General features: G+C 52.8%; 1 protein-coding gene, 1 long non-coding RNA gene, 3 other non-coding genes and 1 pseudogene across 19 annotated transcripts; 4 read left to right on the top strand and 2 right to left on the bottom strand.

Moving 5' to 3' along the window:
- Positions 1–25,390: 25,390 nt before the first annotated feature.
- Positions 25,391–35,311, bottom strand: LOC127039510 (uncharacterized). 3 transcript variants are annotated; one of them, XR_007771083.1, is made up of 2 exons: positions 35,240–35,311; positions 25,391–25,799 (listed from the first exon to the last, which is right to left on the bottom strand). It is a non-coding gene; the product is annotated as an uncharacterized LOC127039510 (long non-coding RNA). The 3 variants fall into 3 exon arrangements; XR_007771085.1 differs by having other exon boundaries at positions 25,391–25,802; positions 35,240–35,296; XR_007771084.1 differs by lacking the exon at positions 25,391–25,799 and adding an exon at positions 28,604–29,009 and having other exon boundaries at positions 35,240–35,296.
- A 212-nt stretch (positions 35,312–35,523) lies between these two features.
- On the top strand, positions 35,524–138,482 carry LOC127039335 (zinc finger protein 501-like). 13 transcript variants are annotated; one of them, XM_050932774.1, is made up of 11 exons: positions 35,524–35,702; positions 36,577–36,663; positions 37,504–37,818; positions 38,317–38,339; positions 39,365–39,480; positions 39,763–39,795; positions 41,681–41,763; positions 42,081–42,207; positions 44,373–44,585; positions 121,885–123,194; positions 135,761–138,482. In XM_050932774.1, the coding sequence occupies exons 1-11, from the start codon at positions 35,640–35,642 to the stop codon at positions 136,742–136,744; spliced, it is 3,354 nt and encodes a 1,117-aa protein (XP_050788731.1). In that variant the 5' UTR covers positions 35,524–35,639; the 3' UTR covers positions 136,745–138,482. The 13 variants fall into 13 exon arrangements, with proteins under 13 accessions (XP_050788731.1, XP_050788718.1, XP_050788719.1 ...); XM_050932761.1 differs by lacking the exons at positions 121,885–123,194; positions 135,761–138,482 and adding an exon at positions 50,910–53,214 and having other exon boundaries at positions 35,619–35,702; XM_050932762.1 differs by lacking the exons at positions 41,681–41,763; positions 42,081–42,207; positions 121,885–123,194; positions 135,761–138,482 and adding an exon at positions 50,910–53,214 and having other exon boundaries at positions 35,619–35,702.
- On the bottom strand, positions 66,745–96,165 carry LOC127039338 (zinc finger protein 383-like; annotated as a pseudogene).
- On the top strand, positions 99,110–99,181 carry TRNAM-CAU (transfer RNA methionine (anticodon CAU)). The gene has a single exon. It is a non-coding gene; the product is annotated as a tRNA-Met (tRNA).
- TRNAM-CAU (transfer RNA methionine (anticodon CAU)) lies at positions 102,504–102,575 on the top strand. The gene has a single exon. It is a non-coding gene; the product is annotated as a tRNA-Met (tRNA).
- TRNAM-CAU (transfer RNA methionine (anticodon CAU)) lies at positions 106,595–106,666 on the top strand. Its single transcript has one exon. It is a non-coding gene; the product is annotated as a tRNA-Met (tRNA).
- Positions 138,483–142,355: the final 3,873 nt, after the last annotated feature.

Raw genomic sequence — 142,355 nt, 5'->3', positions numbered from 1 at the left:
GGCCCTGCACGTATCCCCCCCGAACCATCGCTGCAGTTACCCCAGGGCCCTGCCTGTATCCCCCCACAACCATCACTGCAGTGACCCCAGGGCTCTGCCTGTATCCCCCCACAACCATCACTGTAGTGACCCCAGGGCCCTGCCTGTATTCGCCCCTCAACCATCGCTGCAGTTACCACGGGGCCCTGCCTGTATCCCCCTCCGACCATCGCTGCAGTGACCCCAGAGCCCTCCATATATTCCCCCAAACACTGCTCTAGTGACTCCAGGGCCCTGCCTGTATCCCCACAACAATCGCTGCAATGACCCCAGGACCCTGCCTGTATGCCCCCCCAACCATCGCTGCAGTGACCCCGGGGCCCTGCCTGTATCCCCCCCGACCATCGCTGCAATGACCTCAGGGCCCTTCCTGTATCCCCCCCCAACCATCGCTGCAGTGACCCCAGGGCTCTTCCTGTATCCCCCCTAACCATCGCTGCAGTGACCCCGGGGCCCTGCCTGTATCCCCCCCCCACAATTATCGCTGCAGTGACCCCAGAGCCCTGCCTGTATCCCCCAACCATTGCTGTAGTGACCCCAGGAACCTGCATGTAACCCCACACAACCATCGCTGCAGTGACCTCAGAGATCTGCATGTATCCCCCCCCCAACCATTGCTGCAGTGACCCCAGGACCCTGCACGTATCCCCCCCACAACCATCACTGCAGTGACCCCAGGGCCCTGCATGTATCCTCTCAACCATAGCTCCACTGACCCCAGAGCCCTGCATGCATCCCCCCAACCACTGCTGCAGTGATCCCAGGGCCCTGAACATATCCCCCTCAACCATCACTGCAGTGACCCCAGGTCCCTGCCTGTATCCTCCCCAATCATCGCTGCAGTGACCCCAGGGCCCTGCCTGTATCCCCCCACAACCATCGCTGCAGTGACCCCAGGGCCCCGCCTGTATCCGCCCAACCATCGCTGCAGTGACCCCGGGTCCCTGCCTGTATCCCTCCCCAGAACTTTCGCTGCAGTGACCCCAGAGCCCTGCCTGTATCCCCCAACCATTGCTGTAGTGACCCCAGGGCCCTGCATGTAACCCCACACAACCATCGCTGCAGTGACCTCAGAGATCTGCATGTATCCCCCCCCAACCATTGCTGCAGTGACCCCAGGGCCCTGCACGTATCCCCCCCACAACCATCACTGCAGTGACCCCAGGGCCCTGCATGTATCCCCCCCAACCATCACTGCAGTGACCCCAGGGCACTGCACGTATCCCCCCCCCAACCATCGCTGCAGTTACCACGGGGCCCTGCCTGTATCCCCCTCCGACCATCGCTGCAGTGACCCCAGGGACCTGCATGTATTCCCCCAAAACCATCGCTGCAGTGACCCCAGGTCCCTGCCCGTATCCCCCCCCCCCAACCATCACTGCAGTGACCCCAGGGCCCTGCATGTATCCCCCCCGACCATCGCTGCAGTGACCCCAGGGCCCTGCATATATCCCCCCGACCATTGCTGCAGTGACCCCAGGGCCCTGCCTGTATCCCCCCAACCACTGCTGCAGTGACATCAGAGCCCTGCATGTATCCCCCGCAACCATTGCTCCAGTGACCCCAGGGCCCTGCCTGTTTCCCCCCAACCACTGCTGCAGTGACCCCAGGTCCCTGCATGTATCCCCCCCAACCATCACTGCTGTGACCCCAGGTCCCTGCATGTATCCCCCCCCAACCATCACTTCAGTGATCCCAGGGCTCTGCAGGTATCCCCCCCCCAACCATCGCTGCAGTGACCCCAGGGCCCTGCACGTTACACCCCCCCAACCATCGCTGCAGTGACCCCACGGCCCTGCCTGTATCCCCCCCCCGACCATCGCTGCAGTGACCCCAGGGCCCTGCCTGTATCCCCCGACAACCATCGCTGCAGTGACCCCAGATCCCTGCATACATCCCCCCAACCACTGCTGCAGTGACCCCAGGGCCCTGCACATATCCCCCCCACCATCGCTGCAGTGACCCCAGGGCCCTGCCTGAATCCACCCAACCATCGCTGCAGTGACCCCAGGCCCCTGCCTGTATCCCCCCCACCCATCGCTGCAGTGACCCCGGGGCCCTGCCTGTATCCCCCAACCATTGCTGCAGTGAGCCTAGGGCCCTGCATGTAACCCCCCACAACCATTGCTGCAGTTACCCCAGGGCCCTGCACGTATCCCCCCCAGAACCATCACTGCACTGACCCCAGGGCCCTGCATGTATCCCCCACCAACCATCGCTGCAGTGACCCCAGGGCACTGCACGTATCCCCCAACTATTGCTGCAGCGACCCCAGGGCCCTGCAGGTATTCCCCGCACAACCATCACTGCAGTGACTCCAGGACCCTGCATTTATTCCCCCCCCACAACCATCACTGCAGTGACCCCAGGGCCCTGCACGTATCCCCCCCGAACCATCGCTGCAGTTACCCCAGGGCCCTCCCTGTATCCCCCTCGAACCATCGCTGCAGGGACCCCAGGGCTCTGCCTGTATCCCCCCACAACCATCACTTCAGTGACCCCAGGGCCCTGCCTGTATCCGCCTAACCATCGCTGCAGTGACCCCAGGGCCCTGCCTGTATCCCCCCACAACCATCGCTGCAGTGACCCCAGGGCCCTGCCTGTATCCGCCCAACCATCGCTGCAGTGACCCCGGGGCCCTGCCTGTATCCCCCCCCACAACTATCGCTGCAGTGACCCCAGAGCCCTGCCTGTATCCCCCAACCATTGCTGTAGTGACCCCAGAGCCCTGCATGTAACCCCACACAACCATCGCTGCAGTGATCTCAGAGATCTACATGTATCCCCCCGCAACCATTGCTGCAGTGACCCCAGGGCCCTGCATGTATTCCCCCCAACCATCACTGCAGTGACCCCAGGGCACTGCACGTATCCCCTCCCCAACCGTCGCTGCAGTTACCATGGGGCCCTGCCTGTATCCTCCTCCGACCATCGCTGCAGTGACCCCAGAGCCCTGCATGTATTCCCCCAAACACTGCTGTAGTGACTCCAGGGCCCTGCCTGTATCCCCACAACCATCGCTGCAATGACCCCAGGACCCTGCCTGTATGGCCCCCCAACCATCGCTGCAGTGACCCCGGGGCCCCGCCTGTATCCCCCCAACCACTGCTGCAGTGACCTCAGAGCCCTGCATGTATCCCCCCTCCAACCATTGCTGCAGTGCCCCATGGCCCTGCACGTATCCCCCCCAGAACCATCCCTGCAGTGACCCCAGGGCTCTGCATGTATCCCCCCCCAACCATCACTGCAGTGACCCCAGGGCCCTGCACGTATCCCCCCCACAAGCATCACTGCAGTGTCCCCAGGGCCCTGCCTGTATCCCCCCCCCCACCATCGCTGCAGTGACCCCAGGGCTCTGCCTCAATCCGCCCAACCATCGCTGCAATGACCCCAGGGCCCTTCCTGTATCCCCCCCCAACTATCACTGTAGTGACCCCAGGGCACTGCACGTATCCCCCAACCATCGCTGCAGCGATCCCAGGGCCCTGCAGGTATTCCCCCCACAACCATCACTGTAGTGACCCCAGGGCCCTGCACGTTTCCCCCCACAACCATCGCTGCAGTGACCCCAGGGCCCTGCACGTATCCCCCCCAACCATCGCTGCAGTGACCCCAGAGCACTGCCTGTTTCCCCCCACAACCATGACTGCAGTGATCTCAGGGCCCTGCCTGTATCCCCCCAACTATCACTGCAGTGACCCCAGGGCCCTGCACGTATCCCCCCCCAACCATCGCTGCAGTGACCCCAGGGCCCTGCATGTATCCCCCCCACAACCATTGCTGCAGTGACTCCAGGGCCCTGCACGTATCCCCTCCCAACCATCGCTGCAGTGACTCCAGGGCCCTGCACGTATCCGCCCCCCAATCATCGCTGCAGTGACACCGGGGCCCTGCACGTATCCCCCCCCCCAGCCATCGCTGCAGTGACTTCAGGGCCCTGCACGTATCCCCCCCCAACGATCGCTGCAGTGACCCTAGTGGTTGGGGGGGGATACATGCAGGGCGCTGGGGTATAGAGGGGGATGCAGAAAGATGTGCAGGGGTTGGAGGTGTAGAGGTTAGGGGTGCAGGAAAGGGCACAGGGTTGGGGTATAGGAGCGGGTGTAGGAGGGGGTGCAGAGTTAGGGGGTGCAGAGGGGCACTGGGTTAGGGGTGCAGGGGTTAGGGGTGCAGGGGTTGGGGCGCAAGAGCAGGCATGGGTTTAAGGGTGCAGGGGTGGGACACAGAAGTTAGGGGTGCAGGAGGGGGTGCAGATATTAGGGATGAAGAAGGGTGGAGGTGCAGGAAGGGGGATAGGATTGGAATATAGGAGGAGGGTACAGGAGGGGTACAGGGTTGGGGCAGAAGAGGAGGCCCAGGGTTAGGGGGTGCATAAGTTAGGGGTACAGGAGGGAGCACTGTGTTAGGGGTGCAGGAGGAGGACACAGAGGTTACAGGTGCACGACAGGGGTGCAAGGGCTAGGGGTGAAGAAGTGGGGTGCAGGGGTTGGAGGTGCAGGAGGGGGGTGCAAAGGGGCACGGGTTAGGGGTGCAGAAGATAGGGGTACAGCAGGGGTCACAGGGTTAGGGGAGCAGGATTACAGGTGCGGGAGGGGGCACAGAGGTTACAGGGGCAGGAGGGGTGCAGGGGTTGGGGCTGTGGGGGTCACAGGGTGGCACAGAGGTTACAGGTGCAGGGGTTGGTGGGAGGGCACAGGGTTAGAGGTATGGGGGGGCACAGAGGCTACAGGTGCAGGAGGGGTGCAGGAGCTGTGGGGGAGGGCACAGGGTTAGGGGTACAGGGGCTGTGGGGGGCACAGAGTTAGGGGTGCAGAGGTTAGAAGCACAGGAGGGGGCACAGGGTTAGGAGTGCACGGTTAGGGGTGCCGGGGGGCACAAAGGTTACAGGTGCAGAAGAGGTGCAGGGTCTGTGGGGGAGGACACAGAGTTATGGGTGCAGGAGTTGGGGGGCACAGGGTTAGGGGTGCAGAGGTTAGAAGCACAGGAGGGGGCACAGGGTTAGGGTGCAGGAGGGGGCACAGAGGTTACAGATGCAGGAGGGGTGAGGGGCTGGGGGGGAGGGCACAGGGTTAGGGGTGCAGGGGGCACAGAGGTTACAGGTGCCAGAGGGATGCAGGGGCTGTGGGGGGACACAAGGTTAGCGGTGCAGGGGGGGCACAGGGTTGGGGCACAGGGTTAGGGGTGCAGAGGGGCACAGGGTTAGGAGTGCAGGGTTAGGGGCACAGGGTTAGGGGTGCAGGGGGGCACAGAGGTTACAGGTGCAGGGGTTGGGGCTGTGGGGGGGACACAGAGTTAGGGGTGCAGGAGTTGGGGGGAGGGCACAGGGTTGGGGTGCAGGGGGGGCACAGGGTTAGGGGTGCAGGACGGCACAGAGGTTACAGGTGCAGGGGTTGGGGCTGTGGGGGAGCACAGGGTTAGGGGTGCAGGGGCTGTGGGGGTGCAGAGTTAGGGGTGCCGGGGGGCACATAAGGGTGCAGGGTTAGGGGTGCAGGGGCTGTGGGGGTGCAGTTAGGGGTGCAGGGGTTGGGGGGCACAGGGTTAGGGGTGCAGGGGCTGTGGGGGGGCACAGGGTTAGGGTTGCAGGGGGCGCAGGGGCTGTGGGGGTGCAGAGTTAGGGGTGCCAGGGGGCACATAGGGGTGCAGGGTTGGGGTGCAGGGGCTGTGGGGGTGCAGTTAGGGGTGCAGAGGTTGGGGGGCACAGGGTTAGGGGTGCAGGGGCTGTGGGGGGGCACAGGGTTAGGGGTGCAGAGGTTAGACGCACAGGAGGGGGGTGCATGGCCCCAACCCCACAGGAGATTGACCCACGTTTAAGGAACAAACCCCTGCCCTAGGGGCTGCAACATCCCGTCACCCCCGGGCTGCCCAGCCCGGTACTGCGGAGAGTTCAGAGCGTGCCTCTCCACACGGGACACTGAGCGGAAGTTAATCTGCCCCGGTACGCTCGCTATTGGACTCCCACCGGAAACAGTCAGCGGAAGTCATGTTAATCATATATGTTCTCTATTAGAGTCCCACCGGGAACAGTGAGCGGAAGTCCAGGTAGTCTGGTACCTTCTATTAGAGTCCACCCGGAAACAAAGAGCGGAAGTTAAGCTGCTCCGGTACACTATTAGAGTCTCACTGGGAACAGTGACAGGAAGTTAATCTGCCCCGGTAGGCGCTCTATTAGAGTCCCACTGGAAATAGTGAGCGGAAGTTAAGGTGCTCTGGTACGCAGTCTATTAGAGTCCCACCGGAAACAGTGAGCGGAAGTTAAATGGCCTCCTTTTCTATGGGGTGTCACAGGGACTAGGGGTATGGAGAATGGGGGTGCCTGACAGGCACTGGGCTGTGGGGTCCCCTGCTGCAGCCCCGCAGGCTGGAGCCTGCTCCTCCCATCACAGGCGGGGTCTTGCGCAGAGCGTGGCAGGGCAGGGAGACGACATCTCCCCCAATGGCGGGGCCCTTTCGCAGCCAGGGCGGCTCCTCCCTGCGGTAGCACAGACCCCACCTGCTCCTCCTGCTGTCTCCTGTCACCAGTGGAGATGGTTCACACAGACCACTGCCCTATGTGGCCACCGGACGTCACAGACTGTCTTAGCTGGTCACCACAGGTTACTGCCCCTAGAGATGAGGGACACACAGGCTATAACTCAAAATGGACCCTGGGGTCACTGCAGCAATGGTTGGGGGGATACATGCAGGGCACTGGGGGTCACTGCAGCAGTGGTTGGGGGGATACATGCAGGGCCTTGGACCTGGGATCACTGCAGCAGGGGTTGGGGGGATATATGGGGGGCACTGGGCACTGGGGTCACTGCAGCAATGGTTGGGGGGATACATGCAGGAAGGAACCAGACACAGACAGCTTGTTTGCTCAAGAAGGCGCCCCGTCAGCCGGCGTGGCAGCCCTTTTATTCTTTCTGGTTACATTGTCAGCATGAATCAGCATGAATCACAGCCTTGTTTACTTGTTTCTTACTGGCGGAGGATCTCCCTTATCTCCCTGCTTCTCACCCGCTGCTTGCAAGCGTGACGTGCTATGTTTTTCATTCTACTCAGGCATGTAGTGCTGTACTTGCCTGGTCTTATGATCAGGGGGGGTAACGGGGGGTTGCAGGGATTAACTATCTGGTGGTTTGCCAGCCAGGATCAATCCCTACATCTCCCCCTTTACTTTTTAGAAGGGAAGGGCAGGTTTTTTTCTTGCCCAAGGGCACCCTTGGGTGCACAATGAAATTAAGGAGGGAATACACTGAACGCTACAGCAGGTGAGTATGAGGAATAAAAGGCAAAGTCCTCCATAGGTTATTACCTGATGTAACCAACCCCATCCTGGTAGCCAGCTAGATAGCCAGTCCCACCAGGAGGAGAATGGGTCATTGTGAATTCGAATTTGAGCAGTAAGATTTTTGATTAAAGCTATTTGATTATTAATAGCATGGGAGTGATCAGAAATATTAAAACAACACATATCATTAATTTTTTCACAACCATAGTCATGTAACAAAAGAAGATAATCAATGGCAGCTCTATTTTGCAAAATTCCATGACGCAGCTCTGTTTGCTCCTCATTAAGCAATGCCACTGCAATAGACGTGGCATTAAGAGCTTTAACCGCTGAGCAAGCTAACCAATTAAGATTTTTACTATTACTAATTATTAAGCCAAGTATGCCAACCAAGGAGGTGGCCAAGGCATTATACATAACATCACACAAAAATTAGCATTTAGGCAAGCAATAAAGGCAGTTAACAAATTCTCTGGGGTTTTCTCCTTTTCTTGCTGTTCCAGCAGACACTCAGCTTGCTGTGGGAGGAACTTTGTTTGTACCCACGTCACTGGTGCATTGGGAGTACTGCGGCGCCGTTATTGAGACAGCGTAACTGTTGTTGTTAATAACTGATTGAAATCAGGAATGGGATTATTAAGACCCTGGTGCCACGCCATGCTGCGGGCCGCCTGTGGGGTCCTCTTTCCACGGACGGATGTAACGGGCTGGGACCCACACAGGCCCCTTAGGTATGTTAACGGCTGCGTACCCCCGCCCCCAGGTAATCAAGGGGACTGGGGCACTCCACGTGGTTCCAGGGAGTTGTCTATACGTTACTTTAGGGGCGGGGAGTTCTTCCTTGCACCTAAAGTGTTTCTGTAAACGGGAGATATAATGGGCACCATCAAAAACAAGATTTAAATAATTGATTGTATAAAGAACATGTGCTAACCACACCTCCTTGTCGGGCAGCGTGGGCGGGATTCCCCCTTTTGTTTTTTGTTGGAGGAGAGCTGTTTTGAGGGTACGATTCGTGCGCTCAACGATAGCTTGGCCCTGTGAATTATAGGGGATGCCAAAGGTGTGCACAACGCCCCAACGGGAGCAGAAGGCAGCAATTTGTTGAGAGCAATAAGCTGGCCCATTATCTGTTGTCAGCTTGGCTGGGATGCCCATAACAGAAAAACAGCGGACAAAATGGTTAATAACGTGTCGAACACGTTTACCTTTGTGAGGTGTGACCCAAAGGTAACCAGAATAGGTATTAACAGTAGTATGAAGAAAAGGCTAAACAAAGGGCAGCAAGTTCTGCCCGTTGAGGGCTTGTTTGAGGAATGGTAAACCACGAGTGCCATTGCGTGGCAGTACACCAAGAAACAACACCACGGGTTGGGCAGCCATCAGTGAATACCGTAAGCGCATCAATTATGGGGGTTTGCTGGCAAAAATTACAAAATACAGTGGGAATGTGACAAATGGCATGTAGGCGAGGATCTTTCTGAATATGATAGGACAGGGAGCCCACAAAGCCTGCCAGGGCTAGTTGAAGGGCATCCGGGAAGGCAAGGGCTGATTCGGTCTTTGGGTAGCGCTTCTTTACCCGTGAGAAAAGAATCTTAACACATTTCATTAGTGCCTGGCAGTGTTTTGCAGATCTCATAGTTGCTTGGGCACATTCAAGCCCCACCCCCCTTTCCTTGGTTATTAGCCAAGTCTTAGCTGTGAGCAGTGTCCTTGAATGGAGACAGTGTCTTATCTACAGTCTCCTAGCTACTTTTTTCTGTTCAGTTAACTCATTCTGTTCTTTTTTTTTTCTTCTCCCTTTTTGGCTTCCTTTAACCTGCAAAGGAAACTTTCACTCTTCACTTATACACCTTTTCCCAACAACGAACACGTAAACATTGCCATTATACAGTACATTAATCTTATTATTTAATATATGTCACACATACTCTTTTACTAAAATAACCTTATTACAGAACTTTGGAGCAACGAGCTAGAACAAGCACACCCACTTTGAGGAGTTCATTCAATTCAACCTCTAGTCCAATAGCCTTCCACCATCCCCAGCCCTCTGGCTAGAAATTTGAGGTAGCCAGAAAGATCCCATGTACAATATGGGGAGTGGGTTAACTGTTCATGTCTTTGCTTTCAAAGACCGTTGGCATGCAAATTATAACAACAATTTCTTTAATTAACAATTTGGCCAATGAAGCTTCTTTTTCTTACTTAAGCAAATGCATTAGACTTTAGTGTATCACATTCTCCTGATTTATCCAAACACCTTGTATTCCAAAGTTGAATAAAACAAGTATCTGCATTTAACCCTTCTATTTAATTTCAACTAGACTATCCTATAAAAATATTAAACACAACAATTTTGGCCACGAGACAAACACCACAAGACAGGACATAGAACACAAAACATAATTCCTGTTGTGCCAGTAAATGCACGATACGTTGAATGCTGTTCAGCTGGCATCAGTTTTCTCTGATTATCTGAAAGACAAAAAAACAGAGGTCTACCCACCCCTTCTGGGCAGACAATCATCGCTTGAAATATACAAATACCCTTGTTGACTTCAGGCAAGAACAGAGGAATTACCCCATATTTTCTTATATTTGTTTCATAAGCAGCCTAGGTTTTCAATTACATAACACTGTATACATTCTTCAGCTAATTTAACTAAATTGTTCATAGCCAAACCAAATAATAGCAATCCAATAATTTCTTTGCCCAAATTTATTTACAAACATTCCGCAGACACCAAGAGCCCTTTTCTTTAGCATTTTTACAAAGTTCAACTGCTGTTTCCTCCAGCAACTACAGAGTTAACTTCTCACTCTCCCTTAAATCACTTGCTCGTCTCCCAACAGACACGTTTATCAACTTAAATCACCATGCCAAGTAAGTCCTGGGTATTTGAAATCCCCACGCTTACACTTACTGACTCCTTCCTTCCACTACACCCTTAAAGTTTTCCAACCCGCTTTCCAATCTCTCTCTCTGTTGCCTGTCCGCCTGGGCCCGATCCTGCTTTTCTTGCTGAACCGTCCCTTCCATGGGCACCAACTTGTTCCACTACCAGTTTAGCTAGGAGGGTGGGCTTCTTAACTAGCCCCCACCCTCCTGGTCTTTTCCCTTAAACCTTCTTACTCACAAGACTACCCGAGTCCTCCTTCATGAGGCTTGCCACCTGGACAAAAACGCATAGTCCATTGGCGTTTAACTATTTAATTTCCTCTTGACATTCCTTTTTGAACACCAGGTAAAGGCCATTTACTTAACATATAATCCAAACCGCTTTAGAGGGTTCACCAGAGACCCATCAATCTGTCTGCTGACACTCAAACAGAAAAAAGAAATTACACAGAGCGCAGAGGGAATTACAGTCTAAGTCAGACTTTCCCACTTCTATACACTGACCGCTACAGGGGACGGGACAGAAGGATCTCAATTCAACCTCAGAGCTTCCTCGCACTCATGGCTTCCACTCCAAGGAATTACGAACGAGAGGTTCAGTTCCGCCCACACTCCTAACACCCAAATGTATACAGAGCAGAAAAACAACAGTAACCGGTTAAACAGAACAGAACCAAAACCAAATAGCATTTTCTTATCCTATGAAGGCATACTTTTACTCATGCAATTCTCAACATATAGCACCAACAGTACCAAGCAAAGCAAACACAAAATAACAAGGGTAAAACAAATAGATGGTGTAAATTCTGCAGTGCTCCCCCTTTCTTAATTGCTCACCAAACTGTGACAAATTTCTGTTACCAATCTATCCCTCGTGTCAGGTGATCAGGCTGACACTACAGGATCGCTGGGGGAAGATAAAGAAAACACACCATATGACTGAATTTTAAAGCTTCATTAATAAAATAATAAAACAACAATGGAGAGTGTTGGGAACGCTCCCACATCACTCAGGAAAATATTAATGCCCCAAGCCCGAAGCTCCTTTCATACTTACACAGGTACGTCCAGACTGGCCACTTCTGTGTATAATGTTCAGAGGAGGGGGAGAGGTGGAAGGGAGATTATCCTGTATACAGCTTGTCCAGAATTTCCAACATGCTTCTGCTCTTGGGAGGGCTGTTCTTTTACACCCTGGAATCTCCTGCGGCGTCTCTTTCAGAGATTCCAGTCCAGGTCGGCTGCCTGTGGCTTCTTTGGTGTCACCAAGCCACACCGACTCCAGGGTCACAAAGGCACACTGTTGGATCTTACTGGACAGTTAAGCTTTGCAAACGTAATGTCAGTACTGTAACTTGTATTTCCTTTTGCTCCACCTCTGTCTATATTTTTTCCTTCACAGCCAGCTGGGGCCGAAAGCAGCCTGTACTGCGCTCGGAGCCGGAGGGGGCAAAAGGGGGAGGGCGACGACAGCAAGGACTCAGAGGGGGCTAGACTAGGGGGTGTCGCCCTGAGTGCAGGACTTGGGGTGTCAACCTCCGTGACATATGAGGGAGGTGGGGTAGGGGTGGGAGAGGCAAGCGGGGGCGCCTCCTTTCGCAAACGCCCGATTGCCTCTGCACAATGTTGCCACAGCAAGATGTGTCGGATGGGCGCTCGAGGCTCCCTTAGGAGCCGTTCGCCCACATTTTGCCAGTCAGAAACCTCGAGAGTTCCTTTCTCGGGGTACCAAGGGCATTTAACCTCTATCACATGGAGCAATTCCTCCACATGTCGCTGTGATGCTGTCGTGCGACCGGTTACCTTGAGTACTTGAACCAGCTCTGTCGTATGAGCCTTCTGTTGCACGGACAAATCCCCCCCCATACTCACGAGGGAGTGCGAAGACGCACTGCGGTGCACCACGGCTCGGCCGGCCGGTGGGTACGGAGGGCTGTCACGTCGGGGTCACCAGATGCGGGAAGGAACCAGACACAGACAGCTTGTTTGCTCAAGAAGGCGCCCCGTCAGCCGGCGTGGCAGCCCTTTTATTCTTTCTGGTTACATTGTCAGCATGAATCAGCATGAATCACAGCCTTGTTTACTTGTTTCTTACTGGCGGAGGATCTCCCTTATCTCCCTGCTTCTCACCCGCTGCTTGCAAGCGTGACGTGCTATGTTTTTCATTCTACTCAGGCATGTAGTGCTGTACTTGCCTGGTCTTATGATCAGGGGGGGTAACGGGGGGTTGCAGGGATTAACTATCTGGTGGTTTGCCAGCCAGGATCAATCCCTACAGATACATGCAGGGCGCTGGGGGTCATTGCAGCGATGGTTGGGGGCATATATGCAGGGCACTGGGCATTGGGGTTACTGCAGCAATGGTTGGGAGGTATCCAACTGCATGTATCCCCCAACCACTGCAGTGACCCCAGGGCGTAGTTTGAGTCATAGCCTGTGTGTCCCTGTGTTTGGCAGGTGAAGGGACGGGAAGGTTTGAAAAGCAACAGCGAAGGGGAAGATGGACACTTTCAGAATACCAGGGAGACAAGGCCAGTGAGTTGATACCTGTTCCTGGACCAACTTTGGAGCCATACGGGGAAAGTGCTCAGAGCATCATAGTTCAATACAAGGTGGAACGTGCTACCCTGAGCACCGGACATTCCCTTACTTCCTGGATCGGGGTGGCCTGTCCCCATTGACCTATAGACCAGAGGTGGCTGCATCTTCACACCAGGACACAAGTAGTCACTGCTCCAGTGGAGATGGTTCACACAGGCCACAGCCCCATGTGGCCACCAGATGTCACAGACTATGCACTTCTTTTCAAACTTTCCCGTCCCTTCACCTGCCAAACCTCTCCTGCACCCTGACCCCAACCCTGGGGGGGCACAGCACCTGAAAACCCTACAGAGCCAAGGGGATGCTCCGATGAGAGGAAATCCTGGGACCACAGACTGAGCAACGGGGTTGAAGCTGCCCCTGCAATGAGAAGCTGGTAGACAGGGAGAGAAGAGTGAAGCAATGCATGCTGGGAGATGCAGCGCCTCCACAGGGCTCCATCTCCTCTCTGCCACAGTGGGCCCCACGGCACCATGGGAGTGGTCATGTCCACTGCCTCCATCTCCCAATAGCCACGGCGGCCCCGCAGCACCATGGGAGTGGTCGTGTCTGCTGCCTCCATCTCCCACTAGCCACGGCGGGTCCCGCGGCACCATGGGAGTGGTCATGCTCGCTGCCTCCATCTCCCACTGGCCACAGTGTGCCCCCAGGACCAAGAGAGTGGTCGTGTCTGCTGCCAGGCCTGGCCTGGATTTCCCATTTCCGGTGTGAGTCCGGAAGCAGAAGTTGCCGTGGGGCGGTGCCGGGAAGGGTGGGGCTGGTGACAGGAGACAGCAGGAGGAGCAGGTGGGGTCTGTGCTACCACGGGGAGGAGCCGCCCTGGCTGCGAAAGGGCCCCGCCATTGGGGGAGATGTTGTCTCCCTGCCCTGCCACGCTCTGCGCCAGCCCCTGTCTGTCATGGGAGGAGCAGGCTCCAGCCTGCGGGGCTGCAGCAGGGGACCCCACAGCCCAGTGCCTATCAGGCACCCCCATTCTCCGTGGGTCTAGTCCCTGTGACACCCCATAGAACAGGAGGCCATTTAAGTTCTGCTCACTGTTCCCGGTGGGACTCTAATAGAGAGTATACCGGGGCAGCTTACTTCCGCTCACTGTTTCCGGTGAGACTCTAATAGAGAGCTTACCGGGTCAGATTAACTTCCGCTTACTGTTTCCGGTGGGAGTCTAATAGCGAGCGTACCGTGGCAGATTAACTTCCGCTGGGTGTCCCGTGTAGAGAGGCACACTCTGAACTCTCCGCTGTACCGGGCTGGGTAGCCCGGGGGTGACGCAGTTTGTCTCACCCCGCTGGATGTTGCAGCCCCTAGGGCAGGGGTTTGTTCCTTAAACGTGGGTCAATCTCCTGTGGGGTTGGGGCCATGCACCCCCCTCCTGTGCTTCTAACCTCGGCACCCCTAACCCTGTGCCCCCTTGCAACCCTAACCCTGTGCCCCCCCACAGCCCCTGCACCCCTAACCCTGTGCCTCCCAACCTCTGCACCCCTAACTGCACCCCCACAGCCTCTGCACCACTAACCCTGCACCCCTATGTGCCCCCTGGCACCCCTAACTCTGCACCCCCACAGCCCCTGTGCCCCTTGCACCCCTAACCCTGCAACCCTAACCCTGTGCCCCTAACCCTGTGCCCCCTTGCACCTCTAACCCTGTGCCCCCCCACAGCCCCTGCACCCCTAATCCTGTGCCCCCAACCTCTGCACCCCTAACTGCACCCCCACAGCCCCTGCACCCCTAACCCTGCACCCCTATGTGCCCCCCCTGCACCCCTAACCCTGTGTCCCCACTGCACCCCTAACTGCACCCCCACAGCCCCTGCACCCCCACAGCCCCTGCACCCCTAACCCTGTGCCCTCCCCCACAGCCCCTGCACCCGTAACTTCTGTGCCCCCTGCACCCCTAACCCTGTGTCCCCCCTGCACCTCTAACTCTGCACCCCCACAGCCCCTGCACCCCCCGTGTGCCCTCCCCCACAGCCCCTGCACCTGTAACCTCTGTGCCCCCTGCACCCCTAACCCTGTGCCCCCCCCACAGCCCCTGCACCCCTAACCCTGTGCCCCCAACCTCTGCACCCCTAACCCTGCACCCCTAACCCTGTGCCTCCTGCACCCCTAACTCTGCACCCCCACAGCCTCTGCACCCCCCTGCACCCCTAACCCTGTGTCCCCACTACATTCCTAACTGTACCCCCACAGCCCCTGCACCCCTAACTCTGCACCCCTAACCCTGTGCCCTCCCCCACAGCCCCTGCACCCCTAATCCTGTGCCCCCCATAGCCCCTGCACCCCTCCTCGACCTGTAACCTCTGGGCCCCCCTGCACCCCTAACCCTGCACTCCTAACCCTGTGCCCTCTCCCCAACCCCTGCACCTGTAACCTCTGTGCTCCCCTGCACCTCTAACGCTGTGCCCCCCCACAGCCCCTGCTCCCCTCCTGCACCTGTAACCTCTGTGCTCCCCTGCACCCTAACCCTGTGCCCTCCCCCACAGCCCCAACCCTGCACCCCTCCTGCACCTGTAACCTCTGTGCCTCCCTGCACCCCTAACCCTGTGCTGCCTCCTGCACTCCTAACTCTGCACCCCTAACTGTGTGCCCCCCACAGCCCCTGCATCCCTAACCCTGTGCCCTCCCCCCAGCCCCTGCACCTGTAACCTCTGTGCCCCCTGCACCCCTAACCCTGTGCTGCCTCCTGCACTCCTAACTCTGCACCCCTAACTGTGTGCCCCCCCACAGTCCCTGCACCCCTAACCCTGTGCCCTCCCCCCAGCCCCTGCACCCCTCCTGCATCTGTAACCTCTGTGCCCCCCTGCACCCCAACTCTGTCCCCTCCCCACAGCCCCAACCCCTGCACCTCTCCTGCACCTGTAACCTCTGTGCCCCCCTGCACCCCTAACCCTGTGCCCTCCCCCACAGCCCCAACCCCTGCACCGCTCCTGCCCCTGTAACCTCTGTGCCCCCTCCTGCACCCGTAATCCTGCACCCCTAACCCAGTGCCCCCTGCTGTACCCCTATCTTCTGCACCCCTAACCCTATGCCCCCTCCTGTGCCCCAACTTCTGCATCCCTAACCCTGTGCCCCTTTGCACCCCCTCCTGCACCTCCAACCCCTGCACCCCCCTTCTTCACCCCTAGCCCTTGCACCCCCGTTGTGCACCTGTAACCTGTGTCCTCCTGCACCCCAACCCTGCACCCCTAACACAGTGCTCCCTCCTGCACCCCTAACTTATGCACCCCCTAACCCTGGGCCTCCTCCTTTGCCTCAACCCTGTACCCCTTCCTGTACCCTCCTCCTATACTCCAATCCTGTCCCCCTTCCTGCACCTCCACCCTTCTGAGCCCCTAATATCTGCACCTCTCCTGCACCCCAACTTCTGTGTCCCACCCCTGCTCCCTTAAACCTGTGCCTGCTTTTGTGCCCCTAACCCCTGCACCCCTAACTCTGTGCCCCTCTGCACCCCCTAACTCTGCACCTCCTCCTACACCCGCTCCTATACCCCAACCCTGTGCCCTTTCCTGCACCCCTAACCCCTGCACCTCCAACCCCTGCACCCCCTTCTGCATCCCCCCCTATAGCCCAGGGCCCTGCATGTATCCCCCCCAACCACTGGGGTCACTGCAGCGATGGATGTGGGGGGATACATGCAGAGCCCTGGGGTCACTGCAGCAATGGTTGGGGGGGGATACGTGCAGGGCCCTGGGGTCACTGCAGCGATGGATGTGGGGGGATACAGGCAGGGCCCTGAGGCTACTGCAGCGATGGATGTGGGGGGATGCAGGCAGGGCCCTGGGGCCACTGCAGCGATGGTTGGGAGGGGGGTTACAGGCAGGGCCCTGGGGTCACTGCAGCGATGGATGTGGGGGGAAACAGGCAGGGCTCTGGGGCCACTGCAGCAATGGTTGTGGGGGGATACATGCAGGGCTCTGGGGTCACTGCAGCGATGGTTGGGAGGGGGGTTACAGGCAGGGCCCTGGGGTCACTGCAGCGATTGTTGGGTGGGATACAGGCAGGGCCCTAGGGTCACTGCAGCGATGTTTGGGTGGGGGGTTACAGGCAGGGCCCTGGGGTCACTGCAGCGATGGTTGGGGGGGGATACGTGCAGGGCCCTGGGGTCACTGAAGCGATGGTTGGGGGGGGATACGTGCAGGGCCCTGGGGTCACTGCAGTGATGGTTGTGGGGGGATACGTGCAGGGCCCCGGGGTCACTGCAGCAATTTTTGGGGAGGGATACGTGCAGGGCCCCGGGGTCACTGCAGTGATCATTGTGGGGGGAAACAGGCAGGGCTCTGGGGCCACTGCAGCGATGGTTGGGGGGGGATACGTGCAGGGCCCTGGGGTCACTGCAGTGATGGTTGTGGGGGGATACGTGCAGGGCCCCGGGGTCACTGCAGCAATTTTTGGGGAGGGATACGTGCAGGGCCCCGGGGTCACTGCAGCGATCATTGTGGGGGGAAACAGGCAGGGCTCTGGGGCCACTACAGCGATGGTTGGGGGGGATACGTGCAGGGCCCTGGGGTCACTGCAGTGATGGTTGTGGGGGGATACGTGCAGGGCCCCGGGGTCACTGCAGCAATTTTTGGGGAAGGATACGTGCAGGGCCCCGGGGTCACTGCAGCGATCATTGTGGGGGGAAACAGGCAGGGCTCTGGGGTCACTGCAGCGATGGTTGGGAGGGGGGTTACAGGCAGGGCCCTGGGGTCACTGCAGCGATTGTTGGGTGGAGGGTTACAGGCAGGGCCCTGGGGTCACTGCAGCGATGGTTGGGGGGGATACGTGCAGGGCCCTGGGGTCACTGCAGCAATGGTTGGGGGAGGGGATACGTGCAGGGCCCCGGGGTCACTGCAGCGATGGTTGGGGGGGGATACGTGCAGGGCCCCGGGGTCACTGCAGTGATGGTTGTGGGGGGATACGTGCAGGGCCCCGGGGTCACTGCAGCAATTTTTGGGGAGGGATACGTGCAGGGCCCCGGGGTCACTGCAGTGATCATTGTGGGGGGAAACAGGCAGGGCTCTGGGGCCACTGCAGCGATGGTTGGGGGGGATACGTGCAGGGCCCTGGGGTCACTGCAGTGATGGTTGTGGGGGGATACGTGCAGGGCCCCGGGGCCACTGCAGCAATTTTTGGGGAGGGATACATGCAGGGCCCCGGGGTCACTGCAGCGATCATTGTGGGGGGAAACAGGCAGGGCTCTGGGGCCACTACAGCGATGGTTGGGGGGGGATACGTGCAGGGCCCTGGGGTCACTGCAGTGATGGTTGTGGGGGGATACGTGCAGGGCCCCGGGGTCACTATAGCAATTTTTGGGGAAGGATACATGCAGGGCCCCGGGGTCACTGCAGCGATCATTGTGGGGAGAAACAGGCAGGACTCTGGGGCCACTGCAGCGATGGTTGGGGGGGATACATGCAGGGCAATGGGGTCACTGCAGCGATGGTTGGGGGGATACAGGCAGGGCTCTGGGATCACTGCAGCGATGGTTATGGGGGGGATACAGGCAGGGCCCTGGGGTCACTGCAGCAATGGTTGGGGAGCGGATACAGGCAGGGCCCTGGGGTCACTGCAGCGATGGATGTGGGGGGAAACAGGCAGGGCTCTGGGGCCACTGCAGCGATGGTTGTGGGGGGATACGTGCAGAGCCCTGGGGTCACTGCAGGGATGGTTGGGCGGGGATATATGCAGGGCTCTGGGGTCACTGCAGCGATGGTTGGGGGGGTACAGGCAGGGCCCTGGGGTCACTGCAGCAGTGTTTGGGGGGATATATGGGGGGCCCTGGGCCCTGGGGTCACTGCAGCGATGGTTGGGGGGGTACATGCAAGGCCCTGGGGTCACTGCAGCGATGGTTGTGGGGGATACGTGCAGGGCCCTGGGGTCACTGCAGGGATGGTTGTGGGGGGATACATGCAGGGCCCTGGGATCACTGCAGCGATGGTTGGGGGGGTAGAGGCAGGGCCCTGGGGTCACTGCAGCAGTGTTTGGGGGGATATATGGGGGGCCCTGGGCCCTGGGGTCACTGCAGCGATGGTTGGGGGGGTACATGCAGTGCAGTGCTGCCCCTGGCCACTGGGGGTCACTGCAGGATTGGTTTTGGTGGCCGGGAATGATAAACAGGCCACTCACTGCCTGATGTGGCCACTACCACAATGGGTTGTGGGGGGAAAGAAGATACTATAGGGCACTGCCAGGGCAGGCCACCCCAGGGAGGTCACTGCTCCACCTGGCCAGCAGGGGTCACTACTCCAGCTGGGGGATACACAGAGGCTATTGCCCCATGGGGATGCCAGGGATCAGTGACTGCCCTACCTGGCCCCAGAGGGTGGTGGGGGTCACACACAGGGCACTGCCCCACCTGGCCAGCAAGGGTCACTGCCCCAGCTGGGGGATACACAGAGGCTATTGCCCCATGAGGATGCCAGGGATCAGAGCCTGCCCTACCTGGTCCCAGAGGGTGGCGGGGGCCACACACTCAGCACTGCCCCACCTGCCCACCGGTACCCGTCCCTAGTGGGGGAGTGATGCGCACCGGGAACCGGGCTCGCTGCTGCAATGGGGTTGGAAGATCCCCAGGGCCCTGCCTGACCCCCAGGCACCCTACCACCTTGGGGGAGGGGAAAAACCCACCTCGGGCACCGACTCCTCTGGCTACCAGTGGCCACGGGCCCAATGCAGGGGCTGGGGGGAGTAAATACACACAGGGCACTGCCCCAGCCGGGCAGCACCAGTCACCCGGATGAGAGTGGGAGACGCAGGGCTTGTCTACATCACAAAGTTGCAGCGCTGGTGAGGGGGTTACAGCGCTGCAACTTAGGAGGTGTACACATCTGTAGGGCATCACCAGCGCTGCAACTCCCTGTTTGCAGCGCTGGCCGTACTCCCATTTTGTCTCGGGTGTAGAGGATCCAGCGCTGGTGATCCAGCGCTGGTGATCAAGTGTAGACACTTACCAGCGCTTTTCTTGACCTCCGTGGAATAAGCAGGTATCCCAGCATACCTGAGGAAGCCTCTCTGGTAATCAAGCAGGTCTCCTTCCCCGCGGTTTGCTCCGGTGTTCTCCGAATCCCCCCCCAAGCGGGTCTCCTTCCCCACGGTTTGCAGAGGGGTTCAGGGAACGTGAGAGCAAACTGCGGGGAAGCAGGTCTCCTTCCCCGGTTTGCTCTCGCGTTCCCCGAACCCCCGTGCAAGCAGGTCTCCTTCCCCGGTTTGCTCTCGCGTTCCCCGAACCCCCGTGCAAGCAGGTCTCCTTCCCCGGTTTGCTCTCGCATTCCCCGAACCCCCGAGCAAGCAGGTCTCCTTCCCCGCGGTTTGCAGGGGGGGTTCGGGGAACGCGAGAGCAAACCGCGGGGAAGATCTGCTTGCTCGGGGGTTCGGGGAACGTGAGAGCAAACCGCAGGGAAGGAGACCTGCTTGCTCGGGGGTTCGGGGAACACTGGAGCAAACCGGGGAAGGAGACCTGCTTCCCCACGGTTTGCTCTCGTGTTCCCCGAGCCCCCCTTGAAGCCGCCCAACAGCGCTGCAGTGTGGCCACATCTAACACCACTTGCAGCGCTGGTTGCTGTAAGTGTGGCCACTCTGCAGCGCTGGCCCTATACAGCTGTACTAATACAGCTGTAACAACCAGCGCTGCAAAATTGTAGATGTAGACATACTCGCAGAGGGAACCGCCCCGGGGGCCGATACACATACAGGGCCCTACCCCACCGACCCATCCGCCAGCGCTAGGGGTGGGGTCACATAGGCAGTTGCCCTCCGTGGGCAGCAGGGGTCGCTGCAGCAGTGCTGGGAGGGGGGATACATGGCAGGCATTGCCCCACCTGGCCAGCAGGGGTCACTGCTCCTACAAGGTGGCACCTACAGGGCACTCCCACTCCTGGCCAGCAGCGGTCACTATCTCAGTGTTGGGGGGCAGACACACATAGGGCTCTGCCCCACCTAGTCACTAGGGGGCAGTGCCCCCCAGGAGCGATATTCCCCACGCACTGCCCCACCTGGCCAGCAGGGGTCACTATCTCAATGTTGGGGGGCAGACACACACAGGGCTCTGCCCCAGCTGGTCACCAGGGGGCAGTGCCCCCCAGGAGCGATATTCCCCACGCACTGCCCCACCTGGCCAGCAGGGGTCACTATCTCAGTGTGGGGGGGCAGACACACATAGGGCTCTGCCCCACCTGGTCACCAGGGGGCAGTGCCCCCCAGGAGCGATATTCACCACGCACTGCCCCACCTGGCCAGCAGGGGGTGCTGCACCCGGACGCCCACCCACCCCTAATCCCCGTGCGTGGGCGTGGGCCGGGTGTCACACGGCGTGCTAAGGAAGGGGGCCAAGGCTGATTTTCGTGACATTTCTGCTGCAGAAAGCGCCGAGTTGCAGCCCTCGCCCCGCCGAGCGCCTGCCCGGAGCCGGAGCAGCGTCCCTCGGAGAGCAGAGACCCCAGGCCCGGCTCTGGGGAGGGGCCGCGGGGAGCAGAGAAAGCGCCGCTCACCGCGGTGGGGAGACTCCCAATGCAGCGGGGGGAGAGACCGGCCCCCGCCGGGACCTCGCCCCCACCCAGCCAGGCTGGGCCCCCAGCAATTCGGGGGGGAGGCCGGGCGCAGGCAGGGGACCTCGGGCTCTGGGCTCAGCAGCCGCTTGGGTGGCGAGGAGGGGCCAGGACTCCCCCTTGCCGCCCCAGGGGGGGCAGATCCGGGGCAGGCTCGGGCATGGCTGGCTCAGCCGCCGGGGGCTCGCCCGCTTGGCCGTGCCCAGGAACGCGTCACGCCCAGGGGTGCCCCCGAGATGCAGGCACCGGGGGGACGACGGGGCCGGGGGCTGGGAGAGATGGGGGCCGAGGCCGACGGGGGCCGGAGATGACGGGGCCGGGGGCCAGGAGCGGATCCCGTCCCGCTTCCCGCCTGCGAGGTCACCGTCCGTCCCTGCAGCTCTGCTCCTGTCCCGCCGTCCAGCCAACCCTCAACCCCCCCCCTGGCCCCCCCATATGGCACCCCCCCGTCCATCTCCCTCACATCCCGCCATCCGGCCAACCCTCAACCCCCCCTCCGCCCCCCCCATATGGCATCCCCCCCGTCCATCTCCCTCACATCCCGCCGTCCGGCCAACCCTCAACCTCCCTTCCGCCCCCCCCATATGGCACCCCCCTCGTCCATCTCCCTCACATCCCGCTGACCGTGCAGCTCCGAGCACGAGGGGGCGTGGACAGGGCCCGATTAACCTTTTGTGGGCCCGGCGCCAGACGTATTGGTGGGGAATGGGGCATGGCGGGGGGAGGGGTTGATCCCCAGAGTGGGGGACGTGGGGGGGCACAGCCTCGGTCCGGGCAGCCCCATGCAAGGGCACCGTTCATAACCGCACAGCCACCAGCCCTACACTGCGCTGCCAGCGAGCTCTGCCACACACTCCCCAAGCCCCCTAACTGCCCAGCACCCCAACGTCCTGAGGGGACCCAGCACCCCAGTTCCTGAGGGGACCCAGCATCCCAACGTCCTGAGGGGACCCAGCACCCCAGTTCCTGAGCGAATGCAGCACCCCAATTCCTGAGGGGATCCAGCACCCCAGTTTCTGAGGGGACCCAGCATCCCAACGTCCTGAGCGGACCCAGCACCCCAATTCCTGAGGGGATCCAGCACCCCAACGTCATGAGCGGACCCAGCACCCCAATTCCTGAGGGGACCCAGCACCCCAATTCCTGAGGGGACCCAGCACCCCAACATGACGAGCGCTGGGCACTGTTTGAAATCTCTGCCACTGTTGTTTGTCAATAAATGGACGAGGAGGGTCCAGCCACGCGGGGGGAGCACAGGCCGCTGGTCCATGGGGGTGGAACACCCCCCTGCAGCCTCCCCCCTCCCTTCCCGGGACAGGGACTCGACCCTGACACAGTGGGGGGGGGTCCAGGTGGGGGTAAGAGGGTTCGGGGTGGAGCAGTGGGGGGGCCGGTGGCTCAGCTGGGGATCTGGACGCACAGGGGCTCGTTGGGGGGTGGATGGGGCAGTGGGACTCTGCAGAGGGGTGTCTGGGTGTGGGGGGCTCAGCAGGGGGGTGTCTAGGTGTCAGGGCTGAGCGGGGGGGGTCTCCGTGTCAGGGGGCTCAGCAGGGGGGTGTCTAGGTGTGGGGAGCTCAGCGGGGGTGTGTCTCCGGGTCGGCAGCTCAGCAGGGGGGGTGTCTAGGTGCTGGGGGCTCAGCACAGGGGTGTCTAGGTGTGTGGAGCTCAATGGGGGGTGTCGAAATGTGGGGAGCTCAGCGGGGGGGTGTCTAGGTTTGGGGGGCTCAGCAGAGGAGTGTCTAGGCGTGGAGGGTTCGGGGGGGTGTCTGGCTGCGGGGAGGCCAGCGCAGGGGTGTCGAGATGTGGGGAGCTCAGCGGGGGGGTGTCCAGGTGTGGGGGGCTCAGCACAGGGGTGTTTAGGTGGGGAGGGCTCAGCAGGGACGGTGTCTACGTGTGGAGGGCTCAGCGGGGGGGGTGTCGAGATGTGGGAGGAGCTCAGCACGGACGGAGGAGGAGGGTGGGGGAGGGGTGTTGAGGACGGAGGGAAGGATGGGGCGGGGCGCTGAGCATGGGAGGTGGGGTGGGGGAGGGGGGCTGAAGGGCTGGGGGGGCTCCAGGGGCTCTGTGCGAGGGTGGGGGAGGGGCGAGGTGCTGGGCCAGAGGGAGCGGGGGGGAGGAGGGGGGCGGGGCGCTGAGGATGGGGGGAGGAGTGGGCGGCTTGGGTTGCGGGGGACCAGGGGGGCTCCGGGGGCTCTGTGCGGGGGGCCGGGGGAGCAGGGGGGGCTCTGGGGGCTCTGTGCGGGGGGCTGGGGGCTCCGGGGGCTCTGTGCGGGGGGCCGGGGGAGCGGGGGGGCTCTGGGGGCTCTGTGCGGGGGGCTGGGGGCTCCGGGGGCTCTGTGCGGGGGTCCAGGGGAGCAGGGGGCTCCGGGGGCTCTGTGCGGGGGTCCAGGGGAGTGGGGGGCTCTGGGGGCTCTTTGCAGGGGGCCGGGGGACACTCGCTCTCCCCAGCTGGGCGCTCGGGGGGGCTGGACAGGAGGGTCCCACGGGCCGGAGTTTGCCCCCCCCCACGCCGGTCTGTGAATGTAGCCCCCGGCTCCGCTCCCCGCTGGCCGCAGGGCCAGGCAGCGCCTCCCCCCACCCCGCAGGCCGGCAGCCTGGAGGGGCTTTCCCAGCCTGGCGCCCCGTTCCCACCCCCGGGTCCCCCAGCCAGCTCTGGGTTCGGGTCCCCGGCTCCCCCCATCCGGCTCTGGGTTCGGGTCCCCGGCTCCCCCCAGCCGGCTCTGGGTTCGGGTCCCTAGATTTCAGTGCAACTAGGGCAACCAGGTGTCCGGATTTTATAGGGACAGTCCCGATTTTGGGGTCTTTTTCTTATACAGGCTCCTATTACCCCTCACCCCCGTCCCGATTTTTCACCCTAAGCATAACCCGCGCCGGTGCTGAGCGTCCAGGGGCCATGGACGGAGAGGGACCGGGGGAGCTGGGGACCCCCCTGCCGGCAGCAGGTCGGTGAATGCAGCGCGGAGCCGGGGCCGGGCACCGCAGGGGGACGCGTGGGAGTGGGCGGGTGCCTGTTGCCGGGTCAGCCCCACGGGCCAGTGGCCTGTCCCTGACAGCGGCCAGTGCCAGCTGGCCTGGGGGAACAGACAGACCGGGGCAATTATCGAGTGATCTGCCCCCTGCCGACCTGGCCCGGCTTCTGCAGGGCAGGGGGTGGCTCACGGCTCTGGCCCCCCAGGGAGGCAGCACCCCCGGGCATGGGGCAAAATGGGACCAGAGGTGCACATGGCCCCTGGCACGAGGGCGAGCTGGGGACCCTGCTGTGGGGCGAGGGGCCCCTGGAGACCCTGGCAGGGAAGAGACTGGGGGGAGGATGCAGGGGACCCGAAGTAGAGGGGGGTGGGATGGGGTGGGGCCAGTCCAGGCTGGTGGGGTCATGAGCAGCCCCGTTAGGGCCAGATCTGGGCCAGTCCCAGGACTGGGGGGGGTCAAAGCTGCGAGCCCGTGAGCACCAGTGGATGGTGCAGGGTGAATGGGATCCCCCTGGGCCCCACCAGCCCGGCCTGCCCCAGATCCCCCTGGACCCGCATCCTGCCCTGCGCCACATGCCCCTGGGCCCCCCCAGCCCGGCCTGCCTGATACCCCTTGGATCCCCCATACTGTCCTGCCCCGGATCCCCCTGGGCCCCACCAGCCCGGCCTGCCTGATATCCCCCTGGACCCCCCATCCTGCCCTGCCCCACATCCCCCTGGACCGCCCATCCTGCCCTGCCCCACATCCCCCTGGCCCCCACCAGCCTGTCCTGCCCGATATCCCCCTGGAAACCCATCCTGCCCTGCCCCACATCCCCCTGGGCCCCACCAGCCCGGCCTGCCTGATATCCCCCTGGACCTCCCATCCTGCCCTGCCCCAGATTCCCCTTGGCCCCGCCATCCCGCCCTGCCCCGGATCCCCCTTGGCCCAGCCTGCCCCATTTCCCCCAGAGCCCCACCAGCCCGGCCTGCCCCAGGGATCCCCCTGGGCCCCGCCAGCCTGGCCTGTCCCAGATCCCCCTGGGCCCCGCCAGCCCGACCTGCCCCGGATCCTGCTCTTAGGCCATGGTTTCTGCAAACATCGCTCATCTTTCTGTTCTTCTGTTTCTATTTCCCTCTCCCCAAAGAAGCAAACAGAAAGAACAAAGCTGTGAGCTCCCGGGGCCGTTTTCAGCCACCGCCCTTGGGCGTCGCTTCAGACCCCTCTAGCGGCACTTAAAGTGCAAACTTCGCCCCGAAGGCCCCGCTGTGCGCACGCCTCGGGCACCCCCGGGGTGCCATCCGGTCTGGGCCGTCGAGCTGCCATGGCCCCGGCGCGCCTTTGACGCTGCTCTGCCGTCTGGACGGCCGCTCCTGGCCCGGTCACGCCGCGTTTCGCATGTGCAATCGCTCGTCACTCCTGAATCTCATCGAGTGCGACACCCGCAAGTGCCTCGTCCCGGCCCCGGCCCCTCGAACGCTCTCCGTTCAATTAAGCATGTTTGTAAATCAATCCTGCTAAGAGGAGGAATAAATTCCAAGTAAAAATTCTACGGACGGTTTCTATCCGACTTCCCCCTTTGCCCCGTATTTCTACCCCGTGTAAACATTCTTGGCTCATCTCGGGAAAAAGGGTCTCCAAACTTTTTCCATCGCGCACCCCTACCAGTAAAACATTTCTGAGCACGCGCCCCCTGCCGCGCCGGCTCTACCGTTTTTGCCAAAGCCAAAAAAAAAAACCAAACAAAACACGGTCCTGCTGCCGTGCACCCCCAAGGAGCCTCTTCTGCACCCCACTTTGGAGGCCACTATGTTAGAGACCGGGCATGCTGGGTTTATAATAGGATCCTACTCTCACTCCTTCCTAATCAATACCAGGCCCCGAGGACGATCAAATTTACTGCCAACTTAGAGGCAGTGAGAGAGTTAAACCGACTGGACAATTCCTACAAACTGTCATCTCCATGGCCCGTCCAAAACCCCGCACCGTAACCTCTGCTCAGCCTTACAGAGACGCTCTGCCGAGAGAGACCCCTCTACCAAACCCGGGCGCGAGAGTTTGTCTCGCTGGGGAGAAAGGAACCGTTCCTCTGCGTTCACGTCGTTCACCCCATGCGCGATGGGAAATGTTTGCGGGCGCTACCAGCCGGGGACCGGCGGCGTGTACCGCCCAGCGTCCCAGCAGCGCGTCTGCAGGCACGTGGGGCTGGGGGTGTTCTCGACGGGGTAGGAACCGTCAGCACCGCGGGCGGCTGGTGAGGTCCCAGCTCAGCTCCCGGGGGCTGAGAGGCTCTGGGGGGAAGACTTCGGGCTCCAGGAGGGGGCTTGGGGTTTCAGTGCCCCTCCCTCCCTCACGTCAGCCCTGGGGGTCTGGGCTGTAGCCTACCCACCGCCCCCCAGCTCCAGCCACACGGCTTCAGCCCATGGGCTCTGGCTTCAACCCCCGGGGCGCTGGGGCTCTGGCTTGGAAAACTTCTCACAGTGGCCACCAGCGAGAGTAGGCGGCCGCACTCTGACACCACCAAAAACACTGTGATGCAACCCCCCCACCCCGCTCTGGAGCATGGAGGGGGCAGCAGCTGAGACCCCCGGCCGGCCTGGGCTGGGCCGAAGCTGGGAGCAGAGCACCAGAGGGTTGTCCTGGCTCCCTCCTCGGCACCAATCAATTCCCCCCACCCCCGAGACCGCAGCCTGGGGCTAAGGGTGGTGCCCACTGGGGTTTCTCGTCTTGCTCCCGCTGGGATGAGCAGGGACCTGGGGGTGTTTCTAGCAAAGCCACTGGGACGGAAGTGAGGAACCAGCTCAGGAACCGGCATCAGCTGAGCAGCCACCTTGCCTGCCGAACGGCCCCGTATTTCATCGTTTCCAAGGCCTCTGCTTCCCGCAACCTTTTCCCCGCGTCCACTGGCTGGCTGGGCACGGGAGGGTCTGTACTGTCGACAAAGGAGATTAAACGTGGGGAAATTCAGCCTCTGCGCTTGCCAGCTGACGGTTCCCTCCCGGTTTGGGGCCTGCACTGAAATACCAAGAGGGATCTCAGGGCTGGTGTCCGTGGGGTACTTAGCTGGAATAGCGACGTCTCTCTGGGTGTCAAAAATCCACCCCCCCCCAAACCAGTATAGTTAAGGTGACCTAAGCCATGGTCAGATAGCACTAAATGAAAGGGAGAATTGATCTGTCGATGTAGCTATTCATAGCATAGCAGGGTGGGAAGGGACCTCAGGAGGTATCTAGTCCAACCCCCTGCTCAAAGCAGGACCAACCCCCAGATGGATTTATGCCCCAGATCCCTAACTGGTCCCCTCAAGGATTGAACTCACAACCACTGAGCAATCCCTCCAGTCACTGTCTTCTCCAAAGTGTCACAGCAGCATTTTAAGTGTAGACGGCCTGAGAGTGAGACCAGATCTGACTCCAGTTCGCAGTGTGGATACTCAGGCACTAAGACAACAGCCTAACACTGCCACAATCGGCAGGATTTGAACTCGCATGGGGCAATGCCAACAGCAGGATTTGAACTCGCGTGGGGCAACGCCAACGGATTTCTAATCTAGCACCTTAGCCACTCAGCCACAATTACTCAACACGTGGGTCGTTGACGACACAGTGATTCAGCTATCACAGAACTGGCACGTCAAGTTGTTCGCTCAGACCCGCTCCCCCAGCACACCCACGGCTGTGTATCTGTGTGTGTGTCCATGGTTGAACAACAAGAGTTCCTGCCCATTTCCCTTCCGGCTGGAGCATGATTAGAGTGTGTTTGTGGTTAACGACATTGCTGTAGATTGTTGTTCATTCCCCACACTGACAATTCAGACCCGTTCCTATTCGAATCTCCATCAGATCATGCCAATAACCGGGGGCAGGATTTCTCTGCGGCACTGACATTTTTCAGCTGGTTGGTGCATGAGCTCAGCCTTGCATCCATCCCTGATGTTTCATGGACTAACAACAGCAGCGTAAAGAAAGAGGAGAGTGAATATCTCACTGTCAGAGGTGAAGGTGGCCACGGCCCTTCTGTCTGACCATTGCAGGAGAGAAGGTTTCAGTGGAATTGTATGTCCTGGCTCAGACCAGAGACACGGGGAGGTTTTGCTGTTCATGGATCCGTGCAAAGGAAATTGTGTGAAATTGAGGATGGAAATGAAACGTCCACATGGTGGCCCAATGCCCTAAGGAATGTGGGTGAAGGACTCTGGCTGGGGAATGATTTTACAAGAGTTCATATCAATTTATTGCCCTGATTAAAAGCTATGGCTAAAAGGGTGAACCTGTGTAGGGACACCCGGGTGGGTATCTAGTCCATTGCCTTAACCAGGGGTAGTTGATTATTTTATCAAGAGCCAAATTTCTTGGTCAAGGTCTAGTCAATGTCTAGACTCCAGAGAAAATAATACACTGATGATAAGAAGAAGAATATAGAAATATTTTGCAGTCACCGTGGGCATAACTACGATGATTGTTTCGTGTTTCACTCTTTATATCTGACACCACCACCGCCTTTCCCAAGGGTAAAACTAACCGTTTCTTCAGATACCAGGGAGTGTTTTCATTCCTCCTAGCGACACAGGGGTTTGATGTAGCTGCTTTCAATCCTCCGGCTCTGCCCGGATAAGTAACATTTCAGGCGGTCACTGAACTGAAGGACGGAGATCATTTTTTGACAAGTTACGTCTCTTCTTAAAGGTGTTTGTCTGGTTGGCAGCCCCGGTTCCCAGGTCGCTCCTGAGGGAAGAAAGTTTCTATGTATAATACCAAACATTTAACAGAGAGGAGGGAAAGGCCGATGGCCACGTGATGGGGCCAGGATGTCCCACGACATGGGTCTTTTATGTGGGATGACTCTGAACATTGACTGATCTCCACTCCCTTGTGTTTGAAGAGATGGTTAGTTTTGCACTTGGGAACCAATAAATCTGAAGCAGTGTTATGGATGGTGACACTAGGATTGAAGGGTTATTTAGTGCTCTAAAAATTCTTAAAAACATTGAGCTTAAACTGGAGCTGCCTGTTATTAAAGGCTGGTTTCCTGTCGGTGCCATAAGCTCTGCTAGAAACGCCCTGGGATCCCTCCTGCCTTGGTGGGAACTACAGGGAATCATCCCCCGCAGCCCTTGGCTCCAGGCTGATATTTCTGGGGAGGGGACGTGGAATTGATTTGTTTGCTGTTGAGAAGGGAGACAGGACAGTTCCCAGGGAACGAGAACTCCCAGCATCTTCCCAGCCCAACCCAGGTTCCTGCATCTGACCCCTGGGCAATACTGCCTGTCCTGACCCACAGCCCACGAAATACCAGCCCTGGAACCCCCAGTCACCACTCTGCCGGTGCCCCTCACTCCCGACTCGCAACCCCCTGTGCTCTCCCCAGTTCAGCCGGTGCCCCTCACTCCCGACCCGCAGCCCCTGGGCTCCCCACAGCTCTACTGGTGCCCCTCACTCCCAACCCGCAGCCGCTGGGCTCCCCACAGCTCTACTGGTGCCCCTCACTACCGACTTGCAGCCCCTGGGCTCCCCACAGCTCTGCTGGTGCCCCTCACTCCTGACCCGCAACCCCCTGGGCTCCCCCCAGTTCTGCCGGTGCCCCTCACTCCCGACCCGCAACCCCCTGGGTTCCCCCCAGCTCTCCTGGTGCCCCTCACTCCTGACCCGCAACCCCCTGGGCTCCCCCCAGTTCTGCCGGTGCCCCTCACTCCCGACACGCAACCTCCTGTGCTCTCCCCAGCTCAGCAGGTGCCCCTCACTCCCGACCCGCAACCCCCTGGGCTCCCCCCAGCTCTGCCGGTGCCCCTAAATTCTGACCCGCAACCCCCTGGCCCCCCCCAGCTCTCCCAGTGCCCCTCACTCCCGACCCGCAGCCCCCTGGCCTACCCCCAGACCTACCAGTGCCCCTCACTCCCGACCCGCAGCCCCCTGGGCTTCCCCTAGTTCTCCTGGTGCCCCTCATTCCCGACCCGCAGCCCCCTGGGCTCCCTGCAGCTCTGCTGGTGCCCCTCACTCCCGACCCGCAGCCCCCTGGGCATCCCACAGCTCCGCCGGTGCCCCTCACTCCCGACCCGCAGCCCCCTGGGCTCCCCCCAGCTCTGGGGTACCCCTCACTCCTGACCCGCAGCCCCTGGGCTCCCCCAGCTCTGGGGTACCCCTCACTCCCGACTCGCAGCCCCCTGGTCTCCCCCAGCTCTGGGGTACCCCTCACTCCCGATCCGTAGCCCCCTAGGCTTCCGTCAGCTCTCAAGGTGCCCCTCGCACCCGACTCGCAGCCTCTGCTAGCCCAGCCCTGCCCTGCCCCCCCCCAGCTCTGCTGGTGCCCCTCACTCCGGACCTGCAGCCCTCTGGGCTCTCCCCAGCTCTGCCGGTGCCCCTCACTCCTGACCAGCAGCCCCTGCTAGCCCAGCTCTGGGCCCCCCCAGCTCTGCTGGTGCCCTTCACTCCCGACCCGCAGCCCTTGGGCTTCCCCCATCTCTGCTGGTGCCCCTCACTCCCGACCCGCAGCCCTCTGGGCTCCCCCAGCTAAGCCGGTGCCCCTCACTCCCGACCTGCAGCCCCCCGGACTCCCTCCAGCTCAGCCGGTGCCCCTCACTCCCGACCCGCAGCCCCCTGGGCTCCCCCCAGCTCCGCCGGTGCCCCTCACTCCCGACCCGCAGCCCCTGCTACCCTAGGCCTGGACTCCCCCCAGCTCTGCCAGTGCCTCTCACTCCCAACCTGCAGCCCCCAGGGCTCCCCCAGCTCTGCCCCCCACCCCAGTGTCTGGCCCTGCCCCTCCCTGGGCTCCCGGGGGGTGGGTCCCTGGCTGAGGCCGGCAGGCCGGACCTGCATTCACCAGCACTCGGGGCTCTGGGACCCCCAGCAAACCCGAGGGGTGGGGGGCCCTGGGCACCTACCAGCAGCTATGGGCTGTATATGGCCCGTGGGCCCTACACCGCCCGTCCCTGGACCCGAATTAGAAATCCCAGTAAAGAAACCACCGCAATGGCGAGCCTGGAAACGCAGGTGCCAGTGCTACGGCCAGCAACTCCCAGTTTCCACAGATTGCTGAGGAGCGAGTGTGAGTAATGCACGAGGACATGCACGGGCACAGGGCTGACACGGGGCTGCACACGGGCACAGGGCTAACACGGGGCTGCGCACGGGCACAGGGCTGACACGAGGACGTGCACATGGGCACAGGGCCGACACAGGGACGCGCATATGGGCACAGGGGTGACACAGGGACGCGCATATGGGCACAGGGGTGACACGAGGACATGCATATGGGCACAGGGATGACATGGGGACGTGCATGGGCACAGGGCCGACATGAGGACGTGCATATGGGCACAGGGCTAACACGGGGATGTGCATGGGCACGGGGCTGACACGGGGACGTGCACATGGGCACAGGGCCGACACGGGGACGTGCACATGGGCACTGTACTAACACGAGGACGTGCACATGGGCACAGGGCCGACACGGGGACATGCACATGGGCACAGGGCTGACACGAGGATGTGCACGGGCACTGTGCTAACACGAGGACGTGCACATGGGCACAGGGCTGACACGGGGACGTGCACATGGGCACAGGGCTGACACGAGGACATGCACGGGCACTATGCTAACACGAGGATGTGCATATGGGCACAGGGCTAACACGAGGATCTGCATGGGCACAGGGCTGACACAAGGACGTGCACATGGGCACAGGGATTGCAAGGAAGGGAGCGTCGCTCGGGCAGTCCCGGTCAGAGAAATCGGTGCCCGGCTCGGGGGGGTCTGTGCAGCCGGACGCCCTGATAAGGGGAGTCTCTGCCACTGAGGGGGGGGGACGGAAAACATTTCACGGGATCAAGCCTCCCATCACCCCTCAGGCAGGAGGAGCCGGGGTGCCTGGGCATCGGGGTGCCTGGGCCTTTAAGCACCAGCCCCAAGAGGTGCTGTCTGGGGGAGGGGAAGTAAAAATCCCCTCTGCCCCGCCCCCAATTCTTGCAAACGCGGGTGTCTCAGGGCACGGGGGTCACTGTTCCCCCCTCTGCCCCTGCCTGGGCTGGGCTTTACTCTCCGGCAGCGCCGCACCCCTGGATCCTCCACCCCTCAGCCCCTCTCCTGACGCTGCCTCCAGCTGCCTGAGCCCCCAGTCAATTTCCACCACCCCCCAGCCCCAACTGGCCCCCTTTAGCCCCCGTGAAAAGCAGCCACTAACTCTGCTGGCGAGGGAAGGGCAGGGTGGGGGCCGTGGCTTCACCAGAGGAGACTGAGCATGCTCAGTGCAACCAGTAGGTATTCCCCCCAACCCAGCCCCCCCACCCAACATCCCCCTAACCCCCCAGCCCAGCCCCCCCACCCAACGTCCCCCCAGACCCCCAGCCCACACCCCCACCCAACGTCCCCCTAACCCCCCAACCCAGCCCCCCCACCCAACATCCCCCTAACCCCCTAACCCAGCCCCCCACCCAACATCCCCCAGACCCCCAGCTCTGCTCCCCCATCCAATGTCCCCCCAACCCCCAGCTCTGCCCCCTCACCCAATGCCCTCCCGACCCCCAGCCCTGCTCCCCCACCCAACGTCCCCCCCGACCCCCAGCTCTGCTCCCTCACCCAATGCCCCCACGACACCCAGCCCTGCTCCCCCACCCAACATCCCCCTAACCCCCAGCCCAGCCCCCCCACCCAACATCCCCCAGACCCCCAGCTCTGCTCCCCCATCCAATGTCCCCCCAACCCCCAGCTCTGCCCCCCCACCCAACATCCCCCCAACCCCCAGCTCTGCCCCCTCACCCAACGCCCCCACGACCCCCAGCCCTGCTCCCCCACCCAACATCCCCCCCAACCCCCAGCCCAGCCCCCACACCCAACATCCCCCCAACCCCCAGCTCTGCCGCCTCACTCAACATCCCCCCTGACCCCCAACTCTGCCCCCTCACCCAACATCCCCCTAACCCCCAGCCCAGCCCCCCCAACCAACATCCCCCATACCCCCAGCTCTGCTCCCCCACCCAATGTCCCCCTGACCCCCAGCTCTGCCCCCCCACCCAACATCCCCCCAACCCCCAGCTCTGCCCCCTCACCCAACGCCCCCACGACCCCCAGCCCTGCTCCCCCACCCAACATCCCCCCCAACCCCCAGCCCAGCCCCCACACCCAACATCCCCCCAACCCCCAGCTCTGCCGCCTCACTCAACATCCCCCTGACCCCCAACTCTGCCCCCTCACCCAACATCCCCCTAACCCCCAGCCCAGCCCCCCCAACCAACATCCCCCATACCCCCAGCTCTGCTCCCCCACCCAATGTCCCCCTGACCCCCAGCTCTGCCGCCTCACCCAACATCCCCCTAACCCCCAGCCTAGCCCCCCCACCCAACATCCCCCAGACCCCCAGCTCTGCTCCCCCACCCAATGTCCCCCTGACCCCCAGCTCTGCCCCCTCACCCAACATCCCTCTGACCCCCAACTCTGCCCCCTCACCCAACATCCCTCTGACCCCCAACTCTGCCCCCTCACCCAACATCCCCCCAACCCCCCAGTCCAGCCCCACCACCCAACGTCCCCCACAACCCCCAGCTTTGCTCCCCTACCCAACGTCACCCCTGACTCCCAGCTCTGCCCCCTCATCCAACATCCCCCTAACCCCCCAGCCCAGCTCCCCCAATATCACCCCGACCCCCAGCCCAGCCCCCACCACCCAACATCCCCCAGCCCCCCAGCCCAGCCCCCACCACCCAACATCCCCCAGCCCCCCAGCCCAGCCCCCCCACCTAACATCCCCCCGACCCCAAACTCTGCCCCCTCACCCAATGTCCCTCCAACCCCCAGCTCTGCCCCCTCACCCAACGTCCCCCAACTCCCAATCCTGCCCCCCCACCCAACGCCACCTGACACCCAGCTCTGCCCTCCACTCAACATCCCCCTAACCACCAGCCCTGCCCCCCACCCAACATCCCCCCGAGCCCCAAACCTGCCCCCCCACCCAACACCCCCGACACCCAGCTATGCCCCCCACCCAACATCTCCCGGACCCCCAGCTCTGCCTCCACATCCAATATCCCCCCGACCCCCAGCTCTGCCCCACCACCCAACATCCCCCCGACCCACAAACCTGCCCCCCCACCCAACGCCCCCGACATCCAGCTATGCCCCCCCACCCAACATCCTCCTAACCACCAGCCCTGCCCCCACATCCAATATCCCCCCGAACCCCAGCTCTGCCCCACCACCCAACATCCCCCCGACCCGCAAACCTGCCCCCCACCCAATGCCCCCTGACATCCAGCTATGCCCCACATCCAACATCCCCCTAACCCCCCAACCCAGCCCCCACCACCCAACGTCCCCTCAACCCCCAGCTCTGCCCCCTCACCCAACGTCCCCCCCCGACCCCCAGCTCTGCCGCCTCACCCAACATCCCCCGACCCCCAGCTCTGCCCCCTCACCCAACATCCCCCCCGACCCCCAGCTCTGCCCCCTCACCCAACATCCCCCCCGACCCCCAGCTCTGCCCCCTCACCCAACGTCCCCCCGACCCCCAGCTCTGCCCCCTCACCCAACATCCCCCCCGACCCCCAGCTCTGCCCCCTCAACCAACGTCCCCCCGACCCCCCAGCCCAACCCCCACCACCCAACATCCCCCAGACCCCCAGCTCTGCCCCACCACCCAACATCCTCCCAACCCCCCAGCGCAGCCCCCACCACCCAACATCCCCCTAACTCCCAGTCCTGCCCCGCTACCCAACATCACCCCGACCTGCTCCCCCACCCAACGTCCCCCCTGACCCCCAGCTCTGCCCCCTCACCCAACCTCCCCCCGACCCCTAGCTATGCCCTCCCACCCAACATCCCCCTAACCCCAGCTCTGCCACCTCAGCAAATATCCCCCTAACCCCCAGCCCAGCCCTCACCACCCAACATCTCCCCAAACTCCCAGCTCCAGTCGCCCCCCCCGGCTCTGACACCCTAGATTCCCCCTCCGGCTCCCAGGCCCCACCTGGGCTCCGAGCTCCGCAGCCGAGCCGCGCTCCGGGCCCCTCCCCGCGTGTCCGCCCCACGCGTGTCCCCGCCCCACGTCACCTCCCCGCCAGGCCATGGCCCCGCTGCCGGCACACAGGGGCGGGCTCCCGGGCCGGCGGGGGGGGGCAGGAAGGGGCGGCTCCTTCCCGGGCCTGGCCCTGCCCCTCGGGTCCCCCCAAGGTAACCCCAGCTCTGCCCCTCAGATTGTCACTTGTCTCCCCCCACCCGTGGGCACCTGCCCCTCTCCTGCAGCTGGGCTCCCCGCGTGTCCCAACCCCCCTGCGTGGGGCCCGGAGGCAGGGCCAGGCCCGGGGAGGAGCCGCCCCTTCCTGCCCCCCCCGGCCCGGCCCCCGCCCCTTTGTGCCGGCAGCGGGGCCATGGCCGGGGCCGGGAGCGCGGCGCGGGGGCTGCTCCAGCCCTGCAGCCCGCGGGGCAGCGCGGTGGGGCCCGGGGGGGCGGGGACACGCGTGGGGCGGACACGCGGGGAGGGGCCCAGAGCGCGGCTCGGCTGCGGAGCTCAGAGGCCAGGCGGGGCCCGGAAGCGAGGGGAGCCGGGGGGGCGGGGATCGTGGGGCTGTTGGGGGGCATTAGTGGGAGGAAAGAGCGGGAGATTTGGGGGGTGTCACTGGGGAGACAAGCGGGGAGTTGAGGGGTGTCAGTGGGGGGGGGGGAAGAGCAGGGAGTTTGGAGGGTCTCGGGGGACAGAGCTGGGAGTTTTGGGGTGTCAGTGGGGGGAAGAGGAGGGAGTTTGGGGGCTGTCAGTGGGGGGGCAGAGCAGTGAGTTTGTGTGTCAGTGGGGGAGACAAGCAGGGAGTTGGGGGGTGTCAGTGGGGAGGAAGAGCAGGGAGTTTGGGGGTGTCCGTGGGGGGGCAGAGCAGGGAGTTTCGGGGTGTCCGTGGGGGGGCAGAGCAGGGAGTTTCGGGGTGTCCGTGGGGGATCAGAGCTGGGGTTTGGGGGATATTCAGTTGGGGGGCTCCATGTTCACATCTGGCTCTTGGGGCCTGGGGGGGCAGTGTCTGAAGTTGGTTGCTTAGGATGTGGATGGAGTCGGCCAATACCCAAAGCTCGGGGTTGGGGGGGCAGGGGGCTGCACCCCGTCCCTTCCCTGGGGGGTTCTGTGTTTTCTTGGGAAAACCTGGTCTCCCCGCCCCCATCACCATCACCTCCCACATCGTCCTGGCTGAGGCTGAACTAGACCTGGGGGGAAAGTCTCCATGAGTCCCGGGGTCTCTGCAGGGCGGGGGGGGGGACCCTGAAATCTGGCAGCTTGGGGGGTTTGCAGCGCTTTGTAACCCCCTCCCCTGCTTCTTCCAGGCCCCCCCAGCAGAGCGTCCGGCCCCCCTGCGAGCCCAGGGAGAAGCCGCCGAAGCCGAGAGGCAGCGGCGAAGCGAGGAGCTGCTGGTAGGTGCCCAGGGCCCCCCACCCCTCAGGTTTGCCAGGGGTCCCAGAGCCCCGAGTGCCGATGAATGCAGGGCCCGGCTTGCCGGCCTCAGCTGAGGACTCACCCCCCGGGAGCCCAGGGAGAGGCAGGGTCTGACATGGGGGGGCGTGATGCTCTTAGGGGGCAGGGGGCTGCTGGAGAGGAGAGGGTCCAACATGGGGGCCGCGATGCCCTTATGGGGGAGGGGGCTGCTGGGCAGGAGAGGGTCGGACACGGGGGGGACGCGATGCCCTTATGGGGCAGGGGGCTGCTGGGCGGGAGAGGGTCAGACACGGGGGGGGCACGATTCGATGCCCTTGGGGGGCAGGGGCTGCTGGGCGGGAGAGGGTCCGACACGGGGGGCGCGATGCCCTTAGGGGGCAGGGGACTGCTGGGTGGGAGAGGGTCAGACACGGGGGGGGGCACGATGCCCTTAGGGGGCAGGGGGCTGCTGGGCGGGAGAGGATCTGACACGGGGGGGCACGATTCGATGCCCTTAGGGGGCAGGGGGCTGCTGGGCGGGAGAGGGTCCGACACGGGGGGTGCGTGATGGTCTTAGGGGGCAGGGGGCTGCCAGGCAGGAGAGGGTCCGGCTGTATGAACCCAGAGCCCCTGCCCACGGGCTGGCTGGACGTCGCAGTGACCAGGGGGATGGGGGGGAAGGAGATGAACTGGGGGCTGCAGAGATGGAGGGTTTGGCTTGGTGCAAGTTGATGAGATTTTGGGGAGAACAGTCCCCCCCCGTGAGCCGTGTCCCGCTCACCCTGGCCCTGATCCCCCCTCCCCTCCAGGGGTGAATGACCCCACATCCCCCCGCACAGGAGGTCCCGCAGTGGGGAGGAAATCCCGCACCCTCCGGGAGGTGCCTTTCCGGGTCTCCCCGGTGCCCACCCGCCCTCGCCCTGTGGCTGCAGGAGCAGGTGGCAGCCGAGAGGCGGAAGATCGGCTGGGAGTGGCGGGAGCTGCGAGGGTTTCTGGAGGAGCAGGAGCAGCGGCTGCTGGCCCGGCTGAAGGAGCTGGAGAGAGCCATTGTCCGGAGAAGGGATGAGGGCGGCTGCAGCCTGTCCTGGGAGATTTCCCTGCTCAGCGAGAGGGGAGGAGAGAAGGGGCAGCAGCCGCTGAGCCAACCCCTGCAGGTCAGGCTGTCATTGCAGTGATCGTACGCAGGGTTTCTATAGGCGCTTCTGAGCCCTAGACCCCAAAGCACTTTACAGTGTGGGGTCGAGGGCATTATCCCTCTGGGACAAATGGGGAAACTGAGGCAGAGCCCTGCCTAAGGTCACAACCCGACTCTGTGGCAGAGTTAATGGTTTACTGGGGCCAGGGGGCTTGTGGGGCTCTCAGCCCTGGGGGGAATTTGATTCCCAAAGCAGAGGAAAATTTTCTGCCCGTAAAGTGCCCGGAGGGGAAACTTTCCCTCTGCAGCCACCTCCCAGCAGGGATTTCTGGGGCTGCTGAGCGCAACTGTCCTGCTGGTGGGGACGGGCCCGGCCGCTGCCATCTGCACAAGAACCCGAGTGTCTGCAATTCCCGCAAACCCCATTGGTTCCCCTGGCGATTCCCCTGCAGAGCAGGAGGCTCCCCTCAGCCTGGGACACGTCCTCTGACGACCTCATCTTTCTCTCCCTCTCTAGGGTGCCGGGAGCTGTGGGGGCAGGTGAGTGCTGGGCTCCGTCTCGCTCCCCTCGTGGTGCGGTAGGGCTGAATTCAACGGTGGGCCCTGCTGTGTGACCGTCAGCTCCGAGCCTAGGATTCTGCCTCCTCTCGGACAGCTGATACGGTCCCCCCCAGGGCTGTCAGATGTGGGCCAGGGGCCAGGCCAGGCCTGGCTGACGTATTCACGTGGCCACCTCATGTGTTCAGGGTGTGCAGAATCTCAGCTTTCCATTTATTTTAAAGTAAGTTTCTAGCCCTCCTGGTTGCAAAGAAACCCTCTCCAATGGACACGGGGAGACAGCGGCGCCTTCCTGAGTCTGCAGACAGCCTGAAACAGCGGCTCAGAGGGGTGTGAAGTCCCTCGGCCTCCATTAATCTCATTGGAGTGTCCACATAGACGCTGACTTCCTTTGTTCCCGGGAGGGGGGTGTGCTTGATTCCCCGAATCTCCCCTTTGTTGTCCCACTGAAATATGTGGGTGTCCTGTGAAGGGAGGTGGGGTGCAGAATCTTAAATTGATGCCCTGGCCTCCTGAATGTACCAGAAAGTGGAGGATGTGCCCCCTCCCCCCCAATATGAGCCGGGCATCCCCGGGTTGCTGCTCCCGCGGAAGGGCTCAGGGCTTTTGGTGTTCAGGGCCCACATTCGTCCTCTGCCGGAGCCCTGGGCTCTGTCTGAGCAGCTGGGACCTGTCCACTCTTTGGTCTGCGTCTCCTCCCTTTCCACGTAATCCCGGTGCCGGGGCCCCTTGTTGCTGGAATATCCCGGCGTTGGGGGCGGCTCCGCACCCCGCAGACCCAGAGCGTCCCACAGAAAGCTCCCAAGCCCGTCTCTGTTTCTTGCCCCCATGTTTCCCAGTGTCCCATCTCTCTGGGCCCATGGCGAGCACAGGGCTGACGGCCGGTGACTCTCCATAACAGAGACAATCTCAGGCTGCAAAGTTCAGATCCAGGGATCCTCGAGTTTGGGGGCTGCTGGGCTCAGGGTCGGGGGCTCAGGCCTATTTCTCACCCCTCCTTTTCCCAGCAGGGAGGACGGGACATTTCGGAAGCCAGAGCCGTCGTTTGCGGAGCTGGAGAATAGACTTAGCGATTTCTCTCTGAAAAGTGCCATGCTGCAGGAGGTGCTGCTGGGATTCAAAGGTGAGTTGGAGTCTGGAGGTGGCCTCTCCTGACCCTGGGGAGAAGTCGGGGACTCTAGTGATGTCACTGACCCCGGCTCCATCTCACAGCCCAGCTCAGCGAGTCGCCCTTCCCCATGGAGCAGCCCTGTGGGGCTGGCTCTGTCTGCAGTGGCTGCATTATCTGCCTCTGATCTCTGTCGCCATCTCGTAGTTAACAGCAGTTCCATTAATAAGCAATGGGGATTTCTCCATGAATGCGAGAGCCTGAATTCTCACCTCTCCCATCTTCTCCTTCCCCTAGAGACACTGCGACGGGAGCTGGGGAGCGACACAGGTACGTGTCTGTCTCTGACCGGCCAGGGGGAGATTTCAGCCCCATAACCATGTTAGCGACAGGGGATCGCAGCCTCCAGCCCCAATGTGCAGCTGGAAATGGTGGAACAATGCGAAAGCGGGTGACCCCCGTGCCTGACTCACTCCTGCTGTGACGTCTGACGGGGATTCAGAGTGAATCCGGATCTCAGGGGCGTGTTTCCCTTTGGGGAAAGGAACAGGCACCCGACTGGTGTGAGATAGGATGAAACAAGGACAATAATCTCCAGGCCCTGAGGCGTCTGAGAGCTTCCACGAGCGAGTGGAAGTGGTCAGATGTGGGCAGCAGAGTCTCGGGCATGAGGAGGGGGGCAGCCCGGCTGTGCCGTGGGGCTCTTATGCCGCAGACACGCCAGCCGGGAACGTCCTTTGTGAACGCGGAGGGAGCTGTGCGGTGCGGGTTCACGTTTTTCATACGGACTTCAAAAAAAGGGAGCCCCTGTTTTTTTTTCTTTTGGCAAACCCCTGACAGTTAGCAAGAAATAAGACTAAAACCCGTAACGAGGCCGATCCTATGCCATGTGCATGTGTGCGTCTCAAGAGGCTGACAGAGAAAGAAGGGGTGTCCCTGAGGGCGAAACGTGCCAGAAGTGAGATTTCCTTTGCTGAAGATTATAAGAAATCCGTCCCCTTGCGCTGGGGGAATGTGCCGACCAGCTCAGATCCAGTTCCTGTCTCGGCACCGGATGGGTTTTGCGTGGTTCCCCCTCTGCTGTCTCCCAAAACTAAGTGATTGGGCAACCAAATGAAATCGAATGTGTATAAATGTAAAGTAATGCACCTTGGAAAAAATAACCCCAACTATACATACAATGCGATGGGGGCTAATTTAGCTACAACTAATCAAGAAAGAGATCTTGGAGTCATCATGGATAGTTCTCTGAAGATGTCCACGCCGTGTGCAGAGGTGGTCAAAAAAGCAAACAGGATGTTATGAATCATTAAAAAGGGGATAGAGAATAAGACAGAGAATATATTATTGCCCTTATATAAATCCATGGTACGCCCACATCTCGAATACTGTGTACAGATGTGGTCTCCTCACCTCAAAAAAGATATTCTAGCACTAGAAAAGGTTCAGAAAAAGGCAACTAAAATGATTAGGGGTTTGGAGAAGGTCCCATATGAGGAAAGATTAAAGAGGCTAGGCCTCTTCAGCTTGGAAAAGAGAAGACTAAGGGGGGATATGATAGAGGTATATAAAATCATGAGTGATGTGGAGAAAGTGGATAAGGAACAGTTATTTATTTATTACCATAATAGGGGTCACCAAATGAAATTAATAGGCAGCAGGTTTAAAACAAATAAAAGGAAGTTCTTCTTCACGCAGCGCACAGTTAACTTGTGGAACTCCTTGCCGGAGGAGGTTGTGAAGGCTGGACTATAACAGCGTTTAAAAGAGAACTGGATAAATTCATGGAGGTTAAGTCAGTAAACGGCTCTTAGCCAGGATGGGTAAGGATGGTGTCCCTAGCCTCTGTTTGTCAGAGGGTGGAGATGGAGGGCAGGAGAGAGATCACTTGATCATTGCCTGTTAGGTTCACTCCCTCTGGGGCACCTGGTACTGGCCAGTCAGTAGACAGATACTGGGCTGGATGGACCTTTGGTGTGGCCGTTCTTATGTTCTGTCCTGGGGAACCATCTTAGATTTAAAGGGTCTCGGTGGGTTTAGCCCTGGTGGGAGGGGATGGGTCTGCAGTGCCACGATGGAGCATTTTTCCAGCGTGGGAGTCGAAAACGTCTCTGCAGAGGAAGCGCCAGTGAGACTTGTGATGTGAAATGACCTAAAGTCTGTTCTGAAACACTCGCCCCCCCTCCCCCGCAATAACCCTTCTCCCTCCCGACAGGCTGCAGAATAACATCCCCGGGTCCCTCCAGATTCTCCCAGCCTGCCCAGGGAAGGGAAGTGGATGCAGCAGACCTGGCTCAGGTAGGGATACTGAGGACGTGCTGGGGGGGTTCCCGTACGAGCCAGAGGGACAGGAAAGACACAGGAAGTGGGAGGGAGTAGGGAGTTTGATCTAAGGGTGGGAGGGTGCAGACATTGCACAGGGTGGAGAAAGGGAGGGGGACGAGGTGTGATGGACCTACTGGGACTTGGTAAACCTGGGGCCGAGTTTTTAGGAAGAGCCCATGGTGGTTGGGTTGTGAGTGGGACTCCCCTGACGCTGTATCCATTTGATGGGCTCCTCTCCCCCGGGAATAGTGGGGCAGCAGGTCCTGAGTGTTGGACTCTTGCTTTTTCAGGGATCGGTGACCTTCGAGGAGGTGGCTGTGTATTTCACCAAGGAAGAGTGGGCTCTGCTGGACCCCACTCAGAGAGCCCTCTACAGAGACGTCATGCAGGAGAACTATGAGACTGTGACCTCGCTGGGTAAGGATTCCCGTCCCGTTGGTTCTTGGAAGGGGAAATGCAGAATTAAGGTTCACGCCACCCCCACAATGCCACCTCTACTCTGCCCTATTTCAACATCACCCCAATATGCCAGTGACACACACACTACTAGAGACCCTCCCCTGCTGCAGACCACTTTGGGAGCAGGGCACAGGAGAAGAACAGCACAAAGTCGAACAACTTCTCTTGGCTGAGGCTAAGCTTGGGTTTAGGTCCAGCCTAGCAAACAGAAGCGTCCGATCCCTGCAGAGATGGAGCCTACACCACACGAGACATCTCAGACTTGCAAAATATCACCACGTCTTCGCCCCTGAGGGTTCAGAACGGCCCCGCTGGGTCAGACCAAAGGTCCATCCAGCCCAGTGTCCTGTCTGCCGACACTGGTCCATGCCAAGTGCCCCGGGGGGAATGAACAGAGCAGGGAATCATCAAGGGATCCATCCCAGCTGTCACGGAGCGTGGGGGAGTCAGGGCCCTGCAGCCCCCACTCCCTGTGATTCACCGGGACTCTCAGCCAGCCAGTAAAACAGAAGGGTTATTAGACAATAGGAACACAGTCCAAGCAGGGCTTGTAGGTACAACCAGGACCCCTCAGCCAGGTCCCTCTGGGGAGCAAGGAGCTTAGACCCCAGACTTGGGATTCCCTGCCTCTTCCCAGCCAGCCCAAAACTGAAACCAAAAACCCCTCCAGCAGGCTCTCCCCTTTGTCCAACTTCCCTGCCCACCCCCCTTCCTGGCTCAGGTCCTGTCCCTCACCTGAAGTCGTCCCCCTGCTCTCCCATCCACCATGCAGACAGTCCCAGTAAAACTAAACGACATTCCCAGGTCAATCCACCCCTCTCCCTACTGCGTCACATCAGCGTCCTGCAAATGATTCCTTCGGAGTCATTTTGTCTATTACCGTTCTCTAAACACCGGCGAGGGCCACCCCAGGGTGCCGACAACGCTCATGGCAAGAACACTCCCTTGTGAGCCTTTAGTGTTGCAACCTGCAACACTCGGGAATGAAATGAGGCATTTTTGCTCCTTCAAGGATCCCACACCTCACCCTTTATATCAGTCACAGCTCTGCCAAGCTGCTGTGATGACTCCCTCCATCATCCAGTTACAGCTGGACCTGGGCACGCAGCTGGAGGGCGTGCGGATAAATAAATTATAAATTATAAATTTGTAGATTTTATGGCCAAAGAGAGTATTCAGTTGTCTACTCTGACCTTCTATATAACACCGACCATAGTGTTTTCTCCTGTACCTTTTGTATTGAGTCGAACACCTTGCGTTAGACTAAATCATCATCCAGAAAGGCATCCAGTCTTGACTTGAAGACTCCCAAGAGAAGGCAAATCCCCTGTTTCCTTGGTAGCACAGTGACCTTTGCACCATCCTTACTGCACCATAGTCAGTGGTTAGAGGGCAGAGTTAAGGTGATGTTGCCAAGATGGTATGGACTTTCACGCTTCATTTCCTGGTTTTCAGAGCTCTACAATTAGTCACCGTCCACGTTCTGGAAGGACACACAGCAGCCCTTGACAACCCTAAGTTAATTCCCTGAGCCCAGACTATCTTATTTATTTATTTGTTTGTTTTTTTGGTTCAGGGTGTGAGTCTTTGCACCTGTAAGCGTGTGACTGAGTGAAGTGTGCTGCCAGATTCGAAAGCACAGACCAAGTCATCATCTGCCGGTGGATATTAGAGCACTGTAAAATATTGCTCTTAGCCCAGAAATTGTGGTTTCGATGGGCACAACGCCCCAGAGGAACTCCTGCAGAATGCGGGAAAAATGCATCACATGCAGTTGCCCCCTGAACCCCACCAGCTCTTCCCATCTTCCTGGTGACTCTCTGTGTTTTCTCTTCTCTCTTTCTTGGAAAGAAGCAGGTCATTTCCCTGCTGGCTGCAATCTTCACCAGCTAGGCCATGGAGCTACAGTCTCTGTGTTTTAAGGACTCCCCTGTGAGGATGATTGTATGGCAGGGTGTTTTCCCAGGAGAGATGGGGTTTGTTCAATCCCTCTTTAAGCGGAGCGGCCTACACGTTTGAGCCTCTGTGGCACTACCCTCAGCATATTGCTAGGTTAAAATGGTTAAGATAATAAATTTGTGAGCTATCCTCCTGAACCCACCTGATCTCCTTTCCCCGTGCAGAGTTTCCAGTTTTCCCACCTGATGATCTCTCTCAGCCTGAACAAGACCAAGACCCAGATCTCCATGATTCAGAGGAAAGCGAGATCCTGAGCGGTACCTGCACAAGGGAGGAATCATTCAGCCAATTCGAAATCTGTCCGTGGCTGAAGGAAACAGCTGGGATTCCCGACAGAGATCTTGTGAGTTCTCCGAGTTCAGGATTGTCCCCAGCAGGTATGTATCCTCCAGGCAGATGTTGTTCGTGACTTCCTACCTATCCTGTGCGACACCTGGCGGTAGCTCCCTCCTTCACCTCCCTTCCCCTGAGTGCTTGGACGGGATTTACAAGCAGAATTGATCTCCCTACCCTGTGGGAAAGAATTTTGGGGAAATTCAGTCCCTGAGTTATGTCCATCTTTCCAGCACTTCTTTGGTTCACCAGGACGGTGACAGTGACCATGAAATGCTCAGGTAGATTAGAGAGACTGTAAAAATAATCTCAGTAATGGGACATTTCAACTATCCCCATGTTGACTGGGTCCATGTCACTTCAGGCCGGGATGCAGAGAGAAAGTGTCTTCACACCATAAGTGACTGTTTCTTGGAGCAGCTAGTTCTGGAACCCACCAGAGAAGAAGAAATTGTTGATTTAGTGCTAAGTGGAGCCAAGGATCTGGTCCAAGAGGTGAATGTAGCTGGACCACTTGGTAATAGCACCCATAATATAATTAAATTTAACATCCCTGCAGAAAGAGGAAAACACCAAAGAACCTCACCATAGTAGCATTTAATTTCAGAAAGGGGACTGACACCCAAATGAGGAAGTTGGTTTACCAGAAATTAAAAGGTACGATCTCAAAAGAGAAATGCCTGCAAACTGCATGGAAACTTAAAAATACGACCGTGGAAGCTCAAATTAAATACACGTATTAAATTTTAAAAAGAAAACCTAGTAAGGCGACCAAGAAAGTGCCGCCGTGTCTAACCTACGAAGTAAAAGAAGCTAAAGAGGCAAAAAGGAAGTAAAATCCTATTGAGGAAGATAGAAAGGAACAGAAACTGTGGAAAGCCGTGGGAACCAAGCCTTTGTGGGTCACAACTGATAATACCCAAATTCAGGACAAACTGCTGAGAAATAGGGCAGAGATACCCCAAAACAGGAGGTTATTTTCTCCCGAGAGATACCAGACCAGCAACAGAAGTAAACTTCTGTTTCACCCGACTGGCTAACAAGAGGGCAAAACAGCAGTTTCCTTGGGAATTCCAGTCCCTTGTGTCACCAACAAAAACACTAGACTAGAAATGAGTGGTTCTTTAAAACCAATTTCATCAAATAAGAGGTTCTTCTGATCCCAAAGGACTAGCCGCACACCCAGGTCAAATCAGATCTTACCCAAAAATCACGCTGCTGCTAATCCTTTAGGATCTAAAATCTAAAGGTTTATTTAAAGAAAGAAAGAAAGAGTTAAGAATCATTAAAAAGGGATAGAGAATAAGACTGAGAATATATTATTGCCCTTATATAAATCCATGGTACGCCCACATCTTGAATACTGTGTACAGATGTGGTCTTCTCATCTCACAAAAAATATACTGGTATTAGAAAAAGTTCAGAAAAGAGCAACTAAAATGATTAGGGGGTTGGACAGGGTCCTGTATGAGGAGAGATTAAAGAGGCTAGTACTCTTCAGCTTGGAAAAGAGGAGACCAAGGGGGGATCTGATAGAGGTATATAAAATCATGAGTGATGTGGAGAAAGTGGATAAGGAAAAGTTATTTACTTATTCCCATAATACAAGAACTAGGGGTCACCAAATGAAATGAATGGGCAGCAGGTTTAAAACAAATAAAAGGAAGTTCTTCTTCACACAGTGCACAGTCAACTTGTGGAACTCCTTGCCTGAGGAGGTTGTGAAGGCTGGGACTATAACAGGGTTTAAAAGAGAACTAGATAAATTCATGATGGTTAAGTCCATAAATGGCTATTAGCCAGGCTGGGTAAGGAATGGTGTCCTTAGCCTCTGTTTGTCAGAGGATGGAGATGGATGGCAGGAGAGAGATCACTTGATCATTACCTGTTAGGTTCACTCCCTCTGGGGCACCTGGCACTGGCCAGTCAGTAGACAGATACTGGGCTGGATGGACCTTTGGTCTGACCCAGTATGGCCGTTCTTATGTTATTGGTTCAGACTTGTAGCAGTGATGGAATAAACTTCTGGCTTGATAAGTCTCAGGGACTGAGGACCATCCAGTTATCTAGAAGCAACCAGAGTCTCATTAGTATAAGTCCATAGTCAAGAGGTTTGAGCAGGATAGAGGCACTGTGGAGATGTTTCCAGGGCCTTTTATAACTTCTGCCACCCATTGTTTCAAACAAAGACCTCGGCACAGCTAGTGGAAAATTACAGGTGAAAGATGGAGTTTGGAGTCATGTGGCAATGCCTGACTTCACTTAGTCCTGGCAGGAAAGTCCATTAAGAATAGATTGGCGTCTCCCATTGTAAATCATAGACTATCAGGGTTGGAAGGGACCTCAGGAGGTATCTAGTCCAACCCCCTATTTGAGACAGGACCAATCCCCAGATAGATTGTTGCCCTAAATGGTCCCCTCAAGGATTGAGCTCACAACCCTGGGTTTAGCAGGCCACTGCTCAAACCACTAAGCTGTCCCCACCCCCCTTTAATGGGCCACTCAATTTGCATAATCCCTCCAGGATGCGCTGGCTAATTACCACCTGGGTGTTACCCCAGGAGCAAACGTTTGAAATACAGGTAGAGCTTGAAGTGCAAAACTACACGCATGCCAAGAGCATCATCACATTCAGCAAATCATAACCTTTCCATGGACATCTTACGTGCCCCGTTTTGTACAAGATTGGTTGCAAAGATATAACAACAGTGGTTGCAACAATGATCTGCATGGTCATAGTTTAATCAGAGAACGTCACAGCCGCGTGTAAAAATATAACCCAGCAGACCAAAAAATAATTTGCAGAGCAACTAGCCGAAGACTCAAAAAGTAACAACAACAAAATTTTGAAGCATGCCAGAAGCAGGACGCTTGCTAAACAGACAGGGGGGCTGCTAGCCTATTGAGGTATTATAACAGCACTCAAGGATGATAAGGCCATTGTGGAGAAACTAAATTAATTCTTTGCGTCAGTGTTCCCTGCAGAGATTGTGAGGGAGATTCCCAGACCTAAGTCATTCTTTTTAGGTGACAAATGTGAGGAACTGTCCCAGATTGAGGTGTCATTAGAAAAGGTTTTGGAAAAAATTATAAATTAAACTACAGTAAGTCAACAGGATGAGATGGGATTCACCCAAGAGTTCTGAAGGAAGTCAAATGTGAAATTGCAGGGCTGCTGACTGTGGTATGTAAGCTATCATTAAAATCAGCATCTGTACCATAGCTAATGCAATACCAATTTTTTAAAAAGGCTCCAGAAACGATCCCAGTAATTACAGGCCAGTAAGCCTAACTTCAATATCGGGCAAATTGGTTGAAACTCTAGTAAACAAAATTATCAGACTCCTAGATGAACGTGTTTGTTGGGGAAGAGTCAGCATGGCTTTTGTAAAGGAAAATCATTCCTCACCAATCTACTAGAATTCTTTGAGGGAGTTAGCCAGCGTGTGGACAAGGGTGATCCAATGAATCTAGTGTTCTTAAATGTCCAGAAAGCCTTTGACAAGGTCTCTCACCCAAGGCTCTTAAGCAAAGTAAACTGTCATGGATTAAGAAGGAAGGTCCTCTCAGGATCTGGTTAAAAGAGGAAACAAGTGGGAATAAATGTTACATTGTCAGAATGGAGAGAGATAAACAGTGGGGTCCCCCCGGGGTCTGTATTGGACCTTCGCTGTTCAACATATCCGTAAGTTATCCGGAAAAGGAGGTGACAAAATGTGCAGACAATACAAAACTACTCAGGAGAGTTTAAGTCCACAGCAGACTGTGAAGAGTTACAAAGAGATCTCAGCAATCTGGACAACTAGGCAAGAAAATGGCAGATGAAATTCAGCGTTGATAAATGCAAAGTGACGCACATTGGGAAACATCATCCCAACCCTACGTACTGAATGACAGAGTCTAGATTAGCTGTTACCACTCAAGAAAGGGATCTTGGAGTCATTGTGGATAGTTCTCTGAAAAGGTAACAATATTGGAGATTATTAGGGAAGGATAGATACGATACAAACATATCACGTTGCCGCTGTATAAATCCGTGGTGCATCCACCTCTTGAATACTGTGCTCAGACGTGGCCGGCCCATCTCAAAAAAGGTACATTAGATTTGGAAAAGGTCCAGAGAAGGTCACAAAAATGACTGGGGGTATGGAACAACTTCCGTATAAGAAGAGATTAAAAAACCTGGCATTTTCAGCTTGGAAAAGAGACGACGAAGGGAGGATATGATAGAGGTCTATAAAATCAGGACAGGTGTGGAGAAAGTGAATAAGAAAATTTGGTTAACAGTGGCGTTCACGCAAACAGTTTTTTACAAAAACCTTCAAAAAATATACAGCAATTTTTATAGTAAGCAAAAAAAAGCATTACACATTAAACCTTACTAAATTTTGTAATTAAAACAGTGCACATTGTGGCCTGAGCCTTTAACATTCCTCTCATTTCCTTAACGTAAACCCAATACAAAATTCTATTTTTTATTTACTAAACCTTAAAACAAAAAAATTGATATTTAACTGAAATGTCTAATTTATAATACATATAAAAAAATAATAAACATTATAACTTTTCCATTATATAGATCTTCTAAAGACACTTTAAGTGGATGCATCATATCTTCTCCTCTTCTACCATTGCGACTTCTACTCTGATTACCCATGAAATTGAACAATCCACTACCAAAATGTGACAGAGACTATCGTCCATTCCACCACTTCCCCCCCTCTACACTGGGGGGATTGACCTAAGATACGCAACTTCAGCTTTGAGAATAGTGGAGCTGATGTCAACGTATCTTAGGTCAACTTATCTCACGTCCTCACGGCACACAACTGCCGCCACTCCCCCATAAACTCTGCTTCTGCCTCTCGCCGCGGTGGAGTACAGGAGTCGACGGCAGAGCGATCGGGGATCAATTTATTGCGTCTACGCTAGATAAATCGATCCCTGATAGATTGATCACTACCCACCGGGTAGTGTAGACGTACCCTTATCCTAAACCAAAAAAATAACCATAATCAATCTTAAAAATTATTCTAATCTGTCCCTGCCTTGACATCAATACAAACACTAGCAATCGATCAAATGCATTTCTACCAGTATCCCAAAAAATCATTCCTTTTTGCTATTCAATAAAAAACCCCTAACAAAATAATTAAATCATATATCAGAGGGGTGGCCGTGTTAGTCTGGATCTGTAAAAGCGGCAAAGAGTCATGTGGCACCTTACAGACTAACAGACGGGTTGGAGCATGAGCTTTGGATGCATCCGACGAAGTGGGTATTCACCCACGAAAGCTCATGCTCTAATACGTCTGTTAGTCTATAAGGTGCCACAGGACTCTTTGCTGCTTTTAAATCATACATTAATTCTTGTACAACTATAAAATCCTGCTCCTACACAACTGGGGCAAGAGAAGACCATTGAAACCGCAGGAGTTTTGTAGGACGGAACTAGTGTTCGTTGGGGGCTCTGTCGGAGAAAGCTTGCACAGCTCCTGTCTACACAATCGCTGGCTCAAAGCCACCACTGTTATTCCTCCACTTCTAATCCACGCAGCATTTGCTCGCTTTTTTGAAGTTAAAAACACGCTGCATAGATGGTTATGCAGACTTGGCAGGTAAACTGTTAGGACTGGAGCTCTCTGAGCTGGTGAATGTCATGGCAGAAGCACCCCCCCCCATCCGCTTTTTGGGGCAGGAGGGGGGACGTTATAATGTCAATTTATTTTTAAGCTTTTTTTCGATTTTTATTGTTTTAAATTTTCATAATTGTGCAAAATAAAAGTTTTAGCCTTTCCCCCCCCAACTTTTATCAATTTTAAGTTTTCAGTTGAAGGAAATTACACGAGGAAGTCAGACAATCATTATTTAATGGCAGTAGATGTTGAGATTCAAACCGTTTAAAGCCTTTTCGCTAGGAAAACGAACTCTCACCCTCGCATGTCGAAACATACAAAGTCAGCATCCTGAACGCCAACTCTGTGTTCCCAAGTGGCATTTCACTCAAGTTGCCTATTGGAAATTTTGATTGTTGATGGCAATATTTTTGCTTGGTTTGTGACTTTGCAGTGAAATTGATATTTATTGATAAAAATCTAATCCGTCCAAGCCTGAATCCACCGAAGTATGTGCTTAATTGAAAGCACATTAAAGATTTTGTTGGGTATTGGTCCTGCTTTGAGCAGGGGGTTGGGCTAGATGATCTCCTGAGGTCCCTTCCAACCCTGATATTCTACGAGTCTGATTCTATGTGAGTGGTCTCATTGAAACTCTTGGGAACAGGGATTGCCAGAACATGAGGAGCTTCTGGCTTCTTCCACTGCAGCTAGTTTGCATCATGGTTGGTTCTCCCCTTTTTCTGCCAACAGGTGATGGGATGCCGAGTGAGAAGGAGGAGCATCAACCTCAGCTGGAAGATGCTGAGCAAGACGAACCACACAGGACATTATTGCAAATATCTGAGGAGGACGATTCCAGGAGTCGTGAGCGGAGAGAAGGACGTGAGAGTCAGCACAGGCCAGAGAGGAAGCAGGGAAACCAGCCAAGGGAGAAACTGAGTAAATCCATTAATAGTTGGGGACCTCACAAATACGTCAAGGAAACCACAGCCCAGCCGAAAATCCAGGCAGGAGCGAGAAACAACACATGCTCTGAGTGTGGAAAAAATTTCAGTAGCCGCTCAGTTCTTCTTAAACATCAGAGGATCCACACAGGGGAAAGACCCTATGAATGCCGCGAATGTCAGAAAAGCTTCACTCACAGGTCATCCCTCATTAAGCATTGGAGGATACACACTGGAGAGAGACCCTATGCGTGCTGTGAGTGTGGCAAAAACTTTATTGACCGTTCAGCCCTTATTAAACATCAGAAATTCCACGCGGGAGAGAGACCCCACGAATGCAGTGAGTGCGGGAAACGCTTCACCCAGAGCTCGGACCTCATTACGCATCAGCGAATCCACACGGGGGAGAGACCTTATGAATGCAGCGAGTGCGGGAAAAGCTTCACTCAGAGAGCATCCCTCATCAAACATCGGAGAATCCACACAGGCGAGAGACCTCATGAATGCTGTGAGTGCGGGAAAACCTTCACTCAGAGCTCAGGCCTTGTTCGACATCAGATAATCCACACGGGGGCGCGATCCTACGTGTGTGCCGAGTGCGGGGAAAGCTTTACTCGGCACTCGAACCTGATTGTGCATCAGAGAATCCACACTGGGGAGCGACCCTATGGGTGCTGCGAGTGCGGGAAAAACTTCATTGACAGCTCATCGCTTAAAAAGCATCAGCGGATCCACACGGGGGACAGGCCTTACGGGTGCGGCGAGTGCGGGAAAACCTTCACTCGCAGCTCAAACCTCATCACACATCAGCGAACCCACACAGGGGAGCGACCCTACGAATGCAGCGAGTGTGGGAAAAGATTCACCGACAGCTCTCTCCTCATTAAACATCAGAGGATCCACACGGGGGAGCGGCCCTATGAATGCAGCGAGTGTCAGAAAAGCTTCACAGACAGCTCAGACCTTATTAAGCATCAGAGAATCCACACCGGAGAAAAGCCCTATGAATGCGGCGAGTGCGGGAAAACCTTCGCTGACAGCTCAGACCTCATTAAGCATCAGAGAATCCACACGGGAGAGAGACCTCATGCATGCTGCGAGTGCGGGAAAAGCTTCACGCAGCGATCGTGCCTTGTTAAACATCAGCGGATCCACACAGGGGAGAGACCCTATGCGTGCGCCGAGTGCGGGAAAAGTTTCGCTTGGCGCTCCAATCTCATTGTGCATCAGAAAATCCACACGGGGGAGAGACCCTATGGGTGCTGCAAGTGTGGGAAAAAATTCATTGACAACTCAGCTCTCCTGAAACATCAGAGAATCCACGTGGGGGCCAGACCTTATGAATGCGGCGAGTGCGGGAAAACCTTCACTCGGAGCTCCAACCTTATTAGGCATCAGAGTCTCCACACCTCATAGAGACACTCTAGATCAGTGGTTGCCAACCCACCCGCCAGACGACAAGCCACGGAGGACCGTGGCGGCAGACGAGCATCTGCCGACAAGCGGCAGCGTGTCAATTGTCGGCGTTTTGGCAACACCTCGACATGATGCTGCTTGTCGGTGGCCAGGACGCGAGGGCACCTAGATCCCCCGGCGGGCACCCACGGACACCGCATTGGGTACCCCTGCTCTAGATGCTCTGAGCGTGGGGAAAAACATCTATCAGCTCTCAGCCCTTACTGATCGGGCCAACCTATTTTTTTTTCTGCTGCCCTGGCATGGTTGGGGTGAAGGGTTTAACCTTTAACTGTTTTTCTTTTCTTCTTCCACCCTTTTTCAGACTACGGCTTTTTCGAACTGCAGCCACTTTTGCTTTTTTAACATGGCTTGAGAACCCAGCTTTGTCTTTTACATTCCCCATGACCTGCCTTGGTTTTATCTGGGGATTTTTTTTAGTAAGGCTGTAAATTTGTTTCCCTCTTCGCTGTTTTAATTTAGACTCTTTTTGCCTCTGCCTGCAATGTTTTTGCTGACTATTACATACCTGCTTTTCCCTTGCCACAACTTGCGTGGCCCGAGTTACACTGGTGATGCGGAGGGTACTTGGATTTGACTTCCGGCTGGGAGAGAGATTTTTTTTAATTTTATTTTTAAATTGCTTTTTAATTTTTGCCTTTCATTCATTTTTTAATTTATTATTATTGTGATCATCTGCTTACAGAGCTGCAGCGATGTTCCAGGGCCGGTAAAGGCTTTGCAAAAACATTACCATTCTCTTGTACAAAATCGATACATGGTTTTAAAATATTATTTTTAACTTTTATTTTTAGGGGGGGGTTATATCTATTTTTAACTTGACCAGACTCCCAGCCTGAGCCCTGAGTTCCAGTAATGGAGTGTATTCATAAATCGACTTGCTGACTATGTCACAGGGAAATTACAGGTTGCTACCCTACCCTGCAGTTCTTCCTTTTTGCACAGGAAACCAACCAACCAACCATTTGTACCAATCATCCCCTTCTCTCCATCACTCCTGGGTGGCTCGCCAAGTCTGTTACTCACGGGTTTTCGAACCCAAAGCTCTGGTAACTTAACTGGTTCTTGTTAGGTTGTGTAAGGAATAAATTAATGGGGACGCAGCTAGTTTGTTTCACAAATGATTGGCACAAATGAGTGCTTTCCCCTAAAACGACTGTATATATCGTTAGTAATATAGGTGCTTCATGCTGCCAAGCTTCAGGACAAGGATTAATCACACACAAGTTCAATCGAAGGAGGAAGCTTTAATTGGCTTTGAGGTTGCTTTTCAAACACGAGCAATCATTTGGTTTTGACACTGAAACTGTTTAACAGATCAGTGCGGATCACACGGCCTGGCTGAAATTCTGGGATTGAGGTTCACATATTAATGGACAGCTGCCTCTGTGGGTTCCTGTTTTAGGATTTATGAGGGTTGGTGATCCGTTGCATTCATTTCATCGGTTGGCTAAATTGGTAACATGATTTCAATGCAATAGCATTGTCAATACATTGATTTACTGATTTTTGACTTTAATGTCAGTGTGTTCACCCAACGGTTAATGTAGTCTTGGATAGAGCAGTTTAGACTTAGCGATGTGTGTTCTTGATTTTGAAGTTTTGGTTTTTTTCAGTTTAATAAAATGTATAAAGGGGGAATCTGGAGCTATTTCTTCCAATAAGCAATGTGGGCCAGAATGGCTGAAAATCAGGGTGGAGATCATAGAATATCAGGGTTGGAAGGGACCTCAGGAGGTATCTAGTCCAACCCCCTGCTCAAAGCAGGGCCACTCCCCACATTTTTACCCCAGTTTCCCCAAATGGCCCCCTCAAGAATTGAACTCACAACCCTGGGTTTAGCAGGCCAATGCTCAAACCATTGACCTATCCCTTTTCCCTCTCTTAGTGAGTCACGTGAATTAACTCTTTGGTTCTCACAGGGGAGCAACCAAAAGGAGCATCCATCTCTGCTCCAGCTGTAACGAGGACCTCTGGGCATCACAAGGGACAATGGGCTCCCCCTCCTAGGTTTTGGGGAATTGGGTGGGGTAGAGTGGATGAGTGAGATGGGGTCAGTGGGATGGAGAGAGTCTCTGAATAGTGGCAGGTGATGGTGGTTTGCTCTGCCGTCTCCGTCACGGCTAGGGCCAGCCTGTGCCCCACGCGGGCTACCTATATCTGGTCAGGCCTTGAGGGTCTTATATGAAGGGTTGTTAATGGTGGTGAAGAGTCTGTACGGTTCAGCGAATGTGCTGGCAAAGTGAATGCCTGTGTGTTAACGGGGCATTGCAGAAAAAAAGGCAGAGTTAAGGTTAGGTGGAAAACCTTAACTATGCATTTCCTGGGTTTCAAAAGGCAAATGGATGTGTGTGATCAGCAAAACGGGGCCTTTAGATCTGCCACACAGACTTCTGTCTGCTCAACTAATGGAGAAGCAGCAGTAGTAGGTTGTTATCCTGTATGTAGACTGAGCATTAGAGTGGGGACGAGACTCACACTTTTCCAGGGAATTTCACAACTATTTGCTCCCAGCAGGGGAATGTAGAGAGTGCACTACCCAATCCCAGCTCAGTCCCTATGGAACACCAATAATTCCCATTGGCCCCTCGGCTCCTAACTCCCTTCCACCCTCAGTAGTTCCTGGTTCGCTCCTCTCTGCTCCTCACCCCTTTGCACTGGGATCAGGATGCTTATTCGTAATAGTCTTCTTGGTGCCAGCAGTGGGATCATGATGAGCACCGGAGAGACAGACTCCTTCCTCTCAATGCTGATGCTCGGAACCACAGCAAACTCTGGTGTCATGTCCATGGCTGCAGCATAGAGAGAGGCCAGTGGGATGAGAGTAAAGGAGGGGGGTGGAAGTGAGACAGCTTGGGGTGGGGGTGGGGGTGGGGATCCTCTCTCTTTCCTTTTCTCTCCACTTCCTGTTCTTTTCTTTCCCTGCCAGGATGGTGGCTTTTACAACAGATGATAAAATTACTGAGATCGTAGGAACCTTTGGAGCAGAAAGCGCCAGGAGGACACTGCTCTTTCATGATTTTAAAGCTAATTTCATGATTTATGGTGAGCCTGAGTCATCGTTTTTGAACGTTTGGAGTTGGCATTATTGTGAAAATGATTTGAAAGTGTCAGTTTCACTCCTGTTGGAAGTCAGTTTCGAGTCTATTGTTTGTAGTTGGGAAACACCTGTAGAACCCAGGAAGGTGCAGGATGAACTGACAGGACCCTGCCCTGGTAGAGTGTTTCCAGAAGTTAAATGATCTATTCCAAGCTTTGGGAATGGTGAAAAAAAAAAGTGATCGAAAGTCATCTGGCTTTTTTTCTGCAATTGTTGCATTCGAGAGTTAGTAACAAAGTAAGAATAGATATTAAAATTTTAAACCTACCCAGTGTCCCTTAAGGAGGGAGGGATCGCTCAGTGGTTTGAGCACTGGCCTGCTAAACCCAGGGTTGTGAGTTCAATCCTTGAGGGGGTCTTTTAGAAATCTAGGGATTGGTCCTGCTTTGAGCAGAGGGTTGGACCAGATCAGTGGTTCCCAAACTGGAGTTCACAAAATGTTACAGGGGCTTCTCAGGAAAAAAATTCCCCAACAGCAGACAGTGCTGTTGTTAGGGATCCCTGGCAGCCCAAAGCCTCAAGATCAAAGCCACCATCTCTATCACACTGAGGAGAGTTAAACTTCAAGACTCCTTATACGAAATGGAAAAGGAGGTGGATATTTTTGGCTCTTTTTAAAATGAAACAGGCAGCGAGGATTGTTTTTAAAATGATGATGAAGAACAAATTTAAGATTTGTTGTGAGGCATGTTGTTTGCCCGGCCATCTCAAGACCTGAATGCTTGACTATGAGGAACTCTTGCTGGAGGATTCTCTGCACTTTGAGGTCTTCAAACCATGATTTGAGGACTTCAATCTCTCAGACATAGGTTAGGGGGTTGTTACAGGAGTGGGTGAGATTCTGTGGCCTGTGTTGTGCAGGAGGTCAGACTAGAGGATCATAATGGTCCCTTCTGACCTTAAAGTCTATGAGTCGGCTTCTTAAATCCCTTCCTGCTGTTTCACGTCTGATACTCCTTGATGAAACACAGGAGCCTTGTCTTACAAGGGGCTAATTCACGGCGATTCAAGCTACGACAGTGAGCTCTTGGCAGAGTGTCACCGTTGTCATAATGGAATAAAAATACTGGAATGATAATTAATTAATAATAAATAGTGTGTCATAAGCATGTCATAAAAACAAAGTTGATCTTTCCAAGCTCACTGCGTTTGTAATTTAGACTCCGGTAAAGGAGAAAATCCCTGGAAATGTTCATTTTTAGGGGGGGGTCGTGAGACTTGACATTTTAGTGAAAGGGGTTCAAAAGTTGTTAAAGTTTGGGACCCACTGGACGAGGTGACCTCCTGAGCTCCCTTCCAACCCGGAGAGTCTATGACATGGCGCAAAATGCCAGAAAACAGTATTAGAGGTGAGTGGGTCTAATATTTATTGAATTTTCTTTCTTCGTATAGGAATGAGAGACAGTTCTCTTGTCAGCTCATTTCTAAGTTATCTGCAAAAAAACCCAACCCACCCCTAGAGTTTTCAGGTGCTTAAGTAGCCTTTGCAATCAGTTAAAGTTGCCCCTCCACCCCCAAAATCTGAAATGGTGCCCCTGAATTTTTGTGCAGATATCTGGCCTGGGAGATCTTTGTAAAACTGTTCCAGGTGCCAGCAACCAGTCCCTGCCTCATATAATTGGGGTATCTCCTAGAACTAGAAAGGACCTTGAAAGTTCATTGAGTCCAACCTACTGCCTTCACTAGCAGAACCAAGTACTCATTTTTGCCCCAGTCCCTAAGTGATCTCCTCAAGGATTGAACTCACAACCCTGGGTTTAGCAGACCAATGCTCAAACCACTGAGCAATCCCTCTCCCCTCCAGAATCCAACCTGGTTCCACCACTCACTGCCGTGGCCTAAACCCTGCCTCTGCCGACACAATTCCCACCTCCGGTGGCGAAACGGTAAGAATCGATGTCGGTTTCTCTGCCAGCTTGAGCGCCGTGAAAGCAGCCTCTAGCTCAGAGCAGGTGCTGGAGATCGTGGTTGGTTTCAGACCTTGGCAGTTCAGACAGCCCATTTCCTGTTACAAGCTGCAGGACGGCGGTGGTTCCAGCCGCGGGTCGTCACCGCAGCACCGAGATTATTGGTGGCTGGGTTGGGGTGGGGAAGGGGTTGCTTCTTTCTTTCCTCAGCCTGGATAAACTCAGCCTTTGGGTCCACCCCAGACCTTCCACGGAAGGACAGAGGCATAAACACGAGAGTGAGTATTTCACCGGAAGGGTGGAAGATGCCCCCGTCTCTTCTCTTTGGCCAATATTTCCCTTGAAAGGAGAGCGGGTTTTAGTGGAATTTAGTGCCCAGGCTTGGACAAGGGACACGTGTCATGGAGTGCGGGGGAGTCAGGGCCCTGCAATTCATCGGGATTCTCAGTCAGCTGGGAAAATAGGTATCTTAGATGACAGGAACACAGTCCGATGCCAAGCTTGTAGCCTGGGCCCTGACTCTGTGGGTTCATTGCACCCACTGGCAGCCAAGCTCCCTTCCCCTTCTCCTACCCCCCCCCCCCGAGCATGCAGCATCTTCGCTCCTCCACCTACCTCCAAGCGCTTCCTGCCAGGCCGCTCCGGGGGGAGGCGCAGGAATGTGGGATTTGGGGATGGAGTTGGAATAGGGGCAGGGAGGGGGCAGATTTGGGGAAGGGGCTGGAATGGGGTGGGGCCTAATGGAAGGGGTGGAGTCGGGGCAGGGCAGCAGGGGGTTGAGCACCCACTGGCGGGGGCAGAAGTCAGCGCCTGTGCTTGTAGGTAAGTATAGGAAACGGGACCCCTCAGTCAGGTCCATCTTCGGGGGTAGGGAGCCCAGACCCCTGTCTGGACCTCCCTCCGTTTCCCCAGCCAAACTGATGCCCCCTCCAGCTGTTTCAAGCAGCTGTACCTCCCCGGCTCCTCCAGTCGTCGTCCAGTTTCCCGGGCAGAAGGTGTCACCTGGCCGCAGACAGCTCCTGGGCTCAGATCACAGGCTCACATATCTTCACTCAAGTGAAGTCACCCCTGATATCCCACCGCCATCCAGCACCCATGCAGACAGCCCCAGTAAAATTCCCTCACAATATGACCAGGTCAATCCTCCCCACTCCCTGCTTCGTCGCAACAGGGTTTACTGTTCATGGATCCATGCCAAGGAAATGGTTTTTCTGTGTAAAAGTCATGAGAGAAATCACACGGCCACAGAGCTGCACCCTGGAACCCCTCTACTGTCATATCTGTGTGATCTGCACTTGAGGACTCAATGTTTCCAAGATCATGTTTACCCATCTGCACGGCAGTATAAACTTGCGTTCACATCGGTTTGCTCTAGATCTCACAGCTGTGTTACAAGTCCACCACACAGACATGCTGGAGGTTGGATCCATAGCTTGGCCTGGCTTCGCAATGTACATCAGCAGGGCTTGGACTCGGGTCACACAGAGATTCAGGCCATGACCCACTCCATTAGCTCTGTCCTAGGACCTAGGGCCTGAGAGCTTGCTGAGCCAAGTCAGATTGAATGTCTCAGCATAGACTGGGGGTAGGGGGTGTTGGACTCAACCCTCACTTGGAGCCTGGTTTAATGCTGCTTCTTCCCACTTTTAGCCATGAAGGTATTAGGGATTTATTTGTTTTGCAGGAGTCTTTGCTGATGGGCGTTTTCGCTGTTTTCTTTCCAACTATCTCACCCTGCAGTTGGCTGTCCTAGCTAGTTAATATCTAGCTGGTGGTCAGGAGCTCCCCTGTTTCTGGTAATTAAAGGGCAAAAAGCTTGGTTAATGCCTAACTAAGTTTGCCTGGTAAGATGTTGTTCCTTCTGGAACCTTGATGTCAGCAAAATCTTTTGTAAACCAGGTCGTGCACCATTAAGGTTGCCCACCCAACCTTAACTCTGCCCTTTTCCAGCAATGCCTTGTTAACACACAGGCATTCACTTTGCTGGCACATTTGCTGAACCGTACAGGCTCTTCACCCCCATTAATCACCCTTCAAATAAAATCCATCAGCTGGGCCTGACCAGGGATAGGCAGTCAGGGTGGGGCACAGGCTGGCCCTAGCCGTGATGGAGACTGCAGTACAAGAGACCGTCACCTTCCACTACTCAGAGACACTCCCCACCTCAGCGATCCCATCTCACTCATCCACTCTACCTCACCCAATTTCCCAAAATCTAGGAGGGGGAGCCCATTGACCCTTGTGATGTCCAGAGCTCCACTGTGAGAACCAAAGGGTTAATTTAGATATTGCTTCAAGGTCGACTCGCTGATCTCCACCCTGATTTTCAGCAGTTCTGGCCCATGTTGCTTATTGAAAATAGACGGCACCAGATTCCCTGTAGACATTTTTATTAAATTGGAAAAAAAATTCCAAAAATCAAGGACACATATCAAGAAGACTAAATTATTGTCTAGATCACTTGACTTACTGTGGTGAACACAGGGTCAAAAGTCAGTAAATCAATACTATTGCCCTGGAATTGTGTTATCAATTTAGTCAGATTATTAGAGTCATACAAGGGATCATCAACCCTTATAAATGCTAAATCGGGAAGCCAAGGCGGCAGCTGGCCATTCAGCTGTAAACCTATCAGAGAACTTTGCCCAGGCCAAGCAATCTAGGCTGAGCTCGTTGAATATTTCAATACGGAAACTACATGGCGGTTTGTGTTTCAACGACAACCTCGAAGCCAGTGAAAGCTTTCTCCTTCGATTGAACTTGTGCATGTGTGTGGTTAATCCATCTCCTTCCGCCCCCCCCCCCAACCCAAGAGCAGAAGTTTAACAGTTCTCATGCCACACTTTGTAGGTGTGTAGCGGGGTGGACCCCCGGCTCCTGCCCTGAGGGGTTAAAAACAACCCTGGGAGGGGGCTGTGGCTGGAGAAAGCAGCTTTTAGGCTGGGCTGATGTGGGGAAGTGGCTGCAGCTGGGGCCATGCTCCAGACAGACTCAGCTGGCCCTATAAAGGCAGAGAAGCCAGGGGCAGACATGAGTCTCCTAGAAGGAGAAGGCCTGGCTGGAGGGAGTTGAGCAGGGTACCTGAGTGAAGCAGGGCTGGGGAAAGGCTGAGGAGCTGGGGGGCTCCACCTGGAAAGCCCCAGGCTGCAGCCTAGCACTGGGCTAACGGGTACAGGGGGTTGCAGAGGGCAGCCCAGGGGTAGGCCAAGGCAGCAGGTCCAAACCCTCCTTGCCAGTGATGAGTGGCTGACACTGCAGTCTGCCCCAGGGCGCGGGGGCTAGATGGAGACTGGGCAGTAGCCATATACTGAGGCAAGGTGGGGACAGTGGGTGGGGGGTTCCCCGGGGAGGGGAGACCCTGAGAGAAAGGGGTTACTGCCAGGGGGCAGCACCCCATCTAACAGGGCACCAGGTCCAGGGAGGGACATGGGGGCCAGAGGACAGGCGGATCACAGATTGCTCCACAGCCGGAACGAGCTAATTCCCAGGAGTCACCAGCAGGAGGCGCCACATGGGGTGAGTCCGCTCGTCTACACGGTGACAGCTTAATCTGTGTGTTTGCACGGCGTGAAACATTCACTTTCAGTGATTTCACATGGTAGAGTTTTTGGCCTTCCTGTGTGGGTTATACAGGTGATCAACAGGGGGGCACGCACGGAGCCACGTTCTAATGTAATGGAAAGGTCAGAACAATATTAGGGGGCTGGCGCACATGATTTATGAGGAGAGGCTGAGGGAACTGGGATTGTTTACTCTGCAGAAGAGAAGGACAAGGGGGGATTTGATAGCAGCCTTCAAGTACCTGAAGGGGGGTCCAAAGAGGATGGATCTAGACTGTTCTCAGTGGTGGCAGATGACAGAACAAGGAGCAATGGTCTCTAGTTGCAATGGGGGAGGTTTAAGTTGGATATTAGGAAAAACTTTTTCACTAGGAGGGTGGTGAAGCACTGGAATGGGTTCCCTAGGGAGGGGGTGGAATCTCCTTCCTTAGAGGTTTTTAAGGTCAGGCTTGACAAAGCCCTGGCTGGGATGATTTAGTTGGGAATTGGTCCTGCTTTGAGCAAGGGGTTGGACTAGATGCTTTCCTGAGGTCCCTTCCATCCCTGATATTCTGTGAGTCTATGCAGCCTAATATGATGGGGAAATGGCTCCTCCAGGGACCCCATGGAGCAGAAGCTGTAGACCGTGTGGATTTTGAAACCACCTGCAATTCATTTGCTTGGGGACATGTAGTTCAAACCATTGTACTGACTCATTTGGAGATGAGTCCAGCCCACACCCTGAAAAAAGGTCGTTGTCGATCTCGCCTTAGCAAACATCTTGGCAATAGAAACCCGCTGTGGAAAATGTGTCCAGCCATTATATGAGGGTTGGAAAAATTGGATTAATTTTCATGGTGGCCTCGGACTGCTCAAGGACTGCAGAAAAAGGGAGCATTTGGGAGCCTTAGATCAACTAAATTCCATACAGGATGGGGTGGGACAGGTTTTAGAGCAAGGGTCCCCAACGTGGTGCCCACGGGCAGGCGCCCACAGGGGCATCTAAATGCACCTGCGTCCTGGCTGGCGGCCAAGCATCCACTGAAATGCCGCCGAAATTCGATGACGCCGCTTGCCACCGACAAGCGGGGTCATCAAGAGGCATCGCCATCGAAATTCGGCGGCATTTTGGTGGATGCTCAACCGCTGCCATGGTCCTTTGTCTGGCGGGCGCCAGACAACAAGGTTGGGGACTGCTGTTTTAGAAGAAAGGGAGCAGTCCCCCAAAATGAGCATCTCTGCCTCTTGCAGGGTGTTGGTGCCCTACGGAGTAATTTTCCGTGGGTCTGGCAAATTCAGCTGCAGATTATTGATGTGGTAAAGACCAGAATTTGAGATGGTATGATCCAGATACCCCCATTGGAAATTAGGAACGTTATGTGGAAAAAAATTCCACCCAGCCTTAGAGAGATTTGCAATCCTGGTAGAAAATGGTAAATGTTACCGCTGATGGAGGGTCAGGAGAAATCCCACCAGCTACAGGATGTGTGTTTAGAAATAACAGAGAGCAATTTTCATGATGCTATTAATCCATCTGCAAATGAATCTACGGTTGTGTACATGGGTGATAACTGTGTACATCACTTTCTCTTGCCACACATAATCCGTAATCTTCATGGAAATATGCTTATGATATGTAACCAAGATGAACTTCACGCAAGATGGCTCATGGGAGCTCTTATTGGAACGGTTCCGATTTACTGAACGTGTTTATCCAATCTGCATGTATCGTTTTTGTATCTGAAGCTGGGAATATGGACCGTGTCTCTGTATTTCATAGGTGCTAGGTTGGAGGAGGCCAGACAATGTTAGTGGCTGATTGAAGAAATGCACACAGGCTTAAGGAAAAAGAACAGGAGGACTTGTGGCCCCTTAGAGACTAACAAATTTATTTCGGCATAAGCTTTCGTGGGCTACAGCTCACTTCTTCGGAGGCACAGAATGGAACACACAGACAGGAGATATTTATACATACAGAGAACATGAAAAGGTGGAAGTACCATACCAACTGGAAGAGGCTAATTAATTAAGAGAAGCTATTATCAGTAGAGGAGAAAAAGTGATAAGCAAGATGGCCCGTTTCGGACAGTTGACACGAAGGTGTGAGGATACTGTAATATGGGGGAATAGGTTCAATTAGTGTAATGACCAAGCCAATCCCAGTCTCTGTTCCAACCTAAGTTAATGGTATCTAGTTTGCATATTAATTCAAGTCCAGCAGCTTCTCATTGGAGTCTGTGTTTCTGAAGCTCTTCTGTTGCAAAATTGCCACCTTCACATCAAGCTTAAGGATCAACCTGGGACCCGTGTGTAATAGAAACCTCTCAGAGCTACACAATGGGAACTGTTTGACCCAGGTCACCACAAAAAAAAGCTTTCCAGCAAAGAGGGACCATGACAACATGAAGAGGCCTCACCCGCCCTACAACAAGACACCTGGAAACACTGGAGGAACAAAGACCGACCTTTGGGAAGGGACGGTCCCAGGCTGGAAGGATTTTCAGCCTGTGTATGAAAACCTGGGAACCCCAAGGCAGCTTCCTTAAGAATCTGCCAGCCTCTTTCTCACTCAGGGTGAGAATTTGCTAATTTGCATCCTAACTGTCTAGTGTGTTATCATAACATCATAGAGCTGGAAGGGACCTCGAGAGGTCCTCTAGGCCAGTCCCCTGCACTCAAGGCAGGACAAAGTATTATCTAGACAATCCCTGACAAGTGTTTGTCCAGGCTGCTCTTAAATATCCCCAGTGATGGAGATTCCACAACCTCCCTAGGCAATTTATTCCAGTGCTTAAACACCCTGACAGGTAGGAAGTTTTTCCTAATGTCCAACCTAAACCTCCCTGTGACGGGCTGGATCACGGGAACCCCCCTGGGAGCTGCCACCTGATGTGCCAAGACTACCTCTGTCCCCTGCTTTCCCTGCCAGCTCGAGGCCCCAGCACCCTGTCTTGCTGAGCCAGACACTCCCGTCTGCTCCAACACAGACCCAGGGTCTGAATTACCTGCCCCAAAGCTGCAGATTTACAGGAGAGCAGCTCACAGAAATGTGCTTGTCCTTAGCACTCAGACGCCCAACTCCCAGTGGGGTCTAAACCCAAATAAATCTGTTTTACCCGGTATAAAGCTTATGCAGGGTAAACTCATCAATTGTCCGCCCTATAACACTGATAGAGAGAGACACATGGCTGTTTGCTCCCCCAGGTATTAACACACACTCTGGGTCAATTTATGAGTAAGAAGTGATTTTATTAAATACAGAAAGTAGGATTGAAGTGGTTCCAAGTAGTAACAGACAGACCAAAGTAAGTCACCAAGCAAAATATATATCTTTTGCATAAGGTGGGAACCCTTTGTCCCTCTGGGTTCCCACCCCCTCCTTCTCAGTGGAAAGGCAGCAGGTTAAAGATGGATTCCAGTTCAGGTGACATGACCTTCATTCCTCCTGCCCGCAAACGCAGCCATCCCATCAATCTCCCCGGTTAATGGGAGCCATCAAGATTCCAAACCACCACTAATGGCCCACACTTTGTATCATTACACCAGGCCCTCAGAGTTATAGTTCATACTTCTAGTTTCAGCTACAAGACTGGTACATTTATACAAATAGGATGACCATACTCAGTAGGTTATAAGCTTTGTAATGATACCTTACACGAGACCTTTTGCATGAAGCATGTTCCCGTGACATTAAATTCACTCATTAGCATATTTTTATAAAATCATATCAGCTGCAACGTCACACTCCCTTGCTGCAATTTAAGCCCATTGCTTCTTGTCCTGTCCTGAGAGGTTAAGAAGAACAATTTTTCTCCCTCCTTGTAACAACCTTTTATGCACTTGAAAACTGTGATCATGTCCCCTCTCAGGCTTCTCTTCTCCAGACTAAACAAATCCAATTTTTTCAATCTTCCTTCATAGCTCATGTTTTCTAGACCTTTCATCATTTTTGTTGCTCTTCTCTGGACTCCCTCCAATTTGTCCACATCCTTCCTGAAATGTGGCCTCCAGAACTGGACACAACACTTCAGCTGAGGACTAATCAAGATTACTTCTCGTGTCTTGCTTACAACACTCCTGCTAATACATCCCAGGAGGATGTTCACTTCTTTTGCAACAGCGTTACACTGTTGACTCATATTTCGCTTGTGATCCACTATGACCCCCCAATCCCCTTCTGCAGCACTTCAGCCTAGGCAGTCATTTCCCATTTTGTATGGGTGCAACTGCTCGTTCCTTCCTAAATTAAGTACTTTGCATTTGTCCTCATTGAATTTCATTCTCTTTACTTCAGACTATTTCCCCAGTTTGTCCAGATCCTTTTGAATTTTAATCCTCTCCTCCAAAGCACTTGCAACCCCTCCCAGCTTGGTATTGTCCGCAAACTTGCTCAGCGGTCCGGCTTTTGTTTATTGACTAAGGTAATCTACTTTGTTCTCTTTGCTATCCCTTGAAATCTACCTTTTGTAGTTAGTGCATTTATTTTGTTTATTATTAAACCCAGTTTATGTAATTTCTAATTGGGGAGGGAGGGAGAAGAAGTCGTGCATGGTTCTCTTCACACTGAGGAAGAGGGCGGATTTTTATGAGCTTGCACTGTGCAGATTTTTCTATGCAGTGCAAGACAGCATTATTTTGGGTGTATCTCCCAAAAAGGGGAATACCGGGGAAGTCCTCTCACACCGAGTCCTCACACTTCAGTCTGTGTTTGCAGCTGGGTGCGGCCCTACCTGCATGTGAGGGCTGCTAGAGGCCAGCGTGCTTACTTCAGCAGGAGTGGGAACCCAGGCTGGTGCAGCAAGAGAGGCTCAGTGAAATCCCAGTACATCAGGTGGTGCCCCAGAAGCGGGGCTCCAACCCGTCACAGATGTGTTTGTTTTAAGAAAGCCTCTGCTGATGGGCATTTGCACTGTTTCCTTCCCAACTATCTAGCCCTGCAGTAGGCCTTAATAGCTGGTTAATATCCAGTTGGCACGCAGGACCTCCCCTGCTTCTACTGATTAAAGGTCAAAAACTTGGTCAATGCCTAGTTGAGTTTGCCTGGTGAGATGTTGTTCCTTTCAGACCCTCATCTTCAGCAAAATCCAAACTTTTGAAATCCAGCAAATGCACAGTTAAGGTTGTCCACATAAACTTAACTCTGCCTTTTTTTCAGAAATGCCCCGATATGCTCTATTAACACATATTCATTTACTTTACCAGCACCATATTCACGGAACCGTACAAGCTCTTCACCTCCATTAACAACCCTTCAGATAAGACCTTCAACATCAGCTGGGCCTGACCAGGCACAGTCAGCCAGCCAGGGCCACAGGCTGGGCCTAGCTATGACAGAGACTGCAGAGAAGCCACCATCACCTGCCACTATTGACAGACTCTTCCCACCTCACTCATCCACACTACCCCACCCAAAAACCTGGGAGAGGGAGCTCATTTTCCCTTGGGATGCCCATAGCTCCTCCAGTTACAGCTGGAGTGGAGATGGATGGTCCCTTAGGCCGCTCCCCTGTGAGAACCAAAAGGTTAATTGAGATGGAAATTCAAGGTCGACCCGCTGATCTCCACCCTGATTTTTGGCCGTTCTGGCCCACGTTGCTTATTGAAATATATGGCTCCAGATTCCCCCTTTTATACATTTTATTAAAATGAAAAAAAACCAAAAATCAGGAACACGCATCACTAAGACTAAACTACCGTATTCATGACTAAACTAACCACTGGGTGAACACGCTTACGTTAAGGTCAAACCCAGCGTGTTAACAATCCTAGTGCATTGCAATCGTGTTGTCAGTTTAGCCAATACAACAGATCATCACCCTTATAAATCCTAAAACGGGAAACCAAAGAGGCTGGTGTCCATTTAGTTGTAAACCTCAGAGAACTTCACCCCGGACGGGCAATCCACGCTGAGCTTGGTAGCTATTTCAGTACTGAAACCAAGGGATTGTTTGTGCAACCTCAAACCCAATCAAAGCTTCCTCCTTCGACTCAATTCTTGTGGGGTAATTCCTTCTCTTTCACCCCCCCCCCCCACACCCACACAGCCCTTAACGAGGCTTAACCACATCCATGTGTGCCCACCTACTAGCCACCGGACAAGCAGCCGCCGAAACGCGGCAATGTCAAGAAACGCTACCGCCGAAATCCCGCTGAATTCTGGTGGCATTTCAGCGGCAACGCCTCTTGCTGACGATTCTTCATGGCAGGATTTCGGTGGCGACGTCTTTTGACGATGCTGCTTCACGGCAGCATTTTGGCGGCTGCTCGTCTGGCAGCCGCGGTCCTCGGTGGCTAGTTGTCTGGCATCTGCCCCACTGGAAAGACTGGGGACCACTGGTCTAAACAGATCTCAATGAACAGTTTATAGCATCTAAGGATGTGCTGTTGATCAGAGTTTCAGAGTGGAGATTTATAACCACTCACTCTTTCTCTTTGTGAGCAGAGCCAATAGCTTGGAGTATTCCCTCAGGTTGATTGACCTGCACTTGAACTTTCTCCACGTCATCATGGCAGAGTGGGATAATAGCCAAAGCAAAAATAATAATAATTAAAACTAAATAGAGACTATTTTACCAAGTGGTCATTTTGCTCAAAGTCCCCGGTAAATCGGTCACATTCAATCAAACAAAACCAATATCCATTTATGTAACCAAACATCTTCAGGAGAGAGAGAAACCCACCTCCCACACAACTGTAAGACAATTTTGATGTCACAGAAAGTTAAATTCCAAAGCAGGATACACCTGATGACTCAGAATCAGGACAACAGATTCTCCCATCCGCTTCGCCTCTCATCCTTTGAAACCTGCTTCACTCCATGTTGTCTCACAAATACTGAGTCATGTTTCTTAGGAAAGTTTTAACATCAGTGTAATGAAAAAAACCCAGCCAGTTTTCCCATCCAAAACCATTCCCAACTCAGAAGGAAAAAAGACAGGAAGTGGCTTTGCCAATAAACCAAAAAATGGGGTTTAAACTAAGAATGATCCACTGAACATTCTCCTTCCGGGTCTGGGACTCTTTCACCTCCAAACCTAATGACTCTGATTTAGGCTCAAACAAATCGTACCATGTTTCTCAAGCAAGGAGAGCTCAAACCCTGTGTCTTGGGGAACTACAGGAGGTGGAAGGATAGATTGTGAAGAAGATAAACTCTACACAGCTGAGACGGAAGGAAACAATGCTGGGATGATGGGAAAGGAGGGAATCCCTCTGACACGCCCGACTGTCTTTGGGCATCACTGAATTTGCTATAATTCAATATATTTTAAGTGTGAGAGTGGTACAAAAAATAACTGACGTTCAGCACACACCCCGGCGATGCGAGAACAAACGGGGATGAGGGAATCAGTGCCCAAAGGGGAAATTGGTGACTCTAACAATCGTGTTGCAGCGGGAGCCACAGTAGAAATGTGACCCTACAGGTTTGTTTAGACAAGGAAAACTGATGAAGCGCCGGTGAAGGGCTGAGTAAACCTGTTAGATACCCCTAGAGACTTTTCATACATGAGATACGTCTCTACTGCAAGAATAGTTGTTGTTTTACATCAAGCCAGTCATGGAAAATACAAGCGGAGACGCGGTCCTGGTAATTTTATATCGACGGAGCTAGTTTAGGTCACCTGTGTCCCCTGGCGCTCATGGATGGTTCTGGTAGGAGGGAGACGTGCTCCCAAGGCTCAGAAGAAAGGAGGTGACAGAAAGCGGTGCCGGATTTGCTCCAAAAAACCTCAGCTACAAAAGAGAAAATCGGGCAACTCACCTAGGGGACCCGAGAGACCACGTGATGCAAATACCATATACACTCGTTCATTAGCCCGTTCGTTTATAAGCCGACCCCCAAGATGGTTGGGTAAAAACAGCAAAAACTGTCTGACCCTTACATAAGCCGACTCTGTATTTCAGGGGTTGGCAAACTTTGGCTCCCAGCCGTCAGGGTAAGCCACTGGCAGGTCGGGACGTTTTGTTTACTTGGAGCTTCTGCAGGCATGGACTCTCTCAGCTCCCTGCGGCCGTGGTTCGCCATTCCCAGCCAATGGGAGCTGTGGGAAGTCCGCGGCCACAGGGAGCCAAGGGGCTCCATGCCTGCAGACCCTCCAGGTAAACAAAATGACAATCTATTAGATATTCAGTTCAATCATTCCATAGAGTTTAAAATCCTCAAATTTTGGTGTGTAGACCCATCAATAAGCTGATCCCCGCTCTTTGATGTGTCACTTTTTTACCAAAAAGATTCGGCTTATAAACAAGTATATACGGTAGTTCAAAAAGTCTTTAAGAGGGAATTAGGGAAAAAAATAACTAAGAACGGTCAGCCTTAAATAAGGTTTTTATGGCGATTGTTTCCCTTGCAAATTCTCCAGTGAGAAGTAAGGGCTGAGTTTTCCCACACTCAGAGCATCGAGAGTGTCTCTAGGCCGGGTGGAGCCTCTGATGTCTAATGAGGTTCGAGCTGCGAGTAAAGGTTTTCCCGCACTCACCACACTGATACGGTCTGGCTCCAATGTGGATTCTCTGATGTTCCCGGAGCGCTGAGCTGACAAAGAATCTTTTCCCGCACTCACGGCACCCATAGGGTCTCTCTTCCGTGTGGAATCTCTGATGTGTGATTAAGCTCGAGCGCCAAGTGAAGGCTTTCCCGCACTCGCCGCACCTGTAGGGTCGCTCACCTGTGTGGATTCTCTGATGTTTAATGAGGTCCGAGCTCTGAGTGAAGCTTTTCCCACACTCGCAGCATTCGTGGGGTCTCTCGCCCGTGTGGATTCTCTGATGCGTCATAAGGGCTGAGCTGTGAGTGAAGGTTTTCCCGCACTCGCCGCATTCATAGGGTCTCTCTCCTGTGTGGATTCGCTGATGCTTAGTAAGGTCTGAGCTATCCATGAAGCTTTTCCCGCACTCACCACATTCATAGGGTCTCTCTCCCGTGTGGATCCTCTGATGCTTAATAAGGTCTGAACTATCCATGAAGCTTTTCCCACACTCACCGCATTCATAAGGTCTCTCTCCGGTGTGGATTCTCTGATGCGCGATGAGGTGCGAGCTGCGAGTGAAGGTTTTCCCGCACTCACGGCATTCGTAAGGTCTGGCTCCTGTGTGGATTCGCTGATGTTTCATAAGCGAGGAGCTGTTGGTGAAGTTTTTCGCACACTCGCAGCATTGGTAGGGTCTCTCTCCAGTGTGGATTCGTTGATGTACAATCAGGTTTGAGCGTCGGGTGAAGCTTTCTCCGCATTCAGCGCACGCGTAGGATTGCGCCCCTGTGTGGATCCTCTGATGTGTAATGAGGGATGATCTCTGAGTGAAGCTTTTCCCACACTCACAGCATGCATAGGGTCTCTCTCCCGTGTGTATTCGCCGATGTTTAATAAGGGTTGATCTCTGAGTGAAGCTTTTCCCACACTCACAGCACCCATAGGGTCTCTCTCCCGTGTGTATTCGCCGATGTTTAATAAGGGACGATCTCTGAGTGAAGGTTTTCCCACACTCACGGCATTCATAGGGTCTTTCCCCTGTGTGGGTGCTCTGATGTTTAAGAAGAACTGAGTGCCTACTGAAATTTTTCCCACACTCAAAGCATGTGTTGTTTCTCGCTCCTGCCTGGATTTTCGGCTGGGCTGTGGTTTCCTTGACATATTTGTGAGGTCCCCAACTATTAATGGATTTATTCAATTTCTCCCCTGGCTGGTTTCCCTGCTTCCTTTCTGGCCTGTGACTCTGATGACCTTCTCTCTGCTCACGACTCCTGGAATCGTCCTCCTCAGATATTTGCAATAATGTCCCGTGTGGTTCATCTTGCTCAGTATCTTCCAGCTGAGGTTGGTGCTCCTCCTTCTCACTTGGCATCCCATCCCCTGTTGGCAGAAAAAGGGGAGACCTAACCATGATGCAAACTTGCCGCAGTGGAAGAGGCCAGAAGCTCCTCATGTTCTGGCAATCCCTGTTCCCTAGGGTTTCAATGAGACCACTCACATAGAATCAGACTTGTCAAATCTCAGGGTTGGAAGGGACCTCAGGAGGTATCTAGTCCAGCCCCCTGTTCAAAGCAGGACCAATCCCCAACTAAATTTTTAATGTGCTTTCAATTAAGCACATACTTCGGTGGATTCAGGCTTGGAAGGATTAGATTTTTATCAATAAATATCAATTTCACTGCAAACACACAAACCAACCAAAAATATTGCCATCAACAATCAAACTTGCAGCTAGGAAAAATAAGAAAAATACTGTTGGAGAACGCAGAGTTTTGTTTAAGGACTGACTTTATATTATTTTGATGTGTGATGGTGACGGTTTGTTTTATCGGTTATAAAGCTGTAACGTTTTGGATCTCAACGTCTCCTACCATTATAGAATTGTTGTCTGACTTCCCCGCATAATTTCCTGCGACTGAAAATGTAAATCGATAAAAAATTGGAAAAAAAAAGTCTAAAACCTTTAATTTTGTACAATTCTGAAAATCCGAGCGGAGAAGCAGCCCAGATGATTTTATATCAATGGAGCTAGTTTAGGTCACCTGTGTCCCCTGGCGCTCATAAAAATTGACCAAAAAAAAGCTTAAATAATTTGAAATTATGAAAAAATAATGAGGGCTTTCAATTGCAGTTAACTCACACGATTAACTCAAAAATATTACTTGCGATTAACCACACTGTTAAATGTTAGAATACCAACTGAAATTTAATTAAATATTTTTGGATGTTTTTACTACATTTTCAAACATATTGATTTCTATGACAACACAGACTACAATGTGTACAGTGCTCACTTTATATTTTTATTATAAATATTTCCTCTGTAAAAATGATCAAAGAAATGGTATTTTTCAATTCGCCTCGTACAAGGACTACAGTGCAATCTCTTTATCGTGAAAGTGGAACTTACAAATGTAGATTTTTTTTGGTTCGTTACATCGCCGTGCTCCAAAACAAAACAATGTAAAACTTTAAAGCCTCCAAGTCCACTCAGTCCACTTCTTGTTCAGCCAATCGCTAAAACTAACAAGTTTGTTTACATTTGCAGGCAATGCTGCTGCCTGCTTCTCATTTTACTATGTCACCTGAACGTGAGAACAGGCATTCGCGTGGCACTTTTGTAGCCAGCGTTGCAAAGTATTTATGTTCCAGATATGCTAAACATTCATATGCCCCTTCATACTTCAGCCACCTTTCCAGAGGACATGCTTCCATGCTGATGATGTTCGTTAAAAAATAATGAGTTAATTAAATTTGTGACTGAACTCCTTGACGGAGAACTACATGTCTTCAGCTCTGTTTTAACTGCATTCTGCAATATATTTCATGTTATCGCAGTCAGATGATGACCCAGCACATGTTCGTTTTAAGAACACTTTCACAGCAGAGTTGACAAAAACACAAAGAAGGTCCCAATGTGAGATTTCTAACAATAGCTACAGCACTCGACCCAAGGTTTAAGAATCTGAAGTGCCATCCAAAATCTGAGAGGGACGAGGGGTGGAGGATGCTTTCAGAAGTCTTCCAAGAGCAACACTCAGATGCGGAAACGACAGAACCCGAACCACTAAAAAAAGAAAATCAACCTTCTGCTGGTGGCATCTGACTCAGATGATGAAAATGAACATGCATCAGTCCGCTCTGCTTTGAATCGTTATTGAGCAGAACCCGTCATCAGCATGGACACATATCCCCTGAAATGGTGGTTGAAGCATGAAGGGACATGTGAATCTTTAGCGCATCTGGCATGTAAATACCTTGCAACGCTGGCTACAACAATGCCATGCAAACATCCGTTCTCACTTTCAGGTGACATTGTGAACAAGAAGCGGGCAGCATTATCTCCTGCAAATTGTAACCAAGACTGTTTGTCTGAGCAATTCGCTGAAGTAGGACTGAGTGGACTTGCGGGCGCTAAAGTTTTACACTGTTTTGTTTTTCAAGGCAGTTATTTTTTGTACTTAATTCTACATTAGTAAGTTCAACTTTCTCGATAAAGAGATTGCACTACAGTACTTGTATGAGGTGACTTGAAAAATACCATTTCTTTTCTTTTTTTGCAGTGCAAATATTTGTAATCAAAAATAAATACAAAGCAAGCACTGTCGACGCTGTATTCTGTGTCGCAATTGAAATCAATATATTTGAAAATGTAGGCAACATCCACAAATAGTTAAAGAGATGGTATCCCTTTACTGTTTAACAGCGTGATTAATTACGATTAATTTTTTCAATCGCTTGACAGCCCTAATAAAAAATCAAATTCTGCCAAGCCTACAAGTTGACGACCTAAAGGTAAAGTGCCTTTACGCCAGAGGTTCTCAAATTGGAGGTCGGGACCTTGAAGGGGGTTGTGAGGTTATTATGTGGGGGGTCGCGAGCGGTCAGCCTCCACTCCAAACCCCGCTTTGCCTCCAGCATTTATAATGGTGTTAAACATATTAAAAATGTTTTTAATTTATAAGCGGAGGTCACACTCAGAGGCTTGCTGTGTGAAAGGGGTCACCACTATAAAAGTTTGAGAATCACTGCTTTATACCATTGCTAATCATCTGAGCTGTCTAGTCATGTACCTTCATAGTTTAATACATTTTAACTTGTGGTTTGTTCATCAAATTCTAGACCACATCCCTCAGCGTCTAGAATATTTTAGAGTGACGTGGGAGGCATGTAAAACATGTTTTCCCTCTTTCAATCCTTCTCTAAGGGTACATCTATACTACCCACCAGATCGGCAGGTAGTGTTCAATGTATCGGGGATCGATTTATCGCGTCTTGTCTGGGCGCGATAAATCAATCTGCTAATCAATGCCCGTACTCCACGTCGGCAGGAGGAGAAAGCGGTGTCAACGGGGAGCTGCGGCAGTCGACTCGCCGCCGTGAGGATGGCCAGGTAAGTCGAACTAAGATAGTTCGACTTCAGCTACGTGAATAGCATAGCTGAAGTTGCGTATCTTAGTTCGAACCTCCTCCCTTGCTAGTTTAGCCCAGGCCTCAGAGTGTCTGATGCAATAACCATTCTGGCTCTGAGTTTTCTTCAGAGATCCCAAATTGTAGATTAAAAAAAATTGTTAATCCAGAGATCTTGTTCTATATATAACTTTATATCGCAATGTGACACTTTTTTTACCTCCAATCGGCACCCGGGAACCCCCATAGTCACCACTGGCGTGTCATTCTGATCTGTTTTGTACAAAATATGCCTTGTAAGATATCACAGGAAAGGTCATGATCCGCTGAAAGCTACTGCTCTGTCAAAGGACGGGCGTTGCCAGTGTGTATCAAGTTATGAAATTTTGCTGTATGTTTGTTTGTTTAAAAAAAATGGCAAACAACTCCCAACAGGAAAGTTGTGATCAAGGGATTTACAAGTCAGCGAGGGGTGCCCAAGAACCACACAGTGGGAACTGCCCAACGGGGTGGGAGTGATTGCTCAGTGGTTTGAGCATTGGCCTGCTAAACCCAGGGTTGAGAGTTCAATCCTTGAGGGGGCCATTTATGGATCTGGGGCAAAAAATAGTTGGAGATTGGCCCTGCTTTGAGCAGGGGGTTGGACTAGATATCTCCTGAGATCCCTTCTAACCCTGATATTCTATGATTCAGCTGCACAAGACCACACCAGGGGGATTGCTCAACCCCTTAACTCAGCAAAGACCACCCAGCCATATCTGGGCTCATATTTTCCAGGCACATGGACTGAGGGTATAAAATAAGGGACAGTGGAATCATTCCTTGACCTTCCACCAACGCTAGAAGCAACAAGAACTCTGAGAAGACGAAGGCTTCATGGGAGGAGACTGGGCCAGGCTCCAGGGAGAAGGCTATTTATTAAGAACTGTAATTTTGGTGACAAAACTTTTCAGTGTAGACAATAGGGTGACCAGACAGCAAGTGTGAAAAATCAGGACAGGAGGGTGGCGGGGGAATAGGAGGCTATATCAGAGAAAGACCCAAAAGGCCAGGACTGTCCCTATAAAATCAGGACATCTGGTCACCCTAGTAGAAAAGGCCTAACTCTTTCCGGTGTGTTTAGGACTTAACTGTCTGGAATAAATTTGTATCATCTGGAAATCTTGGCAACTTGCTGTTTACCCCTTTTTCCAGATCATTTGTATGTCTGCTGAACAGTGCAAGTACAATACAGACCTCTGGGGGGCACCACTATTTACCTTTCTCCATTCTCAAAATGGAACATTTATTCCTCTAGTTTGTTTCCTATCTTTTAACCAGTTGCCGATCCATGAGGGGCTCTTCCCTCTTATCCCGTGACAGCTTACTTTGTTTAAGAGCCTTTGGTGAGGGATCTTGTCAAAGGTTTTCTGATAATCTAAGCACACTATATCCACTGGATCCCCTTGGTCCACATACTTGTTGACCCTGTCAAATAAATCTAGTAGATTGGTGAGGCGTGATTTTTCTTTACAAAAGCCATGTTAATTCTTCCCCAACAAATTGTGTTCATCCATGTGTCTGACAATTCTGTTCTTTAGTAGACTTTTGAAACAATTTGCCTGGTACTGAAGTTAGGTTTACCGACTTGTAAGAGCCAAGATTGCTTCTGGAGCCTTTTATAAATATTGACATTGCATTAGCTGTCCTCTGATCATCTGGTACAGAAGCTGATTTAAATGATAGCTTACAAATGACAGTTAGCAGTTCTGCAGTTTCACATTTGAGTTCCTTCAGGACTCTTAGGTGAATCCCACCTGGTCCTGGTGATTTATTACTGGTTAATTTGTTAGTTTGTTCCAAAATCACTTCTAATGACACCTCAATCTGGGACAGTTCGTCACATTTGTCACCTAAAAAGAATGGCTCAGGTTTGGAAATCTCCCTCACATCCTCAGCCGTGAAGACCGATGCAAAGAATTCATTTAGTTTCTCTGCAATGACCTGATCAGCCTTGAGTGCCCCTTTAGCACGTCGATCGTCCAGTGGCCCCACTGGTTGTTTAGCAAGCTTCGTGCTACTGAAAATTTTTGTTCTGGTTACTTTTTGAGGCTTTGGCAAGTTCCTCTTCAAATTCTTTTTTGACCTGCCTGATTGCACATAGCTTTCTACCATTTTGCACATGGCTTTCTATCATTTCTGTTCCTTTCTATTTTCCTCAGTAGGATTTAACTTTCAATTTTTTAAGGATGCCTTTTTACCTCTAAACGCTTCTTTTACTTGGGGTTGAGCCACGGTGGCACATTTTGGGCCTCTTACTATGTTTTTTAATTTGGGATCTACATTTAATTTGAGCCTCTGTTGTGTTTTTTTTTTTTAAAAAAAAGCTTCCATGCAGCTTGCGGGGATTTCACTTTTGAGATTGTTTCTTTTAATTTCCGTTTAACTAACATCCTCATTTGGGTGTCGGTCCCCTTTCTGAAATTAAATGCTACTGTGGTGGGGTTTTTTGGTGTTCTTCCCCTTCTGCACGGATGTTAAATTTAATTATATTATGGGCGTTATTACCAAGCGGTCCAGCTACATTCACCTCTTGGACCAGATCCTTGGCTCCACTTAGGACTAAATCAAGGATTGCCTCTTCTCTAGTGGGTTCCAGGACTAGCTACTCCAAGAAACAGTCATTTATGGTGTCCAGAAACTTTATCTCTGCATACCTGTCCTGAGGTGACATGGACCCAGTCAATATGGGGATACTCGAAATCCCCCATTATTATTGCGGTTTTTATTTGTATAGCCTCTCTAATCTCCCTGAGCATTTTATGGTCACTACCACTATCATGGTCAATGAAATAAGTGCTAAAGAAATGGACATATATCAGGGGCTGAATTTCCCCAAATTCTGTCCTTCGGAGGTAAGGGGATCAATTCTGCCTGTAAATCCTGTCCAAACACTCAGGGGGAAGGGAGGTGAAGGAGGGAGCTACTGCCAGGTATCACGATGGGTAGGAACAGGGCCGACGATTGGGGGGAAGCCGGGATAAATTATGGGGGCCCAGCGGTCTGGAAGGCAGCCCGGGGCTTGACTATGTTGCATATGTTTTTGTCTTTCTTGGAAGTATCATTATTTGTCAATTGTTTTTGACATCCATTGTAAAAAAATCTGTGAATTTCAAAGAAAATAGTAATGATATGCAAAATTCTGTCTGTTATCGGCCAATATAGACTCTAATCAACCAAACAACTACCGTAGGAAGTCATGAGCGACATCTGCCCTGAGGATACACACCTGCTGAGGACAATCCTGAACTTAGAGAACTCACAAGGTCTCTGTCGCAAATCCCAGCTGTTTCCTTCAGACACGGACAGGTTTCAAATTGACTGAATGATTCCTCCCTTGTGCAGGTACCTCCCAGGATCTCTGAATCATGGAGATCTGGGACCCACGGGTCTTTGTCTTGTTCCAGATGGGAGATCACAGCAGGTGTGAAAACTGGAAACTCTGCACGGGGAAAGAAAAGCAGGTGGGTTCCAGGCAATTTCTCACCATTTTTTTTTATTGTATTAACCCCAGCCTATTTTGACACAGCAATACGCTGAGGGTAGCTCCCCAGATGTTCAAATGTGTAGGACATTCTGCTTCAAGGTTTTTTGACAGCCGCTGCACGTTGAGTGGATGTTTTCAGAGAACTATCCACAATGACTCCAAGATCTCTCTCTTGAGCGATAACAGCCAATTTAGACCCCGTCATTTTATATGTAAAATTGGGATTAGGTTTCCCAATGTGCATTACTTTGCATTTACCAACATTGAATTTCGTCTGCCATTTTGTCGCCCAGTCACCCAGTTTTGAGAGAACCTTTTGTAGCTCTTTGCTGTCTGCCTGGGACTTGAGTGGTTTTGTATCATCTGCAAACTTTGCCAACTCACTGTTTACCCCTTTTTCAGATGGTTTGTAAATATGTTGAATAGGACAAGGCTCAGTACAGACCCCTGGGGGACACCACTATTTACCTCTCTCCATTCTGAAAACTGATAATTTATTCCTACGCTTTGTTCCCTGTCTTTTAACCAGTTACCGATCCATGAGAGGACCTTACCTCTTATCCCATGACAACTCACTTCGCTTAAGAGCCTTTGGTGAGGGATCTTGTCAAAGGCTTTCTGAAAATCTAAGTACACTATATCCACTGGATCCCCCTTGTCCACATGTTTGACCCCCTCAAAGAATTCTAGTAGATTGGTGAGGCGTGATTTCCCTTTACAAAAACCATGTTGACTCTTCCCCAATAAATCATGTCTGTCTCTGAGTTTGATAATTCTGTTCTTTACTAGAGTTTCAACCAATTTGCTTGGTATGGAAATCAGGCTTGCCGGCTTGTGATTGCCAGGATCGCTTCTGGAGCTTTTTATAAAAACAGGCATCACATTAGCTATCTTCTAATCATCTGGTACAGAAGCTGATTTAAATAACAGGTTACATACCACAGTAAGTAGTTCTGTATTTTCACATTTGAGTTCCTTCAGAACTCTTGGGTGAATCCCATCTGGTCCTGGTGACTTGTTACTGTTTAATGTATAAGTTTGTTCCAAAACCTCCTCTAATGACATTTCAATCTGAGAAAGTTCCTCAGATTTGTCACCTAAAAAGAATGGCTCGGGTTGGGGAACCTCCCTCACATCCTCAGCCCTGAAGATCAATGCAAAGAATTTGTTCAGATCACTGCAATGGCCTGATCTACCCTGAGTGCTCCATCAGCATCTCAATACAGAGATTCCAGAAGAATGGAAAAGAGCAAATATGGTGCCGATCTATGAAAAGGGGAATAAGGCCAACCCGGGGAATTACAGACCAGTCAGCTTAACTTGTCTACCCGGAAAGATAATGGAGCAAATAATTAAGCAATGAATTTGCAAACATCTAGAAGATAATAAGGTGATAAGTAACAGTCTGCATGGTGATAAGTAACAGTCTGCATGGATTTGCTGAAAACAAATTGTGTCAGACCAACCTGATATCTTTCTTTGACAAGGTAACAAGCCTTGTGGATGGGGGGAAAGCGGTAGATGTGGTATATCTTGATTTTACTAAAGCTTTAGATACTGTCTCACATGCTCTTCTCATAAACAAACTAGGGAAATGCAACCTAGATGGAGCTACTATAAACTCATTCGAAAACCATTTCCAGAGAGTAGTTATCAGTGGTTCAGTGTCATGCTGGAAGGGCGTAATGAGCGGGGTCCTGCAGGGATCAGTTCTGGGTCCAGTTCTGTTCAAAATCTTCCTCTATGATTTAGATAATGGCATAGAGAGGACACTTACAAAATTTGTGGACGATACCAAGCTGGTAGGGGTTGCAAGTGCTTTGGAGGAGAGGATTAAAATTCAAAATGATCTGGACAAACTGGAGAAACAGTCCGAAGTAAATAGGATGAAATTCAATAAGGACAAATGCAAAGTACACCATTTAGGAAGGAACAATCAGTTGCACACATACAAAATGGGAAATGACTGCCTAGGAAAGAGAACTGCGGAAACGGATCTGGGGGTCAGAGTGGACCACAAGCTAAATATGAGTCAACAGTGTAATGCTGTTGCAAAAGAAGCAAACATCATTCTGGGATGTATTAGCAGGAGTACTGTAAGCAACACACAAGAAGTAATTCTTCTGCTTTACTCCACGCTGATTAGTCCTCAGCTGGAGTGTTGTGTCCAGTTCTGGGTGCCACATGTCAGGAAGGATGTGGACAAACTGGAGAAAGTCCAGAGAAGAGCAACAAAAATGATTAAAGGTCCAGAAAACAAGACCTATGAGCTGAAAGTCCCTAAGGGTGCGGACATTCCAGGTGAGGAAATTCATTGTCTTGTATCTCTTGTTTCGGCCATGGCATTGAGTGATCCCACTGGACGCGGCCCTCCAGTTGGAAGAGTGTGAGACCGCCGACGTTTGGGGCACCTTTTCTGGCGAGCAGAAGAGATCCTAAAAGAGGCCCGCTCTGTCACAGCCGCTGCTGCCGAAATGGACTTCTATCTCATCCAGATGCAAGACGGCCATCAGGCAGCTGCCACCAGCGTGCAGATTTGAGACGAAAGACTCCCAGAGCTCACGGCTCCTGTCTTCTCCGCCACTCACACGTCACCACACGGCTCTGTGCGAGTGTGAGGCCTGCGTCTGAAATCACTTTAACGTGAGGAAACCAGCACGCAGGCAGTAACCGCACGAGACTTGACAGGAGGAAAACCCTGACCCAGTGGCAAGGAGATCCCAGACCACCAGGGGCCTCCTTCCTGCTGCAGCCCCCATCTGCCTTCACAGCTGCACAGAACTATTAGATCTTCTATATGTGCCTGACCCACCGTTGGGGTCTAGGTGATGTTTGGGTCATGGTAAGTCAGGAGCCTTGCCGCAGACCTGCTTGCCAAGGGGGAACCCTACCAGGAGTAGGAAAGCTCAGAACGATGTCGTTCTGAGGGTCTTTACGCCCCCGCGAGCCTTCCCACCGTGGTGAGGTGACGGTCCATAAGAGAGGGTGGAGGGATTCGTGGACAATAAATGTGCAGAAGGCTGTGTTCTTACCATGAGCATTGTTGGCACTCATGGATAGCCATCTCCAGGGTTTAGAGAAGGGTAATCGAAGGCAACGGCTCCGAGGGACTCACTCACCAGAGGCCGGAAATGGGCGGCAGGGGATGGATCACTTGACTGTGATCTGTTCTGTTCACTCCCTCTGGGGCACCTGGCGTTGACCAGTGATACTGGACTTGAGGAACCTTTGGTCTGACCCAGTGTGGCTGTTCTTAACCCTCAGGGGCGAAGAGGTGGTGATATTTTGCAAGTCTGTGATGGTTTGTGTGGCAGTGGCTCCATCTGAGGGCGGGCCAGGTGTCAGAAACTTCTCTTCGCTACGCCGGACCTAAACCCAAGTTTTGCCTGAGCAAAGAGAAGACGTTAGACTTTCTGAAGGACTGCTCCGTTCCCAGAGCGTTGTGTAGCTGGGAGAGCAGAGGGCTGGTGTGTGTGTCGCTGGCATGTCGGGGTGTTGCTGAAACAGGGCAGAGTTAAGGTTACATCGCAGGATGTGGTGAACCTTAACTCTGCATTTCTCCTTCCAAGAACCGAGGGGACGGGAATCCTTACCCAGCGAGGTCACATTCTCGTAGTTTTCCTGCATGACGTCTCTGTAGAGGGCTCTCTGAGTGGGGTCCAGCAGAGCCCACTCTTCCCTGGTGAAATACACAGCCACCTCCTCGAAGGTCACCGGCCCCTGAAAGAGCGAGAGTCCAATACTCAGTAGCTGCGGCCCCACTCACAGCCCCACTATTCCTGGGGTAGCAGGGCCAATCATATGGCTACACAGTCAGCACAGACCCACCTGTCCTCTGCTCAGCGCATCGAGGAGGCATTAGGGTGAGGGGAGATAGACAGAGCCCCTCGTCCTTCCCAGCAGGTAGCGGGAAAAGGGTCTTCCCTTTCATCACGCACCGGCTAGTCAGCGGCTGAACTGGAGATAAAGCCCTTCCTTGTAGGAATCCCAACACCCTCCCCACTGCCAGCAGCTGGAGGTCAGGGGATGGGGGCATCTTCCCTAAGCGTCAGTGGTGGGTGCCTCCTTGATAGGTCAGAGCAACCTCTGGTTAGTGGGTTCACGCTCCAACACGGGGAGTCTGGGAAGTTTTCACAGGTTTGTTTCCTGTTCCACAAACAGGGGAATTTCCACACCCAGCCCCTAAGGGTCTATTCCTAGAATCTCGGCCCCAGGTTTACCAAGTCCCAGCAGGTCCATCACACCTCATCCCCCTCCCTTTCTCCACCCCGTGCACGGCCTGCACCCTTAGATCAAACTCCCACTTCCCGTGTCTTCCCTGTCCCTCTGGCTCCTGCGGGAACCTCCTAGCACGTCCTCAGCATCCTTACCCGAACCCAGTCTGCTGCCTCCATTTCCCTTCCCTGGGCAGGCTGGGAGAATCTGGAGGGACCCAGGGATGTTATTCTGCAACCTGTCGGGGGGAGAAAGGTTACTGGGGGGAGTTCGGATCAGACTTTGTCATTTCACATTCTCACTGGCTTTTTCTCGGCATAGACATCGACTCTCATGGTGGGAAAATGCTCAGCATAGACCCATCCCCTCCCACCAGGATTAAACCCCCTGTATCTCAAAGTCACACCCTGTACACCCCAGACTCACATACTCATAGAGGGCTGTGATATTTCATACAAAGCAGGCCACGTAAGTGATCATCTGAAAGCTCACGATCTGCCGAAACCCGCTGTGCTGTCCCAATAGGAATATTTGTTTGTGGGTAGGAAATGATGAGCTTTGGTTACCGAAATACGCCGTAAGTTTGAGCGTACAAAGGGGAGGGCTCTCCGCCCAGGCGGGTGTTCAGTGATCACTAATCAGCAGGAGAGCGGTCAGCAAGGGATTTACAAGTCAACGAGCACCAAGCAATGGGGACCGCTCCACTCTCTGACTCAGTTGCTCAAGACCACACCAGGGGGATTGCTCAGCCCTGTGACTCAGCAAAGCCCACCAGGAAATGTCTGGGCTGGTATTTTCCAGGCACATGGACTGAGGGTATAAAATAAGAGACAGTGGCATCGTGCCTTGAACTTTCTCCTCCCCGACCTACGCCGGAAGCAACAAGAACGCTGAAAGGACAAAAACTTTATCTGAGGGGACTGGTGCCAGGCTTCAGGGAGAAGTCTGTGTATTAAGAACCCTAACATCTAGTGGGGTGGAAAAAATTGCTACATTGAAATATTGTCTAGTGGAGTAAGGTTTAAGATTTCGATTGTGCCCCTATGTTTTATTTTCTTTGGTAACTAGCTCTGGCTTTTTATGACTCCCACTTATAACCGATCTTTCTGTAGTTAATAAATCTGTTTTACACTTTCCCTAAAATGGTGCATTTTGCTTGAAGGGCTTGGGCAATCTCAACTCGGTTTACAAAGGCTGCTGCCTGCCCTCTCCACATCGAGGAAGGGGAGATTGGGTAACAAACATACATGGGTCAGACTTTTGACCAGGGCAAGATGGTACAGCTCTGCGGTGTAAGGCTGGGGAGAACTGGCTGGTGCCTTTCTCTGTGTGATTCTGGGAGCGTTCATGCAATAGAGCTGAGTGATCGCAGCACCTGGAGGGGTTTGCTGTTTGTCACTAGCAAAGCATTGAGAGAGACAGCCCAGGCTGGAGAGACAAAGGGTCACTGTGGTACCCCAGTTCCAGGTTCTACACTGGGAGGAAATGCCCCGCTTGTTGTTTGGAGGGAGGTTTGCACTTCAGACACTGGGACAGAGATTTTAAGTGTGGTGGCTGAGAGGAGGATACGGGTTATTTTCTGTCTGCTTATTTTGGGAAAGGGAAGCTTAAAGATGAGCAAAGGCAGCGAAGCAATTGCAGAACTGGAGCGGCACAGACTGCAGGTGGCAGAAAAAGAGAGTGTGAGCGTCCGCTGAGAATGGAAGAACTGGAGCTAAGAGAGAAAGAAGCAGCACATCAGGGAACCTCAGACCCGAAGTGGACAGAGGCAGCTGCACAGACAAGGAATCTGAGGAAACAGAGGGAAAGCAGAGACGCCAACTGGAGCTGCTAGAAAAGGAGAACCAGCAGCCACCCCCCCACCCCCCTCTGATTCGCACCTCCACAAAAATTCACAATTGGGCCCACCTACGTCCTGCATCCAACAAAGCAGGTGATATTACTGAATATCTTTCCACGTCTGAAAGGCTGCGTGCAGGGCAGGAAATCCCAGATGCCAAGAGAGTTCCTACCCTGACTGCAAAACTAATTGGTAAAGCTGAAAATGTATTCAATACAATATCAGTCGAAGATGCTTTAGATTCCTGTAAATTTAAGTTTAAAAGAAATCTTGTTCTGTAAAGGTTTCAAATTACCCCTGATACATACAGAGTGGAATTTAGAAATCTTAAGAGGGAATGAGTGAATATTTAGACAGTATGAAAGGTTTACTGGGAAAGTGAGTGAGAGGCAAACGGGTGGGAATTTCTGAACCAATCTTTGCTCGAGAACAGTCCTTAAATATGCGTAAAGATGAGGCCTGGGATAAAAACGTGACGATGGTGGAAGAGACGGCGTCTCGAGCAGCTGCTGCCTTTCAGCAGCCCCAGGCATCTATTGTGAATAAACCAGAGAACAAGGGGTTTTAAAGCTGGTGGGAAGCGGGGTTCCTGTTTGACTCCTGGGGAAGAAGAGGGTGGCTGGGCTGCTGGGCCCTCACCTCCCCCAAAACCATTCCTCTAATCCTCGTTCCAAATCCCCCGTGAAAACAGAAGAGCCCAAAAAGGTTTCATCACCGTAATTCCACTGATCGCCTGAGGAATAAATGCCCTCCGCTGGGAGGAACCGGGCAACAAAGAGCTCCCGTAGGTTCTGCTGCCCTCAACACAGGAATCTCCCAGGCAACTGAGATGTAGCATATTTGTTTTTGTGGGATTCGCATCTGCAGGGCCAGACACAAAGCACATTTTGGCAGGATTAACGGTGGGGAACCCGTTGGGTGGGAAGATACAGGTGCAGAAATCTCTGCGATCAAGCGGAGTATAATTCACGGTGACATACTGCCAGGACAGATAGAAAAATATTAGAATATATGGAGAGGTACCTATCTCACAGAGCTGGAAGGGACCCTGAGAGGTCATTGTGTCCAGCCCCCTGCCTTCACTAGCAGGACCAAGGGCTGATTTTTGCCCCAGATCCCTAAGCGGCTGTCTCAAGGACTGAACTCCCAACCCTGGGTTTAGCAGGCCAGTGCTCAAACTGCTGAGCAATCCCTCCCCCTGGAGCTTTTAGTAACAGGATTCTTGTGCCTTTGGCAAAAATGCACCTAGAAACGGGTGGTTTTGAAAGTTTATTAATGGGGGGTGGATGACAGAAGGAATGAGAAAGTCTCATACTTCCAGCTGGGAATGTGGCATCTCCTCAGGGAGGGAGGAGCGTGCATCACCCGCAGTCCATGAGAGAACTGTCCCGGTTGCTAGCTGGCAGCCTTTTGCAGCTGAACAGGGGACAGATCTCCCTCTAGAGCAGCAGTTCTCAAACTTTAACATCCCGTGAACCCCTTTGATTAAAATGTCAAGTCTCAAGATCCACCTCCTAAAAATGAACATTTATAGGGATTTTTTCCTTTACCGGAGTATAAATTATAACAGCAGTGATCTTGGAAATATAAACTTTGTTTTTATGACATGCTTATCACACATTATTTAATATTAATTACTATTTTTCACTACAGTATTTTTAGTCCATTATGAAAATGGCGACACTCTGCCAAGATCTCACTTTCGTAGTTTGTATCACTGTGATTAAGCCTGTTACAAGACAAGGCTCCTACGTTTCATCAGGGAGTATCAGCCGTGAAACAGCAAGAAGGGATTTAAGAAGCTGACTCATAGAAGGGACCATTATGATCATCTAGTCCAGGGGTAGGCAACTTACAGCACGGGTGCTGAAGGCGGCACGCAAGCTAATTTTCAGTGGCACTCACACTGCCTGGGACCTGGCCACCAGTCCGGGGGGGCTCTGCATTTTAATTTCATTTTAAATGAAGTTTCTTAAACACTCTAAAAACCTTATTTACTTTACATACAACAATAGTTTAGTTTTATATTACAGACTTATAAAAAGAGACCTTCTAAAAACGTTAAAATGTATGACTGGCCCGCCAAACCTTAAATTAGAGTGAATAAATGAAAACTTGGCACCCCACTTCTGAAAGGTTGCCGACCCCTGATCTAGTCCGACCTCCTGCACAACGCAGGCCGCAGAATCTCACCCACCCACTTCTATAACAAACCCCTGACCTATGTCTGAGTTACTGAAGTCCTCCGATTGTGGTTTAAAGACCTCAAACTGCAGAGAATCCTCCAGGAAGAGTTCCTCCTACTCAAACATTCAGGGCTTGCGCAGCCCACGCAAACAACGCGCCTCACAACAAAGGTTAAACTTCTTGTTCATCATCATTTTAAAAACAATCCTCGCTGCCTATTTAATTTTAAAAACAGCCACAAATATCCACCTCCTTTTCCATGTCGTATAAGCTGCCTTGAAGTTGAAATCTCCTCAGTGTGACAGAGATGTTTGCTTTGATCTGTTTAGCTCTTCGAAGTCCAGGGGCTGCAGGCTGCTGGCCCCAGGGTCCCTATGGACAGCTCTGTCCGCCATTAGGGAATTTTTTCCCAAGAACCCCCTGGAACTTTTTGCGAACCCCACTTTGGGAACCTTTGCTCTAGAAGGGGCTCCAGAGGGGGAAACCAGGGAAGGAATAGTGGGAGTACAGCAGGTAAGTATGCCCAGTGGTCTGGGATGGGGTGTTAGATAGGATGAGATCTGAGTTACTACAGAAAATTCTTTCCTGGGTGCTGGCGGGTGAGTCTTGACCACATGCTCAGGGTTTCGCTGATTGCCATATATGGGGTCAGAAAGGAATTTTCTTCCAGGGCAGATTGGCAGAGTCCCTGATGTTTTTCGCCTTCCTCTGCAGCATGGGGCACGGGTCACTTGCTGGAGGATTCTCTACATCTTGAGGTCTTTAAACCACAATTTGAAGACTTCAATAACTCAGGCATATGTTAGGGGTTTGTTACAGGAGTAGGTGGGTGAGATTCTGTGGCCTGCGTTGTGCAGGAGGTCAGACTAGATGATCATAATGGTTCCTTCTGGCCTTAAAGTCTATGAGTCTCCTCACAGGTCACTTGGGAGAGGATGTCCAGGACAGAATGGCTGATTCAGCCTCTGTGCACCCAGGCATTCAGGTTTTGAGAGGGAACAGTGGAACTGACATCCCAGAGGGCAGCGGTCACACAACTGACCTCTCGGGGAGAGAGAGAGGAGTAATGGAGGGTACCTCAATCCAGGTCCCAGTTTTTTAGGATGCTGTTCCTGATATTAAAATTAAAAAGGTTGTAGAGTAGTTTTTCAACTAAGGGCTGGGGGAAAACCGACAGGTGTGGAGGAGCACGTGGTTTGGACAGAGACAGCCCTTAGGGGAGGACCTATTAATGGAGATTCTCTCTATCTTAGTAAGGAGGAGAGGATGGAAGATGATAAAACACAGGTAGGATCCGATGAGAAACAGTGAAATGAAAAACAATCCCATTCAGACAGCTAAAAAGTGACATGTTTTTAAAGTACTTACAGGTCTGTCGCATCTTACACGCATTTAACGTGCACGATTTCAGCTTCACGTGGTCGGCAAAAACCAGAGAAAAATAACAATTTTAATACTGTACCTGTAGTGCGGGCAATTGCGCCCGCCGTTCCGCTCAATGTAATTTTGACTCTAAGCGATTTTCGCTTTACGCGCTGACTGCGGAACGTAACCCCAGAGTAAGATGCAACAGACCCGTATATACCAATGCTAGGGTGAACTCGAGTGCCTCGTATTCAGTGAGGAGATTGATATAACGAGCATCACAGAAACTTGGTGGAATGAGGATAATCAATGGGACGCAGTAATACTAGGGTACAAAATATATCGAAAGGACAGAACAGGTCGTGCTGGTGGGGGAGTGGTATGATACGTGAAAAAAAGCGTAGAATCAAATTAAGTAAAACTCTTAAATGAACCAAATGGTACCATAGAATCTCTATGGATAGTAATTCCATGCTCGAATAATACTACAGCACTGGGGATATATTACTGACCACCTAACCAGGATGGTGATAGTGACTGTGAAATGCTCAGAGATTAGAGAGAATAATAAAATGCAAAACTCAATAATGGGGGATTTCAACTGGATGATCGAGGTGCTTAAGGAGCACTCAAGGACGATCAGGCCACTGCGGAGAAACTAAATGAATTCTTTGCATCGGTCTTCACGGCTGAGGATGTGAGGGAGATTCCCAGATCTGAGCCATTCTTTTTACGTGACAAATGTGAGGAACTGTCCCAGATCGAGGTGTCATTAGAGGAGGTTTTGGAACAAACAGATAAACTTAACAGTAATAAAAGCCACCAGGACCAGACGGGATTCACCCAGGAGTTCTGAAGGAACTCAAATGTGAAACTGCAGGACTACTAACTGTCGTCTGTAACCCATCATTTAAATCAGCTTCTGTACCAAATGGAGAACGCCAATTTTTAAAAAGGGCTCCAGAGGTGATCCCAGCAATTACAGGCCAGTAAGCCTCACTTCAGTACCGGGCAAACTTGGTTGAAATTATAGTAAATCACAGAATTGTCAGACACATAGATGAACAAAATTTGTTGGGGAAGAGGCAACGTGGTTTTGTAAAGGGAAATCATGCCTCACCAATCTACTAGAATTCTTTGAGGGGCTCAACAAACATGTGGACAAGGGGGACCCAGTGGATATAGTGTACTTAGATTTTCAGAAAGCCTTTGACAAGGTCCCTCACCAAAGGCTCTTAAGCAAAGGAAGCTGTCATGGGATAAGAGGGAAGGTTCTCTCATGGATTGGTAACTGGTTAAAAGGTAGGAAATACAGGGTAGGAATAAATGGTCAGTTTTCAAAATAGAGAGAAGTAAATAGTGGTGTCGCCCAGGGGTTTTTACTGGGCCCCGTCCTATGCAACATATTCATAAATGATCTGGAAAAAGGGGTAAACAGTGAGGTGGCAAAATTTGCAGATGATACCAAACTACTTAAGATTGTTAAGTCCCAGGCCGACTGCGAAGAGCTACAAAAGGATCTCACAAAACTGGGTGACTGGGCAACAAAATGGCAGATGAAATTCAATGTTGATAAACGCAAAGTAACGCACACTGGAAAACATTATCCCAACCATAGATATTCAATAGGGTCTAAATTGGCTGTTACCGCTCAAGAGAGAGATCTTGGAGTCACTGTGGACAGTTCTCTGAAAACATCCACTCAGTGTGCAGTGGCCGTCAGAAAAGTCAGTGTTGGGAATCAAGAAAGGGATAGATAATGAGACAGAAAATATCATGCTGCCTCTCTATAAATCCATGGTACCCCCACACCTTGAATACTGCGAGCAGACGGGGTCGCCCTGTCTCCAAAAAGATCTGTTGGAGTTGGAAAAGGTTCAGAAAAGGGCAACAAAAATGATTCGGGGTCTGGAACAGCTGTTGTATAAGGAGAGATTAACAAGACTGGGATTTTTCAGCTTGGACAAGAGAGAACTAAGTGGGGATATGATAGAGGGCTATAAACTCATGAAGGGGGTGGAGAAAGTAAATAAGGAAGTGTTAGTTACTCCTCACAACACAAGAACTAGGGGTCACCAAATGAAATGACTAGGCAGCAGGTTTAAAACAAACAAAAGGAGGTATTTCTTCACACAACATACAGTCAACCTGTGGAACTCCTTGCCACAAGATGTTGTGAAGGCCAAGACCATAACAGGGTTCAAAAAAGAGCTAGAGAAGTGCATGGAGGACAGGTCCATGAGTGGCTATTAGCCAGGATGGGCAGGGATGGTGTCTCTAGCCTCTGTTTGCCAGAAGCTGGGAATGGGCAACAGGGGATGGGTCACTTGATGATTCCCTGCTCTGTTCATTCCCTCTGGGGCACCTGGCATTGGTCACTGTCGGCAGACAGGACACTGGGCTAGGTGGATCTTTGGTCTGACCGTTCTTATAGGTTTGTGGAAATTAACTGTGTCTCTTTAAGAGAGGATGCAGCTCCTACTGAAGGATTGGCTGTCTGTGAGAACGGAGATGACCCCACTGGCAGGAGGAAGGAGGGATTTTCCCAAGCTGGTGAGACACAGAAAAACTGTGGAACAGCTTCTGGGACAAGGTGAATCTGAACCAAGAGTAGACATTCTTAACCCAAAGAGAATAAATCAAAACCCTTTAGGAAAAGCGGGTCGGGAAGGACTCCGTGCTGGGACTGGGGAACACAGGGTAATCCCCCAAAGGGTTACAAAATAACAAAGCATTTCTCACCCCAGAGATCTGGATTCACTCTGAATCCCTGTCACAGCAGGAGTGAATCAGTCATGGGGGTCACCCGGCTTCACACTGTACCACCATTTCCAGCTGCACATGGGTGCTGGAGGCCGTGATGCCCCGTCGTTAACATGGTTATGGGGCTGAAATGTCCCCACGGCCAGTCAGAGACAGACACGTACCTGTGTCGCTCCCCAGCTCCCGTCGCAGCGTCTCTAGGGGAAGGAGAAGATGGGAGAGATGAGAATTCAGGCCCTCGCATTCATAGAGAAATCCCCATTGCTTATTAACGGAACTGCTGTTAACGACGAGATGGTGACAGAGATCAGACAGAGCCAGCCCCACAGGGCTGCTCCATGGGAAGGGCGACTCGCTGAGCTGTGGGATGGAGCCCGTGATCAGTGAGATCACTCGAGCCCCTGACTCCTCCCCAGGGTCAGGAGAGGCCTCCCCCAGACTCCAACTCACCTTTGAATCCCAGCAGCACCTCCTGCAGCACGGCACTTTTCAGAGAGAAATCGCTGAGTCTCTTCTCCAGCTCCACAAATGACGGCTCTGGCTTCCGAAACATCCCGTCCTTCCTGCTGGGGAAAGGAGGGGTGAGAAATAGGCCTGAGCCCCAGACCCTGAGCCCAGCAGCCCCCAAACTTCACCAAACCTGGATCTGAGCTTTGCAGCCTGAGATTGTCTCTGTTACGGAGAGTCACCTGCCCTCAGCCCCGTGCTCGCCATGGGCCCAGAGAGACGGGACACCGGGGAAACTCGGGGGAAAGGAACAGAGACAAGTTCAGGAGCTTTCTGTGGGACGCTCTGGTCCTGTGGGTTCTGACTGCATGCAGATGTGGTCGCCCGATCTCGGAAAAAATATACTGAAATTGGAAAAATGCAACAAAAACGATGAGGGGTCTGAGACAGGTTCTGTACGAGGAGAGAGATGTAAGATTGGGACTTTTCAGCTTGAGAAAGACAATGAAGAGGGGATCACACAGAGGTCTGCGAAAGCATGACTGGTGTGGAGAAAGTAAATGAGGACGTGTTAGTTACTCCTTCTCATACCACAAGAACTAGGGGTCACCAATGAAATGAATAGGCAGCAAGTTTAGAAAGAAAAAAAAAGAATTATTTCCTCACACAACCTGTGGAACTCCTTGCCAGAGGATGTGGTGAAGACTATAACAGGTTCAAAAAAAGAATGAGATAAATTCATGGAGGACAGGTCCATCAGTGGCTACTAGCCAGGCTGGGCAGGGATGGTGTCTCTAGCCTCTGTTTGCCAGAAGCTGGGAATGGGCAACAGGGGATGGATCACTTGATGATTCCCTGATCTGTTTATCCCCTCTGGGGCACCTGGCACTGTCGGCTGCCGGCAGACAGGATGCTGGGCTAGATGGACAGTTTTGTCTGACCCAGTCTGGCTGCTCTTATGTTCGCAGCCACCTCCCATGGGATATTCCAGCAGCCAGGGGCCCCGGCACCGGGATTACGTGGAAAGGGAGGAGATGCAGACCAAAGAGTGGGCAGGTCCCAGCTGCTCAGACAGAGCCCAGGGCTCCGGCAGGGGACGAACGTGGGCTCTGAACACCAAAAGCCCTGAGCGCTTCCATGGGAGCAGCAACCGGGGGTGCCCGGCTCAGATGGGGGGATGGGGGGACATCCTCCACTTTCTGGTACATTCAGGAGGCCAGGGCATCAATTTAAGACTCTGCACCCCACCTCCCTTCACAGGACATCCACATATTTCAGTGGGACAACAAAGGGGAGACTCGGGCATCAAGCACACCCCCCTCCCGGGAACAAAGGAAGTCAGCGTCTACGTGGACACTCCAATAAGATTAACGGAGGCCGAGGGCCTTCACGCCCCTCTGAGCCGCTGTTTCAGGCTGTCTGCAGACTCAGGAAGGCGCCGCTGTCTCCCCGTGTCCATTGAGGAGGGTTTCTTTGCAACCAGGAGGGCTAGAAACTTACTTTAAAAAATATAAATGGAAAGCTGAGATTCTGCACACCCTGAACACGTGAGGTGGCCACGTGAACACGTCAGCCAGGCCCGGCCTGGCCCCTGGCCCACGTCTGACAGCCCTGGGGGGACCGTATTAGCTGTCCGAGAGGAGGCAGAATCCTAGGCTCGGAGCTGACGGGTCGCACGGCAGGGCCCACCGTTGAATTCAGCCCTACCGCACCACGAGGGGAGCGAGATGGAGCCCAGCACTCACCTGCCCCCACAGCTCCCGGCACCCTAGAGAGGGAGAGAAAGACGAGGCCGTCAGAGGACGTGTCCCAGGCTGAGGGAGCCTCCTGCTCTGCAGGGGAATCGCCAGGAGAGCCCCTGAGGTTTGGGGGAATTTCAGACACTCGGGTTCTTGTGCAGACAGCAGCGGCCGGGCCCGTCCCCACCAGCAGGGACAGTTGCGCTAAGCAGCCCCAGAAATCCCTGCTGGGAGGTTGCTGCAGAGGGAAAGTTTCTCCCCAGGCACTTTACGGGCAGAAAATGTTCCTCTGCCTTGGGAATCAAATTCCCCTCAGGGCTGAGAGCCCCACAAGCCCCCTGGCCGCAGTAACCCATTAACTCTGCCACAGAGTCGGGTTGTGACCTTGGGCAGGGCTCTGCCTCAGTTTCCCCATTTGTCCCAGAGCGATAATGCCCCTGACCCCACTCTGTAAAGTGCTTTGGGGTCTAGGGCTCAGAAGCGCCTATAGAAACCCTGCGTACGATCACTGCAATGACAGCCTGACCTGCAGGGGTTGGCTCAGCGGCTGCTGCCCCTTCTCTCCTCCCCTCTCGCTGAGCAGGGAAATCTCCCAGGACAGGCTGCAGCCGCCCTCATCCCTTCTCCGGACAATGGCTTTCTCCAGCTCCTCCAGCCGGGCCAGCAGCTGCTGCTCCTGCTCCTCCAGAAACCCTCGCAGCTCCCGCCACTCCCAGCCGATCTTCCGCCTCTCGGCTGCCACCTGCTCCTGCAGCCACAGGGCGAGGGCGGGTGGGCACCGGGGAGACCCGGAAAGGCACCTCCCGGCGGGTGCGGGATTTCCTCTCCACTGCGGGACCTCCTGTGCGGGGGGATGTGGGGTCATTCACCCCTGGAGGGGAGGGGGGATCAGGGCCAGGGTGAGCTGGACCTCGCTCATGGGGGGGGACTGTTCTCCCCAAAATCTCATCAACTTGCACCAAGCCAAATCCTCCATCTCTGCAGCCCCCAGTTCATCTCCTTCCACCCCATCCCCCTGGTCACTGGGACACCCAGCCAGCCCGTGGGCAGGGGCTCTGGGCTCATACAGCCGGACCCTCTCCTGCCCGGCAGCCCCCTGCCCCCTAAGGGAATCGCACCCCCCTCCGTGTCGGACCCTCTCCTGCCCAGCAGCCCCCTGCCCCCTAAGGGCATCGCCCCCCCGTGTTGGACCCTCTCCTGCCCAGCAGCCTCCTGCCCCCTAAGGGCATCGCGCCCCCCCGTGTCTGACCCTCTCCTGCCCGGCAGCCCCCTGCCCCTAAAGGCATCGCCCCCCCGTGTCGGACCCTCTCCTGCCCAGCAGCCTCCTGCCCCCTAAGGGCATCGCCCCCCCGTGTTGGACCCTCTCCTGCCCAGCAGCCCCCTGCCCCCTAAGGGAATCGCACCCCCCCCCCGTGTCGGACCCTCTCCTGCCCAGCAGCCTCCTGCCCCCTAAGACCATCGCGCCTCGGCCCCGTGTTGGACTGTCTCCCCCCCAGCAGCCCCCTGCCCCCTAAGGGCATTGCCACCCCTCCCATGTCAGACCCTCTCCTGCCAAGCAGCCTCCTGCCCCATAAGGGCATCACGCCACCCCCGTGTCGGACCCTCTCCTGCCCAGCAGCCTCCTGCCCCATAAGGGCATCGCATCCCCCATGTCAGACCCTCTCCCGCCCAGCAGCCCCCTGCCCCCTAAGAGCATCACCTCCCCCCCCGTGTCGGACCCTCTCCTGCCCAGCAGCCCCCTGCCCCCTAAGGGCATCACCCCCCCATGTCGGACCCTGTCCTGCCCGGCAGCCCCCTGCCCCCTAAGGGCATCACCCCCCCCGTGTCCGACCGTCTCCTGCCCAGCAGCCCCCTGCCCCCAAGGGCATCGCGTTGCCCCATGTCAGACCCTCTCCTGCCCAGCAGCCCCCTGCCCCCTAAGGGCATCACCTCCCCCGTCTCGGACCCTCTCCTGCCCAGCAGCCCCCTGCCCCCAAGGGCATCACCCCCCCATGTCGGACCCTCTCCTGCCCAGCAGCCCCCTGCCCCCAAGGGCATCACCCCCCCATGTCGGACCCTCTCCTGCCCAGCAGCCCCCTGCCCACAAGGGCATCACCCCACCGTGTCAGACCATCTCCTGCCCAGCAGCCCCCTGCCACCTAAGGGCATCGCGCCTGCCCCGTGTCAGACCCTCTCCTGCCCAGCAGCTCCCTGCCCCCTAAGGGCGTCGCGCCCTCCTCGTGTCGGACCCTCTCCTGCCCAGCAGCCCCCTGCTCCCAAGGGCATCACCCCCCCGTGTCGGACCGTTTCCTGCCCAGCAGTCCCCTGCCCCCTAAGGGCATTGCGCCTTCCCCATGTCAGACCCTCTCCTGCCCAGCAGCCCCCTGCCCCCTAAGGGCATCGCGCCCTCCTCGTGTTGGACCCTCTCCTGCCCAGCAGCTCCCTGCCCCCTAAGGGCATCGTGCCCCCCCCCGTGTCAGACCCTCTCCTGCCCAGCAGCTCCCTGATCCCTAAGGGCATCGTGCCCCCCCCCCATGTCAGACCCTCTCCTGCCCAGCAGCCTCCTTCCCCCTAAGGGCATCGCCCCCGTCGTGTCGGACCCTCTCCCACCTGGCAGCCCCCTGCCCGCTAAGGGCATCGCCACCCCTGTGTTGGATCCTCCCCTGTCCAACAGCCTCCTGCTCCCTAAGGGCATCGCGCCCCCCCATGTCCAACCCCTCCCACCCAGCAACCTCCTGCCCCCTAAGGGCATCGCGCCCCCCCATGTCCAACCCCTCCCACCTGGCAGCCCCCTGCCCCCTAAGGGCATCGTGCCCCCTCCTGTCAGACCCTCTCCTGCCCAGCAGCCCCCTGCCCCCTAAGGGAATCGCACCACCCCGTGTCCGACCCTCTCCTGCCCAGCAGCCCCCTGCCCCCTAAGGGAATCGCACCACCCCGTGTCCGACCCTCTCCTGCCCAGCAGCCCCCTGCCCCCTAAGGGCATCGCGCCCCCCCACGTCTGGCCGTGCCTCTCCCTGGGCTCCCGGGCGGTGGGTCCCTGGCTGAGGCCGGCAGGCTGGGCCCTGCATTCACCGGCACTCGGGGCTCTGGGACCCTCGGCAAACCTGAGGGGAGGGGGGCCCTGGGCACCTACCAGCAGCTCCTCGCTTCGCCGCTGCCCCTCGGCTTCGCCGGCTTCTCCCTGGGCTCGCAGGGGGGCCGGACGCTCTGCTGGGGGGGCCTGGAAGAAGCAGGGGAGGGGGTAACAAAGCGCTGCAAACCCCCCCCAGCTGCCAGATTTCAGCCACCCCCCCCCCCACCCCGCAGAGCCCCCGGGACCCAAGGAGACTTTCCCCCCAGGTCTAGTTCAGCCTCAGCCAGGACGATGTGGGAGCTGATGGCGAAAGAGGGGGGCAGGTTTTCCCAAGAAAACACAGAACCCCCTGGGGGAGGGACGGGGTGCAGCCCCCTGCCCCCCCAAACCCCCAGCTTTGGGTATCTGCTGACTCCATCCACATCCTAAGCAACCAATTTCAGACACTGCCCCCCCCCACAGACCCCAAGCGCCAGATGTGAACATGGAGCCCCCCAACTGAATATCCCCCAAACCCCTGCTCTGCCCCCCCACGGACACCCCCAAACTCCCTCTTCTCCCCCCCCACTGACACCACCCAACACCCCACTTGTCCCCCCAGTGACACCCAACACCTCCCTCTTCCCCCCCACTGACACCCCCAAAGTCTCAGCTCTGCCCCCCAGACACCTCCCAAACTCCCTGCTTCCCCCCAATCTCCCCGCTCTGCCCCCCCACTGACACTCGCCAACTCCTCGCTCTTCCCCCCCACTGATACCCGCAAACCCCCAGCCCTGCCCCTCACCGCCCCATGATCCCCCCCAGCCCCGCTCAGACCCCCCAGACCCGCAGGCTGCCCCCCTCCCCTCGCTCCCGGGCCCCGCCTGGGCTCCGAGCTCCGCAGCCGAGCCGCGCTCCGGGCTCCTCCCCGCGTGTCCGCCCCACACGTGTCCCCGCCCCACGCGCGTCCCCGGGCCCCACCGCGCTGCCCCGCGGGCTGCAGGGCTGGAACAGCCCCCGCGCTGCGCTCCCGGCCCCGGCCATGGCCCCGCTGCCGGCACAAAGGGGCGGGGGCCGGGCCAGGGGGGGCAGGAAGGGGCGGCTCCCCCCCCCCGGTCCTGGCCCTGCCCCTGCCCCCGCCCCCGGGCCCCACGCAGGGGGTTTGGGACACGCAGGGAGCCCAGCTCTGGTCTGGCCGGGAAACCCCGCCCCCCCTCCCCCCGCAGCCTGCAGGATCAGGCCGGGATGCAATGAAATTGGGGGGGGCTGCTTGCAGAAACTGGGGATGTCTGGGGGGGGAGAGGCAGGGAGAGGCTGCAGTGGGAGAGTAAAGTGGGGGAGCAATGGGAGGCTGTCTTGCCTCCGCTGACCCCACTCCAAATTTCAAGGCCCTTGTCCCGCAGAGGACCTGGCCATGGGGTGACCAGACCCCAAATGTGGAAATTCAGCACAGGGGGGTGGGGGGTAATAGGAGTCTATATAAGAAAAAGACCCCAAAATCGGGACAGTCCCTAGAAAATCAGGCCACCTGGTCTCCCTAGATGCCTCAGTTTTAACACGTGGGGGGGAGGAATGTTTGTTATTAGAAAGACTTGAGTCGTAAAGCAAAGTTTAGGGTGACCAGATGTCCTGATTTTATAGGGACCATCCCGATATCTGGGGCTTTTTCTTATAGAGACGTTTCTTACCCCTCACGCCCTGTCCTGATTTTTCACCCTTGCCATCTGGTCACCCTACCAAAGGCCTGAAAATGTTTCGCTCTCTCTCTCTACGCTCATTTGACGCAACCAACCTGAATACCCTTTGCCAACGCCAAGTTAAATTCAAGCCTGAAAACAGTTGCCTGGAAGTGTGGGGTTGACGTTTTATTTTTTTTCTACGTCCTTGCTCCAAGGCTCAAGCCGTGTCTACACCAGCACTTTTGTCGGTATAATTTAGCTCACTCAGGGGTGTGGAAACCCCCCCCCCACCCCTCTGCATGACGTAAGTTACACCTAGGGTGACCAGATGTCCCAATTCCATAGGGACTGTCCCGATTTTGGGGGCTTTTTCTTCTATAGGCTCCTATTACCCTCCCACCTCTGTCCCGATTTTTCACACTTGCTGTCTGGTCACCCTAGTTACACCAACCAAAGCGCTGGAGTAAACAGCAGCGTGTGTAGACATGGCTTTAGATGTCATTGATTACATCAGGAGTCAGCAGCCTTTCAGAAGCGGTGTGCCGAGCCTTCATTTATTCACTCTAATTTAAGGTTTCGCGTGCCGGTCATACATTTTAACCTTTTTAGAAGGTCTCTTTCTATAAGTCTGTACTATAGAGCTAAACTACCGTTGTATGTAAAGTAAACAAGTTTTTGTAAATGTTTAAGAGGCTTCATTTAAAATTAAATTAAAATGCAGAGCCCCCTGGACTGGTGGCCAGGACCTGGGCAATGTGAGTGCCACTGAAAATCAGCTCGCGTGCTGCCTTCGGTACATGCACCATAGGTTGCCTACCCCTGGATTAATTACATCTTGCTTGGAGGTTATTTTTACATTAGACCAGAGGTGGGCAACCTATGACGTGGCACAGGAGCGGATTTTCAGTGGCACTCACACTGCCTGGGTCCTGGGCACTCATCCGGGGGGCTCTGCATTTTAATTTAATTTTAAATGAAACTTCTTAATCATTTTAAAAACCTTATTTACTTTGCATACAACCATAGTTTAGTTCTATATTATAGCCTTATAGAAAGATACCTTCTAAAAGCGTTAAATTGTATTACTGGGCACGTAAAACCTTAAAGCAGAGTGAATAAATGAAGACTCAGCACAGCACGTCTGAAAGGAGGCCGAGCTTTGATTTTATTTGTCATGTCATGCGCTAGAAATCTAAACAGTAGGCCCCGGGGTGTGTTACTAAGACACAGCTTTGTGTGTGTTTGTGGAACAGGGACACTTGCATTGCGGGAGAGGTTTCTCTGGATTCTGGACCTTGACCAAGCAATCTGAACCTTGACCAAAAAATAATAATTGACTTCCTCTCGTCCTCTCCCCCCGCACCGCTTCTCCTTTTTTTCCATGGACGTTTAAATTTGCTTTCATGTCTGAGAACTACCCATCACTAGCTTTATTGCAAGGGGGTGGTTTCATGAACGAGAGAGACGTTTTCTTCTTTTTCACTATTACATTGCTATTGCAATCAGCACCTAGAATGGAAACTCCTCATGGGCAGTGTGCACCTTGGTGCTTTTCAATACAGTTTTTCAGAAAAGAGAGCTAATAAATACAACCCTGAACGCCCAGAGACCACTCAGTGGTAGCGAATTGTGGTCGAAACAAGGCAGATTTCACCGGTTAGCTAAGGTCCCATCTTGGCCTAAATTCCAGGGAACCAGGAGCTTGTCCGAAATCATTCACGAGCTTAAAATAGTTCAGCTGCTTTAGAAAACTGAAATTGCCCATTGGAAAAAAATCAAATAAACAGTGAGCTCCCTTTGGATGCTCTGGGATTGCATTTCACGGAACAAAACTGGCTTTGGAAAAATCGACAGGCCTATGTAAAACGCTCAGCGCTCTCTCGCTGAGAGAGGTATTGTCACTTGGCCACAAACTGGCTTTTGGAATCCATTGTCCGAAGCCAGAGTTGGTTCCAACCCAGATGAGCTGAAGAAACACGTTTTAAATGTTTCCTAATAAACGACATAAAAACGATTCACGCTTCGTTCCCGTTCAGCACAAGGTTTTCAGCCAACTGAATGTGTCTTGCTCACAGAAAAGCGAGGGGAGGAATAGGATGTTTGTTAGCCTGAAGCAAACAGCAATTAGCTGCAACCGTGTCAGATTTCAGCTCATTAGTTTGTAGCTGAAAAGAATCCGTGCAAACGGACCTGCTTAAAAAGGTTGTAAAATTCTCTTGTGATCTCCTCTCTGTCACCAGTGCAGGGCTCACATGCATGGCAGAGCAAAGAGAAACCTTCTGAACATGTCAGATTTGGAAAAAACCCACCCAGCAGAGTGGCGCAGCGGAAGCGTGCTGGGCCCATAACCCAGAGGTCGATGGATCGAAACCATCCTCTGCTAGTTACTATTTTTTTCCCCCACTTGTAGCCCTGGAAATAATTAATGCAGCTTTTACTTTATCCACCTAGGAAAGAGGAACCAAGTCTCTTGCATTTACTTTTTCACAGCCATTCAACGAAGGGAGAAAGCCACAGAGCAGCCCCTAGTCTAAGGAGACAGAAGCACTGGGACCTCAATCACATACAACAGCAGGACTGGAAGGGACCTCCAGCGCTCAGCTAGTCCAGTCCCCGGCACTGTGACAGGACTAAGTATTATCTCGACCTTCCCCAACAGGGGTTTGTCCAACCTGCTCTTAAAAATCCCCAGTGATGGAGATTCCACAACCTCCCTGGGCAATTTATTCCAGTGCGTAACCGCCCTGACAGTTAGGGAGTTTTTCCTAATGTCCAACCTAAACCTCCCTTGCTGCAAAGTGCTTCTTGTCCTATCCTCAGAGGTTAAAAAGAACCATTTTTCTCCGCCCTTCTTTTAACAACCTTCTATGTACTTGTATATTGCCATCATGTTCCCCCCCACCCGGCAGCCTTCTCTTCCCCAGACTAAACAAACCCAACCATGTTGGGTTATTTTCCCCCACCTGCCCTCACAAGTCATGTGTTCTACAGCTTTAACTATTTTTGTTGCTCTTCGCTGGCCCTTCTCCAGTTTCAGCATTACAATCAATATCTAGCATGGAAAAGCATCATTTCAAATCAACATTCACTCTTCCTCCCTTATCAGCGCTCTTTTCTTAAATTCGACCTATTAGCCTTAACTTTTGCAGCACGTGTGGGTAGGTCTTGTCCCACCCTGACCTCTGCGAAACCAAGAGTTGAGGATTGTCGTCAGTTTTACAATGTCTTAGACTTGTTATTTTCTCTATTTTTTGACAGGGGAAAATCCACGTAAAGAATGGACAGACCAGGGGTCGTCAACCTTTCAGAAGTGCTGTGCTGAGTCTTCATTTATTCACTGTAATTTAAGGTTTCGCGTGCCGGTCATACAGTTTAACATTTTCAAAAGGTCTCTTTCTATAAGTCTATAATATAGAACTAAACTATTGTTGTATGTAAAGTAAATAAGGTTTTTAAAATGTTTAAGAGACTTCATTTACAATTAAATTAAAATGCAGAGGCCCTCAAACCGGTGGCCAGGACTCGGGCAGTGTGAGTGCCACTGAAAATCACACGTGCCATGGGTTGCCTCCCCCGGGTTAGAATAACATGTTATACGCTGAACAATTACACTGTAGTACGTAAACGCACGTTTAGCCATTTTTAAATATGTGTCTCAGGTAAACGTTTGAGAACTTTAACTACACAGGCTGTTCACACGACAGCCTGGGAGAGTTGCAACGTCGGTAATGATTTTTAATGCAGCATTAAACCAGTGCAATGGCTATTCCTCGACTTATCTCCCATTTCCTCTTCCAAAAGAGTGAGTTTACGGAAGGAGGTATCAGTTCAACTCCCTTGCATAACAGGGCTGCTACCGTGAAAAGCTCTGTAACCATTCTGGTTAGTACGGCTCAGCCATTAGGACGTTCTCTTTTAGGCACAGATTTTTCCTTCAGGATGTATTTTCAGATTGAAGACTCTTAGCCCAAGCGATGGTTTTGGAACGGTTTCTCAAAATAAACAGGGTGGGTAGAATTAAATTGGTTTTGAGAGTTTTGGCGTCTTTCGTGGAGGTGGAGTCCTTATGTCGGTGGAACAGGCTGCTTCCTTCCCCGGAAGCGGCCTCCTGGAGTAGACACGGATGCAACCCTAGATGCTTTGACGAGTAGACCCGGCCTTAGATTGGGAAGAGCGGCCTTGTCCTGGGGGTCTGCGGACTACCCTGAAGGGGTCCACAAAATGTTGACGTTACCACGGCTTTCAACCTGTGGGGAGCTATGATTTCCTAAGGAGTCCGCCCTTCCCTTCAAAAACTCCTTTCAGGGTCCACAAATGAAAACTGACCCAGGCAAGGGGGATGCCTGGTGCCTTTAGGGACACGGCCCTGGGAGGCAGGGGGTTGAGATATCCAATCCTGCGAGTGGGGGAAACAGAAAAGGCCCCTTTGGCCCCCACCCAATTTCGACAACCGAGGCTCAGCCCATCAGGGGTAACTTTGATCCTGTCTGCTGGAGGTGTTGCCCTCTGCCACCTTCTCAACCGGGGCTGGTCTTAGGGGAAATGGAGCCCTGGGTAAACTTGTATTTTGATGCCCCGGTGGGCTCGGTGCCCCCCCATTGCCCCTGGCCCCTGCAGGTTCCCCACACCCCCATCTCCACTGCCTCCTCCAGTGTTTAATTTGTAGTGAAAGAGGTGTATTGCCACACTTACTTGGTGCTGCAATGTGTCCCCTCCTGTGCTCCTAAACCCTGTACCCCCCCATGCCCACATGACCTGGGGCTCGCTTCCCCGTCCGTCCCGTCCCCCCCACGTTCCTCCGCACCCCCATAGGGGTGAGCAAGAAGCCACCCAGTTGGGGAAACGACCTGGATGCACAGAGCGCTTGGTTTCGCCTCTTGTTTCCCTCCCTATAGCTCTCTAGGGGTGTGCACGGCATCTGTGCGTCAACCCCTCACCCTCCCACCCGTCCTTAAAAGGAAGGTTAATAAATACAACCCTGAACGCCCCAGGAACCACGCAGCGGTAGGGGATTGTGGTCGAAACACGGCAGATTTCACTGGTTAGCTAAGGTCCCATCTTGGCCTAACTTCCAGGGAGCCAGGATCCTGCCCTAAATCATTCGCAAGCTTAAAAATAGTTTGGCCGCTTTAGAAAACTGGAATTGCCCATTGGAAAAAAAATAATAAAATAAGCAGCCAGCTCCATTTGCCTGTCGGTTTAACAGACGCTCTGGGTTTGCATTTCACGGGCTTGGGAAAAATCGACAGGCCTCTGCGAAATGCTCGGCTCCCTCTCGCTGAGAGAGGTATTGAAACGTGGCCGCAAACCGGCTTTTGGAATCCGTTGTTGGAAGCCAGAGTTGGTTCTAACCCAGATGAGCTGAAGAAACACGTTTTAAACGTTTCCTAGTAAACGACGTAAAAACAATTCACAGTTTGTTCCCGTTAAGCACGAGGTTTTCTGCCAGCTGAATGTGTCTTGCCCACAGAAAAGCGAGGGGGGGAATCGGATGTTTTTTAGCCTGAAGCAAACAGCAATTGGTGCAATCGGATCAACTTTCAGTTCCTTAGTTTGTAGCTGAAAAGAATCCGTGCAAAATGACCTGCTTGAAAAGATTGTACAAGTGCCTTGTGATCTCCTCTCTGTCACCAGTGCACAGCTCACATGCATGGCAGAGCAGAGAGGAACCTTCTGAACACGTCAGATTTGGAAAAAATCCACCCAGCAGAGTGGCGCAGCGGAAGCGTGCTGGGCCCATAACCCAGAGGTCGATGGATCGAAACCATCCTCTGCTAGTTACTATTTTTTTCCCCCACTTGTAGCCCTGGAAATAATTAATGCGGCTTTTACTTTATCCACCTAGGAAAGAGGAACCAAGCCTCTTGTATTTACTTTTTTAATAGCGATTCAATGAAGGGAGAAAGCCACAGAGCGGCCCCTCCTCTAAGGAGACAGAAGCGCTGGGACCCCAATCACATACAACCGCAGGACTGGAAGGGACCTCCAGCGCTCAGCTAGTCCAGTCCCCGGCACTGTTATAGGACTAAGGGCTTGTCTACATTACAAAGTTGCAGCGCTGGTGAGGGGGTTACAGCGCTGCAACTTAGGAGGTGTACACATCTGCAGGGCATCACCAGCGCTGCAACTCCCTGTTTGCAGCGCTGGCCGTACTCCCGTTTTGTCTCGGGTGTAGAGGATCCAGCGCTGGTGATCAAGTGTAGACACTTACCAGCGCTTTTCTTGACCTCCGTGGAATAAGCAGGTATCCCAGCATACCTGAGGAAGCCTCTCCTTCAAGCAGGTCTCTTTCCCCTCGGTTTGCAGGGGGGTCCGGGGAACGCGAGAGCAAACCGCAGGGAAGCTGGTCTCCTTCCCCGGTTTGCTCTCGCATTCCCCGAACCCCCCGTGCAAGCAGGTCTCCTTCCCTGCGGTTTGCTCTCGCGTTCCCCGAACCCCTGTGCAAGCAGGTCTCCTTCCCTGCGGTTTGCAGGGGGGTTCGGGGAACGCGAGAGCAAACCGCGGGGAAGCTGGTCTCCTTCCCCGGTTTGCTCTCGCGTTCCCCGAACCCCCCTTGAAGCCGCCCAACAGCGCTGCAGTGTGGCCACATCTAACACCACTTGCAGCGCTGGTTGCTGTAAGTGTGGCCATTCTGCAGCGCTGGCCCTATACAGCTGTACTAATACAGCTGTAACAACCAGCGCTGCAAAATTGTAGATGTAGACATACCCTAAGTATTATCTAGACCTTCCCCGACAGGGGTTTGTCCAACCTGCTCTTAAAAATCCCCAGTGATGGAGATTCCACAACCCCCCTGGGCAATTTATTCCAGTGCGTAACTGCCATGATAGTTAGGGAGCTCTTCCTAATGTCCAACCTAAACCTCCCTTGCTGCAAAGTGCTTCTTGTCCTATCCTCAGAGGTTAAAAAGAACCATTTTTCTCCACCCTTCTTTCAACAACCTTCTATGTACTTGTATATTGCCATCATGTTCCCCCCCACCCGGCAGCCTTCTCTTCCCCAGACTAAACAAACCCAACGTTGTTGGGTTTTTTTCCCCCACCTGCCCTTACAAGTCATGTGTTCTACAGCTTTAACTATTTTTGTTGCTCTTCGCTGGCCCTTCTCCAGTTTCAGCATTACAATCAATATCTAGCATGGAAACGCATCATTTCAAATCAACATTCACTCTTCCTCCCTTATCAGCGCTCTTTTCTTAAACTCGACCTATTAGCCTTAACTTTTGCAGCACGTGTGGGTAGGTCTTGTCCCACCCTGACCTCTGCGAAACCAAGAGTTGAGGATTGTCGTCAGTTTTACAATGTCTTAGACTTGTTATTTTCTCTATTTTTTGACAGGGGAAAATCCACGTAAAGAATGGACAGACCAGGGGTCGTCAACCTTTCAGAGGTGCTGTGCTGAGTCTTCATTTATTCACTGTAATTTAAGGTTTCGCGTGCCGGTCATACAGTTTAACGTTTTCAGAAGGTCTCTTTCTATAAGTCTATAATATAGAACTAAACTATTGTTGTATGGAAAGTAAATAAGGTTTTTAAAATGTTTAAGAGACTTCATTTAAAATTAAATTAAAATGCAGAGCCCCCAGACCGGTGGCCAGGACTCGGGCAGTGTGAGTGCCACTGAAAATCACACGTGCCATGGGTTGCCTCCCCCGGGTTAGAATAACATATTATACATTGAACAATTACACTGTAGTACGTAAACGCATGTTTTCCCATTTTTAAATATGTGTCTCACGTAAACGTTTGAGAACTTTAACTACATGGGTTGTTCACACGACAGCCCGCGAGAGTTGCAACGTCGGTAACGATTTTTAATGCAGCATTAAACCAGTGCAATGGCTATTCCTCGAGTTATCTCCCGTTTCCTCTTCCAAAAGAGTGAGTTTACGGAAGGAGGTATCAGTTCAACTCCCTTGCGTAACAGGGCTGCTACCGTGAAATGCTCTGTAACCGTTCTGGTTTGTACGGCTCAGCCATTAGGACGTTCTCTTTTAGACACAGATTTTTCCTTCAAGATGTATTTTCGGATTGAAGACTCTTAGCCCAAGCGATGGTTTTGGTACGGTTTCTCAAAATAAACAGGGGGGGGTAGGATTAAATTGGTTTTGAGAGTTTTGGCGTCTTTCGTGGAGGTGGAGTCCTTATGTCGGTGGAACAGGCTGCTTCCTTCCCCGGAAGCGGCCTCCTGGAGTAGACACGGATGCAACCCTAGATGCTTTGACGAGTAGACCCGGCCTTAGATTGGGAAGAGCGGCCTTGTCCTGGGGGTCTGCGGACTACCCTGAAGGGGTCCACGAAATGTTGTCGTTACCATGGCTTTCAACCTGTGAGGAGCTATGATTTCCAAAGGGGTCCGCCCTTCCCTTCAAAAACTCCTTTCAGGGTCCACAAATGAAAACTGGCCCAGGCAAGGGGGATGCCTGGTGCCTTTAGGGACACGGCCCTGGGAGGCAGGGGGTTGAGATGTCCAATCCTGCGAGTGGAGGAAACAGAAAAGGCCCCTTTGGCCCCCACCCAATTTCGGCAACCGAGGCTCAGCCCATCAGGGGTAACTTTGATCCCGTCTGCCCAAGGTGTTGCCCTCTGCCACCTTCTCAACCGGGGCTGGTCTTAGGGGAAATGGAGCCCTGGGCAAACTTGTATTTTGATGCCCTAGCGGGCTCGGTGCCCCCCCATTGCCCCTGGCCCCTGCAGGCTCCCCACACCCCCATCTCCACTGCCTCCCCCAGTGTTTAATTTGTAGTGAAAGAGCTGTATTGCCACACTTACTTGATGCTGCAATGTGTCCCCCCTGTGCTCCTAAACCCTGCACCCCCCCATGCCCACATGACCTGGGGCTCGCTTCCCCGTCCGTTCCGTCCCCCCCACGTTCCTCCGCACCCCCATAGGGGTGAGCAAGAAGCCACCCAGTTGGGGAAAGTGACCTGGATGCCCAGAGCGCTTGGTTTCGCCTCTTGTTTCACCCTCCCCATAGCTCTCTAGGGGTGTGCGCGGCATCTGTGCGTCAACCCCTCACCCTCCCACCCGTCCTTAAAAGGGAGGATAATAAATACAACCCTGAATGCCCCAGGGACCACGCAGCAGTAGGGGATTGTGGTCGAAACACGGCAGATTTCACTGGTTAGCTAAGGTCCCATCTTGGCCTAACTTCCAGGGAGCCAGGATCCTGCCCTAAATCATTCGCAAGCTTAAAAATAGTTTGGCCGCTTTAGAAAACTGGAATTGCCCATTGGAAAAAAAATAATAAAATAAGCAGCCAGCTCCATTTGCCTGTTGGTTTAACAGACGCTCTGGGTTTGCATTTCACGGGCTTGGGAAAAATCGACAGGCCTCTGCGAAATGCTCGGCTCCCTCTCGCTGAGAGAGGTATTGAAACGTGGCCACAAACCGGCTTTTGGAATCCGTTGTCGGAAGCCAGAGTTGGTTCTAACCCAGATGAGCTGAAGAAACACGTTTTAAACGTTTCCTAGTAAACGACGTAAAAACAATTCACAGTTTGTTCCCGTTAAGCACGAGGTTTTCTGCCAGCTGAATGTGTCTTGCCCACAGAAAAGCGAGGGGGGGGACAGGATGTTTTTGCCGGATTGTTTAGCTAAAGCAAACAGCAACTAGCTGCAATCGGATCAGATTTCAGTTCCTTAGTTTGTAGCTGAAAACAATCCATGCAAAATGACCTGCTTGAAAAGATTGTACAAGTCCCTTGTGATCTCCTCTCTGTCACCAGTGCACAGCTCACATGCATGGCAGAGCAAAGAGACACCTTCTGAACATGTCAGATTTGAAAAAACCCACCCAGCAGAGTGGCGCAGCGGAAGCGTGCTGGGCCCATAACCCAGAGGTCGATGGATCGAAACCATCCTCTGCTAGTTGCCATTTTTTTCCCCCACTTGTAGCCCTGGAAATAATTAATGCGGCTTTTACTTTATCCACCTAGGAAAGAGGAACCAAGTCTCTTGCATTTACTTTTTCACAGCAATTCAACGAAGAGATAATGCGAGGATGTGCGAGGACTCTAGTCACGTACAACCACAGGCCTGGAAGGGACCTTGAGGAAAATGGCAGCCAGTGGGGCCCCCCCGGCACCCCAAAAACCTCCAGTCCACTGGTGGACCCCCTGATCAATCCCTCCCCCTCCCTCCCAGCGCCTCCCACCCACTGCAATCAGCTGTTTTGCAGGATGCAGAAGTGCTGGGGTGGGGGGAAGGGGGCAGAATTGGGTTGGAAGAGGTGTGGGGGGGTGGCCTGGAGCAGGGGTGGGAGGAGGTGGCATGGGAGTGGGGGCTTGGGGGAAGGGCCGGCCTGGGGGCAGAGCAGGAAGAGGTGGGGGCTGTGGGAGTGGGGTGGGGTTGGGGCGGGGAGAGGTGGGACAGAGTGGGAGTGTGAAGAGGTGGGGGAAGGGGCTGGGGGGGCAGAGAAGGATTGGGGACTGGGGGAACGGTAGGGGCGAGACCTGGAGTGGAGCAGAGGTGGGAAGAGGGGGTGGATGGGGGTAAGAGCTTGGGGGAAGGAGTGGGGGTGGGTTTGGGGCAGAGCAGGGGTGGGAAGGGGTGGGGGTTTGGGGGGTGGGGTGGGCCTGGCAGCAGAGCAGGGGTGGGGGCTTCGGGGACAGGGGTGGGGGTTTGGGAGAAGGGGTCGGGGTGGACCGGGGGCAGGAAGAGGCGAGAGGGGGCTGGGGGCAGAGCAGGGGTGGGATGAGGTGGGGGGCAGAGCAGGGGTGGGGGGTTGGGAGAAGGGGTCGGGGTGGACCGGGGGCAGGAAGAGGCGAGAGGGGGCTGGGGGCAGAGCAGGGGTGGGATGAGGTGGGGGGCAGAGCAGGGGTGGGGGGTTGGGAGAAGGGGTTGGGCCAGACCGGGGCGGAGGTGGGGGATGGGGGTGAGAACTTGGGGGAAGGAGTGGGGTCAGGGCTTGGGTGGGGTGGGCCTGAGGGCAGAGGAGGGGTGGGAAGAGGTGGTGGGGGAGCGGGTTTGGGGGCAGGAGGGGTGGGCCTGGGGGCAGGGGTGTCAAGAGGCTGCACAGGGGTGGGGGGTTGGGTCTGTGTAGCCCCCCCCGTGCGCTGCTGTCCCGGCCCACGCCAGGCCACCCCACCCCGTGTGGACGCTCCGGCGCCGGGCGGACACGTGCGCCAGCCAGGCCACGGGACCGGGTTTGCGGCTCGGCCTGTGTGGACCAAACCCCGGGGTGGCAGAGATCGCGCCGGAGCTCAGGGCAGCCCGGTCTCCTGCAGCGGAGCCCGCCCCTGCCCGGGCTGGGGGGGCAGCACCCCGGGGGGGCAGCCGCAGCTCGGGGGGGCCCTGCCCAGCTCCGCCCCCGCCGGAACCAGGCTGATGTGCCCCTCCCCAGCCAGCGCCGCAGCTGCGGGACATGATTTGCAGGGCACAGGAAGGGGCTGGAGTAGCTGGGAGCGCGGGGGGGGGGGGCAGTAGGAAGGAGTGGGGGGGGGGGTTGCAGGCACAAGAAGGGGCTGGAGGAGCGCGGGGGGGCAGGAGCCGGGAGAACAAAGAACCGAGAGCATCAGCCACTGGGCTAGTCTGTGCTGGGGGGGCGTCATTAACCCCTCCCTGCCCGGCGGGGGGTGGATTTCTCCACCTGGGACCAGCCCCCCCGGGCTCTGCCCGCATCCGCTCCTGAGCCAGGTAATGAACAGAGACCGTGGGAACGTGCTGAGGGGAAGTGACTCTCTGCCCCAGGGGACCTGGGGGCATTAAATCTCCCAGCCCCCCCCACCCGGAATCTGCCCCCTTGCTGCTAATGCACTGTGGGGCAGGGCTGCCCGGGGGGGGCAAGTGGGGCAATTTGCCCCGAGCCTCACAGGGGCCCCCATGATAATTTAGTTTTTATAATATTGCAACTTTTTTTTATGGAAGGGGCCCCCAAAATTGCCTTGCCCCCGGCGCCCTGAATCCTCTGGGCGGCCCTGCTGTGGGGGGCAGGACCGGAGCTGGTGCCCAGGGCTGGATCTGCTCCTGGTGGGGGGACAGAGCCCGCCCCCAGTTTCTCAAATGTGTTGCCTTTGTCCCCTCCACCTTCTCGATATGCAGCTCATAGACTTGGGTTAGCTGGGAGACCCAGTAATCGCCTTCTCATTTGGGGTAGCTTTTGGCTGGCTCTGAGGTGGAGACAAGGGGGCGATTCCCTGCCAGCAACACGGCGTGGGAGGGCCAAAGGAGGGGACGGGGAGAACAGGGGTCCCCCACGTGCCCAGCCCCAGGGGACCCACTCACAGCTGCTGTATCCTCACCGGCCCCAAACAACTCCCCCCTTGCCTCCCTCCCGCTGCCAGCCACCATCTGCTGCCCCACGTAACCCTTCCTGCGCCAAACCTGCTTGCCCTCTTAAAGCTGCTTTGCAAAGGGCACCTTGCTGCCCATGGGGAAGGGAGTGAGGGATCCGGGACCCGGTTATTGAACATTCATCTTAAAATCCGTTCCCACGGGCCCACTTTCCCCTCCACTCTTTCTTTAATGTGGCTATAAAATCCCCTCCCATCTCGGGGGTTTTTCCCTCCGTGTCATCAGCATTTGATCAAAATACAGGACCATTTGGGACCTGGTTTGTCTGCGCGTCTCGCAGAGCGCTCTGAAATGCCCTAAAAACGTGCCTTTGTTTCTCTTTGGGATGCTGACACTTTCCCGTCGCTAACTATAAAATGCGAACATCAAATCTCAGCTTTCCCCGTCACATTCTTTAATATGGACCTAAACAGGACGACGCATCTTCTGGAGATGTGCCCACCCCCCCTCACATCCAGCGGCTGGCAGTGGAATCTGTATGGGGGGGGGGCTCTCCACGGACTCTGCCGGGGTCTCTAAACCACTGTAGGAGACTAGTGGGTTTGTGAGGACTATGAAGACGCTGGGGGAGACAAGGGGCCCCCTCTTCCTCCCCTACATCTGAGCTCCGCAGGGTGGGGGTGGGACTCTTGAGTGGGATCCACCCAGAGTTTCCATTTGATGGGGTCCTGTCCCCATGAATGGTGGGGCTGTGACTGGGGCAGCAGGTCCTGAGTGTTGGACTCTTGCTATTCCAGGGGCCGGTGACCTTCGAGGCGGTGGCTGTGTATTTCACCAGGGACTTGTATTTCAGAGAACCCTCTACAGAGCCGTCATGCAGGAGAACTGCGAGAATGTGACCTCGCTGGGTAAGGATCCCCGTCCCCTCGGTTCTTAGACAGGGAAATGACTAGTTAAGGTTCACGTCACCCCCGCACCACCACCTTAACTCTGCCCTGTTTCAGCAACGTGGCAGTGACGTGCACGCTAACGCTGTGCCTCCCCCCCCCAGCTATAGAGCGCACTGGGAACACGTGCGGTACAGCACGACTGGCTAACGTCTTCCCTTTGCTAAGGCAAAACTTGGGATCAGGTCCAGTGGAGCGAATAGAAACTTCCTACCCCTGGCCTGCACTCGCGGCACTGAATCTGCTGCACGCAGTCCAGAACAGACTTGCAACGTGTTACTAAGCCCGTCACCCTCAGGATTCCTTCTGAGTCAAGGCCTCCACTTACCACCTCTTCCCTGGTAGTTTGTTAACCTTTACGCTACCCTTCCTGAACTCTTCTGGGTGGCTATTGCCAGCTGCACTGCTCGTGGATGGGAGGGCAGAGTTAAGGTTGTGTGGCGTACTTTTCCTCTCCTGGTTTTCAGAGGTTTTGGTGCAGCCACGCTGGAAGGAGACAGACCCCAGTTGTCGGCGGGCAGGATCAAACCGGGGAACCTCTGGAGCTCAGGGCATGAGCTGAAAGCCAACTGGCCATTAAGCAAACGCCTTAAGCTCTCTCTTGAAGTGGTGTCGCTGCCGGGCCGGAAAACCACACCCAGAAGGCGTGTGGGTTACGGTACAACTCGGCAACCTCAACTCTGCATTAATGCACGGCCACCCAGAGGATTCAGGGGGCCTAGGGTCTTCGGCGGCTGGGGGCCCCTGCTTCGGCGGTAATTCAGCAGCAGGGGGTCCTTCCGCTCCGGGAACTGCTGCCGAAGTGCCCCGAAGACCCACGGTGGGGACCACCCACTGCCGAATTACCGCTGAAGACCCCGCACTTCGGCAGCAGGGGGTCCTTCCACCTCAGCCACTGAAGACCAGGAGCGGAAGAGGCTCTGGGGGCCCGGGCCCCTCAAGAGTTTTCCGGGGCCCCTGGAGCGAGTGAAGGACCCCACTCCAGGAGCCCTGAAAAACTCTTGTGGGGGCCCCTGTGGGGTACAGGGCAAATTGCCCCCCTCCCCCCTCCCCCGGGCGGCCTTGCATTAATGCAGCTATGGGCATTTCGGTTTTTAATGGACTTTTCTGCTCCTGTTAAGTGTGTCTATGCAAGAGATCTGCCGGCATACCCGCCTCGGTTAGGGGCGTGGGTCTGCATGTGGGTTTTTGAGAACACTGAAATATGGCTTTTCATCTGGAAAGTTCGATATTAGGGCAAAACTTCCAGAAGAAATTTCTGCCTATCACCTGTTTTCTGGAAGTTGGTCTGGTGCGGCTCCAACTCAACAGCCTACACCCTGGAGCAAACCGATCTTTGCGATTGCCGGGAACCTCTGGCTATTAAGAGAGCCTTAATCTCACTGCAACCTCTGGCTATTAAGAGAGCCTTAATCTCGCTGCATTTCATGTTCTTTTGATGTCCTCAGGTTTCCTTGGCAATCTGAAATTGCAAACTATACAGTTATAATCTCTTTCCCAAAGAGGCGGTGAGTGCCCTGGACTATCTGAGATAAATGCTAAGCGACTGCGATCGGTCGGGACGATTTCAACCTTTGTTTCAGCCTACGGTCTGCACAGAAAATATTATCCGAGCAAAGAGATTTTGTAAAAAGCTGCATTTGGGCCAGTCTGTATTTCAGCAGCACCTTGATCAGATAACCCCAAATCTGGCCCACCAACCCTTCTCCACACTCCCCTGGTGCGCAGTGAATTTGAAGACAATCCGAGTAAGCATGTGGATTTTAGAGTAGTTAGAATATTTGGCTTTTAAACAGAAAGTAATGCTGAATGTAACCATGGCCAGGCAGAATTAGATTTTTATTTTTATACTTTGGATAAGATCAATGTTTATTTTTAAGCTTTTTTCCCCCCAGTTTTTATCAATTTAATGTTTCGCGGTTGCTCAAAGTGGTGGGTTTTAAGCATATTTTTTTCAGTTTTTATTGTAAGAACAGCCTTACCGGTCAGACCAATGGTCCATCTAGCCCAGTATCCTCTCTTCCGACTGTGGCCTGTGTCAGAGCTCGAGAGGGAAGATACAGGACAGGTGGAGTGATCGACACGTCTTCCCCTCCTGGCTTCTGGCAGTCAGAAGTTTAGGATTGCCTCTAGCATGGGGTTGTATCCCCTGCCCATCCTGGCTAGTAGCCATTGATGGACCCGTCCTCCATCAACTTATCTAGTTCTTTTTTAAGCCAAGTATATTTTTGGCCAACATATCCCACGAGAATAAGCTCCAGAGCAGGGGGGGAAAAAATACTTTTGTTTGTATTAAACCTGCTACCTATTAATTTCATCAGGTGACCTCTGCTTTTGGTACTGCAGGACAGCAAAAATAACACTTATGGACTCATAGAACTGGAAGGGACCTCGAGAGGTCATCTAGTCCCGTCCTCTGCACTCGTGGCAGGACTTGGTATTATCTAGACCATCCCTGAGAGGTTTTTGTCCAGCCTGCTCTTAAAAGTCTCCAATGATGGAACTTCTCTGTTCACCTTCTCCGCACCATTCATGGTTGCAAAGACCCCTCTCATATCGTCCTTTAGTCACTTCTCTTTTTAAGGGTATGTGTGATGTTTCATACTGTAGCGTAGACTCTTACAACACTGATGGAGAGGTGGTATCGTAGTTGAAAGAATTCTTCCATAGACCCAGCAATATTTAGGTTCAGCTTCATTAAATTGCCCAGGGTGTGACATTTTCACAGGCTTCAGCGACATCATTGAGCCTGCCTAAATTTGCATAGACCAGCCCTAAATCGACCAGCTCAGATAAATATATTTTAATCTCTCCTCCTGCGGAAGCCGTTCCATACCCCTCATTGTTTTTTGTGGCCCTTTTCTGAATCTTTTCCAAGTCCGATAGATCTTTTTTGAGGTGGGGCGACCACATCTGCACGCAGTATTCAAGATGTGGACGTCCCATGGATTTGTAGAGAGGCAACATGACATTTTCTGTCTTATTATCGATCCCTTTCTTAATGATTCCCAACATTCTGAGTTTTTTTTTTCACTGCCGCTGCACGTTGAGTGGATATTTTCAGAGAATTATCCACCGTGACGCCAAGATCCATCTCTTGAGTGGAAACAACTAATTTAGACCCTGTCATTTTATATGTATAGCTGGGATTCATTTTTTCAATTTTTTTTTTCAATTTTTTGCCCTTACCAGGTTTGAATTTCATCTGCCAATTTCGTTGCCCAGTCACCCAGTTTGGTGAGATCCCTTTGTAACTCTTCGCTGTCTGCTTTGGACTTAACGCTTAAGGTTTTAGGGTGGTTTTTTGGCCGCCTCATTGTTTCCCCATTTTTCCAGATCATTTATGAACATGTCGAACAGTTCTGGTCCCAGTGCAGATCCTCGGGGAACCCTGCCATTTAACTCTCTCCATTCTGAAAACTATTTATTCCTACCCCTTGATTTTCTGCCTTTTAACCAGTCACTAATCCATGCGAGGACCTTCCCTCTTATCCCATGGCTACTTACTTTGCTTAAGAGCCTTTGGTGAGGGACCTTGTCAAAGTCTTTTTGAAAGTCCGAGTACACTATATCCGCTGGGTAACCCTTGTCCACATGCTTGTTGACACCCGCAAAGAGTTCTAATAGATTGGTGAGGCGTGGCTTTCCTTTCCAGATTCCAGGATCGCTTCTGGAATACTTTTTAAAAATCGGTGTGACATTAGTAAGCATGCGAGTCGGTCACGGAAGGCCGTGACTTCTGCAGCAGTTTGGGTGGGTGAGAGGGGGAGGAGGGTTGAAGGGGCACTTACCTTGGGGTTGGGGGCTCTCTGGCTCCCACGGCACTGCAGCTTCTAGGTGGCGAAGGGACCGGGGGTTGTTCTTTCACAGTTGCTAATAAACCGAAATCCCTCCTCCCTCCACCGTTGTCTCATTCACACATGGAGCGTTTTCAGTTCTGCTCTCTTACCAGCCCTGCGCATGGGACAGGAACCATATCTGAGAATAGTGGCATGGAGGTCCTGGACTTTAAATGATTTTAAAAGGTTACCTAGGGAGGTGGTGGTATCTTCCTTAGAGTTTATTAAGGTTGGACTAGATGACCTCCTGAGGTCCCTTCCAACCCTGATATTTTATGATTCTAAGGTCAGGCTTGACAAAGCCCTGGCTGGGATGATTTAGTTGGGGATTGGTCCTGCTTTGAGCAGGGGGTTGGACTAGACACCTCCTGAGGTCCCTTCCAACTCTGATAGTCTATGATTCAAATTTTCACCATTTCAGGAAATTATGCGGGGGAGGGGAGAGGCCAAACAATTATTTTATGACCACAGATGTCGATACTGGAAAAAGTGAAGGCTTCATAGCTGTTAAAACACAAATACCAAGTAAATAGCCTTACATCAAACCCTAATAAGTTCTCATGCAGCATTTTTTCGTAGTTTGCCCAGCTGGAAATATCGATCATTTATCGATAGAAATAATCTTTCATCAGGATGTGAATGTCCGGTGCAATCACTGTTCGTCAGTATGTACCATTACAAATCTGATCTTTCCAAGCCCAACTATCACCAATCTGCCCATCTGCTAGTGCTTGGAGGCTGTGGCAGTCAGGGGGGACCATCTGCTGATAGGAGACCGTGTGGGGTTCCTCTCCAGGAGTCCTTGGGAGAAGGGACGGCAGGAAGCAGTAGGAGGGAAGACGATGATGGGGAGCTGGTGCTCATGGGGTGCCACTAACGGGGAGAGGTCTTAAGCACCAAGGGCTCTTAAGCAAAGGAAGCTGTCATGGGATAAGAGGGAAGGTCTTCTCATGGATCAGTATCTTGTTAAAAGATAGGACACAAAGGGTAGGAATAAATGGTCAGTTTTCAGAATGGAGAGAGGTAACTAGTGGTGTCCCTCAGGGGTCTGTACTGGGCCCAGTCCTATTCAACATATTCATAAATGATCTGGATAAAGGATGAACAGTGAGGTGACAACATGATACAAAACTACTCCAGATAGTTACGTCCCAGACAGACTGCGAAGAGCTACAACAGGATCTTCCAAAATTGGGTGACTAGGCACCAAAATGGCAGATAAAATTCAGTGTTGATAAATGCAAAGTAACGCACATTGGAAACCATAATCCCAACTATACGTATGAAATGATGGGTTCTAAATTAGCTGTTACCACTCAAGAAAGAGATCTTGGAGTCATCATGGCTAGTTCTCTGAAAACATCCACTCAACGTGCAGCGGCAGCCAAAAAAGCAAACAGGATGTTGGGAATCATTAAGAAAGGGATAGATAATAAGACAGAAAATATATTGCCTCTGTATTAATCCATGGTACGCCCATATCTTGAATACGGCGTACAGATGTGGTCGCCCCATCTCAGAAAAGATCTATTGGAATTGGAAAAGGTTCAGAAAAGGGCAACAAAAATGATTCGGGATCTGGAACGGCTGCTGTATGAGGAGAGCCTAATAAACCTGGGACTTTTCAGCTTGGAAAAGAGGCGACTAAGGGGGGTGCGTGCTAGAGGTCTGTAAAATCATGACTGTTGTGGAGAAAGTCAATAAGGAAGTGCTATTTCCTCTTTCTCATAACACAAAAACTAGGGGTCAGCCAATGAAATGACTAGGCAGCAGGTTTAAAACAAACAAAAGGAAGTATTTCTTCACACAATGCACAGCCAACCTGTGGAACTCCTTGCCAGAGGATGTTGTGAAAGCCAAGACTATAACAGGGTTAAAAAAAGACCATGATAAATTCATGGAGGACAGGTCCATCAGCGGCTATTAGCCAGGCTGGCAGGGATGGTGTCTCTAGCCTCTGTTTGTCAGAAGCTGGGAATGGGCGATAGGGGATGGATCACTAGATGATTCCCTGTTCTGTTCATTCCCTCTGGGGCACCTGGCATTGGCCATGGCTGGAAGGCAGGACACTGGGCTCGATGGACTCAGTATGGCCGTTCTTATGAGAGCTGAGAGCAGTGAGAGGAAGGGAAGAGCTGTGTGGAAGAACAGGACTTAGAGGGAATCGAGGAGGGTTGGTTGAGGAAGAGGAGGGAGGAGGAAGGGAGTCAGGGAGGTGAGCTCCTGGGGACAGGTAGGGGGGTTGGCTGCCGTTGAGGAAGATGGGGAACAGAGGGTGGAGAGCCCAGCAGCGGGGTGGGAGGATTGGGCAGGAGATCTGGGTTACCCGGGAGCGGGGAGGGAAGGTTTCAGGGAGTCAGAGATTTGGAGCAGTCCCCTGAGGTCTCTAATGACCTCTCCCTCAGCAAAGCTCAGAGCCAGCACTTCCTCCTCCTCCTCGACTTCTCAGCTGCTTTTGACACCCCGTGATCGTGCCTTTCATTTTGAAATCTTGTCTTCCCTTGTCCTCTCCTGGTTCCCCTCCTACCTGTCTAATCACTTCCTCGGCGTGTCCTTCAGAGGATCCTCCACACCCCCACTCCAAATTTCCGTGGGGATTCCCCAGGGCTTCGCCCCCATCCCCCTCTCTTCCTCCTTTGCACCTGCTGTCTGAGTGATCTCCATCCGCGCGCACGCATTCGGCTACCATCTCCGCACGGGTGACTCACAGATCTGCCGCTTCTGGTCCAGAGCCAACAAAAACCTCAGCTTGTCTCTGACCTCTCCTCGTGGATCTCTCGCCATCAGCTCAAGACCAACCGTGAAAATTCCCCCACAAGCCATCCCATCACCTCCTTTCTCTGTCGCTTTCAGACACCACCACCGTCTCGCTTGTCTCCCAGGCCTGTAAGCCCAACCGCATCTTTGACGCAAACCTCTCACTAGGTCTTCATATCCAGGCCGCGTCTACATCTTGTGTTTTATTTCTGCATCATGTCCTCAAGATCTGGCCTCTCCTGTCCATTCGCACAGCTAAAAACTCTTGTCCAAGCTCACGTCATCTCCTCTCTGAAGTACCGTCATGCCTTTTTTCTCTGGCCTTGGCAAATGCAAACTTGCCCAGCTTCGAATTCACTCAGAAGTAGACATCCACAGAGCTACCTCGTTATTCTCAGACATGACCTCTGAAAGGTCCTGACTGGGGCACCCGAGTCCTGTTATAAAGATAACAGGTGATCAATTATTCTCCATGTCCACTGAGGTCAGACCGAAGTAATTGGCTTCATCTGCAGCAACTAGGATTTAGTACGGATATGAGAAAAAATTTCTCGCTTGGGACAAAGGTTACGAACCGCCTGGGCTTTCAATCTGCTGCTTGTGTCCACGAAACTTGTCGCTCATGGGGTGTGAAAAAAAAAAAACACCCCGTCCCTGAGCGACAGACATTTGGCTGGCATAAGTGGGAGGCGCTGGTTTTATTATGCCAGGAGGAGAGCTCTCGCCTGTCGGCGTAACACGGCTACACGAGCGGTCTCATGGCGGTCCAGCTGGGCCTCTGTACGCTCGTAAGCATAGATGTGACGAAGTGGGAATGTTCTTAATGGTTTCTCTGAATACAGTGTGGGTGCCTCGGTTTCCCCTGTGCAGTTCTTAGGTATCTAGGTGGGGGGAGAAGGGGGTGTGATTGGTGCAGAGCCTGAGAGGGCCAGTGTGATGGGTCTGCACAGAGAATGGCCACACCCTGTCTCCTGGAAACTGATGGCCTGAGCCCTCCCCTGCAAGGTGCCAACTGAAGGGGTTGGAGAACAAAGAGATCAGGGGCCTCCTGGCCCGGAAAGGGGACAAAGGCCAGAGAGGAGGGGCTGGAGAGTTCCAGTTTGGCGCTGGCTGGGAAAATGGAGGGGGGCTCAGACAGGTCTCTGGCCTCCCTGCCCCCCAAGATGGACCTGACTGAGGGGTCCTATTCTCTGTACCTACAAGCTCTGGGTTGGACTGGGCTCCTGTCGACTAATAAACCTTCTGTGTCACCGGCTGGCTGAGAGTCCCGGGGAATCGCAGAAAGGGGGGTTGCTGGCTCTGACTCCCCCACACTCTGTGACAGTGGACACAGCCTAAGTTGAGGGGGCTTTGGGAAAAGCTGGGCAGATGTTTCCAACTACATGAACTTTGGGTGACGTTTCGCTTTACCAGACTAACCTAGTGACCCTTAAATACTGTATTCCGGTTGTCCACCTCCGCGCCGCCTGCCACAGACCCCAAGACCACCCCCTCCCACCTCACCATAACATCCCCCACAGCTCTCCCACGCTCTCCTCTGACCCCATAGACCCCACACCAACAGCCTCAGATGCTTTCTCTCTGCTGGAGCTTCCCTGCGTTTTCTTTATATTCCCTCCAGCAGACTCACCCTCCCAGTTCCCTGCAGCCCCGCCGTCCGCTCTTGTCCTCCGCCCTTTCACCATCCTGAGATCATTCTTCTTCCTGGGGTCTGCTGGCTGCCCCTGGCCGTTCCTCGCGGCTGCTTTCTGTTGTCAGACGCCACCGGTGTGGTGCTCTGCTCTATTCAATGTTGATATCAGTCAGCTGCGTGCATGGGTTTCCTCTGTGTGCTGCCCCGGCTCTGCAGATCGCTGGCACAGCAGACCCCGAGAGAACCCCCCCAATGACCACCGGCTGCGATAAGGAACGAAGGCACCCGGCCATTGTCAAACGAAGCACAGTAATAGTTCCCCCACAGACTCTGCAGGACATACTATGAATTTGTGCCCCCCGGCTCAGTAAGTGGTGGGACTCTCCACTGCCCCCTCAGCCAGACAAAGACGTCCGCACAGGGATGCATTTTTAGACACAGGTACGAACAGGTGACACATCCCTCCTGACGCATTGAGGTGCAGCCCCTCTATGCATTAGGGTGCTGTGTATACGTGCTTTAAGCAGCTGCCTTCTTGCCAACTTCTGTGAGCCGGGCCTGCCTCTGGCTCACAGCTGAACTTTGCTTTATGTTAGCAAAATCATGACCCTGACGTCTGCTCAGGCTTCATACCGGGCCTCTGGTACAAGTAGGGTGACCCCACAGCAAGTGTGAAAAACTGGGAGGGGAGTGGGGCGTAATAGGAGCAAAGCCCCCAAAATCAGGACTGTCCCTATAAAATCAGGACATCTGGTCACCCTAGATACAAGGCTTCTGTTTCAGGGCCTCGTCTTACTACACTTTCTAACGACCCTCTCAGCAAATGAGATTACGAGCTCCTTAGCTCATCAGCCCTCCCGCCCCCCGGCCTGGGCGGGTAATTAACAACTCCACTCCTTGGCCTCATTCAGGCTTCCACGTTCAGGTCCCCTATTAGCGCTCGGTGTTTCGTCACTGAGCAAACACAAGGAGCAGGTGCTCCTGGGGGTCCCAGGAGGTGGGGTGGCCTGAGAGTGGGGGGATGAAGGGAAGTGGGTGTCCTAGTACTGGTTTCACCTTTGTCTGTTCCAGTGTCTCTGAGTGCCACTCCCCCCCCCCCGACTCCCCATCACGCGCCAGGCCTCCTCCGGGAATAAAATTCTGCAAGTCTCCAGCTCCTCGACTAGCCTCTGGACTAAATATCCTGTGTATCGACTGTGTTTACCCAGACCATGCAGATACCCGCGGCTCGTCCCTTCGGGTGTCCGGGATCAGCAGTGCCGAGTGACAAACACAGTAATGTTTATTCTGCAGTGATGTGGGGGAAGGATAAGAGGGGAAAAAGGATTTTTAAAATAGCCGTCTTCACACCTGCCTTTCTTATCCGGAGGCCTGCCGTCCCCTGATGGTCAGCTAGGCAGGCCTTGCTTCTTCAGACATCTCAATGGGGTCCCCCTGTCTGTCTTCCCCCTCCCAAACAATTACATGAACTGCCATCCCCGTCCTGAAAAGGAATCACTTCTTAAACTGCTCCAGTCCTTTTTAGGGTGACTAGATGTCCCGATTTTATAGGGACAGTCCTGATTTTGGGGTTTTTTTTTTATATAGGCTCCTATTTCCCCACCACCATCCCCATCCTGATTTTTCACATATGCTGTCTGGTCACCCTCGTCCTTTTGATCTTATGGGTCCCAGGCCTCAGCCCGGTTCATCAAAACCCGTTCTGTAAGCTGATTGGCGCAAGCTGGCAAAATACACTAACAGGTTAGGCGTTGTCTCTTCACAGCCCTTAGGTGTTTACCAAGAGGTGGCTTTCTGCTTGGTTTTTCACAAGCCCCTGTTCAACGAAACCAGCATATTCATGAACGTGTTTTTCTATGGAGCACGAGATGTGTGTGTGGGGGGGGGGAGAGGGGGGTAGTGATACCTGGAGGAGAGGACAGGGGATGGTTGCGGGACAGATGCAGCCATGTGATTGAGGAACAGATGGATGAGAGACAGATGGAGAGAAACTGAGAGAAACAGGGAGAGGGGAGAAGAGAACATGGAACAGAAAAATTCCGGAGAGACTGAAATGGAGCAGGACAGACAGACGTGCAGCGAAAAGTCCCTTTAGTCTAAAGCCGGTTCATCAAGCCAGTCTATGTTTGACAGCCGTCTTCCTGAGCATCTGTTTCTGTCTGTTCCTGACCGTCGGTTCCCGCTGTCTCTTATCACTGATTCGCATGGTCCCGGGAGAGCCGGAACAGGAGTACCAATGGTTTTGGTCTAACGTTCTCCCCCCTGAGCAAGCATCGCTGGAGCTGAGTGTATTTCTTCAGGAAGGCACTCACGGCTCAAAGACTGACCGCAAGACATTTGGGGGATAGGGAACCTATGAGATAATCTAGAAATCTGGCACTAGAAAAGGTTCAGAAAAGGGCAACTAAAATGATTAGGGGTTTGGAGAGGGTCCCATATGCAGAAAGATTAAAGAGGCTAAGACTCTTCAGCTTGGAAAAGAGGAGACTAAGGGGGGATCTGATAGAGGTCTATAAAATCATGAGTGATGTGGAGAAAGTGGATAAGGAAAAGTTATTTACTTATTCCCATAATACAAGAACTAGGGGTCACCAAATGAAATTAATAGGCAGCAGGTTTAAAACAAAGAAAAGGAAGTTCTTCTTCACGCAGCGCATGGTCAACTTGTGGAACTCCTTGCTGGAGGAAGTTGTGAAGGCTAGGACTGTAACAGGGTTTACAAGAGAACTAGATAAATTAATGAAGGTTAAGTCCATGAATGGCTATTAGCCAAGGCTGGCCAAGGAATGGTGTCCCTAGCCTCTGTTTGTCAGAGGATGGAGATGGACGGCAGGAGAGAGATCACTTGATCATTGCCTGTTAGGTTCATTCCCTCTGGGGCACCTGGCACTGGCCACTGTTGGCAGACAGGATACTGGGCTAGATGGACCTTTGGTCTGACCCGGTATGGCCATTCTTATGTTAATCGCCTGTGCGTACCGATATAGATATATTTCTTTATTTAGAAGGTAATACTTAGTAGTAAGTTTTATAGGGTGACTGTGTATATATGTACCGTTTTTATTATATATATTCATCTATTTAATGTAATTGTAGAATCAAGTTCCGTTCTCGTTTCAATAAAATCCCCATTATGTTCTTTTGGACAACGCGTTGTATTATCTCAGCTACCCCTAAACAACCTTTTATCCCAGTGTAACACGCCCCCGCCGGAAAAACGACACCACCACTGTGCTGAAATGTTACTAAATCTTGGTTGGAGGCTTGGAGGGGGGGTGATTGGTCCTGCTTTGAGCAGAGGGTTGGACTAGATGACCTCCTGAGGTCCCTTCCAACCCTGATATTCTATGGTTCTATGACCCTTGGATGTATTTTAAATTACAACCCGATAACCCTACTTGGAGAGCTCTGTTTACGTTGACATGCCTAGTTTAAATGCCCGTTAGCCACAGACTTCAAAGCACAAATGTTACGAGCTTGTATAATTTCACTATATTACGTATAGTTTGCAATAATATTATTGGTTAGTATGTTGCTCATTTTCAAACGATACCCCACAATGCATATTGTCTGCACACACAAAAATTATGGCGGTCATGTGTATGGTGCGAAGACCCGGGTGTTTGGCGTCACCCTTCTCCCTTCCTGTTTCTGAGGTTTCTCTCTCTGTCCCAGCAGGTGATGGGATGGTGAGTGAGAATGAGGAGCAGACCCCTCAGCAGGAAGACGCTGAGCCCGTGGAAGCATATGGGGCGTTATCGCAAAGCTCTGAAGGGATTGTGTCCATGAGTTGTGAGCAGGGAAAAGGTTGTGAGGCTCAGCACAGGCCAGAAAGGGAGCAGGGAACTGAGCCGAGGGAGAAAGAGGGTAATTGTCAGGGAAACCACAAGGAAACCACAACCCAGCAGAGCAACCTCATAAGCGAGAGAGGCCACACGCGCCCTGAGCGGGGAGAAAACGTCAGTAGCCCTTCGGCTGTTTTTCGACACGAGAGAATCCGCGCCGGAGAGCCACCCCACCAGTGCGGCGAGTGCGGGAAGACCTTCCGTCGGAACTCGCACCTTGTTCGCCACCAGAGCGTGCACACGGGAAACCGACCCTTCCGATGCTCGGAGTGTGGGAAAAGCTTCAGTGTGAGCTCCAACCTGATGGCCCATGAGACCATCCACACGGGCAGTCGCCCCTTTTCCTGCTCCGAGTGCGGGAAGAGTTTCAACCGACGTGCCAACCTGATCACGCACTGGAGAATTCACGTGGGAAAGAAGCCCTTCACGTGCTCGGAGTGCGGGAAAAGCTTCACCGACAGCTCGAACCTCATCCGGCACCAGCGAACCCACACGGGGGAGCGACCCTACGAGTGCTGCGAGTGCGGGAAAAGCTTCCCGGACAGTTCCGACCTTATCCGGCACCAGCGAACCCACACAGGGGAGCGACCCTACGCGTGCTGCGAGTGTGGGAAAAGCTTCAGTCGGAGCTCCACCCTCATTCGGCATCAGAGGATCCACACGGGAGAGACGCCCTATAAGTGCCGCGAATGCGGGAAAAGCTTCAGCGTGAGTTCCAACCTTATCACGCATTGGCGAATTCACACGGGGCATCGGCCCTTCACCTGCTGCGACTGCGGGAAGAGTTTCACGGATAGCTCCAACCTCACTCAGCATCAGAGAATACACAGGGGGGAGAACCCCTATAGCTGCCCCGAGTGCGGGAAAAGCTTCACTCAGAGCTCGGCTCTTCTCGCACATCAGCGGATCCACACGGGAGAGCGACCCTACGAATGCTGCGAGTGCGGGAAAACCTTCAGCGTGAGCTCAGCCCTCGTCGCGCATCAGAGACTCCACACGGGGGAGAGACCCTATAAATGCTCTGAGTGCGGGAAAAGCTTCAGCGTGAGCTCAACCCTCATCATACATCAGCGAATCCACACGGGGGAAAGGCCGTATCGATGCTTGGAGTGTGGGAAAAGCTTCAATCAGAGCTCCCACCTGGTTAGGCACCAAAGTCTCCATGGGGGAGATAAGCACCATAAAAACTTTGTCTAAGGCTGTCAAAAAAAACCCACCAAGTTTTTGTAATACGTTTCTAATTCCCACCTAGTGACCTTCAAGGCTCTTTGCATCACTCGCAGCTCCCCCGAGATGAGTAACACACTGTTGGAGTGAATCCCTTGGTCCTTTCTATCCGTTCCTTCGTCCTGAGTCCTGAGAATGTATGTCCCTCCTACTGGAATGTCCATCAGCCCCAGATAGGGGAGATGGGAGCCCATCATCTTATAGAATCACAGAATACCAGGGTTGGAAGGGACCTCAGGAGGTATGTAGTCCAACCCCCTGCTCAAAGCAGGACCAATTCCCAAATAAATCATCCCAGCCAGGGCTTTGTCAAGCCTGACCTTAAAAACCTCTAAGGAAGAAGATTCCACCACCTCCCTAGGTAACCCATTTCCAGTGCTTCACCACCCTCCTAGTGAAATAGTGTTTCCTAATATCCAACCTAAACATCCCCCACTGCAACTTTGCTTGCTACATTGAAGTAAAATCTCCCTGGGCCTTGTCTCCTCTGGGATTTTCCCAGGCATTAGCTAGCTTGAGGTAGCTGTCCTCATGTAAAAAGACAACTATATTTGCAGCGCCGACGTAGGCTGGGTATAATGGTCAGGGTTAACGAAGATATTTCCCCTTGACCTGTCCTCATCGACACCACTTTCTAGTCTAGACAAAACTCCGAGCGTCACATTTCGACTTCTACTCCCATTAGCAGAGCGATTGGTAGAGTCACGGAGTTCCCCCTTTGGTGACCAATTGTCTCATTCCCAGGTGCCCTGGGTTATATTGTTCCTACCATTTTTCTCATTTAAAAATATACCAATGATCTGGAGCAGGGAGAGGATGAAAATGTCATTTCAGCCGCCGTGACATGGGAAGGGTATAGGGTGGTCTTGATGGATTCCCTCCTTCTCCATCACCGTTCAATCCCCCCTCAACCCAGCTGAGTTAGCTTCTGTGGGAGCAACAGTGGAGCGTAACTTCCCTTCCACCTCCCAAAGTTTCACATGATGCAGACTTCTCAGCTCTCCATGCTTAGGAATCACAGTTTGATCTTAAATCAGGCTCACTAGGGCTGGAGACGAAAGTGTCAGAGACCCAGAGGGGTGATTTGAATGGATCACAAAAACACAGAGTGGCGGTTCTGTGTTTTCTTCCCTTTATCTATCGGCAAAGCTTTTTCTGGGCTTTTCGCTGCTAAGCTGGGATTGTTTCCAGAGGAGAAGACCGGATGTTCTAGCGTCATCGAAATGGGGAAAAAGTTTTGTAAATAACTTGTCTCAGTAATAATGAAGTGGTGCTGACTGAAGCAGGTTTGCACGGATGAGAGGAGACGGCAGTGCGGGAACCTGTTCTCCTGATTTTTGAGTTCTCAGATGTTACCTGCTTTGGAATTTCATTTCACGTGAAACTGAAAGGGTCTGTGATGTGAATTTTTCTTTCTTGCTTGAAGCCCATTCAGTCACGTAACCGAATGTTGTTTTCGTTACCAGGATGTAGCTCAGATTTGGGGACTTTGAGACAAAGAACTATGTGCTAAAATGGTCATTTCTTATTTGATTTTTGCTTTTCCCCTGCTCCTTCATGATGACATGGAGGAATCTCATGTGCAATTTCAGTCCACCGTTCAAGATAAATTGAGTCCCACCACAGGGCTGCTCACTGCAATTACCACCAATCAGTATGAGTTTATGGAAAATAGATCCTGTCAAACTAACATAGACTCATAGACTCTAGGACTGGAAGGGACCTCGAGAGGTCATCGAGTCCAGTCCCCTGCCCTCATGGCAGGACCAAATACTGTCTAGACCATCCCTAATAGACATTTATCTAACCTACTCTTAAATGTCTCCAGAGATGGAGATTCCACAACTTCCCTAGGCAATCTATTCCAGTGTTTAACTACCCTGACAGTTAGGAACTTTTTCCTAATGTCCAATCTAAATCTCCCTTGCTGCAGTTTAAGCCCATTGCTTCTTGTTCTATCATTGGAGGCTAAGGTGAACAAGTTTTCTCCCTCCTCCTGATGACACCCTTTTAGATACCTGAAAACTGCTATCATGTCCCCTCTCAGTCTTCTCTTTTCCAAACTAAACAAACCCAATTCCTTCAGCCTTCCTTCATAGGTCATGTTCTCAAGACCTTTAATCATTCTTGTTGCTCTTCTCTGGATCCTCTCCAATTTCTCCACATCTTTCTTGAAATGCGGTGCCCAGAACTGGACACAATACTCCAGCTGAGGCCTGACCAGTGCAGAGTAAAGCGGAAGAATGACTTCTCGTGTCTTGTTTACAACACACCTGTTAATGCATCCCAGAATCACATTTGCTTTTTTTGCAACAGTATCACACTGTTGACTCATATTAAGCTTGTGGTCCACTATTACCCCTAGATCTCTTTCTGCCATACTCCTTCCTAGACAGTCTCTTCCCATTCTGTATGTGTGAAACTGATTGTTCCTTCCTAAGTGGAGCACTTTGCATTTATCTTTATTGAACTTCATCCTGTTTACCTCAGACCATTTCTCCAACTTGTCCAGATCATTTTGAATTTTGACCCTGTCCTCCAAAGCAGTTGCAATCCCTCCCAGTTTGGTATCGTCCGCAAACTTAATAAGCGTACTTTCTATGCCAACATCTAAATCGTTGATGAAGATATTGAACAGAACCGGTCCCAAAACAGAACCCTGCGGAACCCCACTTGTTATACCTTTCCAGCAGGATTGGGAGCCATTAACAACTACTCTCTGAGTACGATTATCCAGCCAGTTATGCACCCACCTTATAGTAGCCCCATCTAAATTGAACTTTCCTAGCTTATCTATAAGAATATCATGCGAGACTGTATCAAATGCCTTACTGAAGTCTAGATATATCACATCCACCGCTTCTCCCTTATCCACAAGGCTCGTTATCCTATCAAAGAATGTTATCAGATTAGTTTGACACGATTTGTTCTTTACAAATCCATGCTGGCTATTCCCTATCACCTTACCACCTTCCAAGTGTTTGCAGATGATTTCTTTGATTACCTGCTCCATTATCTTCCCTGGCACAGAAGTTAAACTAACTGGTCTGTAGTTTCCTGGGTGGTTTTTATTTCCCTTTTTATAGATGGGCACTATATTTGCCCCCTTCCAGTCTTCTGGAATCTCCCCCGTCTCCCATGATTTCCCAAAGATAATAGCTAGAGGCTCAGATACCTCTTCTATTAACTCCTTGAGTATTCTAGGATGCATTTCATCAGGCCCTGGTGACTTACAGGCATCTAACTTTTCTAAGTGATATTTAACTTGCTCTTTCCTTATTTTCTCTTCTAAATCTACCCTCTTCCCGTAAGCATTCACTATACTAGACATTCCTTCAGACTTCTCAGTGAAGACCGAAACAAAGAAGTCATTAAGCATCTCTGCCATTTCCAAGTCTCCCGCTACTGTTACCCCCTCCTCATTGAGCAGTGGGCCTACCCTGTCCTTAGTCTTCCTCTTGCTTCTAATGTATTGATAAAAAGTCTTCTTGTTTCCCTTTATTCCCATAGCTAGTTTGAGTTCATTTTGTGCCTTTGCTTTTCTAATCTTGCCTCTGCATTCCTGTGTTATTTGCCTATATTCATCCTTCGTGATCTGACCTAGTTTCCATTTTTTATATGACGCCTTTTTATTTTGTAGGTCACGCAAGATCTCAAGGGTAAGCCAAGGTGGTCTTTTGCCACATTTTCTATCTTTCCTAACCATCGGAATAACTTGCTTTTGGGCCCTTAATAGCGTCCCTTTGAAAAACTGCCAACTGTCCTCAGTTGTTTTTCCCCTCAGTCTTGATTCCCATGAGACCTTACCTATCAGCTCTCTGAGCTTTCCAAAATCCGCCTTCCTGAAATCCATGGTCTCTATTCTGCTGTACTCCCTTCTACCCTTCCTTAGAATTGCAAATTCTATGATTTCATGATCACTTTCACCCAAGCTTCCTTCTACTTTCAAATTCTCAACAAGTTCCTCCCTATTTGTTAAAATCAAGTCTAGAACAGCTTCCCCCCTAGTAGCTTTTTCAACTTTCTGAAACAAAAAGTTGTCTGCAATGCAGTCCAGGAACTTATTGGATAGTCTGTGCCCCGCGGTGTTATTGTCCCAACATATATCTGGATAGTTGAAGTCCCCCATCACCACCAAATCTTGGGCTTTGGATGATTTTGTTAGTTGTTTGAAAAAAGCCTCATCCACCTCTTCCGCCTGATTAGGTGGCCTGTAGTAGACTCCCAGCACGACATCACCTGTGTTTTTTACCCCTTTTAGCCTAACCCAGAGACTCTCCACCCTTCCGTCTCCTATGTCCATCTCCACCTCAGTCCAAGTGTGTACATTTTTAATATATAAGGCAACACCTCCTCCCTTTTTCCCCTGTCTATCCTTCCTGAGCAAACTATACCCATCCACACCAACATTCCAGTCGTGTGTATTATCCCACCAAGTTTCAGTAATGCCAATAATGTCATAGTTGTATTTATTTATTAGCACTTCCAGTTCTTCCTGCTTATTACCCATACTTCTTGCATTTGTATAAAGGCATCTAAGATACTGGTTTGATTTTGCCTCCCAGCTTTGCCCTGACCCTCCTTCCTCTCTGCCATTATAGCCCGTGCTCCCTCCTGTTTCCAACCCATCTCCCAGGTCTTGTTCCCCACTTACCTGTGGGCTTTGCTCACCTGTCCCCGTCGAACCTAGTTTAAAGCCCTCCTTACCAGGTTAGCCAGTCTGTGCGCAAATAAGGCCTTTCCCCTCTTCGAAAGGTGAACGCCATCTGTTCCTAGCAGTCCTTCCTCAAGTAGCATCCCGTGGTCGAGGAAGCCAAAGCCCTCCTGGCGACACCATCTTCGCAGCCAGGCATTCACCTCCACGATGCATCTGTCTCTGCCCGAACCCCTACCTTCAACAGGAAGAATTGAAGAGAATACCACCTGCTCTCCAAACTCCTTAACCCGTACTCCCAGAGCCCTGTAGTCACTCTTGATCTGCTCAGCGTCACACCTCGCAGTATCATTTGTGCCCACATGGATGAGTAGCATGGGATAGTAGTCAGAAGGCCGGATAATCCTCGACAAAGCCTCTGTAACATCTCGGATATGGGCCCCTGGCAGGCAGCATACCTCCCGGGATGAACGGTCAGGGCGACAGATGGGTGTCTCCGTCCCCCTCAGCAGAGAGTCTCCAACCACCACTACCCTACGTTTCTTATCAGTGGTGGCAGCAGACCTCCCAGCCTTAGGGGTACGAGGCTTCACCCCCTTAACTGTTGGGGGTGATTTCTTCTCTCCTGTATCTTTTACCACAACAGGAGGGTTTGCAGCAGCGGTGGAGCACTGCCCGCTGCTAGAAGTAATCAGCTGGCTGTGTCCACCCTGAGCCTCCTCCTCCACTGCTGTGTCAGGTACACCCTGAGGCATCTCCTCTTCCACTGGAGTGTCAGTAGTCCTGTCAACTGGGACAGCACCATCAGCTATCCACATGGATACTGTCCAGGAACTGCTCATGGACATGGATGTTCCTCAGCCTGGCCACCTCCTCCTGTAGCTCTCCCACCTGGTGCCTGAGAGATTCCACCAGTAGGCACCTTTCACATTGGATGCCACCCCCAGCCTGCATATCAGTAAGTGGAAATTGCAAATTACAGTCTTTGCAAGCCCACACCAGAATCTGGGTAAAAGCATCCATGCTTTGGTGCTCTGTCTGGCTACAGGCGCAGGTGGAGGAGACAGAAGCAGTGCTGGCACAGGTGTTGCGGGTCCTCCTCACCATTGTAAGCCTCCCTCTGTCAAACTCTCAAATTCCCGTCTACAGCTCTCTGTCCACTCCTCTTTGCTGTAAACAGAAAGGTTTTTGATGTGGCTCAGGTTATGAGTTCAGGGGACCAATGGGTCACAGATGAGACCGACAAGGGACGCCCCCTCCCTTCCTACTCCCTTGCAAAACTCCCTGTTAGCAGCTCCTGTTCGCTAAGCTCCCTGGTCGCTTGTGCGCAGCTTTATAAAGCCCTGGCCTGAGTGAATGCCCCGCCCACTGGTTAAGGCTCAGCCAATTACCAGAGGCTTCTAGCTTTCAAACCTTCCTAGTAGCTCCACCTCCAACTGCCAGCTACAGCACACGGTCCTTCAAACAAACAAACAAACCACACAGACTGACAAACACAAGCTCAGCACACAGCAAGTAACCCCCAAACACACACACAAACCCAAACACTGCAGACAGTCACTTACCACTTAACATGGTAACTTTTTTGTTGAGGTTACAAGTTGGGTTGAGGATAAGAGTATTGATATAAAATACGTAACTTCGATAGGGCATTTGACTTGACACTGCAAGATATTTTGATTAAAAAACTAGAATGCTATAATATGAACATGGCTCTGTAATATTGTGGTTCTGGTGGGACCCAGCTGAGCGCACTAATTCAGGACCAATTGCTTAAACAGGGCAGTCACAGCCCAAGGCTGGGGTTTTTCCACCTCTAAGGCAAACCTAACCAGCCATACAGGGAAGACTTTGGTCTCACCCCACTGGCTAACCACAAGTCACACAAGAAATTCCTTTAGACACTTCAGTCTCCCAGTGTCACCACCAGTGCCACTCGTCCTGGGGATGAATGGTTATGAAAACCAACACCCCAATAAAAGAAAACGGTTCTCTCGATCCCAAAGGACCAAGCCCCAGACCCAGGTCAATACACACATCAGATCTTACCCACAAATGACACTGTTGCCAATCCTTTAGAATCTAAAATCTAAAGGTTTATTCATAAAAGGAAAAAGAGATGGGAGCTAGAATTGGTTAAATGGAATCAATTCCATACAGTAATGGCAAAGTTCTTAGTTCAGGCTTGTAGCAATGATGGAGTAAACTGCAAGTTCAAATCAAGTCTCTGGAGAACATCCCCAGCTGGGATGGGTCATTCAGTCCTTTGTGCAGAGCTTCTGTTTGTAGCAAAGTCCCTACAGAGGTAGGAAGCAGGATTGAAGACAAGATGGAGATGAGGCATCAGCCTTTTATAGTCTCTTTTCCAGGTGTAAGAGCCTCTTCGTTCTTACTGTGGAAAATTACAGCAAAATGGAGTCTGGAGTCACATGGGCAAGTCCCTGCATACTTTTCTGAGTTACAAGGCGTATCTGCCTTCTCTCAATGGGTCAGTTGAATAGCTGATGGTCCTTAATGGGCCATCAAGCAGGCTAGGCAGAGCAAACACCAACTTGTCTGGGATGTCTCCCAGAGGCACAGCACAAGTTTGAAATACAGACAGTACAGAGCCAATACTCATAACTTTAACTACAAAAATGATACATGCACACAGACAGCATAATCATAACCAGCAACCCGTAACCTTTCCATAGACACCTCACTCGACAACCTTTGTACAATATTTGCTGCAAATATAGAACAGTGGTCGCAACGGTGATCTCTCCAGTTATAGATTGTCAATAAACATCACAGGCACATATTACGTGGATTAAAAACAGGCTAACAAATAGGTCCCAACATGTAATTATAAAAGGGAAATCGCCATCAATTGGGTCTGTTTCCAGTGCGGCCCCAATGTGGATGTGTTGTTGACCGGACGCTAATTAACATTTTTATCAGTGAGCTGGAGGAAAACATAAAATCATCGCTGGTAAAGTTTGCAGATGACAAAGATTTGGGGGAGTGCTCAGTACCGAAGAGGACAGGTCACTGATTCAGAGCAATTTGGGTTGCTTAGTAAGCTAGGCCCAGGCAAACAATGGGTGTTTTAATACAGCTACATGTGAATGTACGCGTCTAGGCACACAGAATGGAGGCCGTACGTACAGAATGAGGGACGCAGTGATTCTGGAAGAGATTTGGGGGTCGTGGTGGATAATCAGCTGAACATCAGCTTCCAGTGTGATGCTGTGGCCAACAGAGCTAATCATCAAATCGTAGAACGGGAAGGGACCTCGAGAGGTCGTCTAGTCCCATCATCTCCACTCAAGGCAGGACTCAGTATTATCTATACCATCCCTGACAGGTGTTTGTCCAGCCTGCTCTTAAATCCCCAGTGATGGAGATTCCACAACCTCCCTGGGCAATTTATTGCACCCTTAGCCACCCTGACAGCTAGGAAGTTTTTCTTAATATCCAACCTAAACCCCGCCCCCCCCCCTTGCTGCAATTTAAGCCCATTGCTTCTTGTCCTACCCTCAGAGGTTAAGAAGAACAATTCTTCTCCCTCCTCCTTGTAACAATCTTTTATGTACTTGAAAACTGTGATCATGTCCACTCTCAGTCTTCTCTTCTACAGACTAAACAAACACAATTTTTTCAATCTTCCCACATAGGTCATGTTTTCTAGACCTTTCATTTTTGTTGCTCTTCTCTGGACTTTCTCCAATTTCTCTACATCTTTCTTGAAATGCGGTGCCCAGAACTGGACACAATACTGCAGCTGAAGTCTAATCAGCGCAGAGTAGAGCGGAAGAATTACTCCTCGTGTCTTGCTCACAACACTCCTGCTAATACATCCCAGAATGATGTTGGCTTGTTTTGCAACAGTGTCACACTGTTGACTCATATTTAGTTCGTGATCCACTGTGACCCCCAGATCCCTTTCTGCAGTTCTCCTTCCTAGGCAGTCATTTCCCATTTTGTGTGTGTGAGACTGATTGTTCCTTCCTAAGTGGAGTACTTGGGATTTGTCTTTATTGAATTTCATGCTATTTACTTCAGACCATTTCTCCAGTTTGTCCAGATCATTTTGAATTTTAATCCTATCCTCCAAAGGACTTGCAACCCCTCCCAGCTTGGTATCATCTGCAAACTTTAACGCGAACCTGCATTGCATCAATACGGGACTCTTGACAAGTAGAACAGGTCTGTCACATCTTACGCGCATTTAACGTGCGCGATTTCAGCTTTATGTGGTCAGCAAAAACAAAAAAAGAGGAAAATAACAATTTTAATACTGTACCTGTAGTGCGGGCGATTCCACCCGCTATTCCACTCAATGTAATTTTGACTCAACTGGATTTTCGCTTTACGCGCCGACTGCGGAACGTAACCCCAGCGTAAGACGCGACAGACCTGTAGAGTGATCATTTTGCCTCTGGTAAAATCACTTCTGGAACGCTGTGTCCAGTTCTAGCACCCACCATTCAAAAAAAAAATTGACAAATTAGAGAGGAGTCGGAGAAGAGCCACGCACGTGATAAAAGGATTTGAAAACATGTCTTGTAGTGGTAGCCTCAGGGAGTTCAATCTATGTAGGTGAACAAAGAGCAAGTTAAGGGGTGACTTGATTACAATCCGTAAGTAAGTCAGTGGGAACGAATCTTTAATAAAGGTCTCTTCAATCCAGCTGAGAAAGGTCTAACTTGATCCAGGGGATGAGGGTTGACGTTAAACAATTGAACAGTGAGGGTAATTAATCATTAGAACACTTCACCGAGGATTGCGATGGATTCCCTGGTCTACAGAGGGCCCCTGTCCTTAGGGAGAAGGATTGGCCGACGGGGGCTTCGTAAGACTGTTTGTTCTGAGCTGAAGTGCTAATGAATTTATAATCCCAGGGTTTCCCCTACACGTCTGTCATAGAAGACTACAGTTGTCAGAGCCCGTGTGAGAGCTGGGATGAACCCTGGTAAGCTTGTTAGCAGGCGTGTCGCTTCTGTTGTTTGAAATACAGTTTCTCTGCCATGATTTTTTTCCCTTAAGAATAAAGTAGGTTTTCTTAGAAAGCACTGTGTGGTAACGTCTATCCGTAGCAACCTGTCGGTGCTGAGAATTACAAAGGGAAGTCAAAAAAAAACAGGAGGACTTGTGGCACCTTAGAGACTAACAAATTTATTGTGGCATAAGCTTTCGTGGGCTACAGCCCAGTTCATCGGATGCATGGGAAGCCACTATCCATTCTGAAAATACCCCAGGCAGAAGATGGACAGAGGCATGTCTCTGTCAAAGCTCAGGGTTGGTGCCTTGGCTGGCCCACTGAAGGAAACCCAGGTGCAGTTGCCCCGAACTGTGACAGGTGGATCTTCCATTGTCTCACCAGGGTGCTGCCTTTGTTTCTTGTCGGTGTATCCATGCCAACCTGGATGGGACAATGTTACACCAAGAACCATTACTTCCCCTGTTCCAGAGAAGGAATTAAAACTTCCTCACTCCCAGTGGTTCCCAGAGTGAGAGGGGAAATTGAGTGATACATCTATTTCTTTTAAAAAAATAAAAACATAACGACCATACTGGGTCAGACCAAAGGTCCATCTGGCCCAGTATCCTGCCTTTCAACAGTGGTCAATGCCAGGTGTCCCAGGGGGAATGAACGGAGCCGGGAATCATCTAATGATCCATCCCCTGTTGCCTATTCCCAGCTTCTGGCAAACAGTGGATAGAGACACCAACCCTGCCCATCCTGGCTAATAGCCATTGAAGGACCTGTCTTCCATGAACATTTCTAGTTCTTTTTTGGATCCAGAGATTTGAGCAGGATAGAGGCACTGTGGAGATGTTTCCAGGGCCTTTTATAACATCTGCCACCCATTGTTTCAAACAAAGACCTCGGCACAACTAGTGGAAAATTACAGGTGAAAGATGGAGTTTGGAGTCACATGGGCAAGTCACAGGTCCATGCCTGACTTCGCTTGCTCAGAGCAGTGTAGAGGGGCATCTCCCGTGGTCCACTGAGAGTTAAGTGTTCCTCGACGAGCCACTCAATTTGAATAGTTCACCCATCACTGCTGGTTTTCCAGCCACCATTTCAGGAACTTGTCCCTCTCAGGTCGGAGCGGCTGCTAGTCAGGACAGAGGGTTTGTCCACCGGGCAGCTGTCTCGCATGTGGGGCCTTTCCGCGGGAGCCAATTGGTGTCCACGTTCTCCATTATGTGTCACAGGCCCCTGTATGCCCCGTCCTTCTTTGGGGGCAGGGCAAGGGTGCTGCTGCCCCCCAGTTAAGTCCGCCTGCCTGCCCTTAGCCCTCGGGGCAGTACGGCCCAATGGCTGGAGTCAATATGGGTGCCCTCTCCCTTGGTCTGTATGGCCTAGTGGTCAGAGTCCATAAACCAGCCCTCCTCAGCAGGACGACCATATCCCCTGATGCTGTGTCCTTGATGTTTTTGGGGTCTCTGGCTTCCCCAGGCCGCGCTACCCCTGGTGACTCCACATGGCATCCGCAGGTATCCAGGTGTCCATCTGGGTCTCAGCACCTCCAGCTCCTACAGTCGGGGCTTTGGCCGCCCCCCCGGCTGGAGCCAGCAGCGTGTGTCCTTCCTCTGCCACGGTCAGCCCCGAATGAGTGGGGTGGCTCCCTTTTATACCGAGACAGCACTTGGAGCATGCCCAGTGGGGTGAGGGGGCGTGGCTTCCTCAGCCCAGAGTGTGGGGTTAACTCCTTCTTGACCAGTGCAGGGCCTGTACGCCCCATCACAGCTCCACACCCAGGGATTTTCATACTCCCACCCATCACACTCGACTCACTAGATTCCCTAATTCTACAAAATTTACCTGGTCTCACTTGTTTTCTGTCCCTTTTCTTTCCACTTCACAAACTGGATGTTTCCCAAGGGGAAGAGTTATGATGTTCAGAGCTCAAAGGAAAGTGAAATCCTTAGAGCTCCCTATACGGGCGAAGAGACATTAAACAAACTCGGAATCTGTAGGTGTCTGGAGGAAAGAGCAGGGATTCCCCACAAAGACCATGGGAGCTTTCTAAGTTCAGGAGGATCCTCGACAGATGTCGTGTCTTCAGGGTACATGTCCCTCATGCCCTCCGACTGATTCTAACTGACACCTGGCAGAACCTCCCTCTCTTCCCACTGAGAGTTTGGGTGGGATGTTGAGGCAGAACTGATCCTTTCCTCTCTCCCATAGAAGGGACGAGTTTGGGGAGGGATCGCTCAGTGGTTTGAGCATCGGCCTGCCACACCCACGGTGATGAGTTCAATCCTTGAGGGGGCCATTTAGGGAACTGGGGCAAAAATCTGACTGGGGATTGGTCCTGCTTTGAGCAGGGGGTTGGACTAGATGGCCTCCTGAGGTCCCTTCCAGCCCTGATATTCTATGAATTCAAATCCTGGATTTTTTATTTTCTTTCTCTCTAGCCCTTGTCCTGAAGTTTCTCTCTATCTCCCAGCAGGTGATGGGATGGTGAGTGAAAACGAGGAGCAGAACCCCCAGCAGGAAGATGCTCAGCAAGTGGAACCAAATGGGGGATTATCCCAACGATCCAAAGGGAACTTGTCCAGGAGTCACAAGCAGCGAAAAGCCTGGGAGAGGCCGGAGAGCGAACGGGGAAACCAGAAAGGGAAGAACGTGTGTAAACCCACGAATGGGTGGGGAACTCACCAGGACCTCAAAGAAAAAATAACCCAGCAGAAAATACTCAGGGGAAAGAGAAAAAATACATGCGCGGAGTGCGGGAAACATTTCAGTTACCACTCAGGCCTTGTTAGACATGAGATAATTCACATGAGAGAGAGACCCTACGAATGCAGTGGCTGTGGGAAAAGTTTCACTCAGCGCTTAAAACTTATTACGCACCAGAGAATCCACACAGGGGAGAGACCCTATGAATGCCGCAAGTGTGCGAAACGCTTCACTCGACGATCAAACCTTTTTACGCATCAGAAAATCCACACGGGAGACAGACCCTATGAATGCGGTGAGTGTGGGACGAGCTTCGCTGACAGCTCGGCCCTTCTGAAACATCAAAGAATCCACGTGGGAGAGAGACCCTATGAATGCTGCGAGTGCGGGAAAAGCTTCGCTCAGCAAGCAAGCCTCATTACACATCAGCGAATCCACACGGGGGAGAGACCCTACGTATGCTGCGAGTGCGGGAAAAGTTTCACGCGGAGTTCAAACCTTATCACTCATCGGAGAATCCACACAGGGGAGAGGCCCTACGAATGTTGTGAGTGCAGGAAAAGCTTCACGGATAGCTCAGCCCTTCTCAAACACCAAAGAATCCACACGGGAGAGAGACCCTACGTATGCGGCGAGTGCGGGAAAAGCTTCACTCGCGGCTCAAACCTCATTACACATCAGAGAATCCACACTGGCGAGCGACCCTATGAATGTTGCGAATGTGGGACAAACTTTATTGACAGCTCAGCCCTTCTTAAACATCAGAGAACCCACACGGGAGAGAGACCCTATGAATGCAGAGAGTGCGGGAAAAGCTTCACTCAGAGCTCAAAACTGGTCACACATCGGAGAACCCACACAGGGGAGAGACCCTATGAATGCGCTGAGTGCGGGAAAACCTTTATTCAGAGTTCAGACCTTATTAGACATGAGAGAACCCACACGGGGGAGAGACCTTATGAATGCGGCGAGTGCGGGAAAAGCTTCACTCAGATATCAAGCCTCATTACGCACCAGAGGCTCCATATGGGGGAGAGACCCTATGAATGCAGTGAGTGCGGGAAAAGCTTCGCCCAGAGTTCATACCTTATCAGACACCAAAGAACCCACAAAGGAGGGCCTTTGGGAACGCTGTGAGTGTGGAAACAGCAGTACTCAGAGATCATAAGAAATTTTTTTATCATAAGAAAATCCACACCGGAGAGAGCTCCTCCCGGCGCTGTGATTGTGGGAAAAGATCCACTCAGACCTTACTCTGCATCAGAGGATCCACAAAGGGGTGAGAACCTGCGAATGTTGTAAGTGTGAGGAAAATCTTCACTGACCACTCCCCTCATTCCGCCTCAGAGAATCCACCTGTGAGAGAGACCCCAGGAAAGTGATGAGTGCGGGAAAAGCTTCACCCAGAACTCGGACACCTCATCGTGTCATCAGCGAAACTGTAAAAGGGAACAACACCCTGAAACCGTTGTCTAGAACTGTCAACTTTTTTTTTTAAAGTCTTTTGCTAATTCCGACGTGGCGACCTTATCCTATGATCTGGGAAATGCTGCCCTTTATGTTGCAAATGAGGTTTTTTGGTTGAATTTACCCTCTCTAGGTGAGGCAAATGTGTATAAAATGAGATCAGTGTTGAAAATGAAACAGTAGCCCAGGGGTAGGCAACCTATGGCACGCGAGCTGATTTTCAGTGGCACTCACACTGCCCAGGTCCTGGCCACTGGTCCGGGGGGCTCTGCATTTTAATTTAATTTTAAATGAAGCTTCTTAAACATTTTAAAAACCTTATTTACTTTACATACAACAATAGTTTAGTTCTATATTATAGACTTGTAGAAAGAGACCTTCTAAAAACGTTTAGATGTATGACCGGCACGCGAAACCTTAAATCAGAGTGAATAAATGAAGACTCAGCACCCCACTTCTGAAAGGTTGCTGACCCCTGCAGTAGCCGGAAAAATAGCTATTTTTTAACAGAAACTCCAGCTCTGGTAACTTCCAGAGATCCCGATCCAGGCCTGTATATAGTCCCTAGCCTAGATCTGTGCTACCAAATGAAAGAAACACGGGGCGTGTGTAGGAAACTGATTCCTCACTAACGCGGCTGAGATTTTGAGTGGTTCGGTAAAGGGTTCTACTTCAGAGAAGTGTAAATTTCCCCTAACCAAGGCCAAGGATTTGGAAAGAACTTGTCTACACGTAAAAGTGCTGCCCTGGTGGAGCTGCACCGTTTATTCCTGGGGGAATTCTGCGCCACTACGGATGCACAGAATTCATCGGTCTTGCCTAATTTTGTATTTTCCTGCATAAAAATCATTTTGCCTAAGATATGCTGCAGTTCTGCCTTTTTCCTCACCACAGGCAGCCGGGAAAACACACAATTCTAAGCCCAGTCCCGTGGGGATGGGGGGGGTGCGGGGACAGGGACATACATGCCTGACAATGGGAGAGGCTTGGGGTCTGCATGGGGGAGGCTTCCCAACACCCTAACAATCCCCCACCCCAAGAAAAATCTTCTCACCCACACCCAACAACCTCCAGGTTCACTCCTCGGGTCCTTCCCTCTCCCTCTGCTCCTCTGTTACCCCGACCCCCCCCCGACCTTTTCACGGCTTCTGACAGGTGCAGGAAATACCGTTCTGTGTTGTCACGTAAATGAATTGCACAACGTTCTGCATTAATATGCCTAGTGAGGAATCGATTTGCGGGGGGAGGGGGGTGTGAAATGACCAGAATTATTTTTTGTTGTTGTTTTGGTCTGTATTGTTAGACACGTACTTGTTGACAGGTATCTTGAAATAAATTCCCCAAATAATTGTAACGGGCACAATTATACTGTGCAATTTTGACAAATAAACTATGCAGAATTTTCAAATATTGTGCGCAGAATTTTGAATGTTTTGGTGCCGAAGTCCCCCAGGACTAACCACTGTGGGGCGTTAATGAAGACGCTCCAAGCTGAAGGAAGATAACTCTCCTGTTGGCTTTGTTAATCCACCTCCCTGAGGGGCACCGGCTCTGCCAGCACGAGAAGCTCGCCTACACCCTGGCGTTGTCCACGTGGTGGGTTAGTTCTGTATAACTAGGTTGTGGATTTTTCACACCCATGACCAATGTGGTTATACCGATATAGGACGGTAGGGTAGATCAAACCTTCATTTTTTTCTTGTGTTTTATGCATTTGTAGCTCATCTCCTCTACCTCCTTCTACTTTGAAAGATTAAAAAATGTGGAAATACAAGTTGTCTGCCGCGGCTGGTGCTGGCCCAGGGCAGTTTGGGTGTGTGGGAGGGGGCTCAAGGCTGGGGCAAGGGTTTGAGGGGGGTACCAGAGGGGTGGAGGGGTCTCCCCGCCGCTTTCCTGCAGGCCACGCCTCCACAGCTCCCATTGGCTGCGGTTCCTGGCCAATGGGAGATACAGCAGCTGGTGCTTGTGGCAGGAACTCGTGCCCCTTGGCCTAGGAGCTGCAGGGACGTGGAGCCGGCTAGGGAGCCGCACCAATCCTCCCTCCCCCAGCTGGGGTCCCGGGTCGCACGTCACGGTCCGCCCTCCCCAGTGCCAGCGAGAGTCCCTCCCACGTGCCACAGCACCTCCCTCCCAAGGACCAGGAGGGTCCCCACCACAGGCCGCAGCCAGGACCCTCACTCCCTGGTACCGGTGGGGGTCCCAGGCCATGCACCACAGCCTGGCCTCCCTCTCCCTCAGCACCAGAGGCGGTACCAGGTCACCTCGACCCCTTCCGCCAGCACCCGCGGCACCTCGGACCACTGTACCACAGGGCACCCCCGCCCAAGTTTTAGTCAGGGTGGGTATTTTTAGTAAAAGTTGTGGACAGGTCACGGCCTGTTAATTTTTGTTTACGGCCCGTGACCTGTCCATGGCTTTTACTAAAAATACCCACCACTAAAACGGAGCCTTCGTTATTGTTACCAGTGTCGCAGGGGGTTTAGAGGGCTGTATATTATTGTTATAGACTTGCCAATTGACCCGAGTAGAAGGTTTACGTCCCAGAATCAGGCTACACAGAATCAATGTTGTGAGTTCAATATCTTGCAAGGACCCTCGGGGGCTAATTTAGCTGCAGCGAGTCAGGAAAAAGATCTTGGCGTCATCGTGGATAGTTCTCTGAAGACGTCCACGCAGTGTGCAGAGGTGGTCAAACAAGCGAACAGGATGTTAGGAATCATTAAAAAGGGGATAGAGAATAAGACGGAGAATATATTATTGCCCTTATATAAATCCATGGTATGCTCACATCTCGAATACTGTGTACAGATGTGGTCTCCTCACCTCAAAAAAGATATTCTAGCTCTAGAAAAGGTTCAGAAAAGGGCAACTAAAATGATTAGGGGTTTGGAGAGGGTCCCATATGAGGAAAGATTAAAGAGGCTAGGACTCTTCAGCTTGGAAAAGAGGAGACTAAGGGGGGATATGATAGAGGTCTATAAAATCATGAGTGATGTGGAGAAAGTGGATAAGGAAAAGTTATTTACTTGTTCCCATAATACAAGAACGAGGGGTCACCAAATGAAATGAATGGGCGGCAGGTTTAAAACAAATACAAGAAAGCTCTTCTTCACACAGCGCACAGTCAACTTGTGGAACTCCTTGCCTGAGGTGGTTATGAAGGCTGGACTGTAACAGGGTTTAAAAGAGAACTGGATAAATTCATGCAGGTTAAGTCCATGAATGGCTATTAGCCAGGCTGGGTAAGGAATGGTGTCCCTAGCCTCTGTTTGTCAGAGGGTGGAGATGGATGGCAGGAGAGAGATCACTTGATCATTACCTGTTAGGTCCACTCCCTCTGGGGCACCTGGCATTGGCCACTGTTGGTAGACAGATACTGGGCTAGATGGACCTTTGGTCTGACCCGGTCCGGCCATTCTTATGTTATGCGCCACCACTTTACATGTTCCTTTAGGGCGGGTCACCACTCTGTATCTTTGATCTTTTCCAGAATTTTGTCCACCTCAAAATGCCATACACATATTGAATCAATTCCGTCCTGACTTTCTTAGGCACTAGCCACCGTTCAGGCTGTTCCCCAAGGTCTAGGGGAGTCACACCACCCCTCCAGGGTCCTTATGTACATGCCAATTTCCTATGATTGTTTTTCCTTCAGTAAACGTTCATCGTCCCCATCCTGGAGGGTTTGTAGCTCTCTGGCATCGTCCACCTGCTTTCGTGCTGTGATTACCGCTTTGATTAACTCTTCCTTCCTTCGTTAACAAGGCCGCTTGTTTGGCTAACACATCCACCCTGTTATTCCAGAAATCCTTCCTCACTCCCTGGTTTCTGACGTGCTTCCACACGTGTTACAAAAGTGTCTCCCTTTTTCCCCCCACAACACGACTGCTCCGAATCGGTAGATACCGCCAGGGTGGCTTCCTGATCCTCCACCTTAACACCTTCCGTACCGCCAGCACTTCTGCAGCTTGTGCTGCGCCTTTCCTGATAGATTCTCCAATTATGTATTCCCAATGCCGCAAGGCCCATACCAAGCCCAAGCACTGTTTCTTGTTTTTAACACAGCGTGTAAAATTCTGCTCAGTGTAACTCAGTGTTTTGGACCCACAGACCACGCGTTGTCATTTCCCGGTGCTTTGCTTCTGTAATAACTCTGCTCCCAGTACTAGCCAGGGGTGGGATGAACGGTTCTCCCACCTTTGGATACGATAGGGCCGGGGCCAGGGCCAAATCCAGGGATACCTTTGCTTCATAAGGCCCCCGGTCGCATTGCCACCCTTTCTGTAGGAGAAAATTTCAATACAATCTCTTGAGAAATTTACAGTTCCCAGAAGGGCTCTTAAGGATCCCACGAATAGGGGCGGGAAGTTTTCCAATCAGGGGAGGGCTGGGGCTGGGGCAAGAAGCCTGGGCTGATTGGGGAAAGTAGGCTTAGCTGTGGCCATGGCCCAATCAGGCCCCTATAAGAGGCACCGAGCCAGGAGGCCAGTCAGTCTCCCTCTGCCTGTACTGAGAGAAGGGCCCGGCTGCAAGGTGCTAAGGAAGGACCCTAGATTGAAGCAGGGCTGGGGGAAGGCCTGGGGAGCTCCAGCTTAGGAAAGCCCCAGGCTGCAGGTCTGGTAAGGCCCATCACGTACTGGGTTGCAGGGGGCAGCCCATGGGTAGGCAGAGGCAGCAGGTGCCCCTTTGCCTGTGATGAGCGACTTACACCACAGTTCGCCCCATGAGTGGGGGCTAGACGGGGACTGGCAGTAGCCTAACACTGAGGCCAAGTGGGGATAGTGGATGGGGGTTCCCCTAGGAAGGGGAGACCGTGAAGCTATAAGGGGTTACTGCTGGGGGCAGCACCCCAGGTAACAGGGCACCGGTTCTGGGAGGGACATGGGGCCAGAGTGAGGGAAGGTGGATCACTGCCCGCAGAGGGTGCTCCAGAGCTGGGATGAGCTAATTCCCAAGGACGACCAGCAGGAGGTGCCACACAGGGGCGAGTCCGCACCCTTACACCTTCCTTTCCTAATTTGACCCCCTAAATATTTGACCTCTTGCTGTACCAATCAGGTCTTGGCTCTGCTAGCCTTGAAGCCGGCATCTTGGATGATCTGTAACACCTGCTCAGCGATCCTATCAACCTCTCTGTGCACCAATATCAGCAGCGTAGGAAATTACCCTCTTTGGGGCTTCAGGTATCAATTTCCCCCACATCTTAATCACATGGGAGGGACAAATGGCAGGTCCCTGGGGAACCCTTGTAAAACAGAACTGTTGTGCCCTGGAAGCGAAC

This window comes from Gopherus flavomarginatus, chromosome 23 (assembly GCF_025201925.1).
Source record: "Gopherus flavomarginatus isolate rGopFla2 chromosome 23, rGopFla2.mat.asm, whole genome shotgun sequence".
Taxonomy (NCBI): domain Eukaryota; kingdom Metazoa; phylum Chordata; order Testudines; family Testudinidae; genus Gopherus; species Gopherus flavomarginatus.
This window is presented reverse-complemented; position numbering and strand designations above follow the sequence as displayed.

Bases quoted from the DNA above. Each gene is read 5' to 3' on its own strand.
- LOC127039335 (XM_050932774.1), top strand. From the start codon at position 35,640: ATGGCCGGGGCCGGGAGCGCGGCGCGGGGGCTGCTCCAGCCCTGCAGC. The intron at 35,703-36,576 runs GTGGGGCCCGGG...TGCTTCTTCCAG, and splicing joins GCAGCCCGCGGGGCAGCGCG to GCCCCCCCAGCAGAGCGTCC. The intron at 41,764-42,080 runs GTAGGGATACTG...TTGCTTTTTCAG, and splicing joins ATGCAGCAGACCTGGCTCAG to GGATCGGTGACCTTCGAGGA.